The 144179-nt window shown below is 34.1% G+C and overlaps 1 protein-coding gene across 1 annotated transcript; it reads left to right on the plus strand.

Annotated features, from left to right (window-relative positions):
* Positions 1–3453: 3453 nt before the first annotated feature.
* On the plus strand, positions 3454–117792 carry LOC129234631 (pre-mRNA splicing regulator USH1G-like). The gene is made up of 3 exons (XM_054868664.1): positions 3454–3755; positions 109884–110974; positions 117513–117792. The coding sequence occupies exons 1-3, from the start codon at positions 3688–3690 to the stop codon at positions 117740–117742; spliced, it is 1389 nt and encodes a 462-aa protein (XP_054724639.1). The 5' UTR covers positions 3454–3687; the 3' UTR covers positions 117743–117792.
* The last annotated feature ends 26387 nt before the right edge of the window (positions 117793–144179 follow it).

The following is a 144179-nucleotide window of genomic DNA, read 5'->3' on the forward strand; positions in this document are numbered from 1 at the left end:
AATTACGTTTTGGAAGAGTATTATAATCGTAATCATAATTGTAATCTCCTATTTTTCAAGCTGGTAATCATAATCGTAATCGATTACATTTTCTCGTAATCAACTCCAAGCCTGCTTCGGAGATTTAAAATTCTTGTTTTAGTTGCTGTTTATATTAATATTACTGTTATATGGCAACGAATTTGTGTAACAATGGGTTTTATATTTAAATGTTTAATAAGGAAATTACATGAAAGTTACTGTTTTTTACCCATAAATTTTTGCTGCAACAAACATGGTCAAGTAAAAGAAGGGGACCGAAGTTAGACCATCCCCTAACCGTTGAAAAAAGAATAATCAAAATCTGTTCACTAAGTGAGATGCTGTGAGCTGGCCAAAAAAAAAAAAACATACGTACGGTATGAACAGCTATTCGTTTTTGAAGTCAGTTTGAAGTAGGTTTTACAGGGCTGCCTCTGCCGACTAAAAAGCGACTATTTTGAAGAGTTGTGGCTATGACAATTATTTTAGCTTAAAATGAGACAAAGACGACTATTTTGTAAAAAACAGACTATTTCAGCCCAAAAGCGACTAAAATAAAAAATACGACGATGTTTTAAAAAAAACCTGCCAAATTTCGCGAAAAGTCGCTTTATTTATCGTCAAAGATAAGTGTAACTGCCCCCCCCCCCCTACCTTTTTTTTTTTTTTTTTGTCTTATTGCCATCAGACACCTGATCAATATTTCTTGTTAACAGGAATAACAATAACTCGTGAAGGTGAATATTACTTCCGGTTTTGGCAGTTGGAAATTACAACCTTGTACCTTGTGCTTTCTGGTACAGAAGGTAGAAATGAACAGTACTCCTCTGACGTCACTGCGTCTCAAAACCGGCATAGCAGTGCATTGTGTAAACTGTAGCAGTCGAAAATCCCTCACTACTGCGTATAATAACACTTGCATTTATGCAGCTTATAAATGCTTCTTTCTATTTAAAAATGAGAGGGTTTTTAAGGTGTTTTTTTTACTAAGAAACGGTGTAAAAGAATGATAAACGATTCATTTAATACAAAATCTCTCTTTATCAATTCATTTTCATGGGATTAAGCCTCTGTTTCCTCATCAGAAACATGGTAAAAAATTCGAATTCTCGTTTTACTTTCCCTTTTCTCTGCGTTTTTCATGCAGTCATCAGTCTGTATAAGCCCTAAGCATGTTCATGATGCGTATGAAGTGCAGTAATCTTTACTAATAATAAAGCTGAAAGTCTGTCTGTCAGGACCTCTGTGACGTGCATAGCGCCTAGACCGTTCAGCCGATTTTTATGAAATTTGGCAAAGTTAGTTTCTCATGGGGGGTGTGCACCTTGAAGCGATTTTTTGAAAATTCGATTTTTCTATTCCAATTTTAAGAACAAAATTATCATAAGATGGACGACTAAATTACGAAATTATCATAACGTGGAACCGTAACATGGCCACAAGTCAATCGGCGAGATACGAAGTTATCATTACGTGGAACCGTAACATGGATACCGCCAATTGGCGAGAAAATTCACCTTACATTATTATTAAAAGCATAAAAATAGCAGTTGTTATAAAACAATAAAATTGTAACTGAGGAAAGTCAGGTGAATATTATTATAGTGGCTGGAAATCTTGAGTAAATATTTATCTTCTCTCATCAGAATCATAATTTTTTGAATTATTCATGCAAAGGAGTTAAAGGACGATACCCATCCTTGCAGAGAGAGAGAGAAGGAAAAAAAAAAAGCTCATTAGTATAAGATAGCAATAACTGTGTCTGGCTCACCGTAAATTTCATCGTAACAGGTAAATACACTTTCCGTTCACGCACCTGGCTCCTGCTTTTTGTTCGACAGCGAATCATGACGTCACTGAAACACCGCATCATCTGTCATTTATCCGTGTGTTTCACTTCTATGCTTGGCAATAAATTGCTCTTTTGGTTCTTACCATGCAGTTTTTCGAAAAACTGTATGGATAAACAACTTTACAGTGGATTATTTTTGATTATTTTTTGAATTCTGTGAAATCAGTTAAAAACAAGGACAATAAATTAGTCTTTTTCGAAAAGATCAGTAAAAACAGCATTGTCAGAAAATCAGATATTTGAGTCAAGGATCTCAGTTAGCTTTTCATTGTGTGGATAAATTCTGAATCAGATGGCTAGATATTTTTTGAACCACTAGAAAATTTATGATAATAATGAGGTCATCAACGTGTCTGAAAGCCTTTGAAATTGTTTAAGTAAATTTTGTTTCGAAGTAATGCAAGTATAAATTTGCTAAAACAAAAGAAAATTTTGAACCCTGCCGAATACCGTTAATTTGTAGAAAGTAAGGTATGTACAACTTAAGTATGAAGAAAGTAAGTAAGTACAGCTACATTGTAAATATAGTTGTTGTAAAGACAAAAATTTTTTGATCAGACTATGAAAATTCATCAACATTAAAAACTTTGTTAAAGTCGTAAAAATAGGACGTAAAAAATTCTTTAAGACATGAAAAAAATACTAGTAAAAAGATATTTAACATAAAAAAGGGGGGGACACTGAATTTATTATTTTTAAGGAAATCTAAACTCTTTGTATTTTCCCCTTATTTTTATTTTTTTTTCTTTCACAATTTACGTTTTCCCTGAATATGTTTCACTGTTTTTGTTTCTAGCAGCTTAGCACTGATGCTGCAGTAAATTTTCTACCTTTTTTTTACGTCATTAAATTCTTTCAATTTTTGAAAAAAAATATTCGAAATGTAGTACTTTTACTTTATATACGCCCCCTACAAGCGCAAAAGAAAAAAAAAAATGTAAACATTAAAACAAAAACTTGATGCAAATTTGAGAAACAACTACATTTGTGCTATAACGATATTTTGATTGGACCAATATACAAAAAAAAAGTGGGGGATCCGGGGTTTCCTCCCTCCAGGAAATTTTCAAATTTGTAGTCTTAAAAATGCATTTTAGCTTCATATTTTTCAAAAACTTGCATTTTCACTTTGGATCTTACCCCCCGGACGGGTGACACACGGGACGGACCCCCTCCCCCCCCCCCCCCCCCGTAGCGACGCCACTGCCTGAATTATTAATTTTTTTAGCATCGAAGCAGTGAATCTTAAGGTTCTGAAAGAGATATTCATACTTAAAAAAAAATCAAGTTCGAAATTTGCCGCCTCTAAAATCTGCTGTATTAAATGTGCTAAAATCTGCTGCCTAGGCGGCTACCTAGGTAGCCTACCACAGGAGCCGGGCCTGCAAGCTTTAAAAAGACGGTTTTGAGAATTGACATTGAAGTACAATTCTTTTTTCCAGTTCAGAAAAGCGTTTTTCAGCCAATACGTTGGCGCTCTTTCAATTGGCGATCACATATCACAACAACCCTAAAACTACCGCTCAGTATGAACTGCTCGTAAACAGAAGCTGGTTATTCAGTCAGTTTCCGAACACGCGGATGCTGGCCGAACTGGGAGTAAACCATGCGGATGGATTAGAAGTTGCGCTTTAGTTTGTTGTTGCAAAAGAAATGAAAATTTATTTCGATAAAGTGTGAAGTGAGAATTTTTCGGGATAGTTTGCAATGTCTACATTAGACCGCGATCGTTTTCATCGTGCAGCAAGGGATGGTTTTTTGGATTTGTTAAGGGATGCCACACGGAAAGATTGCAATGCCCCGATGATGATGGAATGACTCCTGCGCTTTGGGCAGCATATTATGGAAATCTTGATGCCCTAAGGCTTATCGTCGGCAGGGGGTAAGTACGACTTGAACTTCACATTTATGTGTTACTTCTTCTGCACCACAAAGTTTGTTAAATAATCTGGAAAATCTACACATTTCACAGGGGTGCTCGTGCTCCCCCCAAAGGAGGATGGGCACCCCCTTCGAATGCTGAGTAGTTCCCCCCTAACGAGAATGAGAACCCCCCTCTCCAAATTGAGATGAAAAACCCTGTCAAATACCCCCCTCCCTAAAAATTTCAATAGTGCAGTCTTTGCACCCCCCCCCCCCTGCTGGGCACTCCTGCAGTTCATGTTCAAAAACTTGCAAAACCTTTTCGATACAAAGATTTTGAAATTAAGGGAGGGAGGGGAGAAGCAGTAAATCTGACTTTTTTTCTTTCTTTACCCCATTTTTAGGTATGAGCTATCCATTGAGGATTCTTTGGTGCGTCTTGGTGCGCCCCCCCCTCCCTACAGAAAAGATTCAAACACACTACTCACCCCCCTAGATATTTTGACTCTGCAGTCTGATCCAGTCCTGTGCAGTCCCCCTTCTCCCTGATAAGCACTCCTGATAAACAACATCTTACATCTTTTATCTGCAGTTAAAAATTTTATTATTATTGCTTTGCTCCTCGCTAAATCTACATTCAATTTCCTTTTCTTGTCAACAGGTACGTACTAATAGAATTTCCGAGCAAAAATTGTGCTAAAGTTAAGTGTTTAAAAAATTCGATCTTAGTTGGAAAACAGTGCTGATGGGATTTTTTTTTTTTTCGTCTATTTGTTAAAAGTCTTTTTCGTTCACTAGTTGTAAAACTGTAGAAACAAAAAAATATGTAGCCATTAGTGCATGTCCGCCATTCGGCGCTCAGGAGGGTCAATGCCTCCCCCCCCCCTTCCTCTCAAATTTTAGAACATTATGTGTTTGATTCAGGGGCGGCAAATAGGAGGGGCAAGAGGGGGCGGTCGCACCCCCAAATTTTTTTGAGCAGAATGATAAAAAAAATGGGTAAATTCAATTTTTGTTAATCGCAAATCATTCTTCATTTAAAAAAAATCGCTCTCATTCTCAGTAAATAGTTGATGAAACTCGACACATTACCTGGCACAAACAAGTGTTCTCCGTTGAATTCATGAAACACTTTCTGGCTTTTTCAGCACAGAAAAAAAATGACGTAGAACCATGGTGAGCTTTAACTAAAGAAGTAATTTTCCTATACATAAGGCTAAATTCCTCATTGTGTGTGCCCACTGTAACGATAAGACCCGGATCTATAAATTTCGGGCCCCCTGCATTAAAATCTGTAGGGCCTCTTCCCAATGGCCAGCAGTGTATGTTTGCAAGCCTTAGTGCTTTTTTTTTTCAATTTCTTGGGTCGTTTGACCCCTTAAGGACGTGCCCTCCCTCCCCACTGCGGGATCTATGGGAACGCAGATCCGGGCCTGGATCTGGAACGATGGTAGATACAGTATGAGAGGCCGTGCAAGCAAGTGGTGTGTATGATTTTCAAAAGAAAATTCCTTGGGACATAACATTAATTTTACGCTCATATTTTAAGTTTATGTTTATTTATTGGGTGTATATTGCTTTCTTCAAGAAGAGAAACATTCCAGCTACTCAATGCATAGCATTCATTCACAGAAACTTCTTAAAAATACACGCTATTTTGAAAAAATAAACATCACACATCAACAAATTCCTTCTTTAACTATGACTCGGAGTGACACAAGATGGTCTTCAATAGTTAAAACAATAAAGCATTTCTCGATAATTTCAAAGCAGTGATTTGACACCTGGCAGAATTATTGCAAAACGGTTCTTTCAATAGTGAGAAAGCTAGTGCCCTCTAACATGAATGGCTTCGTTTAAATTTTATTTAATTTGTTTATATCGTGGAAAGTTTTTGAACAATGCTTTACTCTATCAAAACATTTTCAATCCGTTACCTTTATTTTTAGACTATTCAAGTTTCAGTTCAGTCTACAATTGAAACTGTTAATGATTTTAACTTGTATGTTTATTTCAACTAAGCGTGCAACTTTTCAAAAAAAAAAAAAAAAAAAAAAAATCTTACTCTGCTCCAATTTAAAAAAAAAATCAATTTAGGATATGTAACAAATATCTCCATGATGATGAAACGTTAAACATTGATTTAATATTTTGTATAAACTAATAGATTCATTTTTAATGAAAATAACTCAAGATTTGATGAATATTTTTCTGTATTGTTTGCTCTATATTATCTGGATTGGATGTTGAAAACAAAAAATAAAATATTTCAATGAGTCACGAAGCATTGTTTTGTAGATAGAGGCTACATTATTCAATCATGAAAACTAAAGTCCCTTTCGCAATTTTTAAAGTTGCCTGGGTAATTTTGAAGAGCAAGATCTGAAAAGTGTATTTTTATGCATAGCTTTGTTACCACAATTAATTTTTTAACTATTCCAACCAGCTCAGCTAGTTGAGCAAGATCATTTTTATGTCTCAGGAGGTTAGAGACCTTTTTTCGGAGCACCATGGAACAAAAAAATTTTATCTTTAGCTTTACCGGAAAAAGAGCACTACCCTGGGCATTGATGGATTAGTGCATGATTTCCTGTTCTTCCGAATTCCGAAAAACATTCATTAAAAATTCACTAAAAGGTAAAAACTGTAGTATCAAGGTGTTTCATATAAAACGAATTAAGATTTTATCATAAATTTCAATACATTTTATAAGTTATCATGTTTTTAAACATTATTGATTGTTAATATTAGACTAGTTTTATGACCACCTCTTGTTAGTCAGTGTGTCTTTTGTACCATACTGAGGTAACTCATATTTAAGAAGCTCGACCCCCCAAATGTAATGCTGAAATGCCGCCCCTGGTTTGATTGTGTCTTTTGTTATTTCTTCTCTATAAAATGTGTTACGTACTTACTTTTTGCACCCCCCCTCTCCCCCACCTTTTGAAAGAATGGGCCTGCATTATTGATTATGCAGCAAAATACCCCCAAATGCCTACGCAGTTTGAATATTTACCAATGAGACCAGGTCTTCACTGTAATGTCTAACGACGCTATTTACAAAAAATCGTGTTTATAGAGTGCTCCAAAAGTTCTTAAAAAAATAATACTAGTGAAACCTCCTTTCCGTAAAAGTTCGCCCGTTCAGAGGGGGTGACCGCTTTAAAAGGTTTTTGTTACAGTTGCATAAAATATCTACATCATAATAATACACATAAAATTAAAGTTTAAGACTTTTCTAAATGAAAAAAAGTATTTTATTTAATTATTGTTTACATTTTTTGAAAAAATGATACGATTTCTGACTTAAGATTTTACTCTTCAGCGATTGGTTTTCAAGTTCGTTTTCAGTTCAAAATGTAAATTTCTAACCAATTAATTTGTCATTGCTTCAGAATTTCCAATGATTTCATCCATTACCCAAAATCACTTCAGTTGAAGTCGCAAGCATAGCTTGCTGATGATTACAAAACGTATTAGTGCAGAGGTTCCCAAACTTCAGACCTCCGCGGACAACCTTCAGAAAAAATACGAACTTCTCTGCCCCCCCCCCGGGTGGGGCGTGCAAAAAATAAAAATAAGAAAAATGATCTGACAGTTAAATCTATTTTTTTTTCTAATATATTTTTACGCTTTTTTTCCCTTCAAATTTATTTATTCATTGTTCTGTACATTTTTTTCGAGCTTTTGTCTGGTTTTCATTTCTTACTTTATTATTTTGAGTTATGGAAGTAAAATTCTATTTGAAATTCAATTAGGAATAAAAATGGTATCACCAAATTTCTACAAAAAGTTTACTAATAAAAATAAACTTTGAAGTTATCTTAGTTTATGTGTGTTAGTTTTTCATACTAGTTGTATTTGTATGGCGTATTAGGATTTTAATTACAAATACAAATACAAAAGTGACGACCAGCAACAGGCTCTGGGCCCAGCTAGACTGGTTCTAGTCAATTTACAATCCCCAGTGAAGATCAATGGCCCTCTTAAAACTATCTACTCCTTTGCTCATTACCACCTCTTCCGGTAAGCTGTTCCAAGGTTCCATTACCCTGCTAAAATAATAATTTTTCCTAATATCCATGTTAGCCTGAGATTTAAATAGCTTAAAACAATGACCCCTTGTCCTGTTTTCAGTGCTAAACTTTAGCCCCATAACATCTTTCGTTTTAATAAATTTAAACAGCTGAATCATGTCCCCTCGGTCTCTTCTTTGCTCAAGACTGTACATTTTTAGCCTTCTAAGCCTGGAATCATAATCTAAGTGGGAAAGTCCACTTATTAGCCTTGTAGCCCGCCTTTGAACCCTTTCCCATACATTAATGTCTTTCTTAAGATAAGGAGACCAAAACTGAACAGCATACTCCAAATGGGGTCTTACCAAACTTCTATATAAGGGCAGAAGAACTTCTTTAGATTTATTTGAAATAGATCTATTGATAAACCCAAGCATCTTATTGGCTTTGTTGCTAGCAATGCTGCACTGTTGGCTAAACTTTAAATCCTGACTTATTAGGACCCCCAGATCAGTAACTTTGTCTGCCTGACTAATGACTGAACCTTGCAAATAATAACTTGTACACTTATTTCCATGCCCTAAATGTAGCACTTGACATTTCCCAACATTAACAGCCATACCCCATTTATCAGCCCACTCCGTAATATGATCTAGATCCTCTTACAGCTGATTTGCTTGTTCTTCATTTTCTACAGTCCCCATAACTTTGACATCATTAGCAAAACAATTCATGTTCCCAGAAATATTATTGTGAATATCGTTCATAAGACGATGAACAAAACAGGCCCTAACACTGATCCTTGAGGAACCCCGCTTAAGACCTCACTCCAATTAGAATAATTTCCCCTTACAACTACTCTTTGTTTCCTTCCGGTCAGCCAATTTTTTACCCAAATGAAAGTTTTCCCTCCTATTCCTATATCAGCTAATTTGCTAAGTAGAGCAACATGTGGTATCTTATCGAAAGCTTTTTGAAAATCAATGTAAACAACATCTACAGGCTTCTTATTGTCCAAAGCCATGGTAACTTTGTCATAGAAATGTAATAAATTAGTTGCACAAGATTTACCTTTCCTGAAACTGTACTGAAAACTAGTCAATAGATTATTAGTCTCTAGAAAATTTACTATCTTAATTTTCATCAATGTTTCAAAAATTTTGCAAACCACCGAAGTTAGACTCACAGGTCTGTAATTTCCCGCACTCCCTTTAGACCCTTTTTTGAAGAGCGGTGTAATGTTAGCCAGCTTCCAGTCCTCTGGCACTGCCCCCGAATTATAAGAAGCATTGAAAATGTTTGCGATTACATCTGCTAATTCCTCTGCACATTCAACTAAAATTTCGGATAAATATTATCTGGCCCCGGAGCCTTAGTCTCTTTAATTTTTTCAAATGAAGTAAAACGTCATCCCTGGAAAATACAAAGTCCTCAAGCTGTATTATAGCTTGTGTCTTGTTGGTGTCAACTGCTGAGATACAGTTATCGTTAAAAACACTCGAAAAAAAGTTATTAAGAACATTAGCAATATCACTATCGTCCTGAATTAAAATTCCGTGCTCATCAACCAGTGGCCCAATATGACTATTTCGAACTTTCCCCGAATTAGCGTATGCAAAAAACCTCTTGGGATTCCTGTTTATGTTATCTGCCAGTCTTTGCTCTAACTCTCTTTTCTGAATCCGTACCAAATACTTAAATTTACGCCTTGCCTTACAATATTGAAGCCTATCTGCACTGTGACCTGTTTCTCTAAACCTATGAAAAGCAACTTGCTTGTAATTTAGAGCGTCTTTAGTTTCCCTGGAGAACCACGTTGGCCAAATTTTAGTGTTGACACCCTTTCTCCTAAAAGGAACATGATCCCGAACCGTATTCGCTAGATTTTCCTTAAACTCTGCCCACTGAAGATTCACATCGCTATTGTCCAATCCAGAAGAAAAAACTGCTTTCAAACTCTGCCGAAGTGCCACAAAGTCAGTATTTCTGAAATTGGGCACAAACCTAAAATTCTCTACTTTGTGCATATCAAATTTAATCCCAAACCTAATACTGTTGTGGTCACTATCTCCAATGTGTTCCCCTACACATAACCCCTGAACAGAACCTTCCATGTCGCAGAAAACTAGATCTAAAATCGCGTCCTGTCGAGTACCCTGAGCTACAATTTGATCTAAGAAACAGTCACCAATTACTTTCAAAAAATCCTCTTCTCTGCTATTACTATGGTAAAAATTATTCCAATCAATTCCTGGAAAATTAAAATCTCCCATTATGATGACTGACCCCTTGCTAGAAATGTCACTAATAATACTAAACATCTGTTCGTCTTGACCCTGGCTTAAGTTGGGTGGCATATAAATATTCCCCAAACGTAGTTTTTTGCCCTTATTACTAATCAACTCCAGCCAAATCATATCAATCTCATTAAATTGTTAATTATGGTTCGAGTAAACGTATCCTGGCAGCGTCGTAATGCTGTGATTAGGATCTGCCTGTTCGCTATCGGTCACCAGGCACCGGAAACTGCAAATACTTTCATTCATCGCAATTAATGTACTATTAACGCTCTAAATGTAATGATACTACTAAAAAAGTATGCTTCACCGTGAAAAACAGAAAAAAACTAATTTTACCTGCGCCGGTGCTACCACCTTGTTCATCGCTCTTGTTCATCAGTTCACCACATACCACACTGGTGGACAACTGCTAAGGACGGATGGCAATAGCAGCGTTAGCAACCTCAAAAAAGGAAGGCAAGGAAATATGGAAATTAGCATAAGTTCGGGACACAGTAAGACCTGCTGTGAGTATGCAAATTTTAGACTCACGACGTTGCTGGTCACGTGATAGCACTGATAAGCGATATAAAGGATTGGGCGTGTGAGGACCGTTGTTGCTCAAAAGCAAAGTTTGACGGGAAAGAAACAATTGACGAACTTGCATTTTTCGGTATGTCTTCCCGACATCCCTTAGATGATTTTATAGGTGGCCATGTGGTTGGCAACATCGAAGAAGGGCAGAAAAAACTCATTCCATTAATTCGTCTTCATTGCCCCTTTTAGTTCCCTGTTTATAAAACTGTTCGGTTTCCTTCGTCTATCGGTGCAACAAACAATGCATATTTGTCTTTTTCGTTAGGTCTGTCAATATACTTTTATTTGATTAAAACATTAATTTTTCCCCCATTCATTTCATAATTTGACCGGCGATTCTGTATTTCTATTTGTACCTGTTTGCCTACTTATGTTTTTGCTTAACTACCTATGTAACTATGCATTCAACATGCTTCTTATTCTGCTGTCTACCTTTTCTAAATTGATCCAGATTCGACTTTGACGATATTTCTATCTTTAATCCGCTTAACAATCTATAATGTTTTGTGTTACGTACTTTAATTAACGAATAAAATTTACTATTGTATATGCAGACGTAAAAAATATAAATTTATTCAAATTACAACAGAAAATTCAGCCTCCGCTCATTTCAATTCCTTATTACCTGTAAATAAAGTAGTAGACTAATGTAACTTTTCTTAGGGCTTGTCCACAAATGATGTCACAAATAAATGAGGGGGTTTGTGAAATTTTGATGGGAGGTCACTGTGACCTTCCAAAAATGTCCTTATTCGGAACATTTTGCCTGACGATCAGCGGCGTAGCGTATGTTTCTGCCGCCCGGGGCAGGCAGCAAATTTGCCGCCCCTCTTACATTCTCCTGCTAAATGCCCCCCCCCCCCCTCAACGACATTTTTAATATTTTACAGAAAGGGAAACAGGATTTATTATTCAAAACATGTTTTACATTTTAATGCAATCATACGTCAACAGGAAATATTGTTGATCGAAATATTTTTCAAAAATTATTGCATTATGTGCGATAATATTTTCCTTAAATCAAAACATTTAAAACGTGATCAAAAACTATATACTGGTTGTAATTTTTAAATATTTTATTGGAAACTAGCTGTACCCGACGCGCGTTGCTACGCCAACAAAAAAAAAAAAAAATACATCATTATACTGATTTTCATGACAATCGGTTGAACGGGGCAGAAGTTGCTACTCTGCAGTGCCACCTGGTGGCGAGTGGCTTCAATGAGCATATTATGCACCTTCTCCGTGGAAAAATACATACAGATAGCAATTTTCATAATAATCGGCCCAGGTATCAAGTGAAGCCGTGACTATACTCAAATTTTGTACTCACGCAGTTTGCAAGATCAATCAATCGCTAAAATATCAAATAGAAAAAGTTTTAAATCCCCCTGTTACATGAAAAGCCATAAAACAATAAAGAAAGAATTTATTTGTTCAAACTCAAGAAAAATGGCAACAGCTAACTTCTTATCAATGAGATCTTTCACGCGAATTAATTTCTGCAGCCGATAATTTTATTCGTATTTATCCAATGGATTGTGACTTAAATTGGAATAAAAAAGGAACTGTCGATCGGATTTTTTTCGAACTGGTCTATAAACATTCCCAGTACCAAAAATAACAAACGGTGAAAGCTTCAGCCAAATCTGCCGGGTAGTTTTTGAGTTCATGGATGACAAACAGACAAACATTCATTTTTATATATATAGTACAGTGACTCCCAAAAGTGTTCGTACACCTCGAAATTTTATAGTAAAACCAAAATAACGCAAAACTGAATTCGAATATGAAGTCCAATTTTTTTTTTTTTACATCATTCCTTTGCCATTATGAATAAAACCCAACAGATTTTTTCAAAATATTGCCAGATTTTATTTTTTGAAATTTGTCAAAAAACGAAGAGACAGAGAAAAAATACGCCACAAAAGTCATCGTACACTGAAATATTTTCGAATAAACTCATTAAAATTATCATACGTGGTTTTTTTTATTGTTTTTGCATTGTAATGACACTGTAATGTCATTTGCCTTTAATTTTTTATTTATTTATTCCCTAATATTCTGCTTATTATTTTTAAATGGCAGGTATGCGTAGAAAACAACAAACACGATTCGAAATTTGATTTTTTCTCATCACAGTAGACATAAATTGGTTTAAAATGTCTCTAAATTAGTTAATTTATACCATTCTATAGTGAAGTGCTTGATAAAATGATTTAAAGACAAGAATCGGATCGAAAACTAGGTAAGAAAAGGTCAACTGGCAAACTTAACAAAGCGTGATCGGAGGTTTACAGTTAAAAAAATTATGAAAAATACACATTTGAGTGCTGAAAAAGTTTCTGCAGAATTGAATGAAACATTTTATGTTTAATTTTCACCTAAAATTGTTCGCCAAGTTCTCAGATTAGCTGGATTAAAGGGGACCTCTTCACGCAGAAATTTTCTTGTTCGTGCGAAAAACAGTAAGCTTAGGCTATCCGTCGTAAAAACAATGATAAATAAGCTCAAAACGTTTTGGAACAACGTCTTACATATAGATGAAAATAAATTCAATATTTTGGGGTTAAATTGTTGTATATCTGTCAATAGAAGAAAAAATGAGGAATTTAATCTTAAGAACTTAGTTGGATCTGTTAATCAGGACGGTGAAGGTGTTCTTGTGTGAGGGTGCATAACTGCATCAGGACTTGGAAATTTAGAATTTTTAGAAGAAATAATGAATCATGCTGTTCATTGAAATATTTTTAAAAAAAATTTTAAACTATTAGCCCAAAATTTGGTAATTGGAAACAACTTTGTTTTTTTATCAATATAACGATAAGAAGTACACGTTTACGTTTGGTGCCTCAAAAATTGTCCTTAAACTTAGAAATATCTCCTCAATCGCCAGATTTAATCTTAATGGAACATATTTGGAGATATCTGGCGGCTAGATTACGAAAATACACCATTAAAACGAAAAGCGAACTCGAAACAGTAAGACTCGAAGAGCGGCTGAACACTTACTCAGAAATTGCATAAAAAAAGAAAGAAAAAAAAAATGAAATTTATTCCCTGACGTTTAAAAGCTGTTGTTAATACTGCATGATATTCTACTAAAATAAAAACTTTGTAAAAAGTTGGATTATTTACCAATTTTTTGACATTTTTTTCAAAGTGTACAAAGACTTTTGTGAGATAAAATTTCCGGCGATTTTTGGTTTTTGATTTTTTAAAAATTATGTTTTAATGTTTTATTAAAAATTTTCATGTTGTTTTGTTAAAAATAGAGCAAAGATCTTAAAATAAATATTCCAAAATATTAATTCTAACCAATGGATCGTGGTCAATTTCATTGTAAGTCGTAGGTGTACGAACACTTTTGGGAGCCACTGTATATAGATAAAAAGAAACAAAAATATAATTATAAATTACCTGATAGATACATATATTTATACTGAAAAAAATTTTCTTCTTAACCTTAATTATTAATTTTCTACTTTTCATCAACGGACGATCTTTAACAACACTATCAATGTCGATTGCATCAATATGTTCTGTAAAATGTTATATAAAAAATGTCGTTACATAAAATGACGACCTGAATCCAAATATATGACCACCGTTTCCCCTTACCATCCCATTTTGGAGTTTTGGAGATAGTGTCACTTCCGCCCCCCCTCCCATTTTTTCTGTTTTTGACTGTTTTAAGACCGTTATTTTTATTTGGAGTGAGAGAGGGCATATAGAAAATAAAAGTTTAAAAACATGAACATTTGTCGCATGGAGGTGCCTCAAGGTGGTACTCCTCCCTAAAATATTAAAAAATCATCAAAACGATCTTTTTTCTTTTTTTCCACAATTTGTTTCCGATTGTACTTCTCGATGCAAAATCAGAGTATCGACTTCACTTCTGTGAGCGCCATGTCCGAAAAAATTTGAACGTTAAAAAATAAATAAATAAAATAAATACACATTTACAAAAAAATAAATCTTGAAGCACCGCATGTTGCATATGAGTCGCATCACAGACCTCCCGTCGCAAACCTTCCCGAATTATTTATATTTATTAAAATTACGATCACGCATTTAATTAAGATTTCGAATGAAATTAAGTATGCCTATAATTTAGCATTAGTACCTTCTTTATATAAATAAAACACGAACTCCTAATTTATATGTCCGTGGTAAACTCGGAAAATACCGGACCGATTTCGTTTAAATTTTTGGTTTGCCTAGGTTAGTGCTGGGACGGTTTATAGACCTTTTCGAAAAAACAGTCGATGAATAATTCTTTTTTTTTTAATTCGAAAACTGGGTCACTTAAAAGGGGGCCCACCTTGATTCCCAAAACCGAAGGGCGCAAAAAAAAAAAAAAAAAAAAAGTGCATAGATTTGAGGGCGCAAAAAGAAACAGGTGCACAGGTTCGAGGGGCGAAGAAGTGGAAGGGAAACGGGGGCGGTCAGCTTTGAGAGCGCAAAAAAAAAAAAAAAAAAAAAAGTCGTTCAGGATCAAGGGAGCGAAAAAAACCACAGGCGCATAAGGTTTTTGGAAACACGTGGAGGCGCACTCACGGAGTTAGTTAAGGCAATGACTACTTGCAGGGGCTGGCTGGCCTACTGACCGATGCGCCCTCGAACTTCCTCTGTGTAGCCTTCGTTTTCTTGGGGAGAGAGGCGGTTTACGCCCTCAAACCTGTGCACTTCCTCCCCCCCCCCCAAAAAAAAAAAACTTTGACACATTAAACTTCACCTTTTTTGTGCCCTCGAACCTATGCGCCTTCTGTTACATATTTCTTTGCTCCCTCGAACGCGTGTGCCTTCGTTTTTTCCCCCTTTTCTGCGCCGTTGAACCTGTGCGCCTTCGTTTCTTGTTGCACCCTCAAACCTGTGCACCCTCGGGTTTTTTTTTTTGTTTGTTGTTTTTTTTTCCTCCTTCAAACCTATGCGCCTCCTTTCTAATTTTGCGCCTTATTAAGAGGATAAATTTTCGTAGCCATGGTTAGAAATCGTTTGCGTTCATTAAAGGCTTAAGTTAAGCATAAAACTTAACTCTGCGAACTCCACCTTCCACTGGCCTTCGCGAGCGAGACCAAACCTGGGTGGTGGCGTCTATACTCTACACCTTCAAACAACACACACAAACATATACGCCTACCTATACACCCACATACCTACACACACGCACGCCTGCACTCACACACACAACACACACGCACTCGTGAATCTTGATTGCGAAACACATAATTTGAATTCAAGGCGTAAAAAATTCAAATTTTTAAAAAATTTATTTTATTTTCGTCCTTGAACGTGTGCGTCTTTGTTTTTTTCTTTTTTACGCCCTCTAACCACCTGTGCACATTCGAGGTTTTTTTTTTTCTTTTGCGCCCTTTGGTGGTCAAGGTTGGCGCCCTCTTGGGGGACCCAGTCCACCCCTGACTGCTTGTCGAACTTTGTGATTTAAATTCCTCTCCAACGAGATTGAACGCTCTCTTTCTCGTCTTACTATGTCAGCTCCAGTTATAAATGGTCTGCACGCATGTTAGTATCCAGTATTTCGTGCTTGTGGCTCAATGAGAAAATTTCGTGAGACAATTTAGAACTAAAGTGTTAAAAAAAAAAAAAAAACACGTTTTTGATGCTGATTTAGTAAGATAAAATTCGCCATCCCTAGCAAAGCACTGTCTTAAAAAAAATGATTTAAATGTAGTGTTGCAGAATTTGCCGCCCCTAGCAAAGTGCCGCCCGGGGCGAGTGCCCCCTCCCCCCCCCCCCCCCCTACGCTACGCCACTGCAGACGATTCGGCAAAATTGTCAATATTCGGCATAATTTGGAGTTCTATTCCACAAAATTATCATCATTTGGCGAAATTTGGAGTTCCATGTAGCAAAATTTAGATCCTATTTGGCAAAATTATCATCATTCGGCGAAATTCGGAGACCCATTTGGCAAAATTTGGAGTTTCATTCTGCAAATTGAGAATTTTTGTCCACCCAAACTCCCAAAATCCTCAAGTTCGGGGCACCCTTGGCGATAGTTTATGATAAGGGGGAAGCAGGAGGTAACAAAAAGTGTAACATCAAGCCCTTTTTAGAAGAATATGGAAACAAAAAATAGCATGACATGTGACAAAGAGGGGGATGGGGAAGGTAAAAAAGTATGACATCTTTTTGAATAGCCCTTTGAGACTTTCCGATCATGCCACTAACCCACAATCTCCAAAATCTGGATCCTGCCATTTTCGTATTATGTATCTGTAACGGAAACTCTTCATACTGAAACAAAAACCCGGACTTTCCAACAAAAATAAAACCTTCAGTCAATATATTTTCTCCGATGGCAGCAGGGGTGGGGGTAAAACAAAACTGCAACTTCCCTAAGGTAATTTCACCCCTGTCATTCGTCATAACAGCATACTCCAGAAAGCGACCGAAGATAGTAAATTTGGACATTTACGTCGGAGTTAAGTGCTATTTATTTGACGTAGTTTGGTGGTGGCGGAGAGACGTGGTTCAACGGCCAGCGAGTATTGTTTTGAGACGCGAAATCTCTCACAAGAAAAACTCCTACCACAATGAGACAGGTATTGTCCGTGACCTCCGACTTATCTTCGTGACGGATAATTCATAAATCTAGATCCTTTTTAAAGAGCTCGGGGATCATACATTAATTACCTTTTGTTTCATTTTATTTTGAAAGCAGAAGTGTGAATAAATCTAAAGGTCATAAGGAGCAATACTTCCCGTTTAAGAAATTAAATAGGAAAAGGAAAGCACTCGGTAGGTTTACCAAACGTCATGGCAGTCCGGGTTTCAGGCACCCGTGTTGCTACATTTGAAGATAATCGAATATTATTACTTTTTTTCCTTTTATTTTTTAATTTTTTTTCTCGAGCTGTGACGTTTTACTATTCGTTCTTGTTCACAGCAAAGTTATCAGATCAACACGAAGATTTCCAAAGAATGAGAGCCGTCCAAAAAGAGAAAAATATCCCTGAAGACACCCCCTTGATAAATTTCATGATATGTATGGCTATTTGTCAGGATATAGCGTTTCGAAGAGCTAAACTTAGAAAAGTTCTTTCCTATGGTCAGGTCATTTTGTTCTGTTATGAGGGAAGGTTGAAACGGACCAGGTTCTGTACTTAAATGCTTATGCCAATAAGCAATACTTGGCCTTGGAATTTCGCTGTAGTATCAATATTATTAGTATAAATAATGCGTTGTACAGATTTAAAATAAATGTCTCTCTGAGGCTCAGTGGTGCAGCGAATGGGGGAAGGGGATAAAAACAACCCCCACAGGTACTGGTTCCAGCATAAATGCGAATTCCAATACAGTAGACCCTCGTTAGGGGTTTGGTTCCGTAGATAACAAAATACCTACTTCATTCTAGTGATGACTAATTGTATAATAAGTTTAATGTGTAGGTATTATATCGACTTTTATGCACAACATGTATAAAGAAAACATAAATTAATTTCGTGTTCTGTTTATAAAGATGAGCTGACTATGCTAGTATTTTGGCAGTCATTAAAAAATTTTCTCTGTAATTCTTTGCAGAGCATTAACGCATCCATGATCACTTGTGTCATTTCCATGATAGAATTTCCCTTCACTAACAAATCAGAAAGATCATTTCTATTGTCTAGGAAATGGCTCAAAATTTTCAATGTGAATGTTTTTGGTTGTGCGGTATCTTCGTTGGTTTTGACTTCCTTTGTCACTCCTAAAAGCTCTTCTTCCAGTGAGTTCTGAACTGTTTGAGTTTAATAACTGTGTGAGTGGAAAGAACTCTGAAACCAATCGCATAAAATGTCTCCAGTGGCCCAAGCTCGATTATTAGCGCACCAAAATGCAGTTGATTGCGCGTAATCTGCCATCTTTAGGAGTTTGAATATTTATAGAGGGGAAAATTTTATCTGTTTTGCATTGCCGCATCCGAGTACAACCGAAAGTAATCCGCGTATAATAAAATAAAGGGGTCAAATCTTAAACCGCTTATAATCGAAACCGCGTAAAAGATACGCGCATAAAACGAGGATCTACTGTACAATAATTTAAACACATGAAAGTATACTGTTTCGATCAACAAAAAAAAAAAAAAAACCTTGAGAAGGCATTTTTGATCAAAAAAGCCTTATGGGAGGTTTTTCTAGTTGCGCTAGTGCTGAGGCTAGATTTTGAGTGTTAGTTTTTCGTTATATTTTTGTGAAAATGATTCGTTCAATAAGCATTGATGCTGTCTTTATAAGCCGTTGTTTTAGCACTCTGCACTGTAACAATGTTTAACTTTCCCTGTTACATTGCTCATGGGTTTGCCACTGTTATGTTTCAAAATGATAACCATAAGTGATTTCGTTCTTTTTGATGAGTCAGTGGCAAAACCATGTATTTTGTTTTTCTGGAGGAGAATATTTACCAACAATTCTTATATATGTATAAGGATTTCCGTGCTAAGATTTGGGTTATCAGCGGTTGTCCCTGAATCTTTCTTTATTTGCATCTTTGTGTTATTTGCTAATTTTTGCTATTTTTTTACAAACTCTACTAAGATTACCTAAATAAAGATGTATTGATACTTTTGAGAAGCTACTACGGGCATTGAACGCTTAAAGTAAGTTCGATAGGAAAATGATCGACTCCGACTCAATTTTTCCGAATTTTAAAGCCCCCTACGCCCCTACTCTGACTCTTCTACCCGACTCCGCAGCCCTAGTTGTCGCACTATAGAAGAGGGTAGAAGTTCCAAACTGTACACAGCATTTAATTATATATTGTATCCAATGGAATCAGATTAAACTATCTGATGCATACCCTCCTACTGCTGCGGAATTTCCGTAGTTGCTAAAGAAGTTACTCAAATAAGAAAATAAATAAATGTTAAAGTAATTTGGACATACTTACCCCAAATTGATTTGAAATTTTCTGATTTCAATATTTGTAAAAGTTTATTTATTTATTTATTTATTTATTTTTTATGGTATTAGTCACGGTTATGTCGGTCATAATCAGTAAGATAGAGAGACCAAGTTATACTAATAAATTGAAGCAGGAAGTTCACCTATGTATCCCAAGATCCTCAGCTTCTCGCGAGAGATTTTAGGATACATTTTAATTCAAAACGTTGCATTAATGAATCTCGATTGGTAGTTAATTTAAACTTAGATATTGTAGCAACTTTATGAAGCACGTTTTTGAAATTGCATTAAAACGTGAATCAAAATGCAAACCATTCCGCCAGCTACCTTATTTGGTCTCTTCGCGATACTCGAGATAACCATTCTCGTGAAGCGACCATGTTATCATAACTCCGTTCTTCTTCGCACCGATGTGTCCCATAATTCCGGCTTCAGTTTCATGCCCTTTTTACCATAAACGCGGCTTCTCAGTACGTACAGTCTGACCTCCGATTAAATGGAAAAGCAGGCATCCGGTTTACTGGCGGAAATGGACCTATCCATTAGTTTTCAGGGATGTCAGCTTTTGCAGATGCATGATAGCCCCTAAATTAAGCAGTATCACATTCAAATAAGCGGAATTCGCGCATCAAATTTTTACTTTCCCCCGTCATTCAGATATAACTCGTCTTAACTGGACGTCTGTCAATGCCATACAATCCGTGGTCAAGCTGTAAGTACTCCTGATGCCTGGATGGACAATGTTTGAGCATATGTCTGATGCCAACAAAACTCAGCATATGATTCCAATGGGTTAAGCAGCATTAGTTGACACTTAAAGTTTGAAATCAACAATGCAAAAAGTCCTTGGAAAAGTAGTAACACACATCAGACCCATTCGACTTTAAAAGATCTAAATTTAAGCCCATTGAAAATCGGATAACATCATTAAAATTTTCCGGATCCGTCTACTTCCTCTACGCCGAATCAGCATTCATACTATCCAAGTAACCAAGCATAGGCGTCGGAACCGGGGGAGCTGGGGGAGCTTGAGCTCCCCCTGGAATATATCAAACCGGCTCAGCTCCCCCGGAAAATTCTAGCACTGCAGCTTATTGCCGTACATTGATTTCCTCAAACCTGATTTCAAAAATGTGATCTGCCTTTTCTAGGAATTTCGGAATTTCCACCCAATAAGCAACAAAAGTAGGGGGCAGACGGAGTGGTCAGTGCACTTGAATTCACCTTCACCCATTTTTTACTGTTAAAACATCTCTTGATTCCACAAATGCGGAAAAGTGGGCTCAACCCCGCGGCCTGCGAAAATCAGTACCAGTACCAATATGGATTTGCTCCCCACCTTGAGCTCGTGTTTCGGCTTTCGAGAGCGGCATTGCAGTTCAGTTCATATTCTCATTAGTTTTGCATGCGGTTTTTTTGTCCAATGCGGTGGCGAATCCAGAATTTTGTTCTGGGAGCGACTGAGGTAGTTAAAATTCTTGCTGAGGTCTCCTCGTCATTACCAAAGTTTATCGATGTAAACGAAAGTGTTCTGTATCATTATCTGCTATCTAGGGGTGTTAATGACTAATGAATCTTTCTGAGTTACATTTGAAATTATCTAAAATTTGGTATTCAGTGTTAAAACTCTAAATTTTAAATGTATATTCAAAGTTTTTTCATTCGTTTAGACACATTTGTTATGCAATTTGAAGGCAAATTTTTCAATTCTTGTTAAGGATGCAAAACAATTACGCTGACAAGGTGATGTAAATGAAACAGAAGAAAAAAAACCTGAAAGATGTTAAACAAATAGTGAAAAACAGTCAGAAAGAAGACAAAATTTTAAGAATTGATATTAAACACGAAAATTAAAGAGAGAAAGAAAGAAAAACAAGTAGCTATTATATCTACACTTTTTTCTTCTTTCCTTCTTTCAGTGAGTAAATGTATAAATATTTGGAACAGGTAGGGAGAAAGTTCAGAAATTTGAAGGGAAATTTCGGAAAACTAACACTCCTGTTATTATCGCAAATTTGTGTATCAACCTTAAGAAGAGCGAAAACAAATTAATTGATAAAGATAGAATGGATGTAGGAAATTATATATATATATATTTTTAACATTAAGATGCATAGACAGAGTGTGAAAGAATTTATTTCTGGTATGGGGGTGGCTGCAGCCTCATAGCCGACCCCCCCCCCCCGGATTTGACATTAGTCCAATGATCACAAAAAGAGATATGAGCCAGTTTGGCATTTAAATATGAATAACATGGAAGGTGCTCCAGACATGACTGAAAAAAGGTTATTAAGGTTGTTTGTACTTGTTCAAATAATGTTGAACTTGTTCAAATAATTTCAACTTTCCAAATACTTACAGTGGCTCCCAAAAGTATTCGTACACTCACGATTTTTGATGAAATACGCCATTATCGATTCGTTAAAATTAATATTTTGGAACGGGTATTTAATTATAAGATCTATGGTTTATTTTTAAACAAAACTACATGAAAATTGTTCATAACGTAATAAAACTTGATTTTTAAGAAATCAATAATCAAAAAGTGCCAGAAACTTGATCTCACAAAAGTCTTCGTACACTTTGAAAAAATGTCAAAAAACTAGTGAATAATCTAACTTTTTACTAAGTTATTATTTAGTAGAATATCATGCAGTATCAGCAACAGCTTTTAAACGCCTGGGAATAGATTTCATTGTTTTTTTTGTTTTTTTTTCGTTCTTTCTTTTTTTTTTTTTTTTTGAACAATTTCTGAGTAAGTGTTCAGCCGCACTTCGAGTCTTACTGTTTGTAATTCGTTTTCCGTTTCAATAGTGTATTTTCGTAATATATCCACCAGATATCTCCAAATATGTTCTATTAAGTTTAAATCTGGCGATTGAGGAGATATTTCTAAGCTTAATGACAATATTTGAGGCACCAAACGCAAACGTGTGCTTCTTGTCGTTATCTTGATTTAAAAAAACGAAGTTGTTTCCGATTGCCAAATTTTGGGCTAATAATTTGAAATTGTTTTTAAAAATATTTCACTGAACAGCATGATTCATCGAAAATTTTCAAACTTCCAAGTCCTGCACCCTCACACAAGAACACCTTCACCGTCCTGATTAACTGATCCCAACTAAGTTCTTTAGATTTAATTTCTCTTTTTTTTCTATTTACAATTATGCAACAATTTAACCCAAAATGTTGAATTAATTTTTATCTTTAAGTAAGACGTTGTTCCAAAATGTTTTAAGCTTATTTATCATTGATTTTACGGCGGAAAACGTAAGCTTTCTGTTTTTCGCACGAACAAGAAAATTTCTGCAGGAAGAGATCCCATTTAATCCAGGTAATCAGAGAACTTGGCGAATAATTTTAGGGGAAAATTAAACGAAAATGTTTCATTCAATTCCGCAGAAAATTTTTCATCACTCAAAGGTGTATTTTTCATAATTTTTTTAACTGTAAATCTCCGATCACGCTTTGTTAACTTTGCATTTGACATTTTCTTATACCTTGTTTTCGATCCGAATCTTGTCTTTAAAGCATTTTATCAAGCACTTCACTATAGAATGGTATAAATTAACTAATTTAGAGACATTTCAAACCAATTTACGGTTATTGAGAGAGAAAAAACATCAAATTTCGAATTGTGTTTTTGGTTTATGCGCATAGCATAAATTTCCGGAAGAGAGTCCTTAAATGCCTTGCCCTCCAACAACATGGGAGATTATGTAATATTCCGTTTTTGGGACTTCAATTTCAAAAAAATTACTGGACCCCTAACGCCAACAATATGATCCACAGTCGCGTTTTTCAGCGACTACAATTTCGAAAAAATTAAGAAGAAACCTCTGAACCTTTTCTGATTACATCATTGAAAAACGCTCTCTATTAGGACTTCAATTTTAAAAAAATTTCCAGAGTAGAGCCCTAGTACAGCCTTTTCGCGTGCCATCATTGAAGGTTGAATACAATTACGTTTTTAGGACTTCCAATTCGAAATATTGGGACGGAGATGTAAATCGTTCGAAAAATCGATCGAGGACAATCCTTCGGGTCATATTTTCACTAAAGGCAACAAATATGGTATATAATCGCGTTTTAAGACATTAATTTCGAAAAATTTTCAGGGAGGGTATTCGAACCTTTTCTCCCCTTAACATTATCAAAGATCACCTATAAATTCGATTTTAGAACAAGAATTTTGAAAATTTTCCGGGAGAGACCCCAAAACACCTCTATTTCTACGTGCTCATCTTCGAGTACTAACCGACTCCTTTTCAAAACCAGAAGTTTAATCACCTCATTCTCTCCATAAACAATTCAATTGTATATATACAATATTCAATAAGAGATGGAAGCTTCGAAGTCAATTTTTTATGGGGAAAAACGTTTAAAAGCCCCCCCCCCCCCAAAAAAAAATTATTTTCTGGTTGCGTCTCTGCTTCTGCCCCTTAGATTCAAGACACTTCTTATACTGTGTCCCAGCTCCCCCTACTTCTACAAAGTTCCTACGCCTCTGTAACCAAGCACAAGGACTCCAAATGGATCCTCGCTCACAAGCCGCGTGCATTGCGTGCCCAATTTGCGAAGCAAACTCTCCGAACAATGAGCATCGGCCCCCGAAACTGCTTTTAATGCTGCCGCGAGGGAGGTCGACGCTGGAAGTCCGTTAAAGAGAAGCCCAACTTTCCGCTCCGGTGAGCATCAACGAACAAATATTTTTTTTATTGTGTTTTGTTTCAAGACATGGATTTTTTTTTTCTTCTTTTATTTCTTGCTGTGAGGAAAATGGCATAAAGCTCCTTTCTATTTTTAATCGGGATGAATGTCGGTTAAAGTTCAAAAGATGGAGTAAATTGGCCTTTTCCGAGAGAGATCATCGTTACAGTAGCAAAAGATAATGATCAGTGATTAATTTTTGCGTGTTAATATTTGTTGAGTTGATTATGATTGCATAAAACAGTGAAAGCTTTTCCAGGAGCAATGGAACTTGTTTTCGTTTCCACTAAAAGATGTTGACTTCCCTTGTATACATAGCGGATCAAAATTCCCAGGGTACACTTCATTTAAAACATCAGAAATACTACATAGAGGTGGATACGTATTTTGGTAAATTGAATAAGTCAACCAGTCCAAGAATTCAAACATTCCTGCTTCAATTTATTTGAAGGATGCTGGGACAAAACTCCGTTTGTCAATAAAGGCTAGTTTTTAGAAAAATGCATTTATGACAAGATAAATAATTACCTTTGTGCTGAAAAGTAAAGTAAGAAATAACAACGTTATAAAAGCACAAATTGCAGATTACTGCAGACACGTGTTTCGGCGTTACAGGGAACGTCTTTTTCTATGCAAAAGGTAATGAGGTTAGGATGAAAAGAGATCCGAACAAAAGCCACATGCGGATGTCTTTTCATCCATAAGCTCATTACTTTTTTCATTAAAAAAGGCGTTCCCTGTAACGCCGAAACACGTGTCTGCAGTAATCTACAATTTGTGTTTTTATGACGTTGGTATTTCTTACTTTGCATTTGTGATGTTTGAATTTATTTTCCCCTAGAGTCCTTATGTAGAAGTGACACTTCTTTTCCTCCAGTACCGCCAATTTTCAAACAAATATTTCATGTCGCTTACGAGGTTTTTGTACAAAAGATGAGGAAAAGCACACTTCAGCAAACACTAAATGGCAAAATTGTTCCGTTTCCTTGAAAGAAACTGACTGACGGGGGTTATCCCCTGTACCTTTCATTTAATATTAATTAATAAATTAAGTTTTCATGAATAAAGACAATAAAGTAATATTTAACTTACAATGAATTCATTAAAAGAGTTGTCTACAGGTTTGAGTGAAAGCTGTAGATATTTTCTTACACAAACAAGAATATGAAGAGATGAATATTTTGTAGCTTTTTGATGATTATTGTCATCAAGACGTCAACTCCACATTTTTTTGGTTATTTCAGTAGATTCAGTGTAAGTTATTTTAGTTAGTTCTTCTCACGATACAAGTTTCAAATGTTTTTTACTTGTAGTTCAATGCTTTCAAGATACAAATAAGCTTACGAATGTTAGATACCATTAGGAGATCGTGGCTGTGTTTTCAGCTGATCTGACCAATGATACAGCAACCATTCACTTACTGACCTGCTTGTGATCATTATCCTGTTATTCAAGTGCGATTTTCTTAGACCCAATTTAGAAGCATTATCCTTTTTTTTTCCCCAGTATCCATAGTCTACGTATTTGTATATGTGGTTCCATCAGTCAGTATCATATTTCTACTTCCTTTCTCCATAAAACAATATTTTCCACTTTTATAGAACCCGTTTTGACAGGCCCGGATCTATAAATTTTGGGCCCCCTTGCAAAAAACCAGTAGGGTCCCAACTGCCTACTGGATTTCTATGCCGCTGAGAGCCACGGGCCCCTTTAGTACAGTGGGTCCCCGCACTGCGGGGTCTGCGGGTTCGTATATCCGGGCCTGCATTTTGATAATGTCAAAGTTCCAGAAAACCCTAACGTCGTGAAAAAATATATGAAATTTTGAAGAAAAACATTTTTTTTTTTTTTTGAAGACAATTTAAAGATTTTTTTTTCTTGAAATTGTTTTACCAAGATAACACTAACAGTAACAATTACAATAAAGAAAATAAAAAATAAAAAAAACTCTTTTCTTTATGAAGCAGTTTGAAGGTACATGAAAAACCAAAGAAAAAGATAAAAATTTTAATCTTTCTCGTTAATTTAAACTACTCTATATAATAAACATCCTAAATGTGATTAAATAACTGTCAAAATTTCTCAAGAAGTAATATGAATAATCTATGGCAATTCAAATAAATCATTGTTAAACCTAATTAAAGTTATCAAACATTTATTTTATTTATTTACTAGGCGGATACATAAAAAGAATTTTTCAATTCGAACCAGTTCTTGAGATTAACGCGTTTAAACAAACAAACAACTCTTCAGCTTTATATTATTAGTATAGATTTTACTTCAAGGAGATGTGGTAGCTTCTTGATAACTTACCCATTCGCTTACAAATGTTTCAGAGAATCCTTCTCTAGCAATGCTGCTGTAAATCTTAAACCCAATAGATTCGGAACGTGGCATATACATCACTGATGGAATTCTATTTCTTGGTTTTTGAATTGAATATTTATTTCACCCCATTCCGTGTACCATATGACCATTGTTCCCAAAAATGTTAAATTTTTTTTTCGTTGAAGCACATTCGATTCAAAAAATTTAGGCTCAAAAATTTATTTTGCAAATTTGAATTATTCAGTTTTTCAAATCCTTTTACTAGTCAGGTTTTTTCGATCTTTTTGATCACAATGACCAATTTTTGTATGGACGCTGCTGTTCATTGTTTCTTTGCGAACATATTAAATCAAAGTTTAAAGGTGTTTGCATTAATTTTAAGAGACCTTTTGTTTTGGTAATTATATTACACTTTTATTTTCTAATTACTGTCCTTTTTTTTCTCAATCTTTGAATTATTTTTTTTGAAATGTTTTTTTTTTTTTTTTTTTTGACACATTTCTAAGACTGCTTCACCCAAAGATTTACTTTTATTTTACATGGCTATTGGTAAAAAATTTTTCACTAAAATCAACGGATAGCGTTTAAGAACTGATTCATTAAAACTATATTACAGTCGACTCTCGCTACAACGCGATCCGACTTACGCGAAATGGCTATAACGCGATTTTTTCCGCGGTAAAGAATTTTATTCCTAACGCGAATTCTTCACCCGCAACATAAAAATTTTCGAAGGGAATCGTGGTTATTTCGTGAATGGACTTACATCCCTTTGGCATCGCTGAGGAAGTGGGAAGGAATATGTTGGAAAGTTGATGAAATATAATGACACCTAAGAGCGCTGTTTCATTTAAAGTTTGTGAAGATAGAAGGAAAAAGAGAAAGTTTCAACAACTATAGTGCATTTGTTTTTCAAACTACATAATCTACATACCATAGTGGTTTATTTTACGTCTTTCTTTCCCATTAATCATTGATTTTTTGCATCGTAGCAGTTTTTTATGTTAAATAAAACGTTTCTTTTTTTTTTTTAAATACAATAAATAAAAATTCAATTTTTTGTTTAAGAAACAGTAATGTATAGTTAAGAAATGGTTTTTAACAGTTTGAGGTGGTGTTTACAAGTGTCTTTAATCGTATGGGTATGTTTGTAAAAGTTTTTACACATACCCTTTTCCACAACGCGAAATTTCAACTTACGCGAAGGGTCTTGGAACGCATCTCTCGCGTAAGTCGGGACTTGACTGTACTTACAATAATTAATGTATTTAGGATTATTACTTTGGACATTATTTTCAACAATATCTTATTTACATAAGAAGTAGTACTTAAAAGAAAGGTCTGTCAAGTCTCAAAATTTTCAAAAAAAAAAAAAATGTATAACTTTGTCGGAAAGAAGCAATGAATGATTAACTCAATGGATTTTTCAACTCACATAGTTCTACTATTATTTTTCCGTAATTGATAAACTAGTTTCATCGAAATTAAAAAAATAAATAAAAGAAATACCCTTTTTCCATAATTTCATAGGAGACCTGAGTCATATTACCGACCTTTGTGAATTTTTTATACATTCAAGCAATATGGGCTCTATATGAATGACAACACACCATGTTCGTGAATCATATATGATATCATCAGCTTTTTAGTTCCTTCGTAATATATTATTTATAACTTACAGCTAACCCCTAAAATAAATTCCGTGTTTCCACTCATGCGTACACTACATTCATCAAAGATCATGCTTATGATATTCTAGGATATTATACGAGGGTTGTTAACTGACAAAAAAAAAATAAATAAATAAATAAAAAAATAAAAACCCTTTATATATTATTTTACTTTACCCCGTACTTTTGACCTGCATTTTTATTGCCAATTGAATGGAAAAGGCTTTGCTATAATCAATCTTTATATTTTTGGCGATAATGGAAAGCATAATAGATTAATAAAGCGGATAAATAAATATTGTTGTGTTCTTTTTTCCCTTGTAATCAATCTGGCTACATTTCGTTTATTCACCAATTCATATTTTTTTTTATGCAACTAAGCATGCTTCTTTAGTGCCTGCAGAATGTAGAAACCACAGCTTATGCCATATTACAATCGTTAATCTGATGTTATTTATCCCATTTTCATCATTACTCTCGTTATCCATTATGGCGGGGTTCACAAACTTTTTCGATTCGCGGCGCCCTTTGAAGAATTGGCATTTCCTCACGGCACCATAGCCTATGGCTTTTACACCATATGCATTGATACAGGGTGGCGACAGATCAGGGAGATCAGGGAAAAGTCAGGGAACTTTATTAATCAGGGAAAAGTCAGGGAAATATCAGGGAATTTTGAAAAAATAACAAAAAATCAGGGAAAATTGATTTTATGAAAAAAAAATTTTTTTTTGCTTTAAAAAATTAAGTACTTTAATTCCCTACGCATTTTCTGCCAATTATCTGTTCAAAAAAAAAAAAAAAAAAAGTAAAATTACTGAGGTGCGATTATACGCTGCCGCATATTTGTGCATCTTTTTCCCTCAACGTCAAAGTATTGAATCTTACTTATTAATCACAGGATAAACTTTCGAAGATTGCTTCTGTGTCTGTTAGGTTGTTTATTTTACCTAGCTTGAATTTTTCTTTTACGCTTTCAATGCTACGTAAAATAAAAACCATACAGGCAAAGAGGAAGCCTTCATTAATGCCTTAGCTCCTTTGCTTTTATTCCATTGTCTCGAAGTAATTAGCGTACTGTAATCACGATTTCAAGAAGAAATCTTTGGTTTTTGAATTAATACTATAAAAACTTAAAAGTTATTACTTCTTCGCGTTTTTAATTTAATTGCTAAAATTGAACTTTCAATTTAAAAAAACTTTGTTTTTTGCCGTTACACTATTTGTTGTCACAGCAGATTATAAAGGTTTTCTTTTCTTCAGACTTAAGTGATTCTTCAATTTTATAATCAAGTTGTATTCTTCTTTTATATATTTTGAAATTAACTAATTGCTTTTTTTTCTTGCATTTCAAAGTTGTTTGTTGCAAAAGCAATCTAAGATTTTTTTTCGTTACATACTGAAATCATTTGAAACAGAGTTAACTTATATACTTAAGCAAATATCTTTATTTTTTTTATTGTTAAAATGCTGTATTCATTCATTAAAACCTATGTTCTTGATTAGAGAAAAGCTCCCTATGAATGGATGTCAAATGGTTTCATCTGTTTTGCATAAATGTGTCAATTAGTTATATAAGAATAATTACATTACTTCTATTCTTTCACTATTACTTCTTATACTTGCAACAATTATTATACTGTTTAAAACTTAGTTCAAAATAATTTCAATTACTTTTTAGTTCTATCATAAATACACATCTGTTTTTAAGAGTAATTTTAATAGTTTCTTAAAATTCTAATGCTAAGTGGTTTCTAGAAGTAAAGTTTTTTTTTTTTAATTTTTTATAATCTTTCCATTGTAGAAAAATTTAATATACTGTTTTGTAGAGGTTTTTTTCCCAAAAAAATTGACTTGATAGGTTTTTTTTTTAAAACCATTTTATTAAAAAAGTAGCATCTTTTAAAAATATATCTTTAGTTCAACAAGTTACACAACTTAAAACGTTTAAAATACTGCAATTTATACAAACATACAATGGATTTCAAGTAGAGCAAAGAAAGAAGACTATTATGTCATTGGTAACGTGAATCAGGGAAATTTGAACTTAATGTCAGGGAAATCAGGGAAAAGTCAGGGAACTTTTTTTCACAGTTCCTGTCGCCACCCTGTGATATCATGGACATTTCTGCGACACCACAGGATTCCATGATCCCATTTTAGGATCCCATGCATTATGATTTCGTTTATGCTGACTGTTTTGTAGCGAAATGTTATTTTCCGTTTTAGATGTAATTTTTTCTTACTTGGAGTTGCTGTCACGTTTAATTTCAGCTACTGGGAAAATATTTTAACGGATTAATTGTTTTATCATTATAAATAAATAAATTAGCAAATAACAAACTGCAAAGTTTTTAAACATTTAAATTGTTTATAAATTCCACTTATCTGTGTCAAGAACTATTGTTTACAAAATGTTTATAAAAATAGGTATAAATAAAAATTGGTATAAATATGTAATGCTTAGTGAAAATATTTTTTTGGTTCAACCGTTTGAAGGTAATGCATAAATTCTTCTCTTTACTGTACTATTTAAAAGCAAACCTCGTGTTAGAATGCTATAATTACTGAAAGTCAATTCAAAACAGAAAGACATTCTCTTCATTTTTGCCTTGGTTGAAAGTGACTGTAGTACTTTGAAATGTTAAACTATTTAATTTTCCTTAACTTAATATGAGCTGTGAACTCGTTGCAACCCCCAGTACGAATAACTTTTACAACATGAACGCACGTACCTTAACTTTGAGCATAATTTTACGACACATCAAATTCGTTTAATGTGTTGATTTTGTATTAAAAAAACACATCTAGTATCCAGCGCGCAACATCTAGCATCCATTTACCAGCATTAACATCTTGTATTCAGATTACGTTTCTCGCAATCACTAATTTCGATAGGATCAGACTCGTTGGGTTTCTTGTGTCTACAAACGACTCCTATCGCAGTCATAGTTGCAAAAAATATAATTTGAATTCAAGATATCTAATTTCAAATTAATGCCATCAGAGGATGGATGCTAAAGTTTGAATGCTAGATGTTATGTACTGGATGCTGTTTTTCTTTAAAGAGGGCGCGTGCATGCGCCGGTGGACCAGATGAGTTTTGCATTATAAGCACAGAAAATTAAAAGCAAAGGAACATTAACTAAGGTCGAGCGAAAACAATGAGCAATCGTGATTGCTTATAAAAGGTCAGTAATGTGTTGCCATGTCAACGGGTGGACAGTTAATTTCTCATTATATCAAAAAAATTTCCAGTATAAATTCCATTTTCATTCATTTCTTTAATATCGTTGACATGCTACCGTTCCTTTTCCAGTCCCCCTCTTGTAAACACTTCGAGTTTTACTTCCTCGTGTGGTTCGATATCGCGTGACTTGATGCACTGATCATTAAAAAAAGTCTTCCACGCCTAAGCCAGTTATTGATCTCTCTTGTTTTATCTTTCTTTTCTTATCCTTCATATTTTGAATTATTGCATATAAGTTCAGGAAAATTTTTACTTTTTCTCTGAAAGTTGTCTCGTCATTTACGTTGGATCAAAATACCTGATAATTGAAACTCGTGATTCAGTGTGTATTTTAGCACTTTTATCTATCGAATAGTAAATACATTTCAGGGTTTAGTTCAGTTACTTTCAAGGCTGTTTATTTCATTACTTTTCATATGTTTTGTCTTGTCCTCATATATATAATTGCCAAAACCAAAGATCGAGTAACGCTCTGCCGTCACCAACACTGAAACTCGCACCATAGCATGCGTGACGGCATTATTTCATTGTCAAATCACCAAAAATTCAGTAAGTTATTTCTAATTTGATAACTTTTTTTTGGCAATGTTTGGCATGTAGGGGAAATGCATTATTTTGACAAGCCTGAACTGGGTGCTGTAACTTAACTGTTGTACTGGTAAAACTGCAATTTTAGGAGAATGAAGAAACGAAAAAGTGGTCAACAATGAACGCTATCTTCTGGAGTTTAGGGTTAATCCACTGGAGTTAGGGTTAACATTTCAACTATCGAAATGTCACCAAGCAGGCAATTGCTTTTTTCAAATGAAGCAGAATTTTCACCCGATTTTTTAGTAAGTAATATTTAGCTATTAAGTGATATATAGAACCTGACTACTAAGAAATCACAGGGTTATATGTTTATTCCCTGCAGTTAAAACTTCTACATCATAAAAATCCTTATACGTTTTCGTAATCGATAGCGTAATTAGTCGAATTGTTATCAAAATCGCATCCTGTATGCACGATTCCAAATTAGAAAGAAAAAAGCATTAAAATCTACAAATGAAATAAATTGCAACTTGTTTTTGTAATCGTGTATTCTTCACTTGCTGCAAGTTGAAATTTTAGCTTGTGTTTTTACTACTGTATGGAGAAGATGTTTATTACTCATCAACGACCATCTGTGAACGAGGTCGAGGGTCATGAAGTGTGGCTGTTACTTTTACCAACTACTTCATGACCACCATGATACTTTTACTAATGTGTTTAAAGTACTTTTATCACCCTTAAAACTATCATGGTTTTACCACCATGGAACTTTTAAGTAAGTGGTTTGCATCCTGTAGGTTTAGGCGATTATAAAAAGTTTTGTTTGCAAAGAACGAATAAAACTTGGATAACTGACTCAAAACCTACATAATAGAATTCAGCATCCTTTTAAAGTTAATTATTGAAAAGTTGTATAGTCAAAAAATATTCAAAAAAATTGTAAAACGATCTATCACAGCGAAAATTAAGTCAGGGTTCAAAGAGTATTACATAATTAATATATTCAGTATTGAAGGGGGAAAAAAGGAAAAATAAAACGAAATGAATACACCCCAGTTTTTGAATAACTCGTGTGTGTGTGTTTAAGTTTTCAAAAATATTTTGTTAGACTAAGTAGTTAACAGTAGTAATCATTTCACCCCCCCCCCCCCAAAAAAAAAATGCTAGAGAAAAACAGTAAAAGTTCTTCCTAATTTTAAGAATAATTACTCCCTCAATGATTTTTTTTCACTGCCATAGCAAAATGCTACGGTTTCTAAGGTTGTTGTGCATTTTGTAAAGAAAATTGTGCTTAGGTGTTGCTATTTCATTAAGTGTGCTATTTCAGTTGTCGGTCTTCCTTATAAGAAGAGTACTTTCATCGAATTAGCAACTATTTCCCTTGTGTTTTGTGGGTAGGAGGGGTATCCCAGAGGATTCCAATCTTTTGATTAGTTGAAATCTGTCTTCAAAAGCTTCAATAATAATAGGTTTTAACTTTTTTTCTGTTTCAAGATTTTGAATAACTTTTTTCTTTTTAAATTTGCATTTTAAATTTGTACTAGAAAAAAAAATGGTATAACTAGAGTAGAAATGGTTTATAATTTTTGAAAAATTCAAATTGTACTCTTTTACCTACAAACATTATACTCTTATGCACTAACTTGTAATTAATTCAATAAGCGTTGTTAGTTTAAATTTTACCATCCTGCAAAATATTTTGATGTTCTTTCGATGTTTCTGATGTTTCTTTTCTTCGGTAATGAACCCAGAAGGCACAAATAATTTCGACGGATTCACAAAATATTTTTAATCAACTTTTTACCTGTTGAAAAAATTCTGAAATTCCTTTTCTGGCGAACTCAACTACTGTATCCTCAGAAATTTCCGCCTGAAAGGTGAAAGTAATTTTCAAAACAACTAACAATCGTCAAAGAAGAAAAATTTTCTTCTTTTGTTGATGGACATCACAAAAGGAATTCATCCTTTCCAAAGGAAGCTTTCAGTCCTTCAACGCAATAAAGCGAGATACATCAGAAACAAAATCTTACAACATCCTGAAGGCAATAGAAAATCCAAGGAATTTGGACGAAGATTTTTTGTTTGAACAATGATAATTTGTTTTGTGCGTGGAAAGGTATTTATCGCAGAATAATAATTCTTGGTTTTTTCGGCATTTGAAGAACTTTTGGATAGCAATCATTGTCCTTTACAATTAGTAATGCTGAAAAACTATGGACAATGCATCCGTATTTGTGTTGTTAAGTTATTTTACCTTATCTTTTTTGAGATTTAGAAGGAATTTGCTGCACTTTCCACAGGTAGTTAGTTCTCCTCGAATGTTTTAAACTACATATTGGTTTTTAAAAAGACATCAGCCCTAACATAAGCGATTAGGGTTGTCATTCAGAGCCTCTGTTCTGTACAAGACCTGATTACCGCACAGGCTAACTAGACCTTGGCCTCGGGCTCCTTTTGAAGGGACCCCAAATTACTTCAAGAATTTGGCATAGCATTACAACTATCCGAAAAATGCATGTATTTTTCAAAAAATGGTAAAAAGAAATGACTTGTAAATTGGAGAAAAACTTCCTTAAATAAAGGAGAAATTTTTTTTTTCAGCTTTCTGCTCGTAGCGAATTTACCATGTCATAGTTATGAGAAGCTTCAAAGAGATTCATAAATGTACATATGATAAATGACTTGCACAGTTCTGCGATAGACGAAGAGCCGTCCAAAAATGCGTTCCAACAGGCCATAAACCTGTAAATCAACCACTGCATTTCGCCATAAGGTCTTCAAAGGGCCTCCAAATTATTGTGGGCCAAGGACCTCACTTTTAGTTAGTCGATCCTTGGTTCTGTATACGAAAAGGGGTTTATGAAATCTTGCACTGCTAAAGGACAATTATTAAAAGGAAAAACTAGTTAAGATGTATACATTATTCTTTTTTTTTCCTCCTTATTTCAACCAGCATTTTTTCCCAATTGGTACAATATTAGTAAAGGCATGGCAGGTTGCGATAATATCGAAAATTGAAAATGACGTCTATGAACGAAAAAACTCCCAGGTAAGAGCGACTTAGAGGGTTCACCATACAAAAGCTTTGGTTTTAACACATATTGTCAATTCTAATGGGACAATTTATGTCCATATTTGTCACGCAAACGCCTCAACCGACTAACCTGTCATCCCCTAAGAGAAATTCTAGCTGCGCAAGTGCCTGCAGCAAAATTAAAAATCGTCTGACTTCCTCAGAACTACAAAAAGTGCACTTGTAGAAATATTAATGTAGAAGTACTTGTAGAAGTACTTATAGTGTATTAACTAGAGACATACCGAGTAGCGCCTTGGACGAATAGCCAAGTACTGAGTATTCGGCCTTTCACTACTCGGCCGAGTACCGAGTACCAATTATGTTTTAAGAAGAACCCACCGACACACACATGATGAATTTTGCACTCATTGGAATATTAATATAGACTTTCATGTCCATATAATAGTTTCCCAAACAAAATTCCAGCTGAAATTTAATTACGCATTATTTAAAAAATTTTTGTTTGTGTGTGTCAAAAATTTTACAAAAAAAAAAATTTTTTTTAATTAAAAATAAACAAATAAATAAAATACATGATTAATCAAGTTGAAATTAAAACAAATTATATCAAGCTATTATAGTTCTAGCCCGGCAAACATAAAAAATTTTTAAAAACAAATAAAACAACGTTAAAAGCACAAATGTTCAGGAACACTACAGACATGTGTTTCTGCATTACAAGGTCTTTTGCAGTGCATAAAATGTGAGCTAATGAATGTAAAGACATCCGACAAAAAAATCCCGACTTTTGTCGAAAGTCTTTAGATTCATAAGCTCACATTTTGGGCATTCCTTGTAATGCCAAAACACGTGTCTGCAGTGTTCCTGCACATTTGTGCTTTTATTTTTTAAGCAAAGATATTTTATATTTATTATAAATATTTTTGTTTGTAGCAAAAATCCATTTAACAATATAAAAATTTCACATTTTCTATACTTAGCCTTTTTGCCCCATTTTTAATAAATAAGTTTTATTAACTTGAGGGACATTAAAATAAAGATTTACTCCACTGAAGCATAACAAACTTCAGCATTCTCAAAATTTAAGTTTGACTTGTGAATATGAATTGTAAATAATTGCAGTATATTATATGCTTGCACTTTTTATCAATTGTACAATCTGTATTAAACAATATTCAATATTTACAACTACGCGGTATTGGCCGAGTGTCTAATCACATTTTGGCCGAGTACCGAATAGCTAACGAGTACTCGGCACGTCTCTAGTATTAACGCTGTGTGTAGAAGCTGTTTGAGAAGATGAGGATCGAAATATAAAAAAGAGCTATATTTCCATCTGAAGTAGTTGTTTTTTAATGAGTTTTCCTTTTTGTGAAAAACTTAAAAACACCCTGTGTATGTTTGTGTGTGTGTGTCAGTATTTGTTTAAAGATAGCGATTATAATAATAGTAACATAATTCCATAATTCACGCGTTTGCCGTGTTGCATCTTTGAATAACTGCCCAAGCCACGAGTCAATCGGGCCTTGCGGTAATCAAGCTATAATTTACAATCTCAGATGTGTGCAGAAGTCCGAGCGAAATAACTGAAATTATCTTGCTAAATGGTTAGCCACACGCATCGAGGCATTCGTGACGAAAAACTATATCGAGATTATTCAGATAATTCCATTCTCTCTGTGCAGAGTAGCTCTAACTCGGAACCACTGGAAAAGTCTAATTGCCACCGTCCAATGCCCTCTCTCTAAAAAAGGTTAAAGGCTTGAGATTTATTTTCGTCCAACGCCTATCTGCCCATACATACTTCGTCATTTGCGATTCCGTCGTTGCAAGAGTTTGTGCGTGTTATCTACTTCTTTTATTAGCTGTGAAGATGAGGTTAGGGGACATGCACACCGGGCGAAACGAATTCTGCGACTAGTGCACCCACGTCCAAGGCCGTGATCTGGAACACTTTTGCATAATGGTCATCTCTGTGGCCTTGAAGGATGCAGTGCAGTAACCAATATTGTATTCAAAGAGTTACTACGCTTTATTGTTGTTTAACAATAGGTAGCAATTCAAGAAGCGAAGAAGGTAATCTTCTTTTTGAGATTCACCGATTTTAAAATATAAAGAAGGAAAAAGGGGGAAATAAAAGTATCTTCGATAGAAAGTTAACTTTTGCGAAAACTTTTTTTTAAACAAGGACTTTGTTAACAATAACACGGTGATTTTTTTTTTTTTTTTTTTGACACTTAGTTACTCTTTTTGTATTTATTTTTAATGTTGGCCGTATTATTGGTCAAATGAAGTAATATTTTCATTGTTTTAACATCATTTTAATGAACTTGATGTGGATATGAGTCGATAAAAATGTTTTAACTTTGAAACTAAATGACTTCTTCAATATCATGGTGATCACCTTTTCTTGTGAAAAAATCATTTATAACTTTCTCAGCAAAATAGTAACTTAGCAGTTCCCTTTTTTTTTAATTTTATCCTTTGACTAAATCCATTCTATTTAACTCTTATTATTTATCGTTTATTCAAATCTTTTTTTTTTTTTTTTTTTTTTGTAATCGTTTGGTTACTTACAGTGTTTGCTTAGCTGTTTAACAATTCCGATTATCTTAAAGATGTGTTTTAATTTCAATACTTTAAATTAACAAATATGTTTAATAGGTTATAGAACATCTTATGATTAAAAGTACGACATCATGTCCACGCACTAGCGCAGCCAGAACGGAATGGGACTATTCGGCTCGGCCGTTTCGGCGCGAAACAAATTTCGGCGCGACCCGTTTCAAAACGCTCATTTCAAAACGATCTGTTCAAAAATCGAAATTGTCTGCTTAAAAATATGCCAAATATTGCTTCAAAATTCTAGTTATCTTTTGTTTTTTAAGTTTTGTAAAAAGTTTTATAAAGTAATATTTTTTATGATGTATTTTGTTTTCTTTTTTATTATTAGTTGATAAAATAAAAGTTTAAAAACATCTTCATAAATTTTCGAAGTAGATAAGTTAGGAGACAGTATTGACATTTTTTTTATGAAATTTAAATTTAAAACTCATTAAATTTAAATTGAATTTTTTTTGTTGATGATCATTAATTTGTGCACTTATTTAAATATCTTTTCTTTATATAAAAATTAAAAACTGTCAACTAATAATAAGATGAATTTTTTTTATATTTGTCATTGACAAAAGTTAACGTGTTGAGAAAATCCCCCGTAACTCTGGTTTCTATAAAGTTTTAAGTTGTGTAGCTTGCTTTAAACACAGGATAGACAAGAAAAAACTTATAAGACTACAAGGTACAAATAATATTTATTATGTAAAGATTATCATTATATTGCTTTTAAGTTTCATAAAGACTAATATAACGTATAAAGAATGTTTTTAACTTATTTTTTTTTATTAAAATAACGTATTTTGTGTCTTTTTATTTCCTGTAACTGTTCTATAACACTAATTTGTCGACTAACTATTTAGTAACAAAAAAAAGCAATAATAATAATAATAATAAAACTTAAAGTTATTTGCAATTAATTCATAAATCGATTACAGAAAAATAATAGTGTTTAGAACTTAACTTTCAAAAATAAATAATTTTTTAGTCATTAAAAAAAAATCAAACATTGTCTTAAATTTATCTTGATGTCCATACATGGGTTTGCAATAGTTGAGTCGAGCTTTTTGGTTTGTTTGAAAAGTGTTTTCACGTAAAGAAGACTGATGAAATTATTTCCAATAGCTGCTACAACAAAGAAGTTATCACCACAGAAACACAAAACGACTCAGGATTGATTTTAAAAAAAATGACAAAGAGGTAGGCTGGTACTGCCATTATTTACTAATTTTTCAAGATATTTTTCTTTATGTTATCGCAGTAAAACATACGTGGATCACATATTGTGCCCTCTCTTTTTTCCCCCAGTGTAATTTTTAAAATAAATTTTAACTAGCTTCTAGATCGCAAAATTCTCATAATTCTTCCAGAAATCTTTTTTCGTCTTTGAACTAATATTTCTGAATTTCACAAAGTTCAGAATGCAAAAATCTGACGCTGAAACAGTCAGCGCCGAATCGGTCAGCGCGGCTGCGTCGAAACGGTCGCGCCGAATCGTAACAAACCCCAGCCAGAAATGCCTTCTGGAGAGGGTTTTTTTGATCAAAAACACATTCTGGAGGGGTGTTTGATCAAAAATACCTTCTGAAGGGGATTTTTTGATCAAAGCAGCCCTTTCATGCATAAACTACTGTAGTCCAATTTGTATTTATGTTAAAACCAATACCTCTGGGGGTGTTCCCTCACTCCCCGTTTCACTGCGCCAATGCTATCCATGAAACACATATCCTCATCAAGAAACATATCAGCCACGGGATTTTGAAGGCAGTGTAAGACCAACCTTTCTGCAATGGTCACCTTTGCAATTTTCTGCAAAGATCATTCAGCTGTTATGGCGAGCCTTAAAATATTAATCGCTTGACTCAACTTAAATCAATAGAGCATCGCGGCTCACTAAAAATCGAAGTACGATCCAGTAGTGGGTCATATTATGAGGCGTCAACAGGACTTAATTTGCATGGGAGTTCACGGAAGCTCAACTCCTGTAGTTTTCAATTTTAAGTACGTTTTTAAGTATTGATGAAATGCAAACTATCTACATGTAAAAATACGTAAGTTCTGAACACTCTAGGGTTCTCACTTTTCTTTTGTTAGGAATTAAGAAGAGAATGAAATTGCTCATTCATTAGGCAAAACCTCTCGTTTCAGGTAATTTATGTCAAGCAAGTAAATGTGGTTATTCATTAATCATACTCTAAGTCTACCAAGAGTCTTTTCTACATCTGCAAAATTAATTTTCTATTTTAAAAATTATACAGGGTTCCCATTACGAATATGCAGATTAAGTTTTCTTGGAATAATTCTGGTGAATAATATTCTTGTGTGAGCAATACTCGAAGCGAATATGGGATAGGAATTAGGCGTAGAAAGGTCAATGGTAATTCAAAGTGCGAAAATGACGCGCTTGACGTTTTCGAAGCTTTAACATTTATTTTACGTATTTACAAACTGGGATGCTCTGTCTGAATGTTAAATATGGAAAGGGCGATGTAGAAGTGACCATGACACTATTTCCAAAACATTGCTTCTGGCGGAAGTAGCTATTTATTAGAATTTAAGGCAGCTTTAAATTACTGCAGAGTCAGAGTCGGACTGATTTTGGGGTAATGGAGTCGGAGTCGGGTGTCGAAGGTTTAAAATTCCAAAAGTTGGAGTCAGCCGTCTCCCCTCAAAATTCACAACTCTGTCAGTGCTTACTGAGTCGGAGTTGGATTCAAAGGTTTTAAAGCTACCAGAGTCGAAGTCGACACCGGAGTCGATCATTTTCTTTCCGATTCCGTTGCTGTTGTTTTCTTGTGCCATCTAGGCTGGTAAATTGGGGAGCGCTGCTTCACTTCCCACTGTACCATAATTTGGTGTGAAACATAACTTCTACAGCACACACATACCACAAAGACCAGTTTATAAGGTAGAAAACCATTCACAGCACAACATATTTACAAAGAAAGGATAAGGGCAGAAGAGAGAGAGTACATCCATGCCCGAGCCGGAATTTGAACCCGTGACCTCCTCATCGCAGTCCGACTCGTCAGACCACTATAGCAAAGGTGGAATATTTCAACAATAATCAGGAATTGATTAACCAGCAATCATTCGGTGGGTATTCTAAATTAAGACACCGATTGAATCTCCGAATTTTACCGACTAATAAAATGAGACATTTTGCATAATTTTCAAAAAAATTACAATGTCGTCTCCAAATCTCTCAAAGCGTCCGACAAAACCTGCCAAACTCAGACATTTTTGGATTTCACGGTAGTCCTCCCATCGGGGTGTCCCTGTTTTTTGACCCTCCCCCCCCCCCAATCTAACACGCTTCTTACCTTCCTGATTAAAGTTATGAGTCTTTTTGACAAATTCTTTAAATAGCTGACTAATGTTTTTTCGAACCGAATCGCCAAGTGAAATAACCGCAACCAGCGGTTTGAAATTCAGAGAGTATTGCAATATAAAATTTGTGCTTCCGAAAAATGATTGATGTATCTTTCAAACCAATGTCTTATTTCTAAAGAGAAAGAGCAGACCTTTTCTATTGATGACTGTGATCAGAAACTAATGCTTATTTTCATTGTACTGACGCTGAGTTTTATTTGAATGGAACATGGTGCAACAAAGATTTGTTGCAATTATCTGTCGACTGAACAAACTGTTTGGTACATCGAGGAAAACCGATCGGACACGGGTTAAAGACAATTGTGAATCACAACGTACTCTCAGTAGTATGGTGACCTTTCACATTATTTAAATTCTCAAAATGTATTATGAAAGAAATAATTGCTCGAGGAGATGGGGCCGTTTGTACTCTTTGGAAATAACTTTTACATCAGATAATCATATTCGTCTGCAATGGTATTTGTTAAAGTTAACATTTCATTAATGAGTCTTTATGTGCATTAAATACATAAATGTATATATATATATATATATATATATATATATATATATATATATATATATATATATATATATATATATATATATATATATATATATATATATATATATATATATATATATATATTTATTTATTTATTTATTTATTTATATACATATATATATATATACATGTAAATAAATATATGTATATATGTAAATAAATAAATAATATAAAATAACAATTTTTCCATGAAGAAATATAAAAGCATTTTCCATTATAATAACTATGAAGGGGAAAAACTAAAATGGACATCTACAGTTTCGGCTTTACTATGATGATAAAACTGGTTTTACGGAGACTGTTGGTTGAGACAGTGTGGTTTTCGAGCAAACTACACGAGTGTGTGTCACAAACTTCCTTTGGTTGAAATCGTAGGAAATGAGAGGACGACGTAAAATAACTACGTGAAGACTGCTTGCTTAACAAGACGTGCAATGAAAAATTACAATTTTTGTAGTTGCTATTGTAATAGATAACCCACATTTTATTTCATATTCTAAAAATATTCCCGAAAGTCTCCATCTCCCTCTTTTTTAAATGTCCCAAAAAAGAAAAAAAAGGTCCTGATGTTATTACTTTAGCAAGAATGCTAATCTAAGGCAATAGTTCTTTACTAAAATTGCAATTGAATTAAAATACTTTTTCAAAATTGCTGTAAATCTATGCATTAAAAATTAAAATGAATATCAAATGCAAAAGTGACCAACGATATGTATATATATATATATATATATAGGGGACTTTTTTTCATCAAAATACGAAAGAGCGGAAATAAATTGGATTATTAAAATTAATTGATTTTTTTTTTCAAATATAAAATAACATCTCTCATCTGAATGAACAACTTAACATCTGAAACAATCTCTTCTGACATCCACATATAGGTGATGCGTACATATTCAACGAAAATTAACTCGGTGCCTGTCACTGCTTCTCTACAGTTGCAAAAGTTGCCTCTTCTCGTGGTGCTTGAAAACGAAATGAAAAGAGGAGGGGATTGTTGAAATCCGAGCCTTAGTAATAATAAACAAGAAATAAAATTCGGAAATTAGCATTAACTCGCGTATCAGTGTGACTGTCACATAAAATTTATCTCAAAAATCTCACAATGTCATATACATTCTGCTCCTCGTTGCAACTCCATTTTTTTTTTTTTTCGTGCCAACATCCTTTTAAAGGCCCCTTATTTTCTAATCTCCCAAAAGTGCAATAGGATCGGATCCCTACTTCCACTTGTGTGTGTGCTTCCGCCGGAAGTGCATCTCTATAATAGTCAAGCAACCACCTGTGACCAATTTTCCCCCGCCCTTCGCACGAAACAAGGTTTCACTGGTTCAATAAGAGGGAAATGGTAAGGTTGCATAGTTCAGAAAAGTATTTTGTTACTGTATTGGTGAAAGGTTTCTTTCTAATTCTGGTTAGGATAAAAATATTTTGTGGCCTGGAAAGTGAAGCTTAATTTCAAGCTTGGGAAGGACATTGAAAGGTTTCGGAGGCTTACTTTTTCAGAAAATTTCTGTTCTTTTTTTACTCCTTTTTTCCCCTTAAGGAGCAGTTCAAATAATCTTTCGTTAAACACAAAAAGTAGCTGTTGCCAAGGAGAGCCACTTGTTTTTTTTTTTATCGATTTACTCTAGAAACCGATCAGCATCAGTTCCTATCGAGGTCCATTTGTATCCCAACTTTTGTTTGATTTCTTGCATTACTTCTTGAGGTATAGCAACAAGATCAACGAGGAAATAGTTCGATCGTGTCCAAGGGCGTGCACATGGGTGGGGGGGGGACCCCTGTTGCCCCGGGTCCGAGCCTAAAGGGACCCGAGATTTTTAAAATGAGGGTTCAAATATACGTAGGGACGTAGGAGTAAACAATATGAAGAGGAGCCCGTACGAGTCAATTGTGACGGGTCACAAAATGTCGTTGCACGCCCCTGATCGTGTCACCCGCCTTTATATGGAATGCACCGAAAACTAACAGCTCTACGATTCTACCCCGTACTGCTTTCTGATATGTAAAGTGAAAATCAAGTTAGCCACATGCAGACACGCATACATTTTCCAAAAAATCATCAAACGAAGCCTTTCGAAAATCAAAAATTCTGAAATCTAAAACTTTTCTCAAATCCATTACTTTTTCTGTGTCATTTTGACGGGTGCTCATGAATCGTTGCTCAGGCCAAGGCCTCGCTCAGGCTGTGTGAAATTTTTGAGAGAGAGAGAGATGTAATTAATGGACCTTTTCTCCATGTTTGGTGGCTCTCGTTCTGGGGATACTCCGTATTGGGGGTATGCGCATCATTTTGGTGGAATGGACATCCCTGTCATTTAGATATGGAAGAATAATAAGTGCCACGTACGAGCTAGTCATTTCTTCTTAGTGTTACTAATAAAAATCTAACAGCAAGCTAGTCCGAAAACCGGAAGTTGGTAGTATGATAGTTAATCCTTAGCTCATTTCTATGCGTAACGTAAAAAGCTATATGTTCGATATGTGCTACATCCCCCTTGCCTGCCCTCTCGGCGAATCTGGTTCAGTGATAGTTTTTCTTTTGTTCTCATTGTTGTTTTTATTATAATTGAGAATTACGTTCGAGACATTGAGAATGTTTAAAGTTTTTCATAGTTAAATAGATTCATCTGCGATAGCGTTGATTCGTTTTTGATTTTCATAAACGAAGTTAGACCAAACTAATAATCCTGATCAAGTTAAACTACAAGTTTGCAAACCGAATTAGAAGCTTTGCACCTAAATCTTTTTTTTTTTAATTATTCATTTTGCCAAATTAGAAGTTTTGCTTTCAAATTTCCAAATGCATTTACTTTATTTTACCGCTAACTTATAGCAAGATCTGTAGTATAATGGAACAGGTGATTGGAAACAAGATAGCATTTCGATCAATATTGTTTCTGGAAAAAACATACAATAAAGGACTATCGCACTTTGATGATTAATAAACTTTGTATAAAAATGTAAAATAGAGCAGTTAAAATGTTTTTAAAAATTTAACGACGTAGCAACATTTTTTTTTTTTTTTTTGAGCAATCACGATTGCTTATTGTTCTCACTTGACCGTTTTTGGCGTCCGTGCCTTTTTCAGCTTGGACCAGGCCTGCAGCAGTACCGTTCACCGGCGGCGGCGCGGCTGGTCCTGAGCACTGTCCCCCGAAATCCACTTTTGCTGGGCGGTGGCGTCCATGTCCCACACACGCGAACGCCTACACACACACACACGAACGCCTACACACACACACACGAACGCCTACACACACACACACGAACGCCTACACACACACACGAACGCCTACACACACACGAACGCCTACACACACACACACGAACGCCTACACACACACACGAACGCCTACACAGACACACACACGAACGCCGACACAGACACACACACGAACGCCTACACACACACACAAACACCTACACGCACACGCACGTACACAACACTCACTCACACACATGCATACATACACTTACGCAACCACGCACCCACACACATGAGCCTACACAAACACACACGCTCGTGATTGCGAAAAACATAATTTGAATTCAAGATGCCAAAAATTCAAATTAATTTTTTTTTACTTTTTCTTCTTATTATTTTTTAGAAACCAGATTGATTGGAAGATTCTCTTTTCCCAATTACCCATTCTATTCTTCTATGATGGGCATTCATATAAACACTTGTACGAAATACAAGTGTTTCGTACGTACAAGTGTTTCGTTCGTTTTCGTTTAATGCTAGCGTTTTCTTTTCTTTTTCTACATTTTATTGCTAATTTTTGGTAGAAATTTAAGTAATATACAACATTTCTTTTTTATAATTGTTAGTTGCGCAATTCCAGTTTTTGATATTTTTTTCTTTTCCAGCAACGAAATACAGAGAAAGTTACTCTCTTATAGCCAGCAATAATGGTACACTCAGTTAACTTGTCTTGTGTATTTCGAAAAAAAAAAGAAAATATATAAATTTGAATTTGGAAATTTTGAATTCAAATTATGTTTTTCGCAATCACAACAGGACCACTCATTGAAGTTATTATTTCTGGAAACACCTCCTGCCCCCTTCTCCTGGGCAATCCCGTGTGTATAGTTGTGTGTGTGTGCGCAGACCTGCGTGCGTAGACCTGTTTGTATACACAAAAGCGTTTGTGTAAGTGTGTAATGGCACATGTGTGTGAGTGTGTATATGTGTGAGCGTGCGTGTCAGTAGGACAGGTTGTGTGTAGGTAGCCACGGACCTGAAGACCAATTCCGGAGGACAGTGGTCAGGACCGGAAAAGGAGCACCTGCAGAGGTCGGTGGGCAGTGGTGCTGCTTAGGCCTCTGGTCCAAGCTGAAAAAGGAACCACAACGCCAAGGACTGTCAAATGAGAACAATAAGCTATCGTGATTGCTCAAAAAAAAAAAACTACTTGAAAGCAGTGGTTCTCAAACTTTTCAGTACTGAGGACCACATGGGACCCTTCCAAATCCTAACCAAACATGCGATAGGAATAGAATTTTCACAACAGCTATATTAGGTGAAATGAGATGAATCCAAAAGTTTTCTTTAATAAATTTAATTGCAACTATAAAAATTATGCGTAAAAAAGCAGTCAGAATCTTGGTACAATGAAATGAGTAAAATTACGACAACGTATATACTTGCACAATTAAAAAGGGTTTTAAGAAAAAAACGAAAAATCTACAGACAGCTGTTTCGAGGTTATAAAAGCACCATTTCATCAGTGCAAAAATTTTAAATGGATAACAAAATCTGACGATGGACACAAAGTACAAGACGCCAAAAAATTGTATGGATAAATTTTTACTAGTTGTTCGCAGACCACATGAAAATTGTTCATAAACCAATAATGGTCTGCTGACCAAAGGTTGAGAACCACTGCTTTAAAGCATTCGTGTGTACTATGATGTGTATAAAAAAATTTGTATGATTTAATTACATGATTTATAAATAGCAATAATCACGTAAGCAATTACATTTACAAGCAGGTTAATCCTATTTCTCCATTATGTCAACTGAAGAATCCCATTTATTTGCCCATGTTACCAACCAATTGCCCATGGGCTCACTCTCCATCCAGTTGAAGCGAATAATATCGGCTAAAAATAATCATCTATCATTCTAATGACACCAACATTTAAAGAGATGGAAGGCAATGAAACTGAATAGAAGAGGAAATCGAACTCCTATTGTACATGCCAGGTGCTGGCAGGGATTTAGTTCGATGTTCCAAATTGCAGAGGAATTCTTCGCCAGAAGTGCAAGGTGATATCAAAACCATTGTTTGACTGTCGTCGTGACAGGAGTATATAGAAGGATCTGATGTTTAAAAAATTCTTTTCTTGTTTTTTTTTATTTTGATCGATGATTGTTTCGGCATCAAGTCGGGGGTGAAAAAAAGATTCTAGAGTGATATTGGTAGAAATATCCGATTGATTGGTCGCTGGTATTTTTATGATAATAGGTTAGATGAAGTATTTTCGTTGATTGCTTGAAAGATATGCAAAGCGAATCGGAAGAGGTATTTTCACGTTTAAGCAGTAAGCCTAAGAAGGAAAATTAACGTTTTTCATAATTTAAGTACTAATCTTCTCCATAAGTTGCTTTCAATCTCTCCTTTAGAAAAATCCTAACATTAACCCTAAACATTTGAACTGCACTCATACCTAACCATCAAGAGGAAATTATTGTGGTTGAAGCTTTTTACTGTTTCGTGCATAGTTTTGACCAAGGCTGCGAAGTCGGAGGGAAAATGATTGACTCTGACTCTGGAAACTTGAGAGCCTCCGACTCCTATGCCCCAAAATCAGTCCGACTCCGACTCGCAACTCCGCAAGCACTGTCAGAGTTGCAGGCCTTGAGGGAAAGTGTTTGACTCAGACGCTTGGAATTTCAAACCTTCAACTAACGACTACGACCCCTTTACCCCGAAATCAGTTCAACTCCAACAGCGACTATGATGCCGCAGCCCTGGTTTTGACCACTTTTGATGCTGATGAAACTCTTTCAACAGCAGGTTGAATTGAGATGCTATTTTGGTTCGGATAGTAGATACACGTTCTACAATACTGTGGTATGGCTTCAAGTCAGGTAACGTTGTCACTTTAACTTACTACAAAAGTTCTGTTGATTTAGCAATAAAATACCTCGGGTAAAATGCTAATTTCATAAACTTTCAAAGCTCTCAACATCTTTTTAAAATAGGTCGGAATAATTCCAGGAAATACAGCCCAAGTTCAAAATAATAGAATACTTCCCTTTTTTTTTTTGGAAAAAAGTTTATTCTATCCAAATATAAGTCCAAATTACGTATTTAAATGAACGTGCCACCTTTCTTAGACCTTAAAGTGTGCATTTCATTTTAAATACACTCAATTAAAAAAAAAAATCGTAGACAGAATAATCTAAAAGTTTATGGTGATGAACAACAAGTGATAGTATTGTCTACTCGATTTAATTTCATTTAAAAATTTCCTTATTTGTTCATTCATTCACTTAGTTTCTTCATCATTTTCTGTTTTATTTATTCATTTAATTGGTCTCAAGAATTAACTTATATATATATATATATATATATATATATATATATATGCGTTTATTGTACCATTTTATTTTCATTTCTTTTTTCATTCTTTTATTTACTCATTTATTCAATTAACTCATTTATCAAAAATATCTTTAAGAATTGTTTGGGAAATATTCCATTAGAAAAAAAATATTTTTCACTTTGCCTCATGAAAAAAAGAAGGGAAAAATTTCTACGCTTTTTTTAAGGCACAAATTTACTGTCAAAAATATAAAAAAAGTGTTTCAGTGCAAGTTTTATTATAAAATATAATGTTCATTCTTTTTAGATCGTAATTTTCAAAACAAATTTCCAATTTGTTCATTTTGAAAAAAGTAAGTGATCTTAACCATTTCACTTTGCCCCTCATTCCCCTATCTTACTTTTTGGAAGATGTGTATTCTTATGTGTATACCAAGACATTTAATAGTTTTTTTTTTTTTTTTGTTTTTTTTTTCAATACACTGCTGTAGGTCACTTTTAATAGAAACTAACCTAACAAACCAAAGCCCTGTTGTCTTAATTGTTGCATTTCTCGTAAAAAAACAAAAGAGTTACCCGAATTGCACAATGAAACAAAATGCATTTCCTCTTTTACTTAAGTATTTTATTGAATGTTATTTTTTTTAAATATCCAAGGAAAAAATCGTCACAGGAATCGTAACATCAGATTAATCGAGTTCGATCTGCTTCGCTGTGTTGCAAACGATCCGTGTAGATCGTATTCAGTATCACTACCAAGGCAGAATGCACCAAAATAAAAATGTCACAACTAGGCTTCTACTGAATGGGAAAGCTTGTGTTCTAACCAGGTCTGGATTTACGTACAAGCTAAACAAGCTATAGCTTAGAGCTCCCACTTTTTTAGGGGCCCCCAATTCCCGTAAATTAGCATGATTCGTTCCAAAGAAAAGAAAAGTACTTGAAAAAATCAATTTCATTTTCCAGTGCTTGAAGATGTTGAAAATTTGGAAAAGTGGCTACAAACCACAAATGGAAGGGGGTAGGGAGAAGGAAGGAGTATATGTCAAATTCAGCTCCTTGCTACATACTGCACCTAAAATGTAAAAACCATGGTTCTCACGTTTCTGAAACATATTACGAATTTTTGTGACTCATATAATTCATATCTTGTTATTTATATAATTTCGAATGCAATATTTTGGAAATTCTTTTGTTATTGCTTGCTTTTAACTTACTTCTGCATGTTGTCAATCTGTTTAGCACGGGGGAAAAAACACACTATCTCTACTCCTTTTCGTTTTCTGAACAACTTGCAACTGAAGCAAAGATGTTGTCATGAGAAATTGATAGTTTCTTTTTTCTTTTATTTTTAAAATAGCTTTTCTTAAAAAGTTAGAACTGGACTGTAAAAATTTACAATCAAGTACGAAAATATCAGAGATACAAATGGAAGTGCTTTAAATAATTTTAATTCTTCGAGAGTTCTTGAAAATAATTAGATAAGTCTTTGAAAATCCTAAGCAAAGTGGGCTCCAATTTTATTTCTTACTAGTGGTACCTGCACGGCTTTGCCTTAGTAGAAAATTAAAAGATCTTTTGGTTCGCCTGTATATTTACAAATAATGTATGGTGAATTTCTCGCCAATTGGCTTGTACCCATGTTACGGTTCCACGTTATGATAATTTCGTAATTTACTCGTCCATCTTATGAAAATTTTGTTCTTAAAATTCGAATAGAAAATGAACCACATCGAATTTTCGAAAAATCACTTCGAGGTGAACACCCCCACTCTACAAACTAACTTTGTGCCAAACTTCATGAAAATCGGCCGAACGGTCTAGGCGCTATGCACGTCACAGAGATCCAGACATCCAGACAGAGAGACTTTCAGCTTTATTATTAGTAAAGATCAAGTGCATACTGTATGAATTGTTCAAATGGGCAATATGTTGCTCTCTTATTACATATTTTCTAAAATTGTATACCATTTATTTTAAAGCATTTTTTACTATTGATCATTTTATATTTAATTTATTATTCATTGTTGTATTTGTCGGTGGGTTGGAGAGGTGATTAAGAACTAATTGCACCGATTGCCAATGTGAGCAATTAACAATGCATTGTCTTTTTTCTTCCCGCTCTCTTTCTCTCTGTCAACTGCTATCATTGATTTGTAGAATGAAAAACAATTTTTACTGTGTGTTATCTTAATTTTCGAAAGATTATATAACTTTAAAAACGTTTTGTTCGCCAATTTTTGTCCTGATATTTTTGTAGTTCCAACTACATCTTAGACAGCTTTAAAATGCTGAATTTTATATCTATTTTTCAAAATTTTCTACGGGGGTAAAACCCCCGGGTCCCCGACGATTGGGAATATTCTATACTCCACTTAAAGGGGAGTCCTGGGTCACTCTCTTTTACCATTTTCCCTCTTAAGGTCAATCCAAACAGGACATCGGGGAAAACACATTAAAACACGATTAACAAAGTAAAAGTATTGCTGTATGTACCAGAGGAAAGATACAAACATAGTAAAAGGAGAAAATTAAGAATTGCCTCTTGCACCACCGAGAGAAACATTGTTCAAATTACAAAAGGGACCCCATACCTGGAATAGCTTAGGGCCCCGTTAAGTCCAAATCCGGCCTGGTTCTCTCTATGGTTAACAGTTATTGATTGACGGGGCGGGATTGACGGACAACGAGAAGCAATTAAAAAATCAAGAGACAACTAGTACAAACGATAAGTGAAATAGTCAATAGTTTTGTGGCAAAAAGATGTTAGTAGTATCCCTGGCAAGAGCTGCTACACAGCATAATTTAGAAAAAATTTCAATGAAAGTCTACTTAGAAAAGTCCACTTACATTCCTTTGATTATCACTGCCGTAATTGATTTTCTATTTCAAATTTCAAAAGCTTCTATTAGCTGCTGTCTGCGGGGGGCATGATTATTTATAAAAGGTTTCGACGCTAAATATTAAAATTTAATATAGAAATAAAATGAAATACATTGAGAGATATAAAAAGGTATCCAAACTTATAGGCACAAGCTAGATACATTTTACCATTCTGCTAAAGCTATTTTTTTCTTGCGGAAAACTTTTGGATTCAGCCCAAACCTTGCTGTTTAAATTTTCGCTAGCATAATTTAATTCTTCTTTTTCTGCATCGTCATCTCACTATCATTTACCTTCAGAAATGATTTTCACTTCAAACGAGGGAATTTTTTCAGTCACATTTGAACTGACATCTTGCCCTTACATATAATTATGAAATTGAGGTTGTACACCGGAAAATGGGAAACTTGAATAGTTAGTGTACCATTACTTAGAACTATTTTTCTTAGTTAAAACTCCTAAATTTTTGTCCCTCTATCGTGTCCATTCCTTTTGTATTTTCATTTTCTATGATGCAATGTTGTTTAAAAACTAAATACAGAATTCAAATTACAGTTTTAAGAAAACTAATCCATTTACTAGTTTAAAGGGAAGGGAATAGTTATAGCTAATAGTTACTTACACATCTATTTATCAGAGCAAAAATAACTTTTCATGATGAAAGTATTGACGCCTATTCTCTACCCCCCGTAATACGGCTATTCTTCAATGGTCAGTTCTAAAAAAGCATGGTTGAAGTGGAAGTTTGTGTTTTCTCTGCATTCAAAATTATGTTTGAGTTTGAAAATGAAAAGGTTCAACGATCAAAGTCTTAACTGTACCAGCTTAAGCAACAATAATGGGTGTTTTTGATTCATTCAATTTACCGTCATGCGATCACATATAAATTACAATGGGAACTAAAGTCGATAATAAATACGGAATCTGCTTAAAAATTCACGAGTTAACTGAAATGAGAATACTGCTACTGCTGGATGTCACTAAATACTATACAGTTGTTGATTCCGAGTGCTTTGAACCAGAAACATTGAAACGGTCACTTTTGACGCTTCCTTGACTCTGATACCTGTTCCTTTTCGGTTTCCCTTTTTTTTCCACACCAAATCATCAAATGGTATTTATAACTCCGCCAAATCATATCACTATTTCATTGTTCACTTTCAATTACCCGAAAATTAATTACTACCTGCTGTAGTGTTGAATTGCGTGATAATTGAAGTGTGAACAAGAAAATAGGAGAAATTATAAATGTTTAAAAATAGCATTTGGCCAAACATAAAAAAAGTGACTCGTCTCTGTGACGTCATTACAAGAACTAGTAATTGTACAGATTCTATGGTAAAATGTATAAGGCTGTTAGTGTTACTCTTTCACTGCAGAGTTATAGTGCATTAAAGTTGGCTAAATATTGTATTTTCGCAAAGTTTAAAGTGAAATATTTTAAAAGAGACTGAGCGAAAAATAATGAAATTAATACAGATAACACTTTTTAATGATATACAAATATGATAGCAATTTGATGACTGTGTGTGAGACTCAACTGGTACTAGAGCTATGGTGCATTAAAGATGGCCAAATATTGCATTATACACATATAAAATTCAGCGTCATTAATGGTAATAATGCAGATTTTAACTTAATATCACTGGATCTGAGTGTGTTACAAATATATAGTACGTGTTCATTTAATCAGTCAATATGTTAAATTTATAATTTTCTCAAAGTACTGAAAATGTTTGAATATCGGTGCTCATTTTTTTTCTTTTATTTTGTGCTTTCTATCATGAAAACATTAAGAAGTTATTTCGCTTATAACTTTACTTATATTTATTGGGTGACATTTTGCAATAAAAATATGAAAATACGTTTTGAAATAAAAAGTTGAGAAATATACTGAATATAAAACTTTATACACAACACTGCCATTTGTTTCATACTCAAAAAGGAAGTAACAAGCTACTGAGACCAATTTTAATTTGAAATACACAAAACTTAAATTAACAGTAACTCACAACCCCAAAAACAAAATGGTTAAACTCATTAAAAAAAAATTCGTTGATATAGCAACTATAGATAAGCTCTATCGCAGGCTATAAATTAAAATATAATGCAGACGATAATAAACTATTTGTCACAAGTCAACTTAACTGTCACAACAATTAAATTATCTCTAATATTCGATACTGAACAATTATTTTATTTTGTTTTATTTAACACAAATTTCTGTTGCCTGAATTTAATTTATTGAATAACAGAAATATAAACAGTATGATTTTTTTTTTTTAAATATAATGTTTCCCATCATATTATAATACATCGTCGCCTCAGAACACTAAGACATCTAATCCCATAAGTAACAATAAGATATCCTACTGTTGCTCTGATGCGACGATATATTCTTTACAATGCTTGTCCATCTTATTTCATTTATTCATTGCTTTATTTTTTGTGTATATTTCTATTGCATGAATTTAATTTATTAAATAAGAGGAACTGTTGTTGCTGTTAAATGTTTGGAAAGTGGAGTTTTTCTATGAATTAATGTTTAACTTTGTGTATGTGTAATGCAATATTTTACCAACTTTGCTGCACTGTAACTCTGATACCAGTTAAATCTCAGTCACCAAATTGCTATCACAGGTTCATATGATAAAAAAGTGTGACCTATGTTAATTTCATTATTTTTCACTCAGTCCCTTTTTGAAATATTTCACTTTACACTTTGCAAAAATGCAATATTTGGCCAACTTTAATGCACTATAACTCTAGTACCAGTTGAGTCTCAGTCATAGAATTGCTATCATATTTTCATGTCATGAAAGGGTGCTACCTGTATTGATTTCTTAATTTTCCATCAGTCCCTTTTGAGATATTTTACTTTAAACTTTGCCAAAATGTAATTTTTGCCATTTTTGAAAAATTGTACAAAACAAAGGACAAAATTCTCAAGCTTAAAATTTCTACAACAAGTAGTCCTATATTATATCTACACACACAAAAAAAAAAATAGAGCTGAGGCTCTCCTCCTTCTACTAATTTTACAGAACTAAATCTCGTATTTTATGCTAATTTTCAGTTTGTAGTTGTGAATTTTTTTCTTCACCTTTCTCACCATTTAAATAATATTTTGCAAGCAAATCATATCTAGGGCATCATTCTGATGATGTAGGATTTTATGTTGTCTTGACAGCTGTAAAACTAACCGAGTTAGATGCATTTACGTAAAACTTGTTTTTAATCCAAAAACGGCTACTAGGCAAACTTAAAATGGCGCGTAAAAAAAAGCCTAAAAATTTCCTTTTAACACTTTCGAACTCACTTAGTAGTGGAAAATGACTGGTAAAAATTAGGAAAATCAAAAATGTCGAGCAACAAAGTTTACTCTTTTTGGGTGATTTCAAATGGATTGACCCTTTATTTTCAATGTCATCATGAAACACGTAAAAAATACTTATATTCAATTGATATTTTGTTGGGGGGGGGGGGGATTTTAAGATGCATTTGTTCATATTAATTTAAATCGCGACTAGTAGTTCAGCTAAGACTAGAAACTCAAGATTTGACAAATAATTTAGCAAAGACGGAGACTATTAACTTAAGGTTAAAAAAAAAGTAATTCAAGGAGAAGATACAACTTAGATAAGGCAAGTAATTCAAGGTGTGGACCTCAGGTTCCTTGAAAACAGCACAGTTCCTAAGCATAAATAAATGACTTTTCAACTTCTCTTTAAAAGTTAATAGCTTATACAATGCTTCAAATTTTGTTGTTAACACTTGTCAATTTCATTCAACTAACTTGGATCAGTTGAAGAAAAACATTGAGTGCACGGAAACAAACTCTACTCTATTACCACGCTTGTGATAGTTTTTGAAACTAAGCTGTTGTCGAGTGAAGAATAGGTAACGAATAGAATTCTGAGAGTTTTGCGTGTTTCCAAACATTTGTGTAGGCGTCATCATTGTTGGAAAATTATTCTGTGAAAAAAAGTTGTTTATTTTTATAGTTTATTGATCTTACATTTTCCTCTCCATTAGGTTTAGAAGTGCGAAGTAACTGGTTTCAACTAGTTTTAGGTGTCATGTCGAAGATTACAAAAAACCTTTATTTATAAATTTCAAATTCCTATAATTATTTTCAATGTGCAATTTAGATGTTTTCATTCAACCTAAATACTGTACTTAGGGGGGAAATGGAAACAACTCAGTTTTTCATTCCTCCTAATTTTTTGTAAGATTAAATATTGTTAAAATTGCACTTCAATGTGTATGGTGCATACATTCAGCGTATTGGGTGGAAAAACTACTTTTTTTTAAAATAGCGAACTACAACTACTTTATTACAGACGTATAGTTAACTACAACTACTTTTTTTAAATGTAGCGACTAGAAACAACTTTTGAAGTGTAGTCGCTACGTCGCTACTTTTGAATAAATAAATGAATAAAAAGCATACACAAACACACCGTTTGAGGATTGAACGAAAACATTCGAAAAGTGGTTCAAATTAGATTAATAAATTAGCTCGTTTGAGTATGGAATATAACTAAGAATTACTTATTCTCTCTTTTTTGTTTTCCTTTCTTTTTCTTTTAAACAATTTGGCATTTCAAACCATTTTTTACTATTTGTATGAATATTCGCTTCAAGAAAGGATTAAAAAGTTGAAGAACCTTAAAATTTTTAATCCTTTCTTATCAGCGGATATTTAGTTCAAGAAGTGCAAGTATTGTTTTATAACAACGTCTTCCCACTATCTGGAAATGAAATTAAAATCACTCCCGTTCAAAAAAAAAAGTTTTTATCAGGAGAAAAGAGTTTTATGTATTAATAAGACTTCAAGACTGAAGAAATTATTATCTGTAACATTCCTTAGAGAGCTATCCAACGACCTTGTTATCTCTAATATAAAAAAAATGATATTTTTACATTTTGGCCTCTACGGTGTTTAAAGTTGTCATGTGTCCTGTCCGGCATTTGTTAAAGGTATTTTTTATCTTTCATATCTCTGAATAACATTCATGTGTCAACATGTGACTGTAGAGGCCATGTTTCATTTTTGTTCCCTTTAACGTTTAAACGCCACATCTTGGATATAACCGACTTGTTCCCACTACGATTTATCTCTTGGTTGTAGTCCTCTGTTAAATAAATTCGAAAAATTTCTGAAATCAAGAGCTTAGTATGTATTGTAATGTTTTAGCCAGAAAAAGAAAACATTTATTTGTGTTTTGTTCCTTTGAAGTTCAGATAAGCGTCCAATACTTATGAGGATATAATATTTTTAAGAGTTCATGATACAACTTCAAACTTTCTCGAATGACGACACAGTTCTTGAGAAAACGCAGGAGATTTATTTATAGCTATGTACAGGAAGCGTAGTTACAACTGCTAAATCAATCATCAGCAATTAAGCAAATATCAATTAACACCGTAAACTCAACGGTTACACACGTATTTACATCCAAATACGCAAAAATACAGCTCAAAAGGCTTCACAAAACAGAGCTAATACATGCTCTTCAGCGTACCGCTGACACGATTCACAAGCAAAAACTAACTCGAGACTAACTTTTTATTCCGCGGCACGGCTATTTATAAAACCCCGAAGAGAGCTCTCAAATATTCCATAAAATCGTAGACCGTTCTACCACTATCTTATTTCTTTTCATTCACAAATTTTATCATTCAGAAATGAGGGGACCGTATACTTCAGCCGAATGTACGGGGACTGTATATTCATTACAAGAAACTATTTACAGGTTACGTTGCTACAATAATTTTAGATGAAAGATAATTTAATAAACGCCAAATTAAGGGAGATTACGACAAATTAATCACAAAAATAATTACTATTTACAGAATTTGTAATAATACGGATATTTGCTTTGACGTTTGAAATGAGAGAATATCTCATCATTTACAAATTCATAGCGCTTCATTAAAAAAATTGTTTACAAATTATTTGTTTAATAAAAAATTGAAATGTTTCATTGATTTTTTTAATAACCGTTTTAAATTTAGCTATACAAGTAAGTTTTAAGAATTGAAAGGGTTTTTTAAAAAATACTTAATCTTTTTTTTTAATGATTCCTTAAAACAGTGATTCTCAAACTAGGTGACGCGGCACCTTGGGGTGCTGTAGAAAGAGGTGAGGGGTGTCGCGACGTGTCCCTATTGTCAATATATGTGTTCATAATAAAGAGAGACTAGGAACCGTGAAAAAATTCAAATTCTACAAAGGGTGCTACAAATCGTAAAAGTTTGAGAACCCCTGCCTTAAACAATTTATCACTAAAAATACAGATACGGCAGAGTTACGAACATGATTTAAAATTATTTTTGCGCATGATTACTTAGTTTACATCAAAATGTAGCAAAAAATAAATATTAAATTTCGTGAAATATTTCTTATTTAGCACAAGTAAAAAGAAAAGAAAAAAAAAAAATCTTTTTTTTCACTTTTTTTTGTGGTAACGAAAGCTTTCAAATGTCCATCTGCAATAGCGATGCGATTTTTTTCGTTAGTTTGAAAAACTGATGGTATCAATCGTTTTGAAGAAAACAATTACTTTATTGAGGGTACTGTGGGAAAGTTTAACGTTTCAATTTGAAAGAAAAAACAAACGCGTGCGTCATTTACCATTATTATCGCTAAAATGTTGATATCTCGTAAATCCCGTACGAAACTTCCAGTTAAAATGCCTGCACATTAAGATTTCTTACCTTTTAGATCGCATGGATCGCTAGAGTGGAGTCTACTCTAAGTCTAAGGTCAGCAAGCACCTGCAGAATAAACGTTGGTTAATTTCTATTGTGTGCGGAAGAAAAAATCAACTCCGTTCTTCAGATGTTTCTTTCATTCAAACTCATTTCTTGCCTAATGAGGCATTTCCAACTTAGAATTTGCCTTGTGTTGAGCTTCATACGTTTCCTCTTATTTTTACTGTTTTGCCTCATAATGATGGCAAAACATGGATTTAAAAAATAATAATAATAAAAATGTTTGGTTGAGTTTACGTTTGTGAACAAATTTTTATGTGGCACTTTTTTTCTCCGTACCAAATGGAATACGAACCCTTTACGGTGGCTGCTGCGGATTTTGGTGTTGAATTAGAAACCAGGAAAATTCGTCTCTCAACTCAATGAGAATCAGACAATATGTCTGCGTCCTGTGTAAGAACCTGCACTGTTAAAAAGTTGGGAAAATTTTAAGGTAATTATCACTGTAAAATGGAGAGCTTAATGAGATAAAGGAAGTTTCACTGCAAGATATACCGGAAAAGTAAACGATGGCAGCGTCGATTTGTTCACTTAATTTTTCTTACCGTTAAATTTTACAGTGAAAAATAATTTAACTGATAGTACTTTATTTTCAGTTTTTTTTTAGGTCTAGATATCAGATTGAAGCCAAATATTTTTTACTTGGGCTACGATTCCCCCCCCCCCCCCCAAGTTCAATGGGGCAAATCCCCGCCCCCTTTTTTTCTCAACCTCTTTTCTCTTTTTTATTCTTCAGCTCTCTTATTTATTTATTTATTTATTTTGATTATTATTATTATTATTTTATTAGAAAGGTTCTGTGCTACATCAACACATACACACACAAACTTAAAGGCAAATGAAATAAATTATAGAAAGAGTAAAATAAAATAAAATGAATATTTTAAAACAAAATAAATCAATAAATAAATTTAAATAAATGAATTTAAAAATCCCCCCCCCCACCCCTTTTGACGATGCAAACTTGCGCCATAATTCTCCTCCTCCGTGTGGGCACCCCTGGCTACGACCGTGTTTGAATTTTTAATAAGCAGACGTAAATTTTGGCTTTAAGACTTAACAGCCTACTCCGATATTATAAATGAAACAATACAAACTATCAAGGGTTCTTTCAGTTCTTCAAATGCGGCATCTTGAAAAAAAAAAAAAAAAATCTCAAGAATTGTAATTCGACGAAGAATTAGGCTTCTTTACCGAATTAAAACGCACTGCACCGTAGAAACACGCTTCAATCTTCCTATTTTTCGGAAGCTAGTATTTGAATTATTTTTAATCGGTTTCCTAACAGCAAGGGCAAGATAAAAGAAAGCGATAGAGTATCATTATTGTATGTTTGGTTCCTCTTCGAAGATGTCAAACTGCCCGTTAAATTGGGTACGTGCATCACCGCTCATGAGAAAAAAAATGGCAAAATGTAACAGCGGTTTGCTTTCCTAAGTTGTTGATCACGATAGATCTTTGCCATACATAGGCTCCACGCAATGGTTTTACTTGGTCGGCCTAATTCACATTAAGCGTCATGGAAAGTATCAACAGTAGCCAGGCTGTTGTATGCTAATTCGTTCTCGGAAAGAAGTTGTTAGCGTTCTTGTTGATGAATTGTTGTTCGCGTATTACTGCACCATCAAATGAGTGCAGCATCTTCAATTGATGATTGTCTTTAATTAGGAATATGAAATAACATTGGGAATAGGAGAAGATTAAATGGGAGGTATATGCGTGTCCGTTTCGGTCAGTGTTGATCTAGCCTTTTCAGGTCGTTACCTATTTTGAGGAGCTTGTAATAGTTCGTTACCGTCCTTTTCGATGCTTCTCTTTTCGGAGTTAAATTTCATGCTTACTCCTTTCTAGAAAATAAGTTAATGTTATTTTTTGTGGAAGTGTGAAAGGACGGAATATCATCACGTCCCACGGTTTAGAGTTCTATCAGGCTATAATTGCATATGGGTTAGGGTTCTCATTTTGGAGTTAAGCTCCATGGCATCTTCCTTTGTGAAGCTAAGATTAGGTTACCTTTTATGAACGTCTAAGAAGGATTCTCTTTCAAAAAATATTATCATGTTCCACTTTTCAGTATTTAATACTTTAAATCTTTTTCTTTTTCAAGAATTAAGTTTCATCATTTTAGAAGCGAAGTTTGTAAGCTTAAAGTCCAAAAAGAACCTTTGTAGGAGCAAATATTTTCATGTCTTACATTTCAAACTTTATTAATACCGTATGTACTTTTTAAGGAGCTATCATAAGTTTATGTTACATTTCGAAAAGTTGGTGAGAAAATTTGTGTTTTCTCCCAAACCTTTTAATAACTACGCCGTGGTTCACTTTAATATGAAACAACGGTTTCTCTTTTAAGAGCATCTTCATGATAGCTTTTTTTGAAGTGATAACTTCTTGCGGGAGGTTAAACCGATTTGTGACATGACACGCGTAACGGCGCAACTCTCGTTTGGCATTCCCTTCGTTTGCGCATACGACAGAAACGCGCATGGTCGGGGAAATGTTGTTTCTTTACTCTTTGGGTCAGCTTTAAGCGTTAAGTGATAGTAGAAAAAGTAATGAAACTAACAGAAGATGGATGATCGTCACAACATAACGCAATCTCGTAACGAAAGGTGAGTTTAATAATACAATATAATACCAATAACATTGTAAACGATATACAGTGAAGCACCATTTATACGTTTTTGGAGGGACTGTACGAAAAAGCGTACAAATGAAAAAACGTATAATAGGTATAGGTGAATGTGTATTAGACTCTGCAGGGACCAATTTTAAAAACGTATAATTGATAAAAACGTATAAAAGAGAAACGTTTAAACGGTGCTTCACTGTATATTCAAAACAGCATTTAATCTTTAAATTTATTTTCAAAACAAAAACGTTTTTGCGATTATTTATGCTAAAAATATATCGCTTCGTTTAGGGTTTTGAACTGTGATAAGGTGTACATTTTTAAACGAACTTCATCCCCGCAGACTCCGCAACGCGGGGGTTGTGGGACCGCCGAGAAAACAAAAATAATAAATGAACATTTAATTTGTTCATCACAGAGTAAAATCTAAAATGTTTCGTAAGTTTAAGTGTTTTTTCTAATAAACGAAATATTTAGAAACGACGCGTCATTTAATCTATTGTTTTTGCGCTGACATCAAAACTTATGTTTAAAATTAGTCTGAATGGTGATCAAAGAATAAAATTATTTTTTATTTAGAGCAATTTTGAAGCCGTCTCAATGAAGCAAAGCAACAAATTATTATTGGCAACACACACACACACACACACACACATATATATATATATATATATATATATATATATATATATATATATATATATATATATATATATATATATATATATCCAAACAAAAGTATTTCAAGTATTATTCAATTTATTAATAAACAGCTTTTAAATTATGCACAAGAAGGTTCTGCTTTAGTTAATGAAGATTATTATACAATTCCTTTAATTTTAACCGGAGATTTTAATGTTAATTTTGCTTCTGATCGAGCTAAAAATTTAATATCGTTTCTACAATCCAAATTACAATTACAAATGATTAATAAGCCAGAAGAAGTCACTACAAGTCACGGAACTGTACTTGATGCAGTCTTTACAAGATTTTTAGATAACATACAATGCAAAAATTTCGTTGCTTATTATAGCTACCATAAGTCAATTGTTACTTTCATAGGATTAAAAAATGATAATAATTTAATCCTATGAAAATTATCACTTCTGCTGAGCGTCCCGTGACGCACATTTTTTTTTAAAAAGCTAAATTTAATCGCGGGTTTGATTAAAAAAATATTTTTTTTAAAGTTTATTTATCGTTTTTAAAGTAGACTAAACATCGTCATCATTGACTTACTAAACCCAAAAGATTTATCCAGACCTTTATTTTTCCATTAACTATATATGGTCCTACTTTTCGTTTTAATCTTACTCTTTTAAGAATAAAATGTAACAAATGCTTTAAATGAATCTGTCTATTTATTTAAAATAGGAGCTCTTTTCGGTTGAATATTAACATTTTGCTCCTGTGCTAATCTTTTGAAGTAGAGCAGGTCAAGAATTAATTTTTCATTTTTTAGGGATGTTCTTTCTTTGTCCTCATTTCCGGGTAGGGAGGAGTGAAGGAAAATATTCAATATTCGTAGCATCGAGGGTTCAACTAACAGCAGGCACTTTTTAAAGCAGAGTATATAATGAAACGAAATATACAATTTATTGTTTTGGGGAAAGGTAGTTTTTTTTCATTCTTCTATTATCAATAAAGAATTACAAAAATTTGCCCTTTTATTCGCTTCATAATTGCCAGATAGCGAGTCACCTGATAAATTGTCGCTGCTTGAGATATTTTTGGGAGATTGTACCCACGTAATTGTAAATTATTATATTCATGCACGTGATGGTAGAATGGTTAAGTTTACCAATGTGTTTAAATGTTATTTTTTAATTCTAATATTAGGTGCGTCGCTAGAATTTGACAATTTTTTTTCGATTGCCGCGAAAGACTAGGATAAAACAATATTATAGGACAAAATTTCGTGATCGCGCTTATTTCTGGTTTATAAAAATGAGCTAATTTCAGCAATCCTTTTAAACTTTCGTCTGAATTCCCAGTCAACTGATGAAAAGAGAGGTGGGCGCGCGGAAGCGACTTATAGCGTAGTCCCTCAGTCATTTGAAAAAAAAAAAAATGGTTTTTAAAGACATTACAGAGTAAACTCTTTCGGTTTTGGCAATAAAAGAAAAATCGGTTTCAGGTAATTGGATTAAACGAAAAATAAAAATATCACTCATTCGTAACTCCAATCGAAAGCCAAAATGTTAAAAAATTTAAATAAATAAGCTTCGTTGTATCGAGTTTCTTTAAGTCTAAGTTAAATTCTGATTCAATTGCTTTTATTGCAGCTGTAGAAGAAATGGCAGCTGTCTTTCCATTATGACAGAAAAAGTGGGAAGAAAAGTGGGACTGTGGCGAAATTTGGCTAGAAAATTGTTTATAATGACACTCATCCACGCGAATCGAACACACTATCTGTCAGTTATCAACGACGCGTGAGCAGTTGCATCACGTCTTCCAAATAGAAATTGCAAAGAACTTTTATTTATTGCATTGTTGATAGTTGAAATAAAATAAAAAATCACAATTCAAGTAAATTTAAAAATAATATAATTTTGCAATTATTTCCTATAATGTACAGACTCAATGATATTCCTCCATTCATGCTGGATATTCTCTGTGCCTGTTCACTTTACGTTCATTTCGCCGTTCTTTAAAAAACTTACTAGATATTACTGATAAACTAATAGACTGGTCCGTTTTCTGTAAACTTTATACTCTCTTTTTTTTTCTCTAACGATTTCTTTTCTTTGACGACTTTTAGTCTATAGGGATTGTTTATAAACCTATTATTTGAATAGGCTGACTATAGTATTCCCTTATAGGTTTCGTAGTTATATTACGTTAACTATTTAGATATTCGCTTTAAACTGCTTAAGCAGCTCCATACAATGTTTTTTTGTTGCTAAATTTTGTGCGTGATCTGTAGGATTTTTGCATCAACTTGAAGATTTTATCTGCAAGAAACGTAGGCGTTCCCCCTTATATTCTGTAGATGGTCTTAATGCATTACTTTTTCTTCATAAAGTCTTTAAACTTGATCCAATAACTATGCAGACACCTTTTGTATATCGACACACGATTTTCATAACCTCCTAACTCTATAAACTTTCATGAGAAGTATTGACTGTATCGAAAAGATAATGACGCAGCAATTAAGCCGCCAACTTTAAAGCAATACTGCGCGAAATGATATTCCCTGACAATAACTGTAAAATATTGAAGAAAAAAAATATCTGCGTAATAGAAGTTGAGGAACACTTTTCACCTGTAGAAGAAAGAATGGCACGCGCACTACCACATCCACTTATTAGTGACCGGTATGCTGACCCCGGGCAGTGCAAGTCCTCTGATACACATAAGCACGATTCACGGTCTGCCCTCCCCACTGGCATTTACACAGGAATGCTGAAACGGGGAGTTCTCTCTCTCTCTCTCTCTCTGTTATTTTCTTTCTTTCTTTTTTTTTTCTCAGCAGATATGTATTCTTTCTCGTCTGTTTGAATTCTGACCGTCAGGTGAAAGTGGATGGCAGGGTGGGAGGGGTTCTTGAACTCAGGAACTTGAAGGTCTCTTCTTCAGCAGTCTTCTTTTGAATCGCTTGTGGAGCATGATTCTTGATGAGGGCACTTCCTAAATATTGCTTCCTTGTTTCCATCATTGAGCAAGGGCAGCGTCTGAAAGGTTGATGAAATTCAGGGAAAAGGAAAAGAGAGGGCATAGAAAAAATGATTGTTTTTACAGCAACGCACTGCTCTAACTATAGCTCTCTTACATCGTTTCTTAAATTGTGTTCCGCGGAACTCCAGGGTTCCATGGTGATCACTTTCACTCAGGGATTCCACGAAACTTGTGTTCTGTATTTTAATTCAGATTAGCTACAAACGATAAAAATAAGGTTTGAGTGAAGCTTTTAACCATCATTTTTCTAATGAACAGCAAAGGAAAGATGATATACTCAAAATGAGATACAGTGGAACCTCTCAATAAGGGACACTAAGGGCACCAGACATTTTTTTCCCTTAAGTAGAGGTGTCCCTTATTCGGAGGGGGATGAATTGACGCATGCTGTGTACTAAGTAGTATAATATCACAATACGCATTAACTATTAACACTTAAGATTAAATGCTGAAAATGTCTCATTATGTCGTATAAAATTCATAATTATTCAAATTTCTAAGTTTATATTATTTTATTAATTGAAATTTAATCAAAACTTCTGTAATGGCAAAGTTTTGTAGCATGCAGAAATAATTTTGAAGTAATTCATTACATGTATTTGCTTTATGTTATGTAATTTACAATGTAATACTATGTGAGTTACAATTAATGTTCTTTTTTTTTAAAGTTTTATATACAGAGCTAATTAGTTGCGGTGCACTTTTTGTCGGCCCTGAACCTACTTGAATAAATTGTTGACAGAGTAAATTATGCATGTATAAATTTCAGCAAGTTTTTTTTTTTTTTTTACAATACATTGCTTGTTTCCCTCACATATGTTTATGTCAAACTTACCTCAGTTAATTTTTAGAGGAAAAGTGAAACCTGAATTAACTACCAGTAAATTCACTATTTCTTATGTGCTTATGCAATATTTCTTGCATTTTTTGTTAATTTTTTTTTTTTTTGGTTTGTGACTGTCCCTCAAACAGAGTGTCCCCTGATTAGAAGTAAATACATGGAAGTCTCCATTCAAAGGGACTGGGACCAGAAAAAATGTCCCTTAAATACAGGTGTCCCCTATTCGGAGGTGTCCCTTAATGGAGGTTCTACTGTACAAGTTAGAAACACATTTATTGCCAATGTACGATCTTCGATTAGCTCTCAGTACAATAATACGAAACTTTTATTGAAAGGCATCAATTAATTTAAAAAAAAAATTGCGTTACTTTTTGATGACAGTAAAAGCATTGAAACCATTAAAAATTTCTTTTGCCCCTAAGTCATAAATGTTGAATCTAAACCATGGTATTGAAGGTAAACCAGTGTTGCATAAAAAAAAGCAAATATTGAAAAGAGCTCCACTTATGAAAAAAATAAAGAAACGCTGTTTTTTTACTTCCTTTTACAAAAAAGGAAGTATTGTATTCGCGAAAAAATTTTCACTCAAAAATCGCCCTTAATTTCCATTTTGCTCACCCCCAAATGAATGTTGAGTTTTTTTTTCGATTCGACCACATGCGGAAAAGTGCCTAAGAATGTATAGACACGCGAAATATCCATTTTGACCATCACCGAGGTAATTACAACGACTTTTCTCGTGACGTCTGTATGTATGTGCGTATGTGTGTATGTGCGTATGTGCGTATGTGCGTATGTATCTCGCATAACTCAAAAATGGTATGTCCTAGAAAGTTGAAATTTGGTACATAGACTCGTAGTGGGGTCTAGTTGTGCACCTCCTATTTTGGTTGCATTCCGGTGTTTCTAAAGGGGTCTTTTGCACCTTTTTGGGGGGAAATCATTGTTAATTTCGATGCAAACTCAAGTGGTGTTATAATTTGGCGGTCACTTGGCGATATATCGCCAGTCTTTTGGTTGCCAAGTTTTGTCGCCAACTTGGCAAAAAATTTGGCGATTTTTTTTTTTTTTTTTAAATCTGCTTTCAATGTGGCCATTGCTAGTGATATTTAAAGAGTTAGAGAGAGAATCCCATTAAAATTGCAATAATAGGGAAATAGCATTAAATTGGTGTAAAAGGAAGTCATGTGATGCACACATCAGCTCGTTTTTTTACAAAAGATAGCATTGTATCTGAAAACTTGCATCGTTGAAATTAATGCAATATTGCGAAAGTTCTGTCGATTTCTTGATAGCTATTTAATTTTTATTCGCTACCAGTTAACGAACACATTGCAATTTCAGAAATTTAAAAATAATGATTTACAAATAGAGGAAAGCGTTACTTTGCTATTCTTGTTGTTTATCTTAAAGGAATCGCCTCACTTAAATCGCGTCAACTTGAATTTGTTTTTCTTTGAAAATACAATGACTGCAAAACTGTTTACACTTCTAACGAATTTTCATTGTAAAGACTCTCGTCTCATGCTAACAAAGTTGAACTTTAAAGGCAAAGTTACGAGTGCTGCGGAATCGGAGGGAAAATGACAGACTCCATCACCTGCTCCCTCTCAGACTCCTTCACCCCAAAATTAGTCCCACTCCAACTCTTCAGCCCCTGTTTTACAACTTCATCTAACACACCTAAAACTTTCTTCCATTGATTTAGTTTAAATACAACAACAAAAAATATCACAATGTGTCGGACAAAAATGTATTTGCACTCGTGAGTTACCTTCACTGACTCTTTATTTAACTTTATTCTGTACTAGCGGTACCCGCACTACTTTGCCCGTAGTACAAAATTAGAAGGTCATTTGGTTCGCCTGTATATTTACAAATAATGGATGATGATTTTCTCACCAATTTGAAACGTTAATTTGCTCACCCATGTTATGGTAATTTGCTCGTCCACGTTAGGATAATTTGCTCGGTAAAATGTTCTTCTTTCAGCTTTATTATTAGTAAAGATTCGTGCCGAAGTAAGTAACATGAGTAAGGCTATCGTAAAATCTGATTAAAACTTTCTGAGTAGATTTCTGGCTGCTAAGTTTGATATATAATATAAGAAGTGTAAATCAGCATTTTTTCCGCTAAAAAACAGTTAGTCTTTGTGAAAATGACCCGAGTTTTCAAAGAGTAAATCAAAATTTCAATGTTTGCATCTGTACCATTTATCATTTCCTATGGTAATTGTATTCTCTTCTCAGTAAAGTGTTTCATCGAAGAAGTTCATTTTTAGAAATACTTTCATATCTAATTACTTTTGTTTTAATCCTATTCGACAATTTTCTAATCCTCGTCAAACATTTTGCCTCACCCGAAATGAATATTGCCAATTTTCAAAGATTAACAAGTTTAATCTCAATACCCATTGCTGATGCCATTTTATTCCGTGACTTACATTCGTGTCTTGTACCCGTATATCACACACGAGACAATGCCAGCATTTTTAGAACTGATTTTATTGATAGATCTGAGATACTTAAACTGCTGCAAACAATATTTGCGGATAAAATACTTTGGTGAACTACTTGAAAATAAAGCGAAGATCTTTGCCGTCGTTCTAAAAGATTTGCTTCTAGGCAAGCTGATTCCAAAGTTTGACCACGTAGTAACCTCAAGTAAAAAAAAAGTGTATTTGACTAAAAATACTGCGTTTTTATCATTCCGGCAACAAGACTGCTCCTTACGTCTCGCTGGAATATATTAGTTGCACTTATTTTACTGAGTTCTTCTGTCTGCATGGGATGAATACTAATTAGTGAATTGCGGTGGAGGCCTCAGATAGCTCCAGGGCGGTGTGATATAAAGAGGGTGAATGACATTATTAAGAACAGGTGGAGTTTCGCGGTATTTTCGATGAGGGGCTATTCCGAGGGTTAAAAGCTGATGTTTTCTTTTTCTTTAAGAATGTGTTATACATACAGAGTGAAAGCAATTAACAGGCAAACTGGGTTCAGATTTTTAAGATTCTTAGCTTAGTAGATTATGAACCTTCCGTGAAGAGAATTTGATATTTTTATAAATGTGTTAGATCCGGGGTATGGCCTCCTTAAAGGAATGCATTCAATCCCCGTTAAAGCTGGCTCCCCCCCCCCCCCCTCCTTGTTGCACTTGCTTCCAACCACATAAGGCAAAGGGTTCCTGGATCGACTTTAGTAGGAGTTCGACGAAAATGTTTTAAGAATAGTTGCGAGGGTGTCGAAGGGAAGCAGTACAGATACTCTGATGTCGGGTGGGTTAAAATCCTTTTTACATAGTTTGTATGTAAACGCAAATGAAAAGTTAATGTTATAAAATTAAATTGAGAAATTAAAATTAATTTGATTAAATTAATTAAATTGTAAATAACTACTAGAAAATATTTTTTAAAAATATTTTGTAGTTTTTATTATTTTACCAACTGTTTCACAAGTATTAATTTTATGTATATGAGCTATTTTTGTAGCTTTATAGAGTAACTGCCGTGGGCAGGTAAACTGCAGTATCTACAAAAATGAGTTTTTGAGACGTTTGAAGAAACCCGTTTTTGATTCCCCAAAAGCAATGGTAAAATGTTGGAACTTGACGTTCTTTTCGTGCTTTTTTTTTAGCGTAAACTAAATACGCAGGTTTGTACAATAATGCTTAAGGGTCATTCTCCAGAAAACGTAACGTTTAAACGCAAATATTTTTCAATTTCCAAACCTTTTGTTTTCTTAATTTTTTTTTATATTCTTACATGAAAGTGTTACCTACTAGAAGTAACCATAAACAATGGCCCAGCTAAGTTCTAATTATTTTACTCGTAAATAAAAAAAATACTTAAAAAAATGCTTGCTCACGAAAATGAAAGAAAAAAAATGTTTTTGTTAAAACATCGATGTTTTAGGGTTGATGTTTTTCTAATGTCAATTTAAAAGTTGGACAATTTAATTCAATATTTTTCCGATTTTCATTCAATGTTTTTCCGATCTTGATGTTTTACAGTTGAACCAGAATTTTAAAAAATAATAATAATAAATTATTTTAATGTTTATGAAAATGCTGTTATGGCGGAAACTACTCCATTAATCAATTATCGTGATAAGAATTATCTGGAATTTTTGGCGTTATAATTTTTCCCGATTCTAAACTTCCCCTAATAAGTTGTTGATTTAAATTGTTCAATTATAATTTTACATGAAATGTGTAAAATGCGCATAGTAATATGTATTCCAAACCGCTATTTTTTAAAAAAATAATCTTTAAATGTGTTAAGTGTTTAAATTGGGTTTGCACATATCTTCTTTGTAATTTAGTTGGGAAGAAATGTACTATGACGCCTATTATATCTTTTGATTATTTTTGAGTTTTCTACTTTATTAGAAAAAAAATTTCTAATTGGTTCACTTTAAAATTTTCTCATTTTTAGTATTTTTAATTGTTCAAAGGTAAAATTAAAGAGTTCTATGAAATTATACCTATTAATTTACTTTGTTGTGTTTTGTATTTTAAACATTTACTTATTGTATTTACTTATTCCTTTGTAATACTTAATTTGCAAAAAGTGTCTGAAATAATTCATTTGTGTTCCTATAATAATTATTTTTGTTATTGAATTGACAGTTCAAAAACCATAAATATAAATCAATAAATACAGCTTGTGAATTCACTGCTCTTTTTCTTATGAAAGCATTCTTAAGAGTTTAGTATGTATAAATCTCTATATTGAAAAATTCGATATTAGAAAACATAGATGTTTCAGAACGTCGATGTTTTTGGTTGATTTACCATCGAAGTTTTGAACAAACGACGTTCAATAACATTGTTTTTTTTTGGTCGATATACCATCGATGTTCCGAACTCCCAACCATCGATTTTCATACCATCGATGTATCTTGGTCGATATACATTAGATGTTTGTACCATCGATGTTTTAATTCTGAACATCGATGTTTTATTATCGATGTCGCACCTCTAGTGAAAGTAAACAGGAATCCTGCTCATACAGACACATCCGTTTGAACTGGCTGTAACAAAGAACAAAACAATTTATATACGCTCTTTGTTCTTGAAAGTTAATGCTGTTTTTTTTTCATACTGCTTTATAAAAGGTATTTTCTTGTCTTTTATATGCTTTTTGTTTTGATACTCCGGAATGTAAGTTGATAATGTAAACTACAACCATGCAACTGATGAGATCTTCAACATCGAAAAAAAAAAAAAAAAAATCAGAATCGCCATAGCTAATGGGACCTCTCTCACCGTAATCTTTACTATTTCCCCTTTATTAAACAGGATTTGTTCCAATTAAAGATATATTCTTAATCACGATACTTAATTGGCTTACTTGAAAAGTCCCATAAACTTGGCAAGAGTATATATTTCCTTCTTGAAGAGTGTTTATTTAAAATAATGAAAAAAATAAATGAATGGTGTTGCTGCGTTCTATTAGGACTTTTAATAGAGCTTTTGTCTAGTTTTGTAACTTTTGTTGACCATGAAGGTCTTGTTTGCGTATGGTATTGTCATTGTTGATAAAGAAGACGAGAAAGAGAATCGGTTCTCTCAACTATTATTTATTATTCACATAAATAACTCTAATGTGTTTCTTTAAAGTAATATAAGCATTTAGATTTTATCATTTAATTAAAACTCTTAGGAGTTTTAATTAAATAATAATATGCTCAGAATCAATTTAATGCATCTTCCTTTTTTGCTTTCTAAAACCAAGGCTGTGTGGAGATTTTTTTTATTACATCTTATGCACCGATGCAAACTATAACTTAAAAATACCGTTCGCAGATTTATCGGCAGCTGATGCGCTGCAAATGATTCCGTCTGTGTAATATTAGCCTTTTTGCGAATTCACCATTTAAAATGCAAACAAAAGATTTATTCATTTTCTTGTCTTGTAAAAAATGTTCTTCTTTAAAATTCTGACACGCTACGTTTGAGTAATTCCTTTTTGATACATTCATACATTGTATCGCTAGAAGAGAAAATGAAGAGTGAAAACTTGATTTTTTTAATTTTTTAAGTAAGGAATAAAGTGATAATAAATTGTTTTGTCTAAGTAATTTTCTCTGTTTCTTGCCCAGCTGACCAGTAAGTAAACGCCAAAGTACACCTTTTTTTTTTTTTTTTTTGAATTTATTAATTTTTTTAAAATTATTGATTTTATTTAACTAGAACAGAACCACAAATCAAATTAATTAATTTATTTTATTTGAATTTCATTCTATTTCATTTCATGTCATTGTTTGTTCCATTAAAAATGTTTTTAATTAATTTATTTTTAATTTTTACTAGTGAATTTTGTTTTTATTTATTTATTTATTTATGTGTTTTTTTTTTTTTTTCGGTTTTTAATTCCAACTCTGTCGGAAGTAAAATTAACTAGTTCATTTTACTTGAATTTCTTCCTTAAAAATTTTTTTTAAATGCATTTATTATTTTTTAATTGCTACTTTTTTATGAATTTGTGTTTGTTTTCTATTGTTTATTTATTTATTCATACACTAATAAGCAATGAAAAATGTTTGCCTGCTGTCGCACGTTTATTAATTTATTTCGTAGTTTGCTCACTTGAAAATCCATTTTCGCAACTCTTTTGAAATCTTGAATCTTGCACCTTTTGAATTTTAAATTTGCAGCAACATGAATGATTTCTTCGATGTCTCAAATGCTTTGTGTGTTGCTGCTGATCATACCTTTGTTAAGAGTTAAACTTTATCTCCTATCGCACTCAGAATTGTAATTATTCCACTACTTTTCTTCTTAGCCCAGACACGCACAACCTTTCCATTTTCAACACAAAAACCGCTACTTTCGTTAAAGAAAGTCATTTTCTTCCCATTGTTTCTCATCTTCTGAAATTCGTTCACGCCTTCCATCGGTCTGCATGCAACAACGGGAAAGTTTCTTTCGTTACATAAAACAATCAACTTCCGGAACAGTTATAAAGTGAAAAAAACAACGGCACAGAAGTCACATAACAGGTTAAAATGGCACTCACGTAAAGTTACAATGATGATCTTTTGACCAGTGTCACATTTGTTTGAGCATATCTATCCGCGGTAGAACTCAACAATATTATGGATGGAAAGGTCGCATCGGATAGCGAAACATATGTGCCAAGGTTCCTTTTTTTTCTCTTTTTCATGCGAGTGAAGCCAATTCTATCACGGAAAAATAAGGTCGTCTGCCTTCTGTCGCATGATAATCAAATAGAAGTAAATATACACCTAGCGGTAGAAAAAACAAACTATCTGCCATCACGAGAGATAATATGTTCCTTCTGCACTGGCCATCTTTTTGCCTCAGACAATAGCTTCAGTAAGTCAACAGGAAGGCATCGAAATAAAAAAAGTTCGCCAAAAAAATAGGCATCACTTTTGTTATCAATGTCATCGTCAATAATGCTTCTTTCTAATTGCTCAAGGTCTTTTTCGCTTTGATAGGAAGGGACGCGGTTGTGAAATGTTTGGAGTTGGTTCCATTTATCGGTTAATCTAGGCTGAGATGGAAATATATCCCTACGTGATGGAATTAAAAAGCAGGCATGGGTAAACAATTTATTGGCGCCACATAATGAGCGATAAAATCAGTGATAAAAGTACTTTGTCATGTATTAGCGTCTTGTAAGTGTGCCGGTGAGCAATTTTACATGATTCATCCTTTTTCATTGCTTCAGCTGAAATCGTTCGCTTATTGTATGATGAGGAAAATTACTGCATTTTATGTTTTCACACTGCAATCACTTACCCTGTATCATTACATGTGTTGTGCAAAATGACCATTATAAAACCAACCGCAACTTATGAGTCTGCATTATTACAATTGTTACATACAGAAGTCATGCAATCCGTTATAAAATACTTTGTCTTTAAAATGCCATTAACTTCAAATACAAATTATTTGGCAGCACTTATTGTTTGAAATGACTCGCCATTTCAATTTTCATTTTTTATGCTTAGTTACCCTTTTTGTAGCTTTTAGTTTGTCGTGTGATCATGATGTTTTTTTTTACTGCTAGGATTTAAAAACGTTTATTAGTGAGCAATACTTTTCTACTCATTCATTTGAGGACATTTTTAAAACCTTCAACAACAAACTCCTGAATGTCTCTGCAGTCAATCGAAACATATCTTTCGATTAATATCTCACTTTCGAAAAACTAGAAATGTTGGAGAGCGGAGAAGAAATTGACGCCCATCTTTATTGGGCCAGCACTATATGGACAATGTGAAGAGCAATATATTAGAAGATAAAGAATCCCTTTCAAATGAATTATAAGTTTGGTTCGTAGCTTTACTGTTATACTATAATTTCGATTTAGGGGAACATTGAGGCATTTAATAAACGCTAAATATGTTTTTTAAATAAAAATAGTACAACTTTACTGCAGAAAAATTAAATTTCTAAATGTTTAAAAGCTCCTCGTTTTTATTTCACAACATTCTTCTATCATTTATAATATTGCCTAGAATTTTTTCAAAGTAGGAAGAACAATTTCAACAAGTAACTTCTAAACAATATCTTTAGAATTATTGAATGATGCAAATACAAGTTACCCTCACTGTGATCGCACCGAAATTAATTCGAAGCACGTTTTTGTGTCACTTATTCAATACCTCTTCAAAGAGTTGGCAACGGTTATTTCAAACTGTCAGACGTCATTTACATGGAAAAGAAAGTGAAAATCTCTCCCAGTAAAGCATGAAATCTAAGACGAGCTTGGAAATGCATCAAGTGGAATGATGCATGGTAATCAGTTCCTGTTAAAGACAAGAAAAACCTATTTTAATTGACATAAAGATAATTATTCAGATATCTCAGGGATAAACCTTTGTAAACAATTTTTCTCTTACGTATCGCTTCAGTAAAGTTCACTGTCCTAGGAAGGAAGGTGGTCCCCAGTGTATATTAACGAAGTTATTCGTGGTATTTTGCAAAAAGATTCATGCCATTACTCAAGCCATTTCGTGTACGCAGGAATGCTATTTCGATTAGATTTACATTTACATCATATCACCCTTGCTCCCCCATGAGCGTTGAATGCTCTTAACCTTGACACACCCCTTGAGGAGTTTTTGTACAACGCCTTCGAAAAGTTTTAAATTAAGTTGGATGAATTCCGGCTGAACACCTTTGATGTAATTAGTTTGTCTGAATTGGTAAAATTGACAAATTTGAGAACTTTTTAGGTAAATATATGAAACCAGCTGTTTTGTGCCTACATGGGAATATTCCATCGTGGCTGATAATAAGGTATCATCGGGATGCTAATGGGGGAAACATACACGTAAGCACGTAAGAATTTATGTCTCCAAAATTCCTGCTTTTAATGAGTTTTCGGTAACAGCTTTATTCGTATTTACAACAACTGTGATCGATAACGAGTACATTATGATACTGTCGGCTCAAAAGATAATCTACGCCAGGAGTTCTCAAAGTGGGCACCGCGGCACCCAGGGGTGCCGCAAGGTGAGGTAGAGAGTGCCGAGAAATGCCCACTGTATATAACCGAGATAGGCCATACTTGTTTGCAACTTAAGTTGATAGTGACGTCACGACGCGCGGAAGAAAAGACCGAATAACAGATAAAACGTCACACACTTCCTAACCACCACCCCTCGCGAATAAGAGGAAATCGCCACTTGTCTATTAGTACAGTAAAATTAGGCCAAAAAATGGCCAAACCCAAACATCCAAAAAAAAAAGGTGAAACCTGTTGCAAATTACTTTTTACCCTTCTAGCAAGAAGGGGTAAAAAGTCCCAGCACTTTGCGCGTCGGGTTTTGGGGGGAAGGGGGGGGGGGACAAAATAATACTCTATTTAAAAAAAAAATAATTTCCATTACTTAAAAAAAAATTCCCAAACCTCGCAGAAACCACTCTATAATAGTAAAACAATAAACTCTCCCAGAAAAAAATTCTAATTAACAGGGGTGCACAGGCAGGGGGGAATGGGGGGCGGGTCATGGAGCAGTTTTGCGTCATTGAAATTTTTAGGGCAGTTTTTTCAAGGGGTATTTCTTTCTTTTTTGAGGACTTTTATATTCTGGATGGGTACTCCGTCACACTTAAGGGGTGCGCCATCGCTTTGAGGGGGGGGGACCCTGAATCTACATTCTAAAATCAACTATTGCAGTGAAGTTCACGAAAAAATTTCCCTGACTTAAACTTTTCCGAAGTACAAAATGCCTCGCGAGGATGTGGTAATGTCAGAAAAAGATCTAAGCGAACTCAGTAACCAAATTATTTGTGACTGGAGTTATTAAACTATTTAGAGCGCTGGAAAACAAAATTCCTCTGCAGCATAAAAAAAGTCCAAATTGACCAAAGTTTCCCTACTTCTTCTTGATTAACTTACTTCAACTTTTCTACAATGTTTTGCCATCACAGTAAGGGTGGGACAAACCGGAATTGCCAATAGTGAGACGGGCAGTGCTGCAATTCTGCACCCTCTAAGTCGGTGGGGGTTTTCATTTGCAAACACCAAGCTACCTCTCTTTTACGCAGCTAGTTATGTGAATTATGCTAAATATGCGAACATATACTTGCAACACTATCTGAAACTTTTGAGTACATTACACGATAAAAAAAATTTTATCACATCAAACATCAACTAAAACATCAGCTATCCAACAATCTAACGCAGTGACAAATTCAGGTGGTCTAGAACCTGTTGTGATTCAACGATAGAACAAGTCTTGATGAGAGCAATGAGCAATACAACAGTAGAATGCTAAATATTTACACCTTTTTGTCTCCCAGTTTGGAAATCACAATCCGTTTCTGAAGTCCCCAGAAGTTTCTTCCCTCTCAAGTTGGTAATGGTACTGCTCGCTGATGATAAGGTGAGTTGCGATGAGACCTTTAACGTTCGGTTAGTAACATCAAAGGATATTGAAGGCAAACAATTTTGTGGCATTTCTTTGTAAAGGAGGTAAGCGGTTATGTCTTTAACTTCTGTTACGAGAGTAGTTACTATCTGTAAAGATGTGTAAGCTCAAACCATCTTTTACACGGAATGGTATAAACAGTAAAGATGGAATAACAAATTGCTAAAAATTTCTGGTATGAGTTATGCTCTCATCCTCCATCAGTATTCGATGAATCTGGTTTCAGAAGGAAAGAAATCCTGTATCGTTAAAGTACTGAAGCAAAAGGTTCATCCAACATCACAGAACGAATAGCTGGTGTCATATATGAGGCAGTGAGAAGCAAAGGGATGTAAGTGGACATTTCCAAGTTTTGAATAAAACGCGTTTAAAGATAAGATCCTAGGTAGGCTTTCATTGATTTTCTTTTCTAAATCATGCTGTATAGAAGCAACTACCTGGTCTACTAGTACCATTACTTGCCCTAAGATCGAGGAGAGGTTCACCAACTTTTTGTACTGGTTATCTCCAAATTTTTAATTTTGCCACTTACATTCCTTTGCTTCTCACTGCCTCATATGTAATAGATGGAAGATACCTGCTTGATGATATTTTTGGTAATGATATATAAGCTTCAAGGAAATATGCCAACAATGCAGTGTATAGATCACTTGTAAGTATGGGAAAGCTAGTGTCATTTTTGATGGGTGCAAAGAAAGCACTACAGAAATATAATCTGCATCCTATTACAACAGCCAAGCCTTCTGCTCTAGAAGACTTTCTGCGTCTCAAATTTTGTGCTTGCTCTGAGGGAGTTCATTGGATATAGTGAATGTTTGAAAAGTCTGAAAGTGGACTGAAGTGCTCAATTATATGCACAAACTGTGTTTAGACGTAGCTGCAACTATAACGATTTTGCTGAGGATCTAGATTCCAAAAAACATCTTGGTAACGAAGACTTTTTGTTACAAGCTTAGGAGAAATCATTTAAAAGCAAAAAACAGTTCAGCGTTATTTTTCTGGCCATTTAATCAAATGTGCACCATCAGAGGGGGTGGGGGGAAGGATAATATTTTAGTATATAATTTCGTTTTGGGACGTGAGCTACTGATCTTATGGGGTGGACAGTCCTGATTTAATGCATTTTAGATTTGCATGAAATAATACTTCTACTTGAAATAAAAGGTGAGGGGAGGGGGGGTTGAGGATTTATTTTATTTGGCAGAGAGGGGGGTTCTGTAGCTTTGAGAGGAGGTGCACCATCGCTCTTGGAGGATGGACACACTTGATTTCTAACAATTGTCTTTGCATAAAATAATGTTTCCATATGGAATGTATGGAGGGGGGTTCGGGGGTACTGCTTCGTTTTACGGGGATAGGGGGGCTCTTTAGCATTGGTGGGTTATGTCATCCCTCTTGGGGGTCAAACACTTTTAATTTCATGCTTTTAAATTTAGTATAACATAATATTCTCACTTTAAATTTACTGTAAAAATTCTGGAAAAATACCCAAAACAGCAATTTTTAGATGCCCCCCATTCCAAAACCCGACGCACAATGGGGTGAGACTTTTTACCTGTTCTTATTGGGAGGGTAATAAACAATTTGCACCAGGTTTAGCTTTTTTTTTTTTTTTTTGGAAGTTTGGGTCCGACCCCTATTTTTACTGTACTATATTAGCTGCCATTGGCTGGCGCCTTTGAATCAAATGGGCGAAATGCTTCGCAGGTAAATTAAAAATATTTAACGATTGACAGACATTATGACAGAAAAAGGTTACATATGCGTGGGTTTAATTAACTAATAAAATTTCTAAAGTGAAGAGCGTAATTTCATCCAAATATTAGACAAGGCGCAAGGAACTATTTTCTTCGCTTGGGCTCAGCGTATTTCTCCATTGTCAAGTAAACTTGTAGTCGAGTAGATGGAGCCGATGGCACCATGGAAAATTTTTAATTCTTCAGAGGGTGCTGCTAATCGAAAATTTTTGGGAACCGCTGATCTAAGTAATCTACGCCGTGTTCTACCAATATTAGAACAAAACACCTGAAAGGATAGTAAGTTTGTCCTGATTATTGATACTGATGACTTCATGACTTTTTGTTTAATTATTATTTTGAGATTTCCTACCAAGCATTCCCTCCTTCAATCAGTACAAAATTAGTTTCTAAAATTGGTTCTGTAATTCGCGCACTCTTAAGTCAATTTCGGTTGTATAACTAATTAACCACCAGTATATTAGGGAGACGAATCTGCTCTCTATAACTGGAGCAAACCTAACCTGGCAGCATTCTGAAGGCTATGCAGAATTACACTACAGCCTTACGAATTTCCCAGGTTAGGTTTTCCGTAACTATCTAGCAAATGAATTCAGAATTCATTTGCTAGATAGTTAAAATCAAGTTTCGTGCGATTACTGATGAAAGAGTCCTTACGCAATTAGGCGTGGTTTAAAAGTACGCTAACCCTGGATTTTCGAAGCTAATTTGATTCTGATTTAAGAAGGATAGGGGCAATGCTTGGTTGATTCATAGCATAGCTCTCTGAAATCAAATCATCAGTTTCAATGTTTCGTTTCGTACAATAGCATTCAAATGTAGCAATTCATTTGTGGCAAAAATTTCTGCCAAAATATAGCAACTAATATGGGGATAAAGCAGTAAATTGCATTTATTACCTGCGGTGCTGCAAAACAATACAGAAAAGAGTTTTACAAGACTCGATAAAAAGCTCGACATTACGAGTAACGTGGGATTGTTAAACATCATCACCAAACCAACTTTGGATTTGGCACTTAGTTTTTCATCGACAAATCTGATGACAACTTCGCAAGACATCCCTTTGTCACCAAGTGGTATGTAGCTTATAGCGTTATTTCTGTTTTAACTAGTCGACCCGTGCGGAACTCCGCACTGTACTTCGAATCGTTTCATAAGGCATTTCGCTCTTTAAAAATTTCAATGAAAGAATATTATGAAGAAAAACCGAAAAAAGTAAACGGAAAAAAGTAAGCACACAAGAGAAGGCATGTAATTTGAAGACATGAGTAACAAAACCTCGCTAAATACAACGTTGTGATAATTTGATCATCGCTCCCCTTTTGGTTGTACGTATTTTCAATGCAAATATAAATATTATTAAAAGTATAGCTGAGTGACACGTGAAAAATCAGTAATTTTGCATGTGAAAAAAACAGGTTGTGGTAGAAACTGTCCTGCTCATGTGAGCATCTGACGGAAAAAAAAGAAACATTTAAGAGATATTTAGTAGCACGGATTCGAACTGGCGCCATTCTGATTAGCAGTACGACGCTCCAATAAACCTAGCAACTGTGCCTTCCATTTCGAATGCTATTCATTGAAGGAATGCGTAATAAAACACAGTAAAAAAGTTTTTTCCCGAAAAAATATAATAAGATCATGCGTCTATGTTTTGTCATTAGCCAGCATGATACGGTTTAAAATTATTCATAAAACATGTAATTTGATTAAAGAATGAGGAAGATCTCACGTAGAGATTGAAGCAAACATTCCAGAGAAGTAATAAATTCGGTTGAAAAAATAAGTGTTTTTATTTTTGAACATTCAACAATTTCCCATAGCAGGCTTCTTTAACCTGTACGGCTTAAAAACCCGCACTTGTTTTTCTTTTAATCGAATTCAAAACCAAAACCAGTTGAACTGAGTCCGTTTTTTAAGTGTAATTTTTCGAACGAAAGACAGAATGTTTTTTTTTTTTTCAGCCGAAAGCAGAGGAGTAGAAAATGATTTTTTACTAATGAAGTTGATAATAATTTTAATGTTTTATATCGTATTTGAATAAATAGTTAAAGATTTACTGGTTGAAACTCGTAGTTTTAATTTGGCGTAGTATTTTTTCATTTGTACAAAAGTTCGAACACTGCTATTAGAAAAATCTACATTTCATTATACAATAAAAATGTTTTTCTGCACAAAAAGGATTCCCTTGAGGTATATCTAATATTTTTTTTATGCTTACATTATGCTCAGTGGTCTGGACGGAGTCAAAGCTTAAAAAAAAAGGGAAGAACGCCCTTCGATTAGCAGTCAACTTATCTGAATGATAACTGTAGCCTGCATAAAGGAGTCGAAACACCAAATAGCATTCCCACTGCATTTATTTTATTACGTGTGTTATCTGTTGTATGTTATGAGTACATGTAATGCATAATATTACTGTAAATTTGCTATTATGTCGGACAGCCCGAATTGGCCCGAAGTTCAGACAGTTTATAGCCGAACGCTCTACCGAAAAAAAAAAACCACAGGTAATTTTAAATTTTTTTTCTTGCCGAGAAGTGTTTTTATTTTTGAAAATTTTTTTACAATTTATTATCGCAGGCTGTTTGAACCGTTATAACTTAGATGGCAGCACGTGTTCATCATTTAATAGCACGGTTAAAATACAAAATAATTTGAACTAAGTTCTTTATTAAGCGTAACTTTTCAAATGTAGTAAAAATGTGATACGCTATTTGTTTTTTTGCAGAAAGAAGAAAAATATATATATTACCCTTTAAATTGAGTAGTATTTTTTTATTTGTACAAAGAGTCAAAAACTCATTAGAAGAATCTATATTTCAACATACGATTTATTACATTTTACTGAACAAAAAACAATTCCAATGTAGTCTGAAATCTTAAACCTGATACTTATATTTTCGCTTACATTATACTTTAATTTTCTTCCCGGACCCAAAGCTTAAAAAAAAAAAAAAACCTTACAATTGAGTATTAATTTAGCTCCGTGTTGCATCAAGTTTTCATAACAGCTAGGAGCGTTTTTACCTCATGTATTCCCTCATATTTGTTATTCATTGTTCATGTAATGCGCGATATTTTTCTAATTTTTTGATACAGATTGTCCGGACGTGGGCCCGAACACGCATTCTCCTGATTACCAGTCGAACGCTCTGCCGATCAAGCTATTCAGCTCTGTCGGTAACATTGCAAGTTAAAGTTATAAATTTAACCGAAAACCTCATTCTGGTTCTTTAAAACAGGTTTTTTTTGCCCGAAAAAACAATTTTTAGACCGTGGGTCTATTTTTCGTCAGTAGCCTGCACGATAAGCTTTAAAATAAGGTGTAAATCAAAGAAATCGATCAAGAATTGAGGAAAATCTCGCGTAGAAACCAAAAACAGGCTACAGAAATAATATATAAGGATACTTACGCTTTATGTTGAAGACCCTTTCTTGCTCGCTGTGAAAAAATGTAACTTCAAGAATTAAAATTACTTTTCAGTATTCAAAACAGCCTCAGAATCGAAATATGTGGTCTGGTAATGGGTTTAGACGAGTAGATAACATTTTGTCGTCTCAGAACAGCAGTATGATATATTCAGTAAATTGCCGCCCATTAGCCAGGGCTAAAGCTGAAATACGTGAAATACACCGCCAGCTCAGTCATTTCCAGCCGAGGACTGCAGTTTCGTGCTTATTAGCACTCATCAGCACGGGAAAGTGACTGAGCTGGAGATGGAAAACATCTTAAGGAAGCCAAGAGTGCGAAACAAACTGGTAGCTAATATAGAATTAGCAGACCAGACGAGTGACCGAAGCAATGGTTCGGTTCAACTCGAAGATTGAACGCGAGGCAAGGTATATTCAGTAAATTACCGTCCGTTAGCCAGGGCTAAAGCTGGCGGTGTATTTCACGAACAGTATGATATCTTACTGTTGCTCCGAGGTGAGGATTTGATTTTTTGGTGGAAGAAGCCCTCTACCCCTCCCCTGCGTACTCCATCGACTACACCACTGATTGCAAGAAAAGTAAACCAAGATAGTAAAAAAGTCAAAATCGCTAAGTTCTTGCGTATACGCCAGATATGTCCAATTGAGCTAAGGTCAAAGGAATTTATTATTTTATTTCTGTAGAAAGAATCGAGAAACTAGTCTGCATTTTAGAAGAAAAAAATAACACGTTAATTTCAAAACGTCTGGTAGGAACACTTCTTAAACAGATAAATTTCAAATTTAAATCGGTTGCATTGTTTCAAAACCATTAAAATCTTGCCCATAACTGACGCATCCTGAGGAAATCTCGTCGGCGCTCCAGGCGAGCAAAAATTGCTCAATTTCTTCTGGCGGAACTCCGAAATTTTCGCATAATACATGCATACCAACAGCAGGCGTTGTTTCCAAAGCTCGGTGTGCAATAATCAATAAAACGTTTCCAACAATAGTGGCCCATCTAACGACGCATTTCAAGTGGCTGTCGCTTCTAAGAAATCAGTCGATTCGCTTTTGATAAAATCTGGAAAATCGTCGCACGCTCAAGCAAGCACTGAAATTTCTACCCATTTTGAATCATAATAAAAACAGAAACTTGTCTCTCGTCCAAATTCCCTGATCATGTGATTTTAAGCTTCACTTGCCCCCAGGAGGGGTGAACGGGGCAGTTTGAGAGGGAAAGAAGGGAAATTATTTTCCCGTGAGAGGATTTTCTTTTTTATACTCTCATTTGAATAACCGAGCAACAGGTGAATGGTATGCTGAACAAGAACGGTTTTGAAACTTTCACTTTTTTGCGAAGAAGGAACAGCAAGTGCGCACTGGGACCGTGTCGAAACTTATAGAGAACTTCACTGTAACGTAACTTTGAGCTTCTTTTTTTTTTCCTTTTTTTTCTGCTTCTGTGAAAATGCTATTCTGTTGTCATTTTATTCTAGTGAATGTAAACATTTGCTGATAATTATAGTGTGGCTCTGGTAACAAGTTTTTTGACCTTGTATGATCTCATTTATGTGTACAAACAGACGCGCCCCGAATTTAAATTTTTGGGAGGACAGAAATTCTCAATTTTTCCTATGGAACTCCAAATTTTGCCATAAATTAGCGAGATATTACGCCCTTAACCTTATGTTAGCCATATTTGGAACACCTACTTTGTATCCAACTTCCAATAACAATTTCAAGTAGAATGAATAAATATTTTTTATTCATTTCAATTATTAATCAACTGGAAAATCACTCGTCAAGGTATGACGGGTGAAAATTGCTTCTACATTTGAACGAAGCAATTGCCTGTTTGGTTACATTTTGATAGTTGAAATGTTAACCCTAACTCCAGTGGATTAACCATAAACTACAGTGAGTAGATAGCGTTCATTGTTGACATCTTTTTCGTTTCTTCATTCGCTCAAAATTGATCTTAGCAGTAAAGCAGTTAAATTACCGGATCCAGTTCAGCCTTGTCAAAATAAAGCATTTCCCTGCATGTCAAACATTGCCAAAAAATATTATCAAATTATAAATTGGGTCATTCCATACAAAATGAGCAAAAATCACAAAAAAGTGGTGGCCGCATGGTAACAGATTTTTATGAAATTTGGTATACAGGTTCCTTTTATGCCTATATAAAAATATCTAAAATATTTTTGCTTCATATTTTTTATTTTAAAAGTAACATGCGATTAAAAATTGGTCAAATTGAACAGCATTCTCATAAATGCTAAATGTTGCATTTTTTGAAGGCTTGTATTTTTTAAACTATTTAATGAAAGCAAAAAAGTTATTTGTTGTTGCATTCTATGGAGTAGGGTAATTCACCTGATATCAGTAAAATTTTCCAAGTTATTATAATTAACTTTTAACCGAGTTTCAAAATCTGAAAATATTCATATTCTCATAATTAAGCATTTTATTTTCTAATCTCAACCTTTAAAGAAGGCATTAGCTTTGCTGAAATTAATACCCAATAATGTGCTAAGTATCATAAAAGAAATACCTTACTTTTGAAGTTCTATTTTAACTCCTTTGTCTTCAAAATCAGTTTTAAACTTAGTGAATTTTTGTAAAATGATGCTTTTCTCCTTCACATAGACACAAAAATTCAATTGAGGGAAAATTCAGACAACTTCAAAATTTTTGCGAGAATATAGAGCTGTGTTTCTACTATTTGCTTGAAGAAACTTGAAAGTGGTTTTAGATTTCCAAACCGTAAAATAAAATTAAGAAAAATAGCATTTTCTTTGTGTTTTATGTAAAATTACAAGAATTCAAAAAACTAGATAAAAGACTGAATGATGCTAACGTTTATTTCAATTTTAAAAAAAATGTACTGGTATAATGTGAATTTTATAAAACAAAATTTGCGGGTAAAAATTATTTATCACAAGTAATAATAACTTCAACAAATGCATCAAAAGAATTTTTTTTCCTTTCTTTTTTTGCTCTCCACAAAAAATCTTTCAATCTGGCTAGAAATTTGCGGCTCATTTTTTTGTAGAAATATCCAGTTGAAGACATTAATAGTAAATTAATTAATATATTCCTAGTAGTTTCTGACAAATATCATCTTTAATCAGTCATGTGTACTACTGTGACGGTCCATGTGGATTCAGTAACTTAAGAAAATCACTTATCTGAAAAAATATCGATGCATTCAATCAGCGTGTAGAAAAACATTACCTAGTCACAATTATAGTTACCATACATATATAACAAACAAATGAAATTATTGATATTGGATTTCGGCCTGACTTCTAAACTATTTCTCTGTTGGCTGAAATAAATGTGAGACAAGGAGTTTAGATGTTCAATTGCTAATTGAGATGAAACGATAATTTCATATCTCCAAAACAGCAATGGGTACTTCAATAAATTGATATTTAACCTAAATTTCAAGATTGATAGGTTTTACTGATGAGACAAAAAAAAAAAAAAAATGCAATTGTAGCAGGCATAAGAAGAAAATATTTTGCAGTTATAAGTAAATTATTTTATGTCGTATGCATACTTGTTCTGACGGATAATAGTTTGATAGTTTTATCAATGCCGAAATAAGCACTTTTGCCGTTGATAGTAGAAAGAAAAGCCAGCTGCTTTCCATTGAAAATTAGATTCATTGTGGCAAATGTTGTTTAACTGACAATTTTTATTTTGGAAGGAAAAGCTATAACTAAAATAGACGAGTTTCGCTATCAAGGGAGTCCTTTTGTTTCAAAGAACGTCGCTGCAGCGCGGTTGAAATAAATGGGTATATTTCGTCAAATAACAATATAAAACAAATTTCCTCAAACTCATAGCCTAATATCAAATGCTATTGAGAATTAGACGAGATGGCCCTGTGCCCATATCTTTAAACTTGGTATGTTCTTTAAGTCCTACTGACACGACAGGTTTTCTAGAAACTTTAGGGCTATTTTTTCCTATATCACGTATGGAAAGGAAAATTCTACACAATAATTAATGAAATATTTCAGCAAGTACTTCATAAACATGCTTTTGAGAAAATGAAACACGAAAGAAATGGTAAGTCCTGCTAAACTTACAATAAAAAGCCATAACTAATGAAATTTTACCTTAGTTCAAGTTACTCTAGTAACAAAATACGCTGATTCCAATGATTAAAATTTAGTATCATCCAGAAAACACTTCACTATGATGCGTAAAAAAATGGGCAAATTTAGAGCATTCCCTCATGTTCGAAAAAACACCTGAAATAGAGGAAAAAAAAAAATTTTTGAAAATTTTTGATTTTTTAAAGTACGATTTCGTCATCAAGAAATTCATAAACAATTACTAAATTAGAGCAGATAGTTAGTTATAGATAGTTTTTCAATCTGAATCTTTTTTACTGTTAGTTTTTTAATTAAAAGAGCTAGAAGAGTGATTTGAAATCTGAAGTAAATTGGCAAAATTTCAATCTTTGTTAATATTGTTACAAATCCTGTAAATAGTAATTATTGTAGGAACGTAACCTGTAAATAGTTTCCCGTAATGAATATACAACCCCTTTTCATATGGCTAAAGTATACGACCCCTATTTCCTTTTTGTTCATTGATAAAATTTGATAACGGTCTACTACTTTACAGAAGCGTGTGGAATATTTGAGAAATTTCTTTTCGGTGTCTATATAATCCGTTAGCGATGGATTATATAGACACCGGGGAGTTTCACCGGGGAGTTATATAACAGGGGAGTTTCGATTCAGATTTCGAACTGAGAGTGTGTATTAGCTCTGTTTATAGCGAGGCATTTCGCTGTGTTGTTTTCGTATTTGGAAGTAAATACGTGTGTAAACGTTGAGTTCTTGGTAGAGGACCCAGGATGTCGATCCCAATTCGTTCGAAAGGAGCTCCAACGTTGTACAGACGTAGCTTCCCTCTGCTTCTTTTCTTCGGTCCTTTACGAGCAGCACAGGCGTCACAAGAATGGCACTACTTCTCCACGTCATCCTTCGCCTTGCTCCAGTAGAAGCGCTCCCAAACTTTATTGAGGGTTTTCAACACACCAAAATGTCCTCCAGTCGCACTACTATGTATTTCTTTCAGAACATCTGAAATCCTTGATCGGGGAAGTAGTAACTGCCACCTAGACGTTTTGCCGTCCTCAGATTCCCATTTTCGGTACAGTACGCCGTTCCGTAAATGGAGTGAATTCCATAAAGCCCAGTATCTTTTTGTTGCAGGACTAAAGCTGGAAACGTCCTGCCAGCTAGGTCGCCGACTGTCACTCTCCATGAACTCCAAAATTGGTTTTATGTCGGGGTCTTCAAGTTGATCTTTTCGAACTTGGTCGTCACTCCATGGATCAGGTTCTGAAGATGTTGGAGTCACTGTCACCTGATAGGCAGTAGGGCTAGTCGTTCCATACTGTTTCTCGATTCGGGAACAATAATTGCATTTCTCAGGACAGGGTCTCCTTGATAAAGCGTCTGCATTACCGTGAGACAACCCTTTTCGGTGCTTGATCTCCATGTCATATTCCTGGAGCCGCTGTATCCACCTGGCTATCTGGCCTTCTGGATTCCTGAAGTTCAAAAGCCAAGTTAACGGGGCATGATCTGTCCGAAGCAGAAATTTTCGGCCGTAGAGGTAATGATGGAAGTGTTCTACAGCTTTCACTATGGCCAGTAACTCCTTTCTGGTGACGCAGTAATTTCGCTCCGACTTTGATAAGTATTTGCTCCAGTAAGCGATGACATGTTCATTGCCGTCAATTTCTTGGGATAAAACAGCTCCAATTCCCTCGTTGCTCGCATCAGTGTCCAGGATGAAGGATTTTTCAGGCTGAGGATAGGCGAGGATAGGCGTTGATGTTAAAGCCTCCTTCAGTCGTAGAAATGCATCTTCGCATTCTTTGGACCATTCAAACTTTTGCTTGCTCTCCGTCAGCTTATGCAAAGGTCGTGCAATATTGGAAAAACCCCTCACAAACTTCCTGTAGTACGTGCAGAGCCCCAGGAAACTTCGCAACTGATGGATGTTTTCGGGACGACTCCAACTCCTGACCGCAGATACCTTCTCTGGATCGGTTTGTACACCCTCAGAAGAGATGATGTGACCAAGGTAGTTCACTTCCCGGCGGAACAAATTACATTTGGACGGGCTTAACTTCAGATTGGCTTCCTTAAGCTTTTGCAGCACCTTCCTAAGATTTGCCAGATGTTCTTCGAAGCTGCGTCCCACGATGATGATATCGTCTAAGGTCGTCCTCCGGGATGCGCCTGCATCGCCTGAGGAGTACATCCAGGATCTCCAGACCCGGTTGGAAGACGTTCATAACTTCGCACGAGAGCGAATCAACATCGCGGCGGAGAAGATGAAGACACGATACGACACAAGGTCTACTGGACATGAATTCAACGAAGGCGACAAGGTTTGGTTATGGAATCCCATCCGACGGAAAGGTCTGTCACCCAAATTGCAGTCGCATTGGGATGGACCATACAAAGTCCTTAACCGACTAAATGACGTCGTAGTGAGGATCCAAAAATCACCTAATGCAAAACCTAGGGTTGTACATTATGATCGGTTAGCCCCATACTACGGCCATAGTTCATGAGTATTACGTAAACAACCATGGTTGATAACATAAAAGTTGTAGATAATTTTTGCTTTTAATGTTTAGTAATATTTCTTGTTATTATTGTGTTTTCTGTATCTGTTAGTTATTAATTAATGTGTATATTTGTAAACTTGCGATAGAAGTTTGGCACCCTTTCTGGGGATTGTACTGCCCGGGACGTGCAGTTCTTGGGAAGGGGGCAATGTTACAAATCCTGTAAATAGTAGGGTCTGGTGGGGTAAAGTGGTCATAAAATCGTAGGTTTTCAACTTTGGTGGATAATAAATACAACAAATAATTTAAACACCTCAACTTTTTTTGTTGTTATTTTACATTGCATTATTAAAGAAGACAGTACATTGAAGTTTAGAAAAAAAAATATTGATTTAATTAGTTTTATAACACTTTCTTTTCCCTTTGTAATTATGGCCACTTTACCCCATGGGATGGGGGAAAGTGGTCATGGCATGGGGTAAAGTGGTCATAGTTAAAAATAAATGCAAAACCGTATTAAATAACCCTAATATTTGTATATTTCAGATATTTTTATGGTTACAAGTATATGCACTAATATATGCGTGCATTCACGAGTATATTCTATACGTGTTGTGTAAACATGAGTATTCACGTTCATATATGAGTAGATACCATGCATACCTGAGTATATACATGTATAGTAGACGTATATACGCATATATGTACAAGTGTACATGTGGGTATATACATAACTGTACATAAATGTATATACGAGTATACACGAGTTAATTCGTGGATGCATCCAGTGCGTGTTTGTACGTGTCTACTCACGTATATACACGTATATATGGAAGCACGAGTATATACGTATGTATACGTGTAAACACAATTATATACCTGAAAAAACGTATATACGTACATTTATGTGTCCGTACATACTCGTCAACTAGTACATATATGTATTCACGAGTATATACGCTTACATACATGTATGCCTACAGAGTGAATCCAAGCTCTTGAGCAAAAATCTAACTGGTGTGAGAGGTGAGGATAAAAAGCAAAGAATAATAAGGACTTTACGGTCGTTGACGCGCTACATGCACACAAAGCCAGAAACTGATGGATGCAAAACAGGTCACAATTTTTTTACACAAAGATGATTTTACTCAAAATTTAGTTTTTAAGAAATGTTTAGAGCACTTTTTAAAAGTTACGGCCCGTAGTAGTTCTAATACACGCATCGCAACAAAGGCGCAGCGACGGATGAAAGTTTTTCAAAAGTCTCGTTATTAAAACAGAGAGTCCTTTGTGATTGCGACGCATGCATTACAGCTGCAGGCCGCAAATTTCTTCAATCGCTTTAAAACCTTCTTACAACCTAAAATGTTGTGCGAAATTGTCTTAGTGTAACAAATTTGTGACCTGTTTTGCATCCATCAGTCTTTGGTTTTGCGTGCATGTAGCGCGTCAGCATTGTGTTTGTGACTATATGTTCCTTGTGATTCTTGCTTCTTATCCTCCCCTCTAACACCTGGATAAAATTTTCCCAATAGTTTAAACTAACCCTGTATACATGTATGTCATATGCTTGTATGTAAGTATCTACTCGAATACGTACGTGTATATACGTGTCTACCTGAGTATATAAGTGTTCGTATACATACGAGTAAAAGTAAGTATATACTTGTATAGTCGAATGTATATCTGCATAGATAAAAAATACCCATATCGCAGATACCCATATACGTATTTATTGGTGAATTTATGTGAATACGTTTGTATACGTGCCTACACGAGTATATGCGTATGCATACGTATATACTAGTATATTTAACCGCATTTACGGTAAAAACAATACATATTAAGTGAAATTAATATTTAATTCATATCTGCCTTATACATAACTCTTAAGTGACATTAGAAGAACAATATTCGTTAAGCCTAATATTATGACCACTTTACCCCATCTTACTAAAATTGTTCTAAAAAATGATCTAAAATATATTCAGCTTACTGCTAATGAGTAAGCGATCTTAAGACATGTAGGAAGCTTCCTGTGCCGCCAATCTGTTCATAATTCTAACAAACAAAATTTCCCAAAGAAGTTTAAAGAGGTGTTTAGATTTTTAAAATTTTCATATTTACACAAAATATTTTTTTTACCAAATAAAATTTTGCCAGGTTTGGAAATTTTGTATTCAAAATGTAGTTTCTAACTCCCCGAACCTAAAATATAGTTTTCACATTCATTCGAACATTTATTTCCAAGCTATAGTCATTTATTTGACGTATGACCACTTTACCCCATTGACCACTTTCCCCCACCAGACCCTACTTATTGTAGGAACGTAACCTGTAAATAGTTTCCCGTAATGAATATACAACCCCTTTTCATATGGCTAAAGTATACGACCCCTATTTCCTTTTTGGTCATTGATAAAATTTGATAACGGTCTACTACTTTACAGAAGCGTGTGGAATATTTGAAAAATTTCTTTTCGGTGTCTATATAAGCCGTTAGCGATGGATAAACAGGGGAGTTTCGATTCAGATTTCGAACTGAGAGTGTGTATTAGCTCTGTTTATAGCGAGGCATTTCGCTGTGTTGTTTTCGTATTTGGAAGTAAATACGTGTGTAAACGTTGAGTTTACGGTGTTGTGTGATAATTGCTTAATTGCTGATGAATAATTTAGCAGTTGTTGACGATCTTTCCTGTACATAGTGTAAATAAATTTCCTGTGTTTTTATCAAGAACTGTGTTTTCATTTCAAGAAAGTGGAAGTCGCACCGAATCCGTTACAATATCTTAGATTCAAAAAAAAAAAAAAAAACGATCCGAATAAATTTTACCTTGCTCTTTTCCAATAGAGATGTGTTTATAGAATGTGGAAATATTTATTTTTTAAGTGTACGTTTACAACTTACGGAGTTATTGAGTCACAAACTGGCTGCAATGAACTCTAAAAATTTAGGCTTTGCGTAAGCATCAACTTCTAATTTCAATAACAAAGCAAGAAACAGTTTTTAAACTTCCGTACTTTGCATTCCCTCATAGATATGCATGGTTTACCTAAGTAAAAATTTTCATTGAAATCTGACTTGTCAGCCGCAGCTGATTTGCTCATTTCGCATGGAATGACCCGCTTACTGAATTTTTGGCGCTTCAACAATGAAATAATACCGCAGGCATGCTATGGCGCGAGTTTCATTGTTGGTGACGCCAGCGTTACTCGATCAGTGAATTGACTATTATATATATGAGGATTGTATATTAGTATCTTTTTTGTGGATGAGTGAATTTGGTTGCAGGGAGTACTGCAACACTAGCTACTGCCTTCGCTCCTCCCCTCCCTTCCCAATGAGCCTGATAATCACATTTGTGAAAATTCAATACTTCTAAAATTGATCATTGAAAATTGTTTTTTCGTGATTTTTCAATGAGGTATGACAGTCATTACAGCTTGTCATTTTAGAGTATGTTTCGAATTTAAGCATGTATCTCGTTAATGGTGAAAATTATGTCGTGTAAAGATAAAGTCTTATTATTTGATATTGTTTTGAGAAAAATAATTTAAAGTCATAAATAGTAACTTCCTGCTTTGTGTAACAAACAAAACGTTTATTTTTATACTAGCAGTACCCGCATGGCGATGCCGGTGTTAAGAATTTAAAAGAAGTCCGTTGAATAAAAAATCCATGCCTCCCCCTCCCCCCTTCTGATGTGAAATTATCATTTTGCTTCAACTAAATTGCGTACACACCTTTTCAAAAACTTATTAAAGTCTCTCTAAAGAAATAAGGAAAACAAAACCCAGTAGAAAAATCCTACAAAGCCAAATTATGTACCTAAAATATTGAAAACAAAAAAATACCGCATTCAATAATGAGTTCGCTGACCACGATAATTCCACAATAGCTTAGCCGACCACGCGTTGAGGCAGCGCGGCATGGTTCCTCGCAGCTTGCGACACTGTCGCCCAACGCCCTCTCGATGAGTTGACTTACCCCACTATCTCTTAGGAATCCATGGAACTAAAAAAATAAATGAAACATTTAATTTGCAATTGCAAATATTTCCGTCAATTTGATTTAAAAAAAAAATAGCCTATAGCCTTCTCCTATAAATGGACTATTGAAAACAAAAAGAATTATTCAAACTCTTCAGCTTTATAATTTGTGTCCCAACAACCATTAACCTGCGATTCTGAAACAGTGTCCTGAAAAAAAAAATAATAATAGTAATTAAAAGCAGCCCCACGTTTGGTTGTGAGCATGATCAGGGCTGCAGAGTCGGAGGAAAAAGGACCGACTCCGGCTCCAACTCCGACAATTTTAGAACCTCCGACTCTTGTACCTCAAAATCAGTCCGTCTCTGAATCCGAAGCACTGGCAGAGTTGCGGACTTAGGTGGAAAATGACTGACTTCAACTCTTGAAATTTTAAACGTGTGACTCCCGACTCCGACTCCATTACCCCAACATCAATTCGGCTCCAAAACTCCGACTCCCCTGCAGCCGTGGCAACGATAATGTCTTCAGTACATTTTTCTTTGCAAAAATAAAGCGTTGGAAGCCTTCCTTCTCAACCATCTTCTCAGCATTTGCTTCAGTTCTGTGTCTCACTGCTCAAAGCCAAAGGTGAAATCTGAAGACGAATTTATCCTGGATGCGCAGGCAGCGTGACCATCGCCTTATTCTGGAATAGGTTATTGGAAAGCCCTTAAGTAATCCTTTTTACTCATTGTTTGGGTTATTTTAGATTGTCCCGCACTGTCATTGTGTAATAAATAGGGTGTTAGGATCAGGTGAACTTTGCTTTTCTTTCCCTTTCGATCGGAAAAATATTTTAACGTTCAGTAAAAAGGTTTAACATTAGCGCAAAAGCGGTTTCAAATGTTAAGTTTTGTGCCTTGTGAAAATATTTTTTGTTTTAATAAAATTTGAAGTTTAAAGGTACCAGAACGGGAAATCAGAGTTCATTGATTTCATCTCGAAATAGCTATGTCCGATTTTCCGTTTTACTTTGTTAAACTCAGTAGGAACAATGCACTTGTTCACATAAGGCTACCATTCGCACCGGTATTAAAACGACGTGGGGTTAACAAGCAAAGATATATAACTAGCATTCATTCATTCGTCGTAAGGTACTTGATGCATTGATGAATTTTGCGCAGCAGAAAATTAACTGCAGATGAAATATTAGTGCAAAGCAAAACTTCTGGTGAAGGTTCCAAAAGGTTGAAATTTTCGTTATACACATTTTCTGTTAAGAAAACATGTTAAACTGATTTTGGTGCAGAGTAAACAGAAGTCACTATACCTTGTAAGAGTCTATACTAATTACAGTTGCTATAAGATCAAAGTATTTATTAATATACAAGCAGATTTCAAAAAGTGATACTCATATTGTAATAGTTTGTTGCAAGTCAAAAATTATTGCTGTTAATATAAAATAATAAATTTTTTGTTGTTAGTATTTTTAATATCAGTTGAGACCTACTAATATTCAGTGCAGTATTTATTTTATTGATATTAAGCTTATTTTTTGTTTTAAATGTTTCGTCTAAATAGCCATGTGTATGTGGGGCAAAGTGGATGGGACAAAGTGAAATAGTTCATATCGTTTACTCGTCAATTATTTATTGAGTTATTAATGTGTTTATTTACAAGGTAATTCATTTGCATTCCTTCATTCAAAAAGTCCCTTATTTACTCATTCACCTATTTTCTTATTTATTCACTATTTTATTCCCTCATTTAACAATTCTCATACATTAATCAATTAATTTACTTATTTATCCATTTATTATTTCACTATCTATTCATTTGTTCATTCATTATTTTAGTTATTCCTTCATTTGATCAAAAATATCGTTAATAATCATATAGAAAATATTTCACAAGGAAAATATTTTACTTTTAACTTTGCTAGGTAGAAAAAAAAAAGTACAAATTTTTCGACTTTTTTTGTACGCGCAAATTAACTTGCCGTAAACTAAAAATAATGTCTCAATGCAAGTTTTATTCCAATGTACATTGTTGTTTCAAAATGTACTGTAACTTCAAAACAAATTTCCAACCTGTACATTTTGAAAATTGTAAATTATCTTTATTATTTTACTTTGGCCCACATTCCCCTATTTCTAGTTTGTCCTAAACACGTGTTTCTGATTTCATGTAATTCATAAAATTAAAATTAGTAGGAAAATGCGTTGTATGCAAATAAGTAAACAATAGCAATTTTTAACTTTTGTCATTAGTTCAAGCAAACATCCGTGCTCTTGAATTACAATACAAGTATCGCATACGATCAACTTGAAGAATCCAAAGGTCACTCATTAAATTAACAACAAGGAAAATACATCAATGCAATGTAAGAATGCCACCAATCAACGAATATACAATTCCCTTTTCCAAAATACAAAGAAATATTCTTAGAATTTAATTCCTATTAATCCAACAAAACATGATTGTGATAAGTATTTCTACAAATTAAAGGATTACCCGGGACATTGTCTTCCACCACGAAGGATTCTTTTTCTTTGATATGGATCGCTTGTCAAGGCTGAATGAAAAGTAAGGACAGCTCGCTACAATTCTTAAATTTTGTTCTCTTTTGAAAGAAAAAGAAAGAAAAAGAAAAAAGACGAATCCAACCTTACCTTCACCATTCTCGTAAGACATTATGCAATTCCCTTGTTACTTTTAGGAAAATATTTCCTTTCGTTGGATTTAAGAAGGATTACCATGTGATAGATAATATGCGTTGACTTTATTAAACGTGAAGTAATTATTTGTTTTGTTGTACAGCATTTTGATGACTGTCATCTTGCAAGATTATTTTTACCAAACAAGTTTTATGTGGATATTTTAAAAGAGGATTATTTTTACAATGCGAAGGTCACGTATGTTTTCCTATGTAATGTCTAATTTGCATGCTACTACAGTCGCGTCAAAATGTTTACATGACATTGAATGCATTTCTGTGGTTGGATAACTGAAGAAAGTTTTATACCATTAATTTGTAAAGATCTATATTATTGAGGAAAAGGTAAACATAATTTCAATGTTTGAACTTTAGATTCCTTTCTTTCTTTTGGATAAATCCAAATTTGGATATCTTCCAAAAAAAAAAAAAAAAAAAAACGAGCTGATGTGTGCATCACATAACTTCCTTTTACCTCAATGTAATGTCATTTCCCCATTACTGGCAACTTTATCGTGATCCAATAGTTTATTCTCTAAATATCACCAACAGTGGCCAAGTTGAAATCAGATTTTTAAAAATAATCGCCAAATTTGTCGCCAAGTTGGCGACAAAACTTGACTACCGAAAGTCTGGCGATATATCGCCAAGTGTCCGCCAAATTATAACACCACTTGAGTTTACATCGAAATTAACAATGATTTCCCCTCAAAAAGGGGCAAAAGACCCCTTTAGAAACACTCGAATGCAACCAAAAGGGGAGGTGCACAACTAGACCCTACTAGGAAGCTACGTACCAAATTTCAACATTCTATGACATACCGTTCTTGGGTTATGCGACATACATACGAACACACGAACTTCCACATACGAACTTCCGCACATACGCACATACGGATTTTTATTATGTGAATTTTTTCGCGAATACAATACTTCCTTTTTTTTTTGTAAAAGAAAGTAAAAATAACAATTGAGGCAGTGAGAAGCAAAGGGATATAAGTGGCAAAATTAAAAATTTGGAGATAACCAGTACACATGGTAGGTGAACCTTTCCTCTGTCTTGGGGCAAGCGATGGTACTAGTAGCCCCGGTAGTTGCTGCTATACATCAGGATTTAGAAAAAAAATTTAATTAAAGCCTACATAGGAGCTAATCTTTTAACGTGTTTTACTCAAAACTTGAAAATGTCCACTTGCTTCCCTTTGCTTCTCACTGCCTCAGAAGAAATTAGTGTTTTTATTTACCCCATAGTGCATTTTTAGGGGGTAAAAAAAACACTAAATTGCGCATCGAAAATAGCTGGGAAGATGAAATTCATTAATAAATGCCTTTAGTAACTTTCCACATGACTAGTCAAACTGTTTAAAACCAGTAACTTTTCATTTGTGAATCTGTTGAAAAGAAAAATCTTATAAAATTATTTTCAAATAAACGAGCTGATGTGTGCACCACATGACTTCCTTTTACTCCTTAATGTCATTTTCCCATTTTTGGCAATTTTAATGTCATTCAATAGTTTACTTCCTAAATATCACCAATAGTGGGCAAAATACATTTAATTTACAGCCAGCAAAATACATTTAATTTACTGATTTGCTACATGAGTAATAAATACACTAGTAAGACTATAATTAAAATTTACAGGCGGCGCGGCGCGGCGCCGAGAAAATCAAACATCCCGATGCGTGAGAATTAAATGTTGTTCAAAACAAAGATTCCTCCGTTGAAAAAAAGCACCGTTCACGCCAAAACCACGTGACTTGTGACATATCGCGCAGATGACGAAGGCTGGTCTGCGTAGCCACAACGCGCGGGCGCGTATGAAATTCAAAGTTTCTTAAATTTCTTCGGGACCTCTTATCAGATCCAGACAAAATTGACATGAAACCATCTGGAAAGTTTACCCTCCCAAACAAAAAAAAAAAAAAAGAATTTTTTAAATCGGTCCAGGGCGGTCATTCCAAGCTCGTCAGCTTGCGAGATCGAGATTTTCGCTCACGTGATCGGTTGTGACGTAGAAATGCCACAAAGTAGTATTATAATCTACTCGAATCTAGCCGCAAGCTAGGTTCGAGTAGATTAAAATGCTACTTTGCGACATTTCTACGTCACAACCGATCACGTGAGCGAAAATCTCGAACTCGCAAGCTGACGAGCAAGGAATGACCGCCCAGTATTTTTGGAGTAATACGAAAACATACATAAAAAGTCGCAAGACGAAATCATAACCTTCTTTTTTTGAAGTCAATTAATTAATTAATTAATAAATGGATAAAGTCATTTCCTACGTAGGTCAACAACGAAGGGATGATTGTTCTATATGTCATAGCTACTAGCGATCCAGAGAATTACTATTGGAACCTTCTCCTGCAATATGTGCCTTGCCGTTCCGAAGATGAATTGTTAGATGACTTCAATTGTGCACGGAAAGCCTTTCAGGCAAGAGAAGAGCTGTTAAGAGAGCAGTGCGAAATGGTGGAAATATATACATCATAGACTTGCTCAGGGTTTGCACGTTTGGCCGGTATTAGCCATGTTAGAAAATTTCAATCACACTTGAATAGAAAAAAAAATGAAACACAATTAATGAATTAATAGTTTTAAAAAACTGATTAACATCGAGCCTCATTCACTACAAGCTTAAAAATATATATTTGAACTTGAGTGAATGAATAAAAAGTATTTTATCAACGATTGAAAATTTTAAATGTTTATAGGGAGATGAACTAATAGTATTAATTGAAAAACAACTTTTTTCAGTGTCATCTTAAAACGATGATGCGCACACTATTATTTGGAAACGTGGAACTAGCAGAATATTTTTCTTAATTTTCTTTCGATCGTTATAAGGTACGCCAATATGGTAACGTCAACCACTAATTTTGTTCAATAATTTCAATACTTTTTCGATGATATTCATCCAAATACACATAAAAATTACAACACGTTTCCAACCTACTCTTTCAACTTTTGAAGGTTGTATTCAGTGGCGCCGACTCCATGGGGCTTGAGGGGGCCCGAGCCCCCTCAAAAATATTTTCGAGGGGGCAGAGCCCCCCCAATAAATCAAGAAAATTATAAGTTACATTATGCTTTCTAAACTCATAAATTTATCTTTTATTTTCCTTGTTTGAAGATAGTTTACCTTGTAAAATATATTCAGTAATGAGTTAAAACAAATAATTATTACGGTTGTGTAAGCAGGTTAACTGAAAATGAGTGGTGCGGATGATGATAGTGTTACAGTGCTGCGAGTACTGTAAAAATTTGTCCCAGTGCGCGAACTTACGGGTCAAGTCTGTTGCCGGTGGGCAGCGCTGCGGCGCGCTCACCTAAGTGTTGCTGATCTGGAAAAATATATATATGAGAGTTTGATTTGTATATAAAATGGGAGGCGTGATAGTTTTGAATACTTTTGGGAATCGTGTTTAAAAGAAAACCTTCACAAAATGATGATCCTTCCCTTCCTCGGAATCGACGTGTACCAAAGAAGTATGAAAACAATGAAGGCAGCTCGCCGCACACTTTCAAAATCCCAAAGGAAAACATTTGACTCGCGCTACTTATGCGAAATAGCTATAAACACGATTTTTTCTCCAGTATTCAGACCTAACGCGAATTCCTCACCGCAACACGAAAATTCTCGGAAGGGAATCGTGGTGTGTTCGTATCAGCTTTGTTATTGGTTACTAAAAAATTTTTTTTCATGAGTGTATCTTTATCCTTTTACCATCACTGAGAGTAGAAGTTCCCTTTTAATTTTAAATGCGAAAGTTAATGAAATATAATGACACCTAAGAGCGCTGTTTCATCTAAAGTTTGTGAAGATAAAAAGAGAAAGTTTCATGACAATTAAAGAAAAGCTAGAGCTTCTTGAAAAGCTGATGGTCAACTAAAAAATGCGTTGAAGGTAGCACGAAAATTAGGTATGAGTGATTCTTCCGTACACACAATTACAAGTCAAGAAAAGGAAATCCGTAAAAATTCACCGAGTAGTGTCTTGCAAAAATTTAAGAAAATGGAAACTGCTCATGTATTGTGTACGAATATCATTAATTGATCGACTGTACAGTACAACTAAAGATGCATTTGCTTTTCTTACTATATACTGTGTCTACCGTATACCGGTTTATTTTTTCTTTCTTTCCCATTAATCATTGATTTTGTACATCGTAGCAGTATTTTATGTTGAACTAGTGGCACCCGCACGGCTTCGCCCGTAATAGAAAAATTAAAGGTCTTTTGATTCGCTTGTATATTTACAAATAATGTATGGTGAATTTTCTCCACAATTGGCTTGTACCGACGTTACAGTTCCACGTTATGATAATTTCGTATCTCGCCAATTGGCTTGTGCCCATGTTAGGGTTCCACGTTATGATAATTTCGTAATTTATGATAGTTTTTTTTTCTTAAAATTGGAATAAAAAAAGAACCACATCGAATTTTCGAAAAATCGCTTCGAGGTGCACGCCCCCATGCTACATACTAACTTTGTGCCAAATTTCATGAAAATCGGCCGAACGGTTTAGGCGCTATGCGCGTCACAGACATCCTACAGACATCCTACAGACATCCAGACATCCAGACATCCTCCGGACAGAGAGACTTTCAGCTTTATTATTAGTAAAGATAAAACGTTTTTTTTTTAAATACAAGTAAACATTCAGTTCTTTATGTAAGAGACAGTAATGTACAGTTAGTTAAGAGATGGTTTTTAACAGTTTGAGGGGGTGTTTACAAGTGTCTAAAATAATTGGGTACGTTTATAAAAAATTTTACACATACCCTTTTCCACAACGCGAAAATTCGACCTACGCGAGAGGTCTTGGAATGCATCCCTCGCGTAAGACGGGAGTTGACTGTACTACAAGGCAATATACATTGAAATTTGTAAAATGGTGCAATTTTGCATTATTGGGCGATTTACATCAGCTGGACGCACACAGGTCATTGCAGTTGAACAAGAGTGCTTGCTTTTATTAAACAGAGGTGAAAGAGAAGAGAACATTTTGAAAAATCAACTGAGTTTTTCAAAAATGACCTAGACATTGAAAGACTGCGTTTACACTTGAATATGTTAGCCGATGTCACTAATGTAAAAACAACTGGTCTTAAAAAGCATGCGTAAATTAAATTTCCTTTTTACAAAAATACTGTGTGTGTTTGTATTTATTTCTTCCGTTTTTCGAAGCCAAAAAATATGTGTCGGGCTTGTCGAGTTTTCCAGGTTCTAATGTTGATAATATGATTTTAAAAAAACTTTGAAATTCACTATTTTTCATCTCAAATTTAGAAAATGTCCTGCGGCATGCCCCCTTTCCCCCGATATTTTTTAAGTCGGCGTCTCTGGCAGTGCCCTTCAATGCAAGTCAAGCGCCCTACCTTTTCCATGCCTAGCTACGGCACTGCATGACTCCCCATAAAATAGAACAAAAAAATGTCTCTTACTAAGACAAGTGACATGATCTAGTTGAACCAGAAAAATTTGTATACCAATTTTTGGATTGTTTTACTTTGAAAACGCCATGCCACATACTGTTTGTTTTTTAAATTATACACACCAGAAAATATGTAAATTGGCGTTTTCAAGGCACAACAATCGACCTTTATTTGGGGGGGGAACCTCCATGGGATTACATAACCCCCTAAAGCCCCGTTGATGACTGGGCCAGCCCCCCCAATGATTTTTGCAAGTCGGCGCCCCTGGTTGTATTATATTTCCTCCATCGTTTCTAGCATTAAAATATCTTAACGTAAGCAAGCAAAAGATAAGGAAAACGCTATTTAATGTTATGTTTATCAAAATCGTTAAAGAGCAGTTAGCGAAGCATCAGTACACCTCGTTTGACAAAGAAGCGTGGAAGAGCGGGGCTACAAAACATAGCGGAAGAGATTCATCCATGTTAATAAAAAGAAAAAGAAAATATTACCTCGTCATTTGAAGCAACATTAGTTTTCCCAAGTTCACGGTTGGGGTCATGCGATGCAGTTTTTCCCTTGTGCCCTTTTTTGCATTTTACATCTGCCACACTTCTTGAGGTTGGTGCAGGTTCCTTTTTTCCGTTTCCCCAATACTTCTGATGTAACTTCCCGTAAGTTTTCAGAGTGGTTCGCATTGTTATTATTTCAGTCAAATCTGGTTATAAGGTCACCATGCTGTAACAATTTAAAAAAAAAAAAAAAAGCTTTTGAAACTCATATTCTTAATGTATCGTGTCGTATTAATCTCTTCGGAACTATGATTTTGCAAATTTTATTGTATTAAGGTGAAAGGATAAATTTCAGCGGAAAAGAATTTGTACATTTTAACAGTTTCGAAATGTTCATCAGATGCTACTGAATGAGGGATAACTCTAAAACGGGGGAACGCTTTGAAGATATCCGCCTAAGTGGCAGAATCAATTATATCACTTTATGCTCATTGCAGGAATCAAAACCACGTTTATTTATCAACTAGTGGTACCCGCACGGCTTTGCCCATAGTAGAAAAATTAAAAGGTCTTTTGGTTCGCCTATATATTTACAAATAATGTATGGTGAATTTTCTCTCCAGTTGGCTTGTACCCATGTTACGGTTCCACGTTATGATAATTTCGTATCTCGCCAATTGGCTTGTGCCCATGTTACGGTTCCACGTTTTGATAATTTCGTAATTTACTTGTCCATCTTATGATAATTTTGTTCTTAAAATTGGAATAGAAAAAGAACCACATCGAATTTTCGAAAAATCGCTTCGAGGTGCACACCTCCGTGTTACAAACTAACTTTGTGCCAAATTTCATGAAAATCGGTCGAACGGTCTAGGCGTTATGCGCGTCACAGAGATCCAGACATCCTCCGGACATCCAGACATCCTCCTAACATCCAGACAGAGAGACATTCAGATTTATTATTAGTAAAGATTGAATAAACTGCTTAGAGCTAACATTTTCGGTCCCTTTAAGTTAATGACCTTAAATAAATAAATAAATAAATAAAACACACACACAGCACTTTGCTCGCAAGGGTATAATATCAGTTGCCTACTTTTTATTTCATGAAATAAGGTGGCAACAGCGTGCAACTTATTGTATAGTATATAATCCAGTAATTCTTTTGTAGTGAGTTTGCAAGCTCTACATTGTTGATACAATCTCTTGCCCTACAACAGGGTTGTCCAACCTTTTTGCGCCCAAGAGAACATTCTAGAATACCTGTTGGAAGGCGGGCATCACTTATTTTTCCTAGGAGAATCAAGAATTTGAAAATATAATTTAATACGTAAAAATGATTGTTAATATTCTTATGTAAAATAACGTATTACTGAACAATGCGTACAACATCTACAAAGCATAAAAACTCTTTATGAATCTCAAAGTCAGTACGATTTTTATCATTGCATTTTATTGGGAATTTATTCGTAATCGAAAGATACGGTGATATTCTTGCAGATGCCCATGTGTTGATGCACCAAATTCGGTTAAATTTTCTTAGTAAGAAAAAGGATTGACGGAAAACGATGCCCATTGACTCGATCTGATGATATTTTAAACAATTGTTAAAACTCTTTTCAAAAGTGATCAGTCGCATTTCGTTTTGTGATTTTATTAGTGTTGACTGTCATTTCTACTTTTTGTAGCTAGTAGTAGAAATGTGGAAACTGCCAAGTATTTTTTTTTAAATTAAAATATATTTATCGCATTCATAGAGCTGCGGGCATACATAAAACGTATGGTGTCCGCAGATGTGGGGGTCCAGGAATGGGGACCCCTGTCCTACAATGCAATATTCTATAAAGCAACATCTAAGGTAATAAGTTATAAAAATCTTACAATGCTACGAAAGAAAAACGAAGAGTTTAAAAAGAGAAACCTTCAGAAAAATTTTTCTGGTTCAAAGTTGCATGACTTTTACTAAAATGGTTTATGGTTCAAAGTTACATTGAGAGGTAGGATGCCTTTGAGCAAGCTAATAATTCATTGTAAACGGTTTTTACTCTAGCTATTGGGAAGTTTAGCTTCCATTTTTCGGCAATAAATGCAATGACGCCATTAAATATGAGTCGGACAGTTAAAAATATAGATATGGTGAATTTAAATTGCCGTTGTATTTCTGTTGGTATAGTAATCTGCAAAGTGAAAACATTAGAAAAGTAAACATTTTTCTACTTCCGTATTTCTTGAGTCACCTTTTTTCAGAAATCTTTCACTGCAAACTGTAAATACGCAAAATCGAGTATAAAGGCAAACTGAAATAGCCAACTATCCTTGAACTTGAAGATTCTGTTTCGGGAGGGGGGGGGGGGATCTTAATCGCTTTCTAATATCATGCTGCTGTATCTTTTACAAAACAAGTTGAAACCAACAAGCATAAAGGGCAAAAACTTGTTTCTTCCTCACAAAGCAAGTAATGATTATAAATTCACATTTTGCATCTGACCTGCACTTTTCTTCGTAGTAAAAACTATCATTAGTCAAGGCAAATTAAACTTTTTTCCACCTTTGAGAAACCGGGTATGTTACGGAAAATCTCTTTTTTCCTTCCTTCTACAAAAAACGGTGCTTTGTATTCGCGAAAAAATTTTCACTCGAAAATCCACCTTAATTTCCATTTTACTCACCCCCGAATGAATATTGAGTTTTTTTCCCGACTCGACCACACGTTGGATAAGTGCCTAAGAACGTACAGACATATCCATAATGACGATTCCAGAGTTAATTACAACGAATTTTCTCGTGACGTCTGTATGTACGTATGTATGTCACATAACTCAAGAAGGAGTAAGTCCTAGAAAGTTGAAATTTGGTACGTAGACTCCTAGTGGGGTCTAGTTGTGCACCTCCCCTATTGATAGCATTCGGGTGTTTCTAAAGGGGCTTTTGTCCCTTTTGGGGGGAAATCATTGTTCATTTCAATGTAAACTCAAGTGGTGTTATAATTTGGCGGTAGTTCGACTCATGATCCATTTGGCTTTTGAATGAGTTTACACGCGCATTAAGTAAAATTTTATAATGTGTTGTAGATGAGCCACATAGGTTAGGATTTGAACAAGCTACGAAACGTTAATAAATCTCTCTTATACTGTTTTTTTTTATCTATTTTCTCTATCTCGAAGTGTACCTATCTCCATCCGTAGCTAGATAATATAAACGCACGCTGCGAGGAGACATATTTGCTGAATGTGCACATACATTTGCTGTAGATACGTGGGCGTCGCCCGATGATTTTTAATATCAATATCAAACACTGGTTATCTTGAAAATATGTTGATAAATTAATGTTTAAAAAAATTTCATGCTTTCATGGGTACATGATTGAAAGTAAAAGGCTTCATTGTCTTACTAGAAATTTTGCCGGCTCACTATGTAGTGATTTTCATACCTACAGATTTTTGTTGTTGTCCCGGCTGATATTTGATATTTATAGCAAACTAGTCTATCTATTTCTCTTTGTATCCACCTCTATTTCTCTTTGTTTCCATCTATCTCTATACTTATTTATCTCGCTATATTTATAAATGTATACTTTATACCTTATAACCCATTTACTATAAAGAAATAAAAATTGAACATTTTTGAGAATTCGTGAAAAAGTTTTGGGGACTTATTAGTCATAGGTACGCCACTTAGCTAGGCGGCTTGTTTACTGTCTACTTTGGAGAAAATACAAAAATAACGATTATATTGCTGTCATGTTTGGTCCTCTTTTTCTGAATCAATAAATCTATACTAATACAGTAACCCCTCGTTATATCGCGCCTTTCGGGGGGACAAAGAAAAAGAGCGATATATCCGAAAGCGCGATATAACGGAGGGCATTAAAAATAGTTATGTTTAATACACAAGTAAATTGGCATTCGTTCTTTTTGACATTAGTTTCTAATGGTTTCGATGTGGGTACTATCACACCGATTGAAATTTAAACAAGCTTGAAATTTAAGTAAATTTTCACCGTCAGAAAGTTAAAATCATCAAATGGCGAATGAAGACGATCTTTCTGAGCTACCGCGAGATAAGAATGAGCATTCCAATACCCTCTTATTCCGAGTAGGTCTTCTAATCCGTTTTACTTGCTGTAGAAAGGATGTGAAAAGTAAAAGAAACCAGATTGTTTCCAGGAAACTATTTCGCCTGTCCAGATCATTATTCCCTTCTTTGATGCAAATCCTGGTTTGTGCAACCAAGTACAAATCTTTTCTGTACTAAAAGAAGGGCGTATGTTCTCTTCTACATGGGCTACTATGACACCTGCTTGATGTCTCTCACTCCTTGTAAAGGCAATGTATCGATACAAAAGAAGATGTCAAGTAGTTTACAGACCATCTTAAACTGAAATATACTGCGCGAGTATGTACATTTGGATGACAGGAATTGCTGCTGCTTTTCCAGCGAATTCAGAAGAATTGCTTCCTTTTGTTTATTGACAAAATAGAGAAGAGACCTTCTCTGTGCAATACCATATGTTTTCAGAAAAGGTTTCAAACTTAAAGCAAAGTTTTTTTCTTATTTTAGGCTTTAAAATTTCGGGAGACAAGAAAAGAGCGATATATCCGAATGAGCGATATAACGAGGTGCGATATAACGAGGGGCTACTGTATTATAAAGAGAGAGAGGGCGGATTTTTGTGTGTTTTTTCATGTTCGAGATAATCTCTGGAACCACTGCACCTATTTGAAAAATTCCTTCACTATATGAAATGTGCTTTCTTACTGAGTGACACAGGCTATAATTCGAGAAAATTCGATAAGTGTAGTTCTTTTTTTAATTCCAATTTAGGCCCAAATTTTACATAAATTACCGAATATTGGAGTGAAAAATTACTTGCACATATTAATATTATATATCGTTGAGAAGGTTTTAAACAATGTTTCAATGCTCTAATTTAATTACGGCGGAAGTAATTTGCGCTTTTTGCTCGAACTTTTTTAGGCTTAGCTGAAATTTAGGCACTACTTTCTTCATTAAATCTGTCAATAAAAAGTGAAGGAATTGTCCCACAGTTTAGTTTTTGACACCGTTGAAAAAAGCGACATTTTTTACTCCAGATCTCTTTCGACCTATGGTCGAAAAATTTAGCTTCTATCATCAAAGGGAAAAAAGTTAAAAGCGTTTTTAAATCAATTTCGAAGTATGTCATTTTGATTCAGGTCGTCAACCATTTTATTTTCGCGTTTAAACGGTTATGCTTTTTGAGTCCATTGTTTCTTTCCTTATTTTGCATTTAATTTCTTAAACTTATTTTTTTCGTGTTTCCATGGTTACGCCTTTAAAATCCATGGTTCGCATTTTAATTTCTTAACAGTATTTTAATGTCTGTCGTCATTGTTTGGAACGGTAATTTTGCATGGTGTTTTTTTTTTTTTTTTCTTTTATTTAATCCTGATTGTTGAATATATATCACTTGACACAATTTTTGTTCTCAAGATAGACCGGGCAAAGCCGGGCAACGCAGCTCTTAATATACAGTGGCTCCCAAAAGTGTTCGTACACCTTGAAATTTTTTAGTAAAACCAGAATAACGCAAAACTGAATTCGAATATGAAGTCCAATATTTTTTCACAGCATTCCTATGTCATTCCAAAAAACCCTGTAGTTTTTTCAAAATATTTACGGATATTATTTTTGAAATTGGTCAAAAAACGAAGAGACAGAGAAATAATACGCCACAAAAGTCATTGTACACTCAAATATTTTCGAATAAATTCATGATTAAAATTATCATTTGTCGTTTTTTTATTATTTTTACATTGTGTTGACCCATAAAAGTCATTTGGCTTTAATTTTTTGTTTATTTATTCCTTAATATTGTGATTATTACTTTAAAATGACTGGTATTTGTAAAAAACCACAAACATCGTTCGAAATTTGAATTTTTTCCTCACAGTAGCGGTAAATTGGTTTGAAATGTCTCTAAATTAGTTAAATTATTCCATTCTATAGTAAAGTGCTTGATAAAATTCTTTAAAGAAAAGAATGGGACCGTAAACAAGGAAAGAAAAGGTCAACCGGCAAAGTTGACAAAGCGTGATTGGAGATTTACAGTTAAAAAATTTATGAAAAATACACATTTGAATGCTGTAAAAGTTTCAGCAGAACTGAATGAAACATTTTACGTTTAATTTTTACCTGAAATTGTTCGCCAAGTTCTCTGATTAGCTGGATTAAATGGGACCTCATCCTGCACAAATTTTCTTGATCGTGCGAAAAACAGTAAGCTTACGCTTTCCGTCGTAAAATCAATGATAAATAAGCTCAAAACGTTTTGGAACAACGTCTTACTTATAAATGAAAATAAATTCAACATTTTTGGTTAAATTGTTGTATAACTGTATATGGAAGAAAAGAAAATGAGGAATTTAATCTTAAGAACTTAATTGGATCAGTTAATCAGGACGGTGAAGGTGTTCTTGTGTGAGGGTGCATCTCAGCATCAGGACTTGGAAATTTGGAATTTTTTGATGAAATAATGAATTATGCTGTTCATTTAAATATTTTAAAAAACAATTTTAAACTGTTAGCCCAAAATTTGGTAATTGGAAAAAACTTTGTTTTTTATCAAGATAATGATAAGAAGCACACGTTCGCGTTTGGTGCCTCAAAACTTGTCCTTAAGCTTAGAAATATCTCCTCAATCGCCAGATTTCAACTTAATGGAACATATTTAGAGATTTCTGGTGGCTAGATTACGAAAATACACCATTGAAACGAAAAACGAACTAGAAACGGCAAGACTCGTAGTGCGGCTGAACACTTACTCAGAAATTGCACAAAAAAAGAAAGAAAAAACAATGAAATCTATTCCCAAACGTTTAAAAGCTGTTGCTGTTACTGCATGATATTCTACTAAATAATAACTTAGTAAAAAGTTAGATTATTTACTAATTTTTTGACATTTTTTCAAAGTGTACGAAGACTTTTGTGAGATAAAATTTCCGGCACTTTTTAGTTTTTGATTTTTTAAAAATTAAGTTTTAATGTTTTATTAAAAATGTTCATGTAGTTTTGTTAAAAATAGATCCCAGATCTTATAATAAAATACCTATTCCGAAATATTAATTCTAACTAATGGATAAGAGCTTATTTCATTGAAAGTCGTAGGTGTACGAACACTTTTGGGAGCCACTGTATAAAGATTTAAAAGCTACTGTTAATGTGATTTTATACTTTTTTGTTTGTGTGGCGAAACATTTATTATGGCCAAAGAAAAAAACATCCGCTTCACTCGCAAAAGGGTTGAGTTCCGGTTGCGTGGTCGCTTGGCACGTTAGGCGCTGAGCAGTTCAGTCTAAGATTATTGTTTTAAAGCAACCGTAAATGTAATTCATTGTTTTGGCGATTTGTTTTGAAAGAAAAGAAACTTTTGATTTATTTTTATCCGAGTGAAATGTACGACATTTTCTTCTTTTTTTCTGACGATGATCTTTGAATGTTCCACTGGATTTTTTTTTTTTTTTTCGTTAGACGGATGGATTATGACTGCGTGGTTGCTAGGCGAGTTTGGCGATAAACAATAGTTGCGGAAATATTTTTACATTTGAAAAACATTATTTGATGTCTTTTTTTGTTTATTTAGCAAAATATTTTAAATTGCAGTAAAAACCGCTTCACTCGCTAAATAGAGTTTTAAAGCAACTGTAAATATAATTTAATAATTTGACGAAAAGTTTTAAATTCCAAAGAAACTTTAATGTTTTTTTTTTTTTTTTGAAAAGGTGTGTACACATTTTATACAAAGAAAAATGATCATTTCACATCACAGGGGGAGGGGGCGTCAATTTTTTTATTCAACGGACTTTCATTAAATTTTTAGCACGGGCATTGCTGTGGGGGTACTGCTAGTAATGAATAAATAAATACCTTTGAGCAAGAAATAACTGGAAATATCAACGTTGTTTAGCACAAATAAACAGCTTACAGAATATTTCTGCTAAACAACGTTGGATATTTCCTGTTATTCCTCTTTTTCTGGTTTTACATTTTAATGGAACTTTTAATTTTTTATTTATGACTTGATGTATTTACTTGGTGGAATATTTAACATTTAAACGTAGCTTTTAAGGTTTTTTATACTTTAATAGTTGACGGGTTACTATAGTCAAACTCTTCACGTTATTTGGCTCATTATAAGGACCGCAGAGAGCCAAGGTGAACCCCTTGTCAATTATGTCCCCGGGCCCCCTCCCCCCCCCCCCAAAAAAAAAAGAAAAAAGGAAAAAAAGAAGAAAGAGAAAAGAAAAGGAGGAAAAGAAGAAATAAAGGGGGGGGAGAAAAGGGGAAAGTAAAAAAAGTTGGGGGGTGGGAATCAAAACTGCTTACTAGAAAACAATTAAATCTATTTTAAGTGCCACAACAGTAAATACCAAAAGAGTAAATTTTACTTACTGTTAACGCTTTCTCTTGTTCGGAGTTTTATATATAACCCCCTTTTTCTTTCTTCCTTTCTTTTTTTTCTCCCCTTTCTTCTTTTTTGCGTCAATGGCGCCTCCCCCCCCCCCCAAGCCCGGGCTTCTAGTTTCCGACAAGGCTGACATGGCCTCTCGTCGGGCCAGCTCATTATTTTACATTTTAACGGCTTAATTTAGTGATTTGAAGGGGAATTTTTCATTTAAATGGAACTTTAAGTGTTTTTGAATTTTGATTTCATTGTAAAGTTCATTAAAAAGACAAAAAAAAGTATGGTATCTCCAAAGGTGTTCTGCATTTTGGACCACCCCGCAGTTTTTTTTTTTTTTTTTTTTTTCCCACGGCTGTAGAGCCGGAGAGAAAGGGACTGACTCCGGCTCTGACTCTTAGTCTGGAAAATTTAAAATCATCCGATTCCGATTCCTTCAGCCCAAAAACAGTCCGACTCCGATTCTGCCAGCGCTGACAAAGTTCCGGGCCCTTGAAAGAAAATGATCGACTCCCACTGTTGGAATTTTAATCTGTCGGGCTCCGAGTCCACAGCCCTGACTTTTGCAGTGAAATAATGATTGTTGATATGATTTGTTTTTATTTTCATTCCGTAAGTTTTAATTTTATTGATTCAAAGTGAAACGAGAGGAAATTTGGTAACCCTTTATGTTTTGACAGAAAGAGCTGTGCAGACGATTTTTTCTTTGATAAGATTGTTTTTTTTAGCTATCCTTTTATTATTATTTATTTATCGCCCCCGGGAAGTTTAAGGATCTGTAGTCTTAAAAATGCATTTTTGCCGAGCAGTTCTTAAAAAAATCGTAAGCATATAATTTGCAAAATAAGTAGACACTTATGCAAAAATCTGCATCTACTATCAATGTTTATGACACAGAAACTGTTTGTTATTAATTAATTAATGCTCAATGTTTTCAGGGTTTATTTTTTCATTTGTATGTAAATGAAATATTTTAAATTTGGAATTTCATAAAAGTATTTAGTGCTTAAAAAACAGTAATATAAAATAAGCGTTGTAAAAAAAAGTATATGGTGTTCGATGAATCTGCTTGTTTTCTTTTGATAAGAATACTTTTTTGTACTTAATGTAAGTAACGAATTATATTTTCTTTCAGGGGTGACCCAGACAGGTGTGACCACTACGGCAACACGGCACTACACTGGGCAGCAGCAAACGGACATATGAACTGTGTTTCCTTTCTGGTCAATTTCGGTGTTTCACTTTGGGCATTGGACAACGACTTTCACACACCCTCAAACATAGCAGCCATGAACCAAAGGGACGAAATCATCAGATATCTTGACGACGTCGTGGCGAGGCAAAGTGCCCTTAACAAGAAACTCGTTCAAAAACTCAAAGAAAAAGCCGTCATTGAGGCGGAAAAAAGAATAAAGTTATACCAGAAGCTCCAGCGTAAAGCTGCCAAGCGGGCAGAAAAAGAGGAGAAAGAGATAGAAAAACAGCGCAAAAAGTTATATGGCTCTGAATTTCAATTAAACGGCCTCATAAGTAAGACATCCAGCCTCACCATAGCGAGTCTAAGACGTGACGCTGCGAAAATAACTTACGCGTCGCCTAAATATTCAGACATCATAAGCAACGGAGCCGGAACTACCAAAAAGGGTTTGGGGGCAGTTTCGAAGAGGATACAGCAAAAGAAGCAGAATGTCGTGATGACAGCAGCCGACTTTAAAGTGAGGGAACCTGAGGTGAACGGCAAAAGGTCCATTCGCTCGCTTTCCGGACTTCTGAGGGACTCTGAAGTGCTCTACGTGCCAAAGTACGACACGCAGAGCACGACTTCCGGACAAAACCACAGGAGACACATGAGAGACGTCTTCGATAATAAAAGCGAACTTTCCAGAGCCATCAGCGAGCCGGATTTCATGCACGCCACGGATTCCGGATTCGGCGACGACGTACCCCCCTTGGAGCCGTCCGGAAGCATCTTCGAGCGTCCCGGATTCGGGTCTGTGGCTTTCCGGAATTCGATGTCTGGCACTCTGATGTCTTTGCCTTCCACCTCCACTGAGGAAAATGACGAGGACAGCGACGAGGACTTGGATTCCACCAGGATAAGTGAGAAGGACTCCGACCTACAGAACGACTCTGTGGAAGACAGCATTGGCAGCGCCGGCAGTCTTGCACACAGGAATAGTCATCCGCCATGGGATGACGACGAAGGTCATTTTGATGACGAAGATGGTGAGTAGAAAATGCAAAACAGATTTCTTATTTTCGATAGTTATAGTGGTAACAGTGTACCCGCTAGAACGCGAGAATCGCGCACTTTTAAAAGAAATCCCACCTGAAAAATATCTCGATGCGGGATTTTTCGCGATTTTGTCAAGTCCAATCAATGGCATAATAAGATTTTAAATATCTCTCCATATTCACTCTAATTTCAACAGAGGCTGAGATTTTCTTACTCAGATTTTTCCCGCGAATGGGAACCTTGGTTACCGATGATCTATTTTTTTATGAGAATGTCAGGAATGCCGTAACAAGTGTCTGCAATCTGTGCTTTTTAACGTTATTTCTTATTTTACCATTTGACTCGTTTAACTGCAGTAAGAGGTAGAATGTGTTTTTGCGCAAAGGGTGAAGAGTACCCGTGACGTTTCTACATGGATTTTTCCCGGGTTGAAATATGCTACCAAATTACCAAAATAGTATATATTGAGAGAAGCTATTTAGAGGCAAAGAGACTTAAAGACGAGACTTAAAGCTTAGAGACAAATACTAAGTGGTTCGAAAGTGGCGTACCAGGTATGCCCCCCCCCCCCTTTTGTTTTTCAACATCATGTCGATTACGGTTGAAGGTTTGCTATGCTCAGCTACCTGAAAGTCTGAAGAGTCATAAACGTAGATGGAACATTATCCATGTCTTAACACAGCTGAATTCTACACCACGCTCTCGCAAATGCTTCGTGGCAAAACACCTCCGAATCCCCGAAGCTCCAAAACATCTGCGAGATTATGGCGCAAAATTCACCTCTGTCACAACATGGATGGTATTCTACCCATTTTTGTGATTCTTAAGACTTCAAGTTAATGGTGCATAACATTCACTCATAGCTAACATAATGTTGAAAAACAAAAGCCCACTTTTGGATAACTCTATGATTTCTTCGATGTATAGAATAAAAAGACAATACATACTGATGAATACTCATATATTGCTGTTAGCGACCTTTTATTTGTGTACTTATTCTGAATACTAAATGAAAGTTTAACAATTTTTGAATCCTTTCTTGCACAACTTTGAAAGTAATAAATCTTAAAGAATGATTTTAATATTTTCAAAAAGTTTTTTTTTCTTTTCAATATTGTTGAAGGTAACTCCAGACCCCGTAAAAGCTTTACGCTGTCAGTAATAAGTTTCCCTCTCGATATTTTGTCTGAGAACTAACTCATCAGAGTTTACTTAGTTTTTATGTTCCCACCATTCAAAATGTAACTCACTCAACGTTTTACATAGACCTTCATTTACTAACACTGCTTTGAAGTTCACCAGATTGCACAATGCTGGAGTTATGAGGTTTTTCTGCGCAAGCAGTTTAATGGAATTGGTATAAGTCCATATTTATACACATTATAAAGTTTTTCGCGTCTGTGTGGATGAATTAATACGACAAAATAAATTTAAATGTAAATTTAAAGAAAAAGATGAATTTTTAATAAACATCACCCAATTACATATTCTGAGCAACCGAAAATTGTACTTACATTCGGTAGCTCTTAATTTTTCGGTTTCATCTGTACACAGCCAACATTGAGCATTAATGTTAGTAGATATTAGTACCAATAAGTACTAAAGTTTTACGCAAGAAGTAAGTATAAAAAACGGTAAATACAAATAGTTATGCAGAAAAACATTTGCAGTATCAGGCACAAAATGAATGCACAATATTTTTGCGTCATAGTTACTACCTTGTGTTTGACAATTTCAGCAATTTTCTCAAAATTCCAAATAAATATCTTTAAAATTGCAAAAGAGTAATGAAGAAAAAACATTCGCTCTTTAAAATATATTCACATAAGAAATTATAGTATATAATTAAGTACAGGATAGGTCCTTGGATTTTTGAAATTAGTTAAACAAATTGCAATTAATTACACTTCAGAAACATCACAGAATAAAAATTGGGAAGTATGCTTTTGGACAAAGACTTTTTTTTTTCTGCGTGACGACCTAAAAATAACTGCAACATCTGTCACTGCCGCCTGGTGTCACGTTCGCACATCGCGTGATTCGTTCACATGGATTTTTCAGTCCCCAAATGGAAATGAACCAGCCCGTATTATCTGAATCTGTGGTATACTCCGTGACTCAATCTTTGCACGAAAATGGTTCAATGCTGTGCTTCATAAACCTCCTATTTTTAAGTCCACAGAAAGTTAGTAACTAAGCAACACAGTTGACTGATGCTGTTGTCAGAGTGGCCTTGATTGTCGTCCGTTTGAAAGACGAGGGTGGACGCTATATTTAAAGCTCCTTGATTTATTCAGTGATGTGTTGAGATCAGAGGCACCATGGACTTAAATTTTTGGGAGAGCGGAAATTTTCAATTAGCTGAATGGAACTCCAAAGTTCGCAGAATGGAACTCTAACTTTTGCCGAAAGATAATACTTCCGCCAAATCGTCAGACAAAATTTGCCGAATAAGGAAATTTTTGGGAGGTCACAGTGACCTCCCGCAACTTCTCATCGAGGTGCCACTGGTTGAGATTAGTCATAATTTGAGTTGTGATCATTATCAATGTCAAAACGTTTTTTATGGTTCATCTTCATATTTAAAGATGATCTACATTTCATGAACGTTTGCATTTTTATCTTTGATATCGGGAGGGGCCCTTAGCCAAACAGTTTTACTGGGCACTTTGTAACAAAAGCTTACAATTTTAGTCATTGGCTCAAACGATTTTATTCATTTGGAATGCCCTAAAGAGAGGGGCTCTATGCTACAAACAACCTGTTTGGCCTATTCAGAAATCTAGTCCTGTTGAACTCTTTGATTCAGTGCATAATGTGTTCAAAGAGTTAGCAACTTTAAAATTAATCATCAAAGTCAAAAATGTATCCTATTGTGCATCTTCACATACAAATATGATCTATAATTGTAAATTCTAAATTTTGAACTCATTGATTCAGTATATTTTGATTCAAAGAGATTAACTTAATTACTGATTGTTCAGTGCATTAGTAATTTGAGAAATCATTGTATTCAATGTATCCAATTATTCATTCCTCATGAGCACAGATGATCTGTATTTTAATGCGGTTTCTATTTCGATAATTCCTTTGTATTCCATGTTAAGAGCGAATATAATTTGAGAAATTATCATCTGGGTCAAAAAAAATTCGAATCATTCATTCTTCATAAACCCGGATGAGTTGCATGCATTTCTCTCTTGTAGAAATTTTCAGCCAGAACACACATTTTGCTCATTTGAAAAAAAACAAAAAGTCAAAATGAATTTCCTTAATTAGTGTTAAAATATGCTCAAAATAATCTTAAGCCCGTTATTAAGTTACATTAATCACTTATTTTATAACGTGGCAAGTAAAAAGGGTTGCTTAGTTACATATTCTTAAATTGGACCACCGGTCCGATATAGGAAATTTTTTTCTGTCCAATAAAGGAAAACACGCGCCATTTTTTATTCTTTTATTAATTCCTTGTCAACAAGCTTCCCAATCGTGCATGTAAATACATTGCTGCAATCCCCATTAAATACTGTTAATAATACTATAAAAGTAATTTTCTCAGTTCACAAGTTTTAGTATTATTCTATTCTACTAGATACAAGCTCTCAAGGTAAGATCGAACACGTTTTCAACACAAATCACATCGTAACTCAAGCTACGCAGATCGAAATGTGACAAAATTTCATCCTCAAAGGTTTCAGACACAAATCTTTGTATTTCCACCGGTAAAGTGTAGCACAGAACTCAACGCTAGATTTTAAGCCCCTGTCCAATTTAAGCAGTGGTTCAATATAAGCGGTCTTCCCCTGATTGTTACGTGTGCAAGGCCGAATAGAGAGCTTTGTTGATCTGAAAATATTATTGTTTACTTCTGAAAAGACGTGCGTTTTATAGGAAATTAGGGCGCTATATAGGTCGGCATTATAAAGTTATTTTACTGTATTGCACATTTGTAGCGTGCGCTTTTAAAACGCTTAAACTAAATGAACTAAAAATCTGGCTTAAACTGCAGTAGAGGAATGTAGAGCGAAATAAAATAGCAAAATGACTTAATTTTCAAAATGAACAAACAGGTTTTTTTCTTTTTTGCAATGCAAAAAGAAAGAAGAATATATTTTATGATAAAACTTATGTTAAAAAGTTATTTCTCCTTTTGGCAGTAAATTTTTACTTTCAGATAAATGTGGCAGCAGACAATCATTTTGCATCATTGATAGGATAAAGTGATAACTAAAACTATTCTTCGATTAAAATATTTTCTATATGATCATTGAAAATACTTTTCTTAAAATGAATGAATAAATAAATATTAACTAATTAACTAGTAAATAAATGAGTGGATAAAATAGTGAATAAATAAAGTTAATGAATGACTGAGCGAATGTAATTGCATTAGTTAATGAATGAATGTGTAAATAATTTAGTAAATAAATAATAATAAATACACACTCCCATTTTGCCCCGCATGGCACTTGACAAATTGTATAAAACACTTGAAATCAAAACATGCTAGATATTAAACAAATAAGAACAGCACTGAACATCAGCAAATCTCAATTAATACCAAAAATATTAACTACAAAAACTGAATCAATCTATTACAACAAAAGCTATTTTGATGTACCTCAAAGAGTTAAAATATGAGTATCAAATTTTGAAAATGACTTGGATTATCATATACCTTGATCCTTTAGACAGGGTTCGTACAGGTCATGGAAATCCTGGAAAGTCATGAAAAAAAGGTAAGCAAATTTCAGACCTGGTAAAAGTCATGGAAAATTGAAATTTTCATTCAAAGTCATGGAAATTTATTTGAAGTCATGAAAAAAATACCCTGGGCAAAGAGAAAGTACTGTTGCTAAAAGAGCATTAAAAATCTTGAGTGATTTAGCAGTATTACTCATAAAAACTATTAAAACTGAAAAATTGTGTGATCTCAAAAACAAAACCAAATTTTGAAATCTCATTGCATCCACTTCAGTAGCAGCTGCTCGTCTTTTTCCGCAATGTGATTTTACTGATTGGACATCGCTCATTTTGAACTTATCATTATTTCCAACACTTCTTTTATTTTATATTGTGTAGTAGTGAACTTGTATGTTCTTCATTTTGCCACGCCTACTCAAAAAACGCAATTCAATTGCATCTGAGTTCTTTTTCCATCACTCTTAAAAACTTTATTATTAAATATATCAGAGTTTATATTAATTTGTTGAAGGTTTTAGAAAACAAAGATCTTTAGTCAGGTGATAGAATCGAGAAATAGGGGAATTCTAATTACTCTAAAACAGTGTGCCCAACATATGGTCCACTGCTGTTAATTACAGAACCTATTTATATGCATTTGAAAATGCAAATAAGTAAACAAGTACATTTGAATCAGAAGATTTATTCACTATTGAATGTTTTTTTATTTTTTTAAATAAATATATGGTTTAGAAACAGGAATTTAATGAGGAATGTCGCTTTACTTTAAAGAACCAAAACACTGTCATTGTCAAGTTATGTGGACAATTACATGAACTGTTACACTAAATGGCTTTTTGAAGCGAATTTATTGAAACTTAGTAATGACTCATTCAACCTTTGTCCCATTCATTTTCATTCTGCCTGTTTATAGAAAAATTATTAGACATTTTAGCATCATTTTATTCCATTCACTATATTTTCTCTTTATTTAAATTCATATGATGAAGACAAGTAAGAATAGTTTAGTTTTGTTAGGTGTACACTGATATTTTTTCAACCACAAGTAAGTGCTTCAATGAGGTAGTGGCATTCAAACAGAAGTTTTGCTAATGCTCATTTCCAAAAATTGACAAGTTTGATATTAAATTGTACTATTCTCTTCATGTAACAAGGTCATGAAAATTTCTATGAAGTCATGAAAAAGTCCTGAAAAAGTCATGGAATTTTTTCATCCAAATAGAGTATGTACCCTGTTTAGAAGAATCTATTTTTTGACTGGAATCAGCTACAATAACATAGTTAAAATATTGCCAGGTAGGTCGCTCTGCAAAAATGTGTTACTATTTTACTTTGCTCTGCTGTTTCACTCAGACCCATATTCCGTTCATGTTTTCCGAAATTGAAATTTTCGTACATCAATTTCTAATAAATCATTCCTCAGATTCATTTGCTGTTGTCGTGTTCATGGATAGCACTACCCATGGAAAAAAATATATGCCATTGTTTCGAGATTGAACTTCCAACTGAACGACGATAATTGGCTTAGCCAGCCAAAGATGGCACCACCAGTCATCTCCACCTCCATGATCTAGGCATGCTGAAGTGGAAGGAAGTTTTCTTATCGACTACAAAATTGCACACTTTTCAAATATTCAAAAACTGCCATTTTTTTTTTTTTTAAATCTTTATTTCTCTCTCCCCTCCCCCCTCTCCAAATTGAAATACCTGCCACTCAATTTTTTAGATAGCCGTCTTATGAGTGTGTCTCTGTCTTCTTCATTTTGGTCCCTAAAAATCTCGATGAAATGCCTAACTATTAAAGCTTTTATTTTCTGTTACTAGGAATGGATGCGACTCCAATGGTGGTTTTCCTCGTGGCTCATGGCTTGATGGAGTACACAGCAGCTTTGGCCAAAGAAAAAATCGACCTCGAAGCCTTGATGTTGTTGACAGAGGAGGACTTGAAAACCCTTGGCCTCCCGTTGGGGCCCAGGAGGAAGTTAGCCAAAGCAATTGAAGACCGAAAAATCGCAATGGTGACTCCGGGCGATCTTTTAGATTCCAGACTTTAACAAAACAGACGATTTCATTGTTGAGATGGAACTAAGCATACTACAGAAAGAACAGAATTCGTATTTTCATTTTTTTCCCTTCCGATTTGTATTTTTTGTTCCGTGTGGTGAAAGTGTGATATTTTGATACGTATTGAAAAATTTTATCAGTTTAGTCACCAATATTTCTTGTGCAAATAGGACATTCATCAAAGTTTTATGAGCACAATTTTAGTGTTTTTTGAACTAGCAAATTGTGATATTGTATATTTTTACTATAGGTTTTATACTGAATATTGAATTATAATCATTGATACATAAAGCGGGAGATGCGCATGATCAGACAAACCTCAGGCGCCAGGTGATTTAGGCGACTAAAAAATATATCTTGGCGACTAGTTCCTTTAAAGCAAGCATCTTTCTGGAGCTATGTTGCACATTAAGTTTTCCTATAAAATCTGAGAAATAATTTGTCTGGCGCCTGAATGTTTTTCTGGACCCTAATATCTAACATTTTGTGTCGGGGAGACGCGTAAGGATCCAATAGAAAACATTATCCAATAAAAAACATTTTAAATTAAAGAGACATAAACAAGACAACTAAGAGCCTTCCAAGCTTGGTTTTCTGTTAAAAATGAAGTTCTGAAATAGCAACTCTGCAACAAATTTAAAAATGCAATGACTGTCCTATTTATTTTAAAGTATAGCATTTATTAGGTACAGTGTTGGCCAAATCATTGAACTCATTTCAACTAAAATCAAACCTTTATTTAACCGCATTTTAATTTAATGATTTGGATGGTGTTGAGTTGGGATTTCTTTTTTCTTTAATCGGATGAAACTGACTACTTCAATATCATTCTGTGTATCAAAACTCGTTTGCTTTTTCTTGTCCCAAAGATAAGTGGGAACATTTTCTAAATTTCGATCATACAAATTACTAGAATTCCAAAAATTCTGAACCTCAGTTTTAGTTTTAATATTTCGAATTCCAAAATATTTTACTTTTATATTGATAAATTAAATTAGAAAATAACAGAAAATGATTTCAAAAAGATATATTTCTGTTGTAAAATGTCAACGTACTTTAAAATACATAAGTTGAATGAAGGTGATGCACCAAAGTGAATTGGATACTGGGAGAAAAATGTTGTCCATTTATTTGACGAACACTGTATATTGAAATGTGATGAGGAGGAAAGGGAAATAATTAAATTTTTAGCATTTCAGGCACATCTTTGAGGGCTATCGCTGTTCGTCCGAAACTTTCGTTTTTTCTCTTTATTGAAAAAGCATCCGTCTTTATCGCCCCAAATAGAGCGCTGGCGCATTGTACTCATTATTGTATTAAAGGTGATAAAAAGGCAATCTTTTAATGTCTACTTCCTGTTTGTCTCAATTTCAATGGTTTTCGAATCGATTAGTGAGAAACCTCATAATGATTTACTGCAAAAGTCAAGTTTTTACACAAAATATTTTTTTTTTTAATCAAAAACAGTTTTGAAAATATCAGTCAAGTTTCCTTTTTTTTTTTCTTTTTTTTTTAATTTCTGTAAAATCATTTATTTTTCCGAAGATTAAGATATCAGTAATTTTGCAAACTGTAAATTTCGCGAATTTTATATGAGCAGAACCGAAAGTTAAAAATTTTCATTAGTACCAAAATAGAACTTCTTTTGCTTTAAGGCATTAAAAAAAAGTTCTACTCTTGAATTGTGTTTTTCTCTTATATTCAAAAAATAGTTTTATATTATTCAAAAACTAGTTATAGATTCAATGAATTTTTGTACTAATTTCTTATTCAAGTAACTGATCATTAAATTTGGGATCAATGAAAATATTTTGATTTCTTATTACTACTCGAAGCGAAAAAAAAAATGTTTTGCGAGGATTAATTTTTAACGATTACAACAGGCGAAAATCGTAAAAATGAAAGCCTCTCGAAAATAAATGCTTTTACAGTACACAACTGCCACCAAGATTAGTAATAGCAAATGAAAAATAAGTAATACTAATTATTGTTACAAATACGTAATTTGCCTTTTGAATGAGTAAAAAGGCAAAGAAAATACCAAGGATATTTTTGTTTACTTTTCTTTTTCTGACGCCCACAACAGAAGTAACCATAATTGAATATTATTTTGAATGACAATTTACTGACTTAAACTAAAGAACAAAAATGTCCTTATCTTTTTTACAAAAAAAAAAGGTATTGTGTTTGATAAGCTTATTTGTTTTTTTTTTTTTTTTTTTTTTTGTTTTTTTTCATCTGTATTCCTTATATATTGATAGATTGTTCCGAGAAACAATCAGGCCATCCATAATTTCAAAAACTGTTTCTGATGTATTTTGTAAGCTGGAATGTCCCTTCGAATTTTATACGATGTAACATCTTGTAAATAAAATAAAAATAAACCCGGAAATTGCTTCAATTATTTCAATTTATGCCTGGCGGTATAACTTTTGTGATAAATTTGTTAAGCTAGCCTTACCTTTCCTTTTAGCCTCATTTGGAAAAAGCATTCCAGAAAGTTTCCAATTTAATTGCCAATTATACATTTGAAGAAGGCACAGCTGAGTGGAAGACGACAATGCATGCCATCAGTTACGGTTGCAGAAGATCTGTGACCTCTGCGATATAAACCTTTTCTTTTTTTAGGATCTGAAAACGAAGTGTGATACAATTGATTTTGTATTCCAGACCCATCGTCTTTTTGACATCTTCTAAGATCTCCACGAACTTGAATACGAATTAAACAGATTTTTTTTTTTTATGGCCTGAAGAAATAAGCATAATTTTGTAGGTTTTCTGCACATACTATAAATTTTCTGCTCCTAGAATAGCAATGGTTTGTTATTTGACAAAAAAAAAAAAGATTCTATTTTTAGTTTTTTTGACAAACGTGTGATTTGAAAGTAAATCAGTTAGCAACAATTTTCTCAAAAGTTCAAACGTTTGCTTGTTTTACCAGCTGGAATGGACATAAAAATGCTCATAATTTTCGTTAAAATATTTTTCAGATTTTGCTATTTGTGCCGACTTCAAAGCATTCGTTTTTAGTTTTTATTTCAAAAAAAAAAAAAAAAAAAAAGATTATCAATTGAGCTCACGGCAGAAATGTGACAAGCCACGAGAAGTGACTTTTCGATTAAAATTTTTGTTTCTCATAACTCAAATTAAAATAAACATGACGATGGATTTTGTTATTTAGAGGAAAACATATCTGGTTTTAGTATTGCAGAATATGGAATGTATAATACCTTTGTAAAATTCTATAAATGTTTTTTATAACTTGGAAGTTGGCTTACTGAAAAATTCACATCACGTGGCATATCACATTCTTGCCCCGAGCCCTTCAACTACAATATTACCTTAAATATATTTAAAACATGGAACATATTATGACAAGAAACGTATGATGGAAAAATAAGGAGTTGACTTTCAAAACGGATTATATCCACTTTTGGATATATATATATATATATATATATATTTTTTTTTTTTTTTTTTTTTTTTTCGTTTTCAGAATCTCTAATATAAGCCCTATCGACCCATGAATTTCCTGCTTCTCGAAGTGGTTTAGATCTACTATTCAAAAATGTGTAAAGGCTGGTTTTACCACCTAAATGGTGCAAATCCATCCCCTTATTTCTCGCTAGGTCTATTACAGCAAAGTGGAACTTATCCCTTATTTACCGTTACCCTCTCATTAACTTTCACATCTAAAGGGCACACATGCAAATTTAAATTTGCCACTTCTAACTCAAAAGTAGTTCACAAATAAAATAGTGGAGCGAAGCACTGGCTGAGCATTTCCAATCAAGCGTGATACCCGTCCGTATTAAGAGATTGCAGCACCTTGCGCCTTGTGCAAGTCTCTTATTAATTAGGCAAGCGAAGCCTCACATTGCGATTACTAAATTAATATTAAATAATTAATATTACTATTAAATTCTGATTAATTAATTATTAAATTGTGATTAATTGAAAAATAGTGATCTCTTAATACTTATATATACAACGTTTTTATTTGATACTATGAGACTATGTTTCTGGGAGAGGTACATATGGGTCTGGAGCAAATTTTAGGCTGTTTTCAGCTATGTACGAATAGCCTTGAAGCTATACCTATATTTCTTCTTCACTATTTTGAATTTAAATTTTATCGGCTGCTTTAGAATTAATCTTAATATTAAGAGTTTTAAGATTAACTTCTATCGAGCGTTGTAATCAAGAAATCATATGTACTGATTTTATTTCATACCTTTTAATGAGAACAAAGTTTATAGAATGGTCTTGAGATTTAAAAAACCTTTGCTATATTTTATTGCATCTTTTGGATTAGTTCTTTCGTGCCAAAACTTATTTGAATTTGCCGCTCCTTAGAAACATAGGCGGATTTAGGCTGAAATATTTGGGGGTGCAACAATATCAGGGACCTGGGGAGGGGGGGTATTCCCGGAATAACAAGGCAGTGGCGAAATCAGAAAATAATTTTAGGGCGGACACACTTTTAAGTCCAAAAAACGCGATGTAAACCATATTTAGTAAGATTAGGGGATGTGCAATTCTTAACATTTCAAACTGCAGAAAAAGTCTTAAACGAAAGTCGATATTAGAAGCAATGGGTGAATCCAGCTACTGGTTTGGAATGGGATTCACGCCCCAGAAAAAAATTTGAAATAGTAGTTTTGAAAACGCAGTTTTACAGTTCTTGGTGATATTTAGGGGCAAGAAAGGTACGTGTGGCTCCAAGGCTATTTTTAGAAATTTTAGTCTTATAAATATTATTAGTTTGGGTTAGGAATGAGATTCATAGACTGTCTCCAATCGATTTTTTGAAAAGCAGATAGAAATATGTACCCCCTTCCCTCCCCCACGCTACCTCTTTAACTTTTCATTATTGAAGTTCCAAAAATACTACGGAGGACAATTTTTGATGCTGTTACCGGACGGGAGGTTCTGGAGCTCCCCCCTGGAAAATTTTCGAAATTGAAGCCCTAAAAATGAAGTTCTTCTGCAATACTCCATGGTATTAAAAAAAAGGGATTCTCCTACTTAAATATTTCGAAATAGTAGTTTTCAGAACCAAAATATTAACATTCTTTGATGATATTAGAGAAAGGGGGGTTGGAGGCTCTTGTTCGAATATTTTCCAAAATTAAAGTCTTAAACACATGAGTGTAAGACCATATTTGGTAACGTAAGGGACACTGCAGTTTTTCAAAACTGAAGCTCCAAAAACGCAATTTTAAACGATTTTTGATGTATTTAGGTGATTAGAAGATCTTCCTTGGAAATTTTGCGAAAGTGAAGCCCAAGTAACGAAATTTGAGGTACTCTGTAATAACTTTGGTTGGAGAAAGAGCTTTAGAGAAGAAACATTTTGAGGACTAATAGAAAAAATGAAAACGAAATAGAAAAAATGAAAAAAAAGGGGGGGGGGGGAGGGGGAGATATGAAAGAAAGAGGATTGTGCGAGGAGGCATACAGTTCGCCGCCAATAATCTGAAGCTGTTGAAAAATTTAAATGTCAATGTTTCTTTTTGAAAGAAATTAAGATTTTTTCCTAACATTCTTTTTTCTTTCGTAAAATAACTGCGTTTTCCCAAAATCAGATCTTTTCTTCTCTTCAATAATAAAGAATATTTTTTATAAAGAATACCTACTCAGCATTTTGTGGGGAGGGTCACCAGTCTTGTTCCCCTCCCCCTGGATGAACCACTGCAGCAAAATGTCTGGGAGTCCTCCTTCAAAAATTTTTGAAAATTTACATTAAAAGTGTTGGTTTTTGGTTGATTTCGGTGTAGATTTTATTGATAAAGTTTCTTGCAATAGCCATGTTTTTTTTTTTTTTTTTTTTTTTTTTTTTTTGACTTTATTAGCCATTGTTGTTTTAAAACAGAAGAATTGGTATTGATATACGAATAAATACCCAATTTCAGAACATGCAATTATTCTATACAATAACACAGCACTGAACAATAAATTGTTTGAGAAGTTTCTTTATTTGCATGAAATAATTTATTAGGGTTTTTTTTTCCAAATGGATAAAATTACTTTAATTCTTAATATGAGAACAGTTATGTTTTTCCTGCACTAGCGACGTGTGGTGATACACTGGATTCAAGTAAATTTACTAGTATAGCAGCTATGATTTTTTTTCCCCCAACTGCGTTTCTGAGTGAAATATACTAAACTAATTTTTTCAAAACCCAATCGAAAATTTTGGGGGTGCGGCGCACCCCCTGGCACCCCCGTAAATCCGCCCATGCTTAGAAATCTCCACCCAGGCTACGAGCCTCGACTTACATTTATTTTACTATTTTATAACTAAAATCAAAATAAAATAAAATAAAATATTTGAAAGTTATTACTTCCGATTAAAAAACTGCTTCTACTTACAAAATGTTAGGGAACAAAACCTTTGCAGACAATTGCTTTGTGTTAAAGAAAGTGATAAAAACATGCAAACGGCAGAGGTAGCCATTACAGAAAGTGAAAGTTCGATAAATAAAGAAGCAATGGCAGTTATTTTCTTATTAGTAGGTCTTCATACATAAATCGAACCAATTTGCAGTCAGTGTTTTTTTTTTTTTTTTTTAATGTAAGGATAGAAAATTAGAGAAAAAAAGAAACCCTGAGTCGGAGTCGGCATGTTTTTCAACGGCTCCGACTCCTTTACCCCAAAATCAGTCCAACTCCGACTCCACAGCCCCGTCTATAACAGGTGGTCACAATCAGCCAGTCATCATGTGACTGTGTTGTTAATAATCATAGTTCCTAAATAATAATCGTTTGTTGAATAAGTTGTTATATGGTCGCCTCAGAGCAACAGTAAGATATCAGCGTTATTTCTGGGATTAAATATCTCACTGTTGCTCTGAGGCGACGATATTGCCTTTGAATTTGTTTACAACTAGCATGGGTAGAGTTACGGTAACCGGGTCGTGGCGATAAATATTTCATTCTGGCAATCCGCTACCTCACCTTGGCGACGGAGCAATTTTGGTAACCCTAGACCAAAGCTGATTTGCTATTCGTTTGGCCAATCAACCACTTCAGAATTCGCCTTTAAAATTTGTCCAATAAATTTTTCTTTTTTAATTCCATTGAATAATATTTTTAATTTTCTAAAAGGTGACTTTTTTCTGAAAATTGGCAACACATTGTATTTTTTCAATTTTTAGATCTTCGAAACATTTTACGAAATTTTACATCGCGAAATGTTTGTCACTTAACTTTTTTTAAGTTATAGATTTAAAAATTAGTTATTCATACCTTTTGGGTATGTTTTTGGAATGTGTTCGCAGTGTCATTTCCTTCATGTTTTATTGTTCTATCTTAAATTAAAATTTATTAATTATCGTAATAACTTATTCAGTAAGTTAGAATTATAATTTTAGTTATGATAACATTCTCTGAATGGATCTTTTGATGTGATTTAACTTATTTAGTTGATCGTTTTAAGTCTTAATCAAACATAAAGTATTTTTAATGGATTTTCTCAGATTATTTCAGACTAATGTCGTGTTTTATCCAACTTATGCTGTTAAATTTTTTGGTAGAATTTGTTTAATTTCCTAAGGAACATTAAAATGAAACATGTTGAGAAAAAGTGTAACACTATTACGGCATGAACCTTTTCGTTCACTTTCATCGTGATATTTTATTTCTTTTCATACACCTCCGTTTTTAAATATTTTTTAATTAAAAAATTCATCAAATTCAAGGAAAAAAAGAGTTTAATTACACTGCAATGGGAACGTAAAGAGCAGTATCGGCAAATTTTAATTTTTTACATTTTTTTGGCATGCGTTGTACTTTTGCTTTCCTGTCCAAGCTTGCTTATTTGCTTTCCACTGAAAAAAAGGAAAGGCCGAATTCCATCATTTCGCTATTGTTACTATCGAATCCAAAATACGTTTCTTTTATGTCTCAAAAATTCATTTCTGCAGATACTGCGCTTTATCTTCCCACGTTTATGTTAACATATTGAAAAAATTTACCTCTCATTTGTCTTTTCTGCAAACTTAATTTCAAAGTAAGAAAAATAAAACAGCTCTATTAAAAAAAAGCGTAATCATTTGTTTCTTTCCATATTTTTGCAATATTTTAAAAAGGAAAAAATAATTTTAATGCTTTTTTTTTGAGCAATCACGATTGCTTATTGTTCTCACTTGACCGTCTTTGATGTCCGTGCCTTTTTCAGCTTGAACCAGGGGCCTCTGCAGCACCACCGCCCGTCGGCCTCTGCTGGCGCGGCTCCGATCACTACCTCCTTGAATCCGTTTCTTCTGGTCGGGGGCATCCATGTCCTACACACACACACGCTCATACACACAAGCCTTTACACACATACACACACGGCTACGTGCACACACACAGGTCTACGCACACACGTGCGCCCACACACATACTTGCCTGCACACACACACGTGCAGGAGGAAGAGCAGGCTTGGGGGACAGGAGCCGTTTTTAGAAACAATAGCCCCCAATGAGCAGGGTCTTGTCGCAACTCGTGATTGCGAAAAACATAATTTGAATTGAAAATTTCAGAATTCAAGTTAATTTCTTTTTTTTTTCTTTCTTTATCGTTGCGATCAGAGAAAGAAAAAGATTAATAAGCAATTGTAGTTACCAAGGTATGTTTGAGCAATCCGAAGCTCCGCCCTTTTTCTTTGGGTCAACTCTTATTGGATGATTTCCTTTGTTTACATTCCAGTACTTTGTTTACATTGAGTCGTAGGTGCCAAATTTGGCAGTTTTTGATAAAAATACGCCAACGCGACCCGTTTACCGTAATTCTACCCTCGCATGGAACAATGTAAAGGGTACTTCACGGTAACAACTCACTTTCAGGCTGAGTGTTCTACAGACATCTGCAGGTTGGGGACTTCTGGCTTGAATTGCTTTCCACCCTTGCTGCGGTCCTGCCACTTATCCAGTTAATTTTCATTATTTCGCCGACTTCGGCTTGTATTCAAGCAACGTTGCTTCTACATTTAGGTTTTTTTTTATTTCAGACTATTTCTTAACTTACATCCTGTCATAATCCTGCGTTTTGCTTCCGTTTTTTAATTGTTGCCATAAACAATGAATAAATGAATTGTCAATAAATTTTGTGTGGGCGCTTTTAAAAGCTTTCTTTTTTTCACTATACTTGAACAAAATTGTTTTTAAATTCGAGCATACAAACCAGCAATACTGAGCAAAGGTTAATGGAAAGAAAAAAAAATTCTTTCTTTATGCACAATACATTTATATTAAAATGGCAGTTCATACCGGGATTTTTTTTTTTTTTTTTTTTGTTTTTCGTAATTAGGATAGGTAACAAGAAAATATGTGTTAACTTTCAAAAATTTTCACCTTAAATAAATTTTAAAGCCAAAAAACTTTAAAATAAAACATAAAAAATGTTTTTTTTTTTTAAATCTAAAGATTATTTCTGTAAGCTTGGATCGCACTAAAAAGTATGAAATAAACGAAATATATCATACTTAGTTTATCTCATACTTTTAAGTGCGATCCAAGCTTACAGAAATAGTCTTTAGAATTAAAAAACATTTTTTTCATATTTTAGTTTTATAACCTGTTTATCTTATTAATATGAAAAATATGTTTTAACATCTTTTTAAAATTCATCGTTCTTCATAAAATTATTTGCATAAAATATTTCCATCAATCGAGGCGTTGACCATTGAGAAGACATAAAATGTGGAGAGAGTGAGACTTTCAAACCTTGAAGCAAGGCTCTCAAGTCACGTGGTATATTTTAACGAAAGTATTAGAAGATATCAAGTTTCTTTCACTCGTTTCCTGTAAAACGTGTCTCCCATTCGTCGTAGTTGAACCCTGTGATTTGGGTTCTTTGCCTCGGCGTTCCCTAAGCCAATGATTGTACTTGCTCTCTCCAGTTACTAATTCTTGCTCTAAAGCGTTGATATTGAAAATAGTGTAAGCCAAAAAACGGTTTCTTCCTCCAAATTGCAGATGAGTCCCACTCTTAAAATTTGTGAGTATTATATTGGAAGAATTCAACCTTATTTAATGAGGCAGAAAATTATGTGCAGGCAGAATTCAACCTTATTAAATAGAGTTGAATTCTGCCAACATATAATTTTCATAAATTTGAAAACTGGGATACATCTGCAATTCGGCAGAAGCAAGCAAAACCGTTTTTCGACTTACAACCTTTTCGATGTCAACGCCTCAATTAATATTACTTGATTCAAAACTCAAATTCAGTGTGAATGTGAATTAATATTCAACAAATTCACGCGAGTAGATGCTTAACAAACCGAGTCAAAGTCTCCATAATGGGAAACAACAAAACCAACAGAATCGATTTTCACCAGAAGTAGGCTGTTAAAACAGCTTAGAAAATACACCTGGGCAAAGTCATACATGATTGTACTCCTTTGAAAATCACGACTTCCTGTGGTGCGCGAGAGTTTCCAGGAAATTGGTGCAAATGATGCTCTATTCTTTCGTGAATACAGGAAGGTATTTTAATTGGAGCAAGTCATGTTTTAACAGGAGGATTCGAATTTATTCTACAGAAAGTTCCTAATTACGCTGAAAAGGAATATACCTACAAGTTTTACATAGCTTAAAATAAATTTCGTCATGTTCTAGCCATATTCACAGCATATATGACTAGCAATAGATACTTTCCATGACGGTGTTTAAATATTTACGCTATAATAAACCAACGTAAATAACGCAAAAATTACAATTAAAATGCATATTTCGAGGAACTCATTCTTCAGTGTGAGAAAATGTTTCTAGTAAAAATTCATCTTCTAGCACAGAAGGGGTTCCTAGATACTTCGAAACACGTGCATTGAAGTCATTCTTTGCCTTAGTTACGACGATTTTATTTGATTATAATGTTAGCGTATAAATAACAATTTACCTGTTATTATTTGTTTAAGGTTCTTGACAACCATCGGAGATATATTTTGTCAGTTATTTGAAAAATGTTAGTTAATTAATATTTTTCCAAGACTCGGTTTCTTTCTTTTCGGCTCGTGGTCTGCCTTCGAAGCTGATCCGTGTGACCCGTTGTTTTGTTTAAATGCTAAAAATGGAAAAGCACGATTCACGACAACGTTGAATTTGGAGTCAACTACATATTCTGAAATGGTTTCCAAAAAACAAATGCAATTAACATCCACTAAAAAACGTAATTATTCGCAGATATTCAATTATGAAATTGTATAATTAAATGCTTTCGTTCGAAACTTCTTTCGTGAGAAAGAGGAGCATCAGTTTCTTTTTTTAGTCGGCAGAAAATGGGCGAAATTATTCTCGGGAATTTCTTCAAATAAAGTGGCACTCGGTCTACTGATATCTGGATCAATGCTACTACGTTGCATTACTGACTGCGTATTTCGAATCAAAGGTTTTTTTTTTTTTTCTGTTCTCGCCTTGGATGTGACACACTTCATTAGCGCTCGTCTGGAAGAGTTGAGAGGTAACTCATTTGAGCTAGCGATCCAAATCAACTACCAATAAGACCAATAACACGCTTGGACTCCCTTTGTAATTGTTGATCTCGCAGCTTCACAGCATTTAACAGCAGACATCACCTCCCCCCCCCCCCTACATCGTTCTGTTTTCTTTCTTTGAGTTAAATTCGCGTCTTTTCGCTTTATTTTGTTCGTGTAATCGTAATCATGCTATTTTGTTTTTAAAAAAGAGATTTTAAATATTTATGAAAAATTAAGAGACACAACCAATTAAATATTAAAAGAGCAGAGCATCGGATTTAACGATACAACCGTTATAGCCGTCAGATTAAATCGCACATTCCAACAGACCTCCGCGCTGAAATTAATCTACATGTGCGCGTCGGTCTGTGCATGTGTTCCGGACTGGCAATGTCTATCTGGTCAATACTGGTACCGTTAGATAAAGATCATCTAGGGGAAACCTCGCCTTGTCTTAACTTACCTTGTCTCGCCTCTCTAAACCTTATTAGGGTGGGCGGATATCCAGTCCTGAGGATACACTGAGGACGTCCTCATCTCATATAGGACATAAGCATTGAAATGATTAATGGCGAACAGGGACAGGGATTGGTGAATGAAGCGAGAGGCATGATGCAATTCAATTTAATTCCAAAAGAGGAATGTGTCGTTCATGAACGAACAAGTCAAAAAGAACGAATCCTTAAAATGAACGGATCTGTTTGTTCACCTAAAACAGCGTTTCTTAAATTGTATTCCGTTGAACCCCAGGGTCCCACGAAGCTCTCACAGGGGTTCCATGACACTTGCATGTTTTCATTCCACATTTTTCGAATTTGTCACTAAAAAATCGATGAAAAAGCTCTCCCAAAATTAAAAATAAATTTACCTTTAATTTCGTATACTAATTTGAGCTTTATTACCCATCAGGGTTAGCCACTATAGGAATAATTTTGTTTAACGCCTGAAATTGTTCTTTTAAGATTTAACTTCGAAATTTTTCCAAGATCAGTCATAAAGCACCTCTTTCTCACTTTTAAGCACTTCAATTTCGAAAAAATTCCGGAAGAAGATATCACCAAAGATAGTTAAAATGTGACTTCAATGTTATAAAACTAATGGAAAGACCCGAATTCCCTTTCCTGCATCATTACCAAACATTGCCTAAAATTACGGTTTTTGACGTAAATTTCAAATATTCTACTATTAATAGATACTAGTAACTCTCCCAGTATCTATGGCAGCAGTTGAAAGCACAATTTTAACATTTAACGAGTGAGGACCAATTTAAGTTAACATAACATACAGTGACATCAAAGTCACTGATTTATAAATAGCTTTAAAAATTGTTGTAAAATAAGAGCCATTTAAGATTTAAAATTTTTAAAACTTTTTCTTTGTAAAATTTTAGTGAATTATTAACACTATAGTAGGTAAAACACATCAGTATTTCTTTTCCTAAGTAAGAAAATATTTTAAGCATATAACTCATGCATAAATTCTGAGGTTATTTATCCATTTTAAAAATACTCATAATCACAAATAGGAATAGGCGGCTCGTACGAGGGGGCAAGGGGGTTAAATGTCCTCTCACTTTCAACAGTAAAGGGACTTTGCCCCTCCACTTTTCTAAGTTTAAAACTAAGGGTCGAATGAAAAATGATTGTGATAATCTGTTCACGTGTTTAAAAAACAACTGACTTATTAAGTACTTGCTTTATGCTTTCTTCATGTTATTGTTTCGTAAAAATTAAAATGGAACTTTGATTTTGGGGTAGGAGAGAACCTTCTGTGGATCTGGTCCCGCTTTTTGAGTCCGTTTCTCGAACTATTGGAAGAAGGTCAATTCATTAATAATGACGTAAAAATTCAATTGCCCAATTTTTGAATAAAAAATTTTGGTTTAAGAGTGTGTCGCCCCCAAACCTTCCGCCGCCCTACACCTCCTTTGACTCCCCACTTTTTTGGGGAACCAGCCGCCTATGCAAATAGGTGTTTTGGTGTTTTATAATAATAAATAATAACTAGCGGTTAGCAACAATTGCCACTGTCTATAATGAAGTCTATTTAATTTTCAATTGAACGAAAAGTAGTTAATGTGATAGCCTCTTTGAAATAAGAACCTGGGCTCCTTCTCAAACAGAATCTTGGCTACGCCACTGCAAACTATTGACAAAAAACTAAGGGTTCCACGAAAGAAGTGAGCGTTTTAAAATGTTCCATTGATCAAAGAATTTAAGAAACGCAGACCTAAAAAATGAACGACCGTTCTATTGAACGGTGAGCATTTTAGAACATTGTATTGATGCACTTGTGATAAAATCGCATTTTTTTTTTTTTTTTGAATTACATTCATCTTTAAAAATTTAATTCTCATTCAATCTACCTTTTTTTTTCAGTGCAGTGCAATATATTGATTCATTTCGAACCTTTTCACTTTTTGCTTTTTTCATCATTTTTTTAACCGTTGCAGTTCATTTGCAGTTTTCTAATGTATCAATTAGTAATGTTTTGTGTAACTTGTTTAGGCTACCAACAAGTCGTTGGAAATCTACATATGAGATGATAAAACGTATATTGGCCAACAAGGCTCCAATTAAATCCACTTTGGCTATTTTAGAATATTCCGAATTGAAAATAAGCAGTGAAGAGTGGTTAATTTGACTACTGTAATAATATTTTGGGAGTTTTTGAAGAAGCCAAAAGAGAGAATTAAATGCAGCTAAAGTATAACTTTGCCTAAAGCAATGGCGCTGTCAAGAAATATAAATGAGTACATATCTGACCATTCTAAAATCGCAGATCTGCTATGTTTAGTGGCAAAAATGTGTTGAGATTTATTAAAAAAAAAAAAAGAATGAAAAACTTATTTCTAAATAAGCAAAATTAGCTGTAGAGGCATCTTTTTTAGACCCTCGGTTTAAAAAATCAGTTTTCAAGAATTTAACAATGCAATGTATGATACTCTAACCACACAGATATTATACATTCACAAATCTGCGAAGAACAAGCACCAACTTTTGCACTCGTTCAACCTGATGTTGTCACTCCAAGCACCTGAAAAGGAGCAAAACATGAAATTCGACAAAGACGTTACGGTCTTATCTGCTAAAGATGGCCCTAAAGCAGCTATTTCGGTAGAATTTTAGATACGTACTTGCTGGAGCCACATATAACAAGGCTTAGCGGCCCCTTAGCTTGGTGGCAGGAGAGGAAATTCACCTATCCCAATTTGTATAAACTAGCTGTAAGACGTCTTTACATTCGTGCCAGCTCTATTCCTTTTATGAACGAATTTTTTCTAAAGCCGGCCAAGCCATGACTGACAAAAGAAGCAGACTAAGATAAAAAAATTATCTCAGATTCTTTTTATAAGCGCCTGTTCTGAATAAAATTTTATGAATAATATATTTGTTAAGTCTATGTATATTTAACCATACATAGTTTTAATAAATATTTCTTTACTCTCGTGTTTTAGATTATAGCCTGTTTATTTATTTTTTAAATTTATTTATTTATTTATTTAAATTTTTTTTATTCTTTTATTTATTTATTTATTTATTTGTAGTTCTCTTATTTATTTCGTAATTTACATTTCCTTAAATGTAACCTAAAGTACACATTCAAAATTATTTTTTGTTTTATTTTCATGTGTGACCATATTACAATTGGAGATATGATATTTCTGTTGAGAACTAGTGCACTATTTCACGTAAGTTAAATTTTGCAAATATTTTGACGTCACAAACAGTTCATTTTTTTATGTAGTAAAATTATCACCTTAATTTTGCGACATGCTGAATGGGAACCTGCGATATTTGGAATGGAAAACTCCATTCGGCATATGAAAAATATGGGACAAAATGAACTATAATTGCCTTTTTATCTAAACCTGAATAAAAAAATTTTTAATCATTTTTCATAGGCATTTTTCTTACTTTTATATGATTTTAGTTATTTTTCCTTCAAAGAATATTACTGATCTAATACACATCTAATAAACATTTCGAATGTACGTGAGTATGTCGTTCAGACCTGCAACATTTTTAAATGAACGAAGTCGTGCAAATGAACGAGTTGAAGGAACGGATCAAAAGAATGAACGATCCTCTGATGAACGGATCATTAAAAAGAAAGACATTGCCCACCTCTAATCCAAAACAGATTTTTACTTACTTACTTATTTATTTATTTAAAACAATGCATACTGAAATTGAAAAACTGGCGAATATCGAATAACTTCTATTATTTCAGACCGACGATCTAAGCAATTTTTGAGTTACAAACAAAATAAGTTCCGAAACATTATGCGTAGTCTTTAAAGTTTATTTTTATAAGTAAATGGCCTATTACCCCCGTGAGCTCTCATGTAAATTAAGCCGAGGATTCGAGTAAGATCATAAAATTGAAATCCAGCTCCTTGACTTTTATAATTTCTTAGGAAAGCTTTTGAGCATTATTCGACAATCTCCTGCAACTTTAGTAATCAACTACGGAAATATGCTATTTTTTATGGAGACTAAAATTTAAAAAAAAGAGAAAGAACAACTTATGTACTTGAAATTGGTTCGAAGAAAATTATTTCTTAAGTACTCAAATGGCGTTCGAAAGTGATGGACATACGACAACTTTGATGAAAAATGAATTTTGCTTCAAACGCAATGTATGAGACAAGACACCATTTCTATTTCACTTTAATCTTTCTTGCATTTAGAAAGTATTTTCTTAGGATTGTTGTTTTCCAACCACCCCCATACGAATATGGTTTTATATTGAATTGTTTCTGTTGTCAAAGGCCATACAAATTTTTTTTTTCTTTTGATGTATTATTGGATGGAAACTTTTAAGAACAAGATGTTCAATTACAATATTACACACAGTTGGTTTCTTAAAATTGTGTTCGAAAGAAGATTTTTAAAACATCTCAACCAATTTAATTTAAGAAGTATTACAGAAATAAATATTAACTTAAGAAAAAAAGCCGGTGAACTTTCACAGATTAGAAATTTGGAGAAACAAGTTCATTTTAACTGGCAATCAAAAATTCTTTGTGACAAGCGATGAAACAGTTACATATTTTAGATTTCCTCGAAGGTGAAAAAAGAAGGACAGAAAATAGGGTATTTGTACTCCTGCACGAGCGAAAGAAATTATTCTTTGTGGTGCGTGTTTAGAAAAAGAAATGCAATGCAATGAGCCGGATTATCGTTGAGAGTAGGGATCTTCGATAGCAGCCGTTCACATTACAACCTGTAGTTGACAAAAACCTTATCTGAGATAGCTTGCTTTGCCTGGAAAGTAGTTGGTCCAAAAAGTTAAAACTTCACACGAATTGATGCCACACCACAAAATGCCATGTAAGTTTCATAGACTGGACCACTTGATAAACTGAGAGGGAATAGTGACAGCTCCAACGATAGTTTTAAATTTAAAGTGATGGAAGATTTTGAAAGAAATAATACGCAAGTAGTAATTAAAAGTCTATTTTCACGTTCCTTTTAATTTTATGGCTTTTGCTTAGGAAAAAAAATTCAGCATTACAGCACAGGGCTCTATAGATTAATTGCCACTGTATAGATTAGTCAATGTGCCATCCGCTTGTGTACTAAAATAGAAAAAATAACATTTTTGTTTTGAAAACTGAAAGCTCCAACTTAATAATGTTGAGCAAAGTGTTGCAAAGTGAAATAGCTAAGATAACTTACCTTTCCCAAAAGGAACAAAATCGAAATTTATTTTGAAAATAACCGGTAACAATGTATTTTATAAAGCTTGCATTAAAACATCATTTTTTCATTTTTAACTGTAAAATTGCAGCTTCAAAAAAAAAAAAAAGTGGAAAACTTTTTTTCTCTTTTTTTATGGGGTAAAGCGAAAAGTAAAATATTTTTCTAATGAAATATTTTTCTATTTGGTTATTAAAATTATTTTTGACTAGCAGTACCCGCACAATGATGCCTGTGCCTGTGCTAAAAATTTAATGGAAGTCCGTTGAATGAAAAACATTGACACGTTCTCCCCCTCTGATGTGAAATGATCATTTTTCTTTGCATAAAATGCGTACACACCTTTTCAAAAAAAAACTATTAAAGTTTCTTTGGAACATAAAACTTTTCGTCAAATCATTAAATTAGATTTATACAGTTGCTTTAAAACTCTATTTAGCGAGTAAAAACTGTTTTTACTGCAATTTAAAATATTTCGCCAAATAAACAACAAAAAGACATCAAATAATATCGTTTAAATGTAAAAATAGTTCCTCAACTCGATTGTTTATTGCCAAACTCGCCCAGCAACCACGTTATCATAATCCATCCGTCTAACGAAAAAAAAAAAACAAAAAACATGCAGTGGAACATTCAAAAATCATCGTCAGAAAAAAAGAAGAAAATGTCGTACATTTCATTCGGATAAAAACAAATCAAAAGTTTCTTTTCTTCCAAAACAAATCGCTAAAACAGTGAATTACATTTGCGGTTGCTTCAAAGCAATAATCTTAAACTGAACTGCTCAGCGCCTAAAGCGCCAACGATCGCGCTACCCGAACCCAGTCCTTTTGCCAGTGAAGCGGATGTTTTTTCTTCAGCAATAATAAATGTTTCGCCAAACAAACAAAAAAGTATAAAATCACATTAACAGTAGCTTTCAAATCTTTATTTATTAAGAGCTGCGTTGCCTGGGTTTGCCCGGTCTACCTTGAGAGTTAAAATTGTGTCAAGTGACATATATTCAACAATCAGGCTTAAATAAAAGGAAAAAAAAACACCATGTAAAACTACCCTCCTAAACAATGACGACAGATATTAAAATACTTTTCAAAAATTAAAATGCGAAAGATTTTAAAAGCGTAACCATGGAAACTCGAAATAAAATAAGTTTAAGAAATTAAACGCAAAATAAGGAAATAAACAATGTATTCAAAAAGCGTAACCGTGGAAACTAGAAAATAAAAAGGTTGACAACCTGAATCAAAATGACATTTTTCGAAATTGATTTAAAAACGCTTGAAACTTTTTTTCCTTTGAGGATAGAAGCTAAGTTTTTCGACCAAAGGTCGAGAGAGATCTGGAGTAAAAAATGTCACTTTTTCCACTGGTGTCAAAAAGAAAACTGTGGGACAATTCCTTCACTTTTCACTGATAGATTTAATGAAGAAAGTAGTGCCTAAATTTTAGCTAAGCCTAAAAAAGTTCGAGCTAAATACGTAAATTACTCCCGCCGTAATTATAGAGCATTGAAACAAATTGTTCAGAACGCGGAAAATTCTACCCTTTTCAACGATATATAATTTTAATGTGTGCAAGTAATTTTTCACTCCCATATTCGGCAATTTATGTGAAATTTGGACCTAAATTGGAATAAAAAAAAAACTGGGCAGTTCTCAAAAGGTGGGAACAAAAAAGTTAACTTTGAGCAATTTCAAAAATTTTCGAATTTGACATCAATTTTGCTTTTATTCTATAGTATGCATACCTAGAACACAATATATGAACATGAAAAGACAGCAGGTATTTGTAAAAATTGTTAATTAGCAAATTAAATCAGCAGTCTGTAGGTAACAGATTTTGGACATTGTTGTCCTGTAGGTAACGGATTTTGGACATCATCATAACGTAAGTTTCACCATTTTTGACAATTGTTAATCTGATTTTTAACTTTTCCAATGAAAATGTTATTAACTACTTTTTGAATTTTGCAATTTAATAATAAAGAGGATATTAATGAAATACTTGAATGGCTATACATGCTGCTCCTTACATATAATAAAGTTTTGGAATGATTTTGAAGAAATTGATGCAAGGTTAAAAAAAAAGCTTCAAATTAAAAATAATACAATTGTAAAAAGTGACATCAGTTTTAATAATGAATATTTTTTCTAATGTCATAAGAATTAAAATGATGTCTAAAAAAATTATTGAAGAAAGAAATTCGTATTTCTATTTGGAGATCGTTAAATTATGTTTCCAAAAGAAAGAAGAGAAAAAGAATTATAAAATAATAAAAGCGGGAAAAAAAAAAAATTGCTAGCGCAGGTGATAAAGTCGCCAAAACTGGTACAGCTGACGATAAACTATATTTGTCAAATTGGAATTCCCCTCTGGTAACCTTTAGCTTATCGTACACTGTGTTGTCGCCAACGGATGTTTGCTTGGCGATTTTAGCGCAAAATGGCTTTCGGTTCGATCATAACCAGCCATGTTTCTACTGTAATTTATGTATTGTTCAATGTGTAACATATTAATTATTCAAAATACCAATGGATTAAAGAAGATAACATTATAATAACGTTTTTTATTGAGGTTAGAAGACAGTAGATCATCAAAAATTATGAATAAATGGACAGAATTATCGGCGTCAAGATGGTAACGCCATTTGGACATCTCACATGTACGTTTAAAAAAAATTATTTTTCTTCTAAGATACTGCATAAAAGCTTATGAAAACACTTTTAAACAATTAAAAATTGATTCTGAGGCTTTATAAACACCTTTAAAATGAAAACATCATACACTTAGTTCTCAAAAAATAGCATTGTAAAGATCGTAAATTTTGGACATGCATCAAATTTCAAACTTACTATTTTCTAAAATCGTTTACAAAGTGAATAATCTGTCTTTACTTTTGTTATTTGTGTAAAATATTAACAAAAAATTATTCAGTGTAAGATTCATACCTTTAAATTTTTTTTGAAACGTATGGAAATAATTTTAAAAAAATTTTCTTTAATGGTACATTTGCTCAGTTAACGTTTTGGTATGTCCAAAATTGCGCCTTTTAGCAAAGAAATTATTTTTTTAAGGGCACTTAAAGAGCATTTTTTCCATAATTTATGTCAATTCTTGTCTCTATACAGTATTATAATTTAACTCAAAAATTTTTGAGTTAATTAAAATGAAAGTTATTTGGTGTTGAAGCTTCAAAGTTGAGGTCTGTGTTTGCTCCCACCTTTTGAGAACTGCCCAACTGTCGAATTATAGCCTGTGTCACTCAGTAAGAAAGCACCTTTCAGTGAAGGAATTTTTCAAATAGGTGCAGTGGTTCCGGAGTTTACTTCGAACATATAAAAACACAAAAATCCGCCCTCTCTCTTTATAATATTAGTATAGATTAAATGAATAAGGTAATAAAATAATGAATGAACAAATGAAAAAAAAGATAAATGCATAAGCTAAAATTAATTAATTAATGTATGAGAAAAAATAAACGAGTAAACAAAATAGCGATTGAATAAGAAAATAAGTGAATGAATGAATATATATGAGTGAAGTAGTGACTGAAGGAATTTAAATGAAGGTATTAATTAAAAATTAATTTGAATTTTGTTATCTTGAATTCAAATTATGTTTTTCGCAATCACGAGTGTGTGTGTATGTAGGCGTGTCGGTTTGTGTGTGGGGGGGGGGGGGGGTATGTGTGTTTGTGGGTAGGGGAATGTGTGTGTAGGCATGTGTGTTTGTGTCTGTGTGCAGGCATGAGTGTGTGGCTAGTTGTGTGTATGTGAGTGTGAGGTGGGTGTGTGGGTGTGTATGTGTGTAGGTGTATGTACGTGTGTGTATGTGTTTGTGTGTGTAGGTGTATATATGTATATATGTGTGTAGGTGTATATATGTATATATGTGTGTGTAGGTGTATATATGTATATATGTGTGTGTAGGTGCGTGTATGTATGCGTGTAAGTGTAGGATATTGACGAAACCTGGAGACGGTTTTCGCTAGAGGAGCAGCGAAATCGTGAGGAGCCGGTCGACGGTGATGCTGCAGAGGGTGCTGGCTGGCAAATAAAATGATAGCACATCAAAACAGTCAAATGAAAGCAATAAGCAATCGTTATTGCTCAATAAATGAGCACGAACACGTAAATGATTTATTGAATAATTGAATAAGAAAAATGAAATGAGCTGTTTTACTTTGCCCTACATATGTTTGGCTTATTGTACGAATCATTTAAAATAACAAAAAAGCTTAATATTAAATAAATATTGCACCGAATATTATTAGGACTTAATTTTTATTTCAAATGTTGATAACAAAGACTTGATCATTTTATAATAATAAAAACAATTTATCTACAGCAAAATATTTCAATAATTTTCAAAATTGCTTGTATTTTCAGATCCTTTGATCTTCAGTGATTACTCTTTCTTGACTCGAATAACCTACATGTGTTCTTCATAGTTAATATATTACTAGATAGGTGGTGCTAAAAACAGAGCAAATGTTCCGTCATTCCACTTTGCCCCCACATTCCCCCTACTTTGTTTTGTATAAGAAATTTTAAAACACTTCTCTGCGGGTCATTTCAAAGAACTTTCGTACTATACTGCCGTGTGCAGGCTAACGGCAGTATCTGCAGAAATGAGTTTTCAAAATATGTGAAGAAATATGTGTCGGATTCAATATTAATCATAGGGAAATTTTGGAATTAGACGTTTTTTCCGGTTCTTTTTTTTCAGCTGAAACCAAATAATCAAGCTTGTATAACAAAGCTAACGTACAATAGATGACAAAAATGCAAAAAACTGAAAAATGAAAAATTTGCTGTTACTGCCCTTTACCTGCACGTGGGGGAGAGGAGCTTCATAACCCTCTTATCTCCATTTAATTCATACAAATCTGTATACAGGGTGTTTCGTTTTAACCTGCAAGACCTTTATTTTCGCAACCGTTGGTCCTAGATGTACACTTCCAATTGCAAAAATATTCAAAATCAGATGCAGAGAAGCAAAATTAAAAATGAGTCAAAAAAATACTCACGAATACGAAATTCAACTTTTTATACGGGCCTTTAGTCCCCTAACTAATATTTAGAGAAATAATATCCATTGAAAACTATTGCTAACACAAAAAACTTGACTTTTGTGCGACCAAAACTCAAGGAAATATTCGAGTGCAAAGTTTTAAGGGACCATATAGAAGATGAGGTTGGAACTTATCGCCCTTTCGGAAGAATGACAGGTTGTCGAAGTTGATTATCATAACGTGGAAACGCGGTAGAAAGATGCGCCATAGTGCATCATTTGTGACGTCATAAAGACCACGCCTTGTTTGAAGAATCAGACATTTTAAAAAATTAATTAAAAAATAACTGTTGGAAAAATAAAAGTATTTTCTGAGTTCATGTTATTATTATTATTTTTTTTTTGCTTATTCTATCAATTTTAGTGACAAAAAGTACTACTTTTGACTGAAGGAAACAACCCCATTGGAAGTATCTAGCATCTACCCTGCACCTAGGACTAACGGTTGCGAAAATAAAGGTCTTGCAGGTTAAAAGGTAACACCCTATATAAAATTGAGACATCGCGTCGCGTCGTTTAGTAGAGATTTTAATTTAATTTACGTCAAATCGGAGGTCAAGTTAAATATTAAAACTGCATCAAGAACAAATTACCAATGAATTGCAAGTTCATTCGAGTACTGATTTTATGATTTTCTTTTTCTTTAGAAATATTAATCATGAAAGATACTTCCTATACTTTAGGGGTCCGACATGGCAACTTTAAAAAAAAAATCCGTCTTTAACGACAATTACTTCTGCGAACATGCATTTTGATCTTTTCGGCAGTGCTGAGCAAAATTAATAGCAGCATCATTACTATAATTATGCTTATCTCTATTTCATGTAATTAGATTGATGACTTTCTCGTTATACTATTGCAACAATCTCTTTCAAAAAGAAAAGAAAAACCAACTTTTGTTCTTGCAATCAAGCGAACTCTTGCAACTCTCAAGCAGTCTCTTGTCTAAAACGTGAAGTTATGACAGCCGCTTTGGGTCATGCGAAGTTCTTAACCTCTTCGCACCAGAAGCTACAAACACATTATAAATAACCTGACATCAAAAACTATAGGAAAAAACTTGATATTTTGAGTTAGGGGGTTAGTAATTTTCAAGTCCGCCACATGTGAGTTTCCGATAGCCATAAATCAGGTCATATATATATATATATATATATATATATATATATATATATATATATATATATATATATATATATATATATATATATATATATATATATAACATTTAGGACCGGAAACAAGGGCCCCCCAATGAGAGGTCGTGGGAGGTCACAGTGACCGTCTACAAATTTCCCCATTCGGCAAATGTTGTCTGTCGATTTGGCAAAATTTGGAGTTCCATTCGGCAAAACTATCATCATTCCGCGGAATTTGGAGATCTATTATGCAAAATTATCATCATTCGGCAAAATTTGGAGTTCCATTCTGCAAATTGAGAATCTCCGCCCTCCCAAAAATTTAAGCTTGGGGACCCCTGACCGGAAAGCTATAGTTTTTCAAACAGGGATTTTTTAACAAGATTTTACAGTTAATCATCGATGTAATTACAATCGTTATTCATAACCAGTTAATATTTACTGTGTAAATTTTCAGTCTCCGAACGCTAAAAAAACAATTGGTTAATTGGTTTTAGAGTAAAATATCTGGAGATAGCATTTTGGACCCAAATTGCTAGTTTTTGTCACTTGAGAACAAAAGGCAAGCAGTTGATGCAATCTAATCTCCACAATGTCGGGTAAGCATGGTGGAATAACCCACAGCAATTCAATATTTTTTCCGGAGTTCATCATGACTAGTGTGGATTTTTATAATCATGTTGTTTCAAAATCAAGCCTTTTCTGCTTACAATCGCTGGAATACGGCTGGATTTTTTTAAAAACATTTTGTTATATACTCTGAAGGAAATTAGATTAACCGTTTCCCGCTCGCTCTCCTCAAAATCACGGGCTGACTTTTCGTCTCCTAATTCTCGTACCCGTGATAATTCAAGCACAAAGTTCAAGCTAAAAAAAATCCAAAAATAAATACATATATTGTGCAACCCCCCCCCCTTTCCTTAATATAATTTTCTTGAATAAAATAGACACTTATATGACGGTTTTCTTAAAAATAATGAGACCGCTAAGGGGTTAAAAAAATATATTGAATGAAATTCGGTCGTTGTATTTCTTTATATAACATGCAGAACAAAAATACTTACTAATTTGAAAAGATATACCAAAAATTGTTTAATTACGTACAAATATTTATTGTGTGATGTTTTTTCCATATTCGTCTAACATTTGCTTTAAACATAAGTTTGTGAAAAAAATATTTAAAATACATAATTTGAGCCTACTCTAGTTATTACACTGTTTTTCAATATGTATCAATCACATCTTTTTGACATCTTAATTTAACTACTACATCCTGTAAAATTAAACCCTCTCACAAATTCCCTTGTGATAAAATCTCCGCAATAAATCCTCTTATACAATCCTCGTCTGCATTATTTTCAGCCTACTTTTCCGTAAAAAATAAAGAAAAGAAGTGAAGGTATGACAGCCGGCTTAGTGCATCTTAATAACATTGCTAAGAACAAAATTAAGTCAAAAATAAAATAAATAATTAAGCAAATACTTAAAAATTAAAAATTTTAAAATAAAGTTTTGAATTGGGGAAAATGTGAGTCTGTCGGCATGTCTGCCCCTCCCCCATAACATTTAAGAAAGTTATCCAATTCGAGCAAACTGTTTTTTATTCGAAAGATCTCGACGAACACACCTCATTCCAATTTTTCTTTTCTTGATTTGAATAATTTTTGCTCAATTTTAAGAAGTGCAAAAATCTTCGGGAAAATTTAGGCGCAGATACCGAAATTAAAGGCGGATTCGCTTGAAACAAATTTTGTTGAAAAAAGCTCATGACGAAGAACACGTTCAAAAATGACTTTCAAAATGGCAATTATAAGCCTTTCAACATTAACACCTATGGGGAAATTTATGGCAGGTATAGATTTCGAACTAAAAGGTTAATTCACTTTTGTAACACATTTTGTCAGTCTTGATGAAGAACATGTTCAAAAACAAACATTCAACATTAACAATAAAAAATTTTAACTTTAACTCCTACGGCATTATTTATAAATTTTCATTTTTGGCTCTATTTTCAATGATTTTAGGTGGGATACTTTTTTTCTCCAGAATTTTCGGGATGGATGGCACCCGTAAGTCCAGACAGGCCTGTCATTTCAGAGGAGGGGTCAAGGGAGAAAGATTAATTCCCCCCCCCCCCCCACTCCCGCTCCTCTGGCTTTGAAAAATTAGACTTTTAACACATAAATGGACGTGGTTTTTGTTGTTTTCCAATAAAATTTTCAAATTTGCATTGCTTGTTCACCCCCCCCCCCCCCCGGAAAAGTTCAAAATGACGGACTTGAGCCCAGGCTCATAATTTCAAATTATTCCGGGAGGGGGAGGATGGGTGGGGCAAAGGTTATACTCAAAGCATATTTAGACGGAAAGAAAGATAAACCACGCCCATACGTAAATACAAAATTTCCCAAAGTCAGGAGAGCGGCAATCGCCCCCTGATAACCCCCTGGTGACGGTCACTACAAATTCAATGAAACTAACCAATAGCTTGACGAACAATAAATGTTCTACTTCGAGACAAGGGTGCCCACAGGGGGATATTATAGCGCAAGCTGCGCCATCAAGATTTTTTTTTTTTGGGGGGGGGGGATTTTTTAATTTTTGTTTGTTTATTTATTTATTTATATTTATTTATTGATTTATTGTTTTAATTTCATTTTATTTATTTCATTATTTTGTGTGTATGGTATAGGTGTAGTACAGAATTTTTCTTACAAAATAATAATAACGATAATTTAAAATAAATACACAATTTTTAAAATCTTTTTTAAAAAGGAATAAAATACAAGAGAGGGCTGAAAATAAAGAAATAAAAAAAGTCAAAAGGGTTACAAAAACGGGGGGGTTACGCCATTGAACTTGGGGGGGGGGATAGGCACCCCTGGTTCGAGAAGAGAATTTTTGAGAACTTTCATTCATTCAATTCAGACTTAATTTTGCCTGAACCATGATTAGTTCTCGAATTTGTTTTTTTTTTTGCCGGCAAAGCTTTCATTCTCTCTTCAATCCACCTGTCCCATTTGTGAGGCTAGTTCAGCCATCGAATGG

Source organism: Uloborus diversus, chromosome 1 (genome assembly GCF_026930045.1).
Source record: "Uloborus diversus isolate 005 chromosome 1, Udiv.v.3.1, whole genome shotgun sequence".
Lineage (NCBI taxonomy): Eukaryota > Metazoa > Arthropoda > Arachnida > Araneae > Uloboridae > Uloborus > Uloborus diversus.

Bases quoted from the DNA above. Each gene is read 5' to 3' on its own strand.
- LOC129234631 (XM_054868664.1), top strand. From the start codon at position 3,688: ATGACTCCTGCGCTTTGGGCAGCATATTATGGAAATCTTGATGCCCTA. The intron at 3,756-109,883 runs GTAAGTACGACT...ATTTTCTTTCAG, and splicing joins AGGCTTATCGTCGGCAGGGG to GGGTGACCCAGACAGGTGTG. The intron at 110,975-117,512 runs GTGAGTAGAAAA...TTCTGTTACTAG, and splicing joins TCATTTTGATGACGAAGATG to GAATGGATGCGACTCCAATG.